Consider the following 121,896-nt stretch of genomic DNA (forward strand, 5'->3'; position numbering starts at 1 on the left):
TTGCCCGATTACAGACCTACGCTGGAGAAAATGACATTCTCCCTCCCGCGATGCTCGGCTTTCGCGCCCACCTATCGACGCAAGACGCGCTAGTGCAAATACACCACAACCTCCTTCGTACCCCGCCGAAGGCCGGCACTCGCACCGTGCTCGGTCTAGATCTTCATAAGGCATTCGAATCGGTGCGACACGAAGCCGTCGCCTCAAACCTTGCGGTCATTGACCCGGGTGAACGTACGTATAACTACGTATGTGACTTCCTTTCGAACGTACCGTGAATATCGTTAGCCGGTGGCTCCGCCTCTAAACACCTCACACTCGGAAACAGAGGCACCCCTAAAAGAGCGCTTTTGTCTCTATTTCTATTTAACCTTGCTATGCGCACGCTGCCTTCTTCAGTCCATGGCATCACGGGCCTTCGTCATACCATCTATGCAGAAGACGTCACGCTGTGGACGACTACGGATTCAGACGGCGAGATAGAGGTCCAACGTGTGGCCGACGCCGTCGTTAGCCACGCGACGCAGGCAGGCCTCACGTGCTCTGAGAGGAAGTCGGAGCTCTTGCTGTTTCATCCTCCCGACCACCGTCGGAACAAGTACCCTCCCCAACCGGCCATCCACATCTATGTCAGCGTTGTAGCCGTAACACAAGTTGACCACATGCGCATTTTAGGCCTATTCATTCAATCGAATCAACGGAACACCATCTCACTAGAACGCCTCACCGTTGCCGTCACTCAAACAACCCGCCTCATTGCTCGCGTGTTCGTTCGAAAGCAAGGCATGAAAGAAAAGGAGCTACTACAGCTTATTCATGCCTTCGTCATATCTCGTCCCACGTACGCGCTACCATATATACCTGCGCTTACGGAGATGCGAGGGGACAAACTGAACCAACTTATACGCAAAGTGCACAACACGGCTCTTGGACTCATTCGCACGACCTCTATGTCACATCTCCTCAGCCTCGGCATCCACAACACTGTCGACGAACTGATCGAAGCGCACCGCACAGCACAGATTCAGAGACTTCGCGGTAGCAAGACCGGCCACTGGATACTCGCTCGCATAAGACTCACCGCCTCGCCATCGGCCGCAGACCTGGTCTTTATACCTCCGACTTTGCGTCGACGTTTTCTCATCAAACCACTGCCGAAAAGCATGCTTGAAGGACACCACCACAGTAGACGGCGAGCAACAGCCCAAGCCTTACATGACGGCCTCGCGGCGCGATGTGGCCTACATGGACGTGGCCCGCTACCCCTCTCAACCAAGCGCGTACGCACTTAGCGTAATAACTACTCACACTCCCTACACCAACTTAATCTTGTGAGTAGCGGGCTCCGTCCGTGCCCTCCATCCCGCCGAACTGAGGAAGCGGCCATAGCTCTCGCGGTGTCCTCCGCGTTTACTACAATCCTCAGCTACTCGAACCCCGCTATCTCGCACTTTGCTCGCGGTACCGTAGCTCCCAGTACCTTACGGCTCCTTGAGTCCCTCGCCTACCTCGAAGATGAGCATCCGCCTCCCATATCTCTTATCTGGGTCCCGGCGCACGCAGGAAAACCGGGGAACGAGGCCGCCCACCGACAAGCTCGAGAATTCGTCAACGGAGCGGTGGGCCCCGGCACGAACCCAGAGAACTACGGTGAGCCCCTCTATTCTATCCCGAAATAGCTCAGCAATATCGTCTCGCACGTCGAACAAAAACACCGCCACATTCCAAACTCACGAAACCACAAGAAATCACACAGCACCGCCTCCACACGACTTCGTTCCCGTGCCCACAGGTATACGCACACATTTACCCTGATCTGTTCAGTCCGGATTGCTCAAAATGTGGCTCCGTCACCTCCCTCTCTCATACACTATGGGACTGCAGCGAGGATCTACCCTCGCCTGATCTCCTGACCACTCCCTCGTCCGAGGCACGGGAAAGAGTACTCCGAGATACGAGCCTAGAAGCACAGCTCCAGGCCACACAGCGAGCTGAGAAGGTGGCGGCCAGGCACGCCCTGATCGCCATTCCTCTGTGAACTTTTTTTCACTTAAATAAAGTTGTTTCTCTCTCTCTCTATCTTCCTTTCACACCACACAAACACGTTCTAAGCGCGGCGAGTCAATGCAGTATCACGTTGCAGAGACATAGTATTCAATATCGCCAAAATCATTGTGCAATGTTGGCTAAGAGTCACAAAAATATCAGGTGCATAGTAAACGCCCATCGCTTTGCCATGGCTTCAATCGGGGGAAAAGCCCATGATAGGTGGATTGGTATGGCTGTTCCCTTTATACCGGGCAGTGGCTAACGCTACGAAGACGTAACACTTAGTGAACCAAAAACTAGATTGATTTTTTTTCCTTTAAACAGTGAAGTTGAGGACTCGTACTTTGCAGTGAAGGGTTTATTTTCACTCGTGCCTTGACGTTAGCCATCAATCAGATAACCTCCTTCTAGTTAATTCTACCCGCTTAAGGTCTATTTTGTCCTCCCTGTCCCTAAACCCCAGTGCTTTGAAAATCTCTGCGTCATCATTCAGAACTATAGGGGGAAGCCCTTTACAGAATATTACCAACCGTTCGGCAGTTTCCTCCTCCTCTCCACATGCACTGCATACCGTGTCTACCCCATTCGTATTTAGCCCGATATGTCTTGGTTTGCAATACTCCCTCCCTGGCCTCAAACAGTAGAGACCTACCCCGATTATTAACATAGATCTTTTCCTTGGCAATTTCCTGCTTAAAAGATCGATATATCTCTAGTGCGGACTTCTTAATCATGACAATTCTCCACATGTCAGTCTCCGTTTCCTTCACCTGCTTCTTAACCGATAGTTCTTTTTGGTCTGGCCCCCTGCTGTTTTCTAAGTACTTACCCGTCAATTTTCTGGTTCACTTCCTCCATTTCGTATCGACATTCTTCACGTACAAGTAGCTGAAAACTTTACTATCCCCAACGCTCCCCCCACTTCTCTCAATCGCTCCTAAATTTCATTTTGCTGCTAGCTTCCCTGCCCTCAAATGATGTCCATCCCATATCACCTTTTACTCCCTGATTTGGTGTATTCCCGTGAGCTCCTAAAGCAAGCCTACCTATTCCACGTTGCTTAATTTCTAATCTTGCTTGAACTTATGATCCCCTGCACAAAGCCGCATTGCCGAACGTCAGACCAGGAATCTTTACCCCTTTCCATATACTTCTCTCAACCTCATACCTATTGTAATTCCACAGTGCCCTGTTTTAGATGCGGAAGCATCTTATACTCGCGCCTTGTAGTGCGCCGTCCGCGCCGTCCGCACCGCTTCTCAAACATTCGACAGCTGACGCGCGCGCATGCGCCGTCGCGCCGTCGCCCACCATCTGTGCCGCGCGCGCTTCTCCTTCGAGAACATTCGACAGCTGACAGCGCATGCGCCGTCGCGCCGTCGCCATCTGTGCCGCGCGCGCGCTTCTCCTTCGAGAACATTCGACAGCTGACAGCGCATGCGCCGTCGCGCTGTATATATACTCAAGGTCGGCGCTCGCTCGCTCAGTTGCCGCTCGTCCGTCGGTTTGTACGGCGCGTCGACGTCCGAAGTCGCCGTGAAATGAATGCCAACGAATCCACAAACACAATGATCGACGTCCCTTCGACCAGCGCCGCCCTTTCGCATACGTGTGTACGTGTTCACTCATTTAACACCCCCTCCTACAACCACGTTAACCAATTTAGCCATCGACCCAAGTAAGCCGCAATTTAACACCCCATTTCACAACCACGTTAACCAATTTAGCCATCGACCCAAGTAAGTCGCACTTTAACACCCCGTTAACCAATTATATGCTCCGCATCCTCCTCAGTGTTCCCCCGAGGGAAGCTGCGGGCAATTTTTTTCATCACCGCTGCATTCCTGTTACCTTTAGTCGTCACGTATATTTCGTGTTCCATTAGGTACTCGATCCCATTACTTATCCATATGCCAAGATATTTGTATTTATTTGTTATCTCTAGCGTGACCTCCTGTATCCTAAGCTCAATACCTTCATTATCATTAAAAATCATGATTGCTGATTTTTCCTTACTGAATCGGAAATCTAACCTATCTCCCTCATTACCGCAGAGGTCCATCAATCTTTGCAAATATTCCTTGTTGTCGGCCATTAGCACCATATGATCTTCGTACGTAAATGCTGCTGGCGCCTGTTCAATGAGTTTTCCTTGTTTGACATAAGAGACGTTGAAGCCCTGTCCCCTTCTCTTTAATTTGGCCTGTAATCATTGTAGGTACATCATGAATAACAAGTGTGACAGAGGACACCCCTGCCTAAGCCCCCGTTTTACCTCTGCGGGCTTGTATACCCGTTTTTCCACTTTAAAACTGGCTTGCTACCTTTATAGATATCCTTTAAAAGATTGGTGACTCCATCTTCCACACCAAGTGGGTGCAGTATTCCCCAAAAGTCCTCTTGAATCACGCTATCGTACGCTCCCTTGATACCCAAAAATGCTAGCCACAGGGGCCTGTGTTCCTTTCCTGCCATCTCGATGCATTGCGTCACTGAGAAAAGAATGTCCTTCAACCTCTTGTGTTTCCGAAACCCTTTCTGCAGTTTCCTCCGCACCCCCTAATCATCTATCCATGCCTTCAGTTTTTCCTTTATAATCTGCATCACCAGCCTGTTGACCACTGGTGTCACTGTTATAGGACGGTAGTTGTTTATGTCAGCTTTGTCCCCCTTTCCTTGATAGATCATGCTCATCCTGCTAAGTTTCCATCCATAGGGGATTTCAACATAGATTAATATTTTGCTGACTGCCTCTCTCAAAGTCTGCTTAGACTTCGGACCCAATGTCTTTCTTTATCAGCATAATTGGAATGCCATCTGGGCCTGTTGATGTACTACTAGGAACCCTCTTCTCAGCCCTTTCCCACTCTCGTTGTGAAAATGGAGGCATGGCGCCACTTGATGCATCCTTGTCTATTGTGGTGCAGAAAGCACTTCTTTGTTGAAATTTTTCTGTAACCCTTGTTCTTATATATTCAATAGCTTCGTCCCCTTATAGCCTAGCACCTTGGGCTGTAGTTATAAACCTCTGCTCTAGGCTCGTCTCATTTCTTAGGTAGTTTAGATGGTTCCAAAATTTTGCAGCTGCCTTTCTATCATTTTTGTGTACTTCTGGCAGCCACTGAGCTCCCTTTCTTCTAATCTTTTTATTGATAAGAAGGGATGCTTCCCTTCTACAGCTTAGAAAGATTTCCCTTTTTCTTTCAACCTCATCTGTCCGTTCCCCCGCTGCTTGGCATGTCTGTGTTCCCTAAAGGCTTCCTGACGTTTTGCTATGGCACTCTTAATTTCCTCATCCCACCAGCTCTTAGGTTTGTGTCTTCTTTCTCGAGGTGACTTGTCACGTGCCTTAGGAAGCTCTTGCTCAGTCTAATTAGATTCGTGAATGTCCGCACTGTTTTATTATCCTCAGTTATTACTTTCTGAATTTGTTTAGTAGCTATTTCTATTTGCCTTTCTGAATAAAAATTTTCTTGTAGTTGCTCATCTTGTCCCCTTCCCACTTTCACTGCTCTTCCAAAACTTAGCTTGATACGTTTGTAATTACTACCCAGACTTCTGGAGCCACATTCATCTATGTGCATTCCCATGAACGTACCATACATTCTATGTGACACCAGTGCATAATCTATCGTCGACTGCAGTCTTCCTCCCTCCCATGTTATTTGCCCTTCACACTTTTCAGTAGTGTTGCAAATGATCAAACCATGCTTTGCACACATATCCATGATCATTTTGCCTGTTGGGTCGGTATACCTATTTATATCTTCTATGTGCGCATTCATGTCTCCTAGTATAATTATCTCGCACTCTCCTCCTAACTCCTCAATCACCTTGATATACACTCTACCATTGACTGGTTTTCCTCTCTGGCCATTGCTTCCGTCCACAAGTACACCAAACCAAGGAGTGTCAATTTCCCTGCAACTTTCCTTTTTAGCCATAAATGTACCTTGCCCTCTTGCTTGACCCTTTGCCAGTCTGTGCTTTTATGAATGAATGCCCCAATACCATTACCCTTTCTGCTGCCTTCTGTTATATTACAATATTCCTACGCGTAGACCGGATTGTTAGGACGTTGTTCCATGTCCATAATATGTGTTTCTACGAAACCATATGCCATCGGCCTCTACTCCTTTAGCTGTTCTTCTATCTATTCTCACTTCAGCCTGTTCCTGCCACCCTGTATGTTAATATTCCTTATGTTTGAATTGGCTCGGTCCTCGTGGCTACGTCTATTTCTGCCCCGAACTCTACCTATCTTAGATACTGGTACCACTTTGGAATCGTATTTGTCCATACCACCTATCAAAGAATCTCCCTGGTTTTTTTCCTCATTACTAGCTATCCTGCACCCCGAAGGGCCCGCGTGCCTGCCAAAAAAGTTACTGCGCTTCCTGCAAGTCGCCAACCCACCTTATGATCTAGCCGCCAATGGAAGCAAATTCTGTCTAGTTGAAAACCACCCCACCTATGCAACTCTCTGTTTATTTCCACCACCTCAAAGCGTTTTTCTCGACTCATGCGCCATATCTCTTGGTTTGCGTTGACAACCGCTCTTTGGAGGTTGCTGTCACGCACCGGCACCTCCAGTATCGGCACTTCCAGTACCTGTATCTGAGGAGAAGTGGCGCGCATGTCATCGACTTCTTTCACCAGTATGGTTGCTAGTCCTGTTGTAACTCCATTTAAGACATCGTTTAAACCATTTGAAATTATCACGAGGTTTCATCTGCCAGCTGCAGTTTTGAGTTTTGCACTCGCTTGCTTCATCACTGCTTCCAGCTTGCGTCCTGGGAACGTCCCTACTGCAACCCTCTTGTAACTTCTTACCCTCTCCTTGATTGCTTCTGCGCATTGATTTAAATTCGAGTCCCCGGCGATTATCACATGCTGTGACTTTTCAGTTGGAGCGTCCTGCATCTGGGGGGCACTTGCACCTGTGACGCCGGCTGCTTTGTCCCCTCCCAGCCCCACCACTACTTCGCTGAAGCTGGGCCTTGCGACAATTGAAACGGCTAAACCCGTTTTTTTCCAAACTTGCTTGCTCTTTCTTCTCCGCCGTTCTGGTTGCCGGTTCCCTACTGTTCTGTCCATCTGCCACTCCTTTGTTCAACTTGGCTAGTGCTTCCTCGGTGGACTTCAGCCTTTCTCCCAAAAGCCCTCGTTTTCTCTTGCTCTGTCGCCAACGCAGTCTCTAGCTCGGCGATTCTCATCAGCAGTTCACTCTGGGCAACCGTCATTTTCTCCAAATTTTCGTCGACCTCACATTGCCTACACTTCGTGCCAGCCTCCTCTTTATTTAATTCTGCACTTGTGTTCATTTTCAAACCCACCACGCGTCCTGAACACTTTACAGTCTTTTTAACTATGTCTTTCTGACAACAATTGCCCTAATGACTTGTCTCACTCGATAATTACAAAACACAATATCTGCCCTACGGAAAAGAGAAACTTTAAGCTTTACCACAAAAATTTGTGTGTTCAATGTACGTGCACCTCCACCACGGGGTGGCAAGATAAAAAACACAGATGAACAAACACACACACGCACAAACTAGTAAATACCTGGTGACTGACCCCCGAAAAACCACACAATGTAATAAGTGCTACAAAGGTTTTAACTGCTGCGTTATTAATTACAAGGTCAAGCTCAAAACACTCAAAACCACTTATCTGCTGCAGTCGATCGGGAGCGCTCAAAACACGTCCATCCACCGTGCCAGTCCGAACTGCTGTCTAAATGACAGCACCGCGGCGCGGAAGTTCACCGCAAAAGGTCCTTCTCCTCCCATGTATTAGCGTGGCGCTTTGGACACTCACACTCCCCCATATTCTAGGGCTGTGTTCCAATTTTTAGACAGCACGTAGACAGTCTACGCAGACTGCTTAGAAGACAGCATCGAACACATGCTGTCCGAGAATTGGAACACGTCTGGACGGCTTTTACGCGACGATGGGCTACCTTATGTTGAGACGAAAAAAAAACTAAAATAAACAAACTTAATAGTAGTAGTTACTGGCTTATTTCGTGTTGAATTGAAAAAATGAAGATTACTCACATTGAGCGTCTGGAGAAGCGCCTGTTTGTGTGCATATGACCATTCCGGCGAGATACGATCTATCTGAGCGATCCACTGAGCCGCCATCTTGTTTAGACAGCAAAGTAGCCTGCATCGTATTTGTCTACGATGCGGTTTTCCCGGAGCTGTTCCTTTTGCTGGCTACGTGAGAATTGGAATGGGACTTAAGATGGCCACTGTCTATTTAGCCACAGAGTTTCTTAACATTTACTAGAGGGGACTCGGGCGCTGCGATCGTTCAGCGGTGAAGGTCGTGCAAGGTCAAGCAGGTCAGTTGGTGCAGGAGCAGCGCACAACGAGAGATAAGTTTTTTTTATTTTTTGCGTTTGTGAACACCATTGTTATTTTCTCTCTCCTAATCAATACCTTGCGTTGCGAGTACTGTAGGTGTGGGACACGGGTAATGTTGCAATGACGTTGACTACGTGAACGGGGTAGGCAGCTGTTTTGATAAAGTTCGCAGCACCCGGTTAGTTGTTAAACAGCTAGAGCCGAACACGAAGGAGACCTAGTGAGAGGCTACTAGCGAAAGTGAACACGTGTATGTGTGGTGTAGGTGGCAGCTCCAAACAGTTGTGGAGGTAGGAAAAATACTGGAGGTGGCTGGATAGCGGGATTAGGGTCGAACTTAGGATTGTCGGGCGCTCAATTCGATCGTCGGGCGGGCGATGGCTAAGGAGGCTAGAAAAACCACGGGCGAGAGTGAGCTGGTGCAGTGCGAGGAATGCAAGCGCTGGTGCTACTTGGGCGAGACAGCATTCACGAGTTTGGCCGACGCGCAGAAGGCGAGCTTCGTGTGAAGGCTGTGCGAGTCACTGAAGGTGACTGTGGAGCGCATGGAGGCTAGCATTGAGGGGCTTCAGGGGGAGGTTAGAGCGGAACGGGAGCACAGGATAGAACTCCAAAAACAGCTCGGAGCGTCGCGTGAGCGGGAGGAGGCTACCGCGAGCATATTAGAGGAAATGAAGGGCGACATTCGAAAAGAACGGGAAGGGCGGACCGTGCTCGAGCAGCGGGTGAAGGAGCTAATGACGCTTTGTCTCGGCCCCGAGCGGTGTGAGACGGAAAGCGTGGGTAGCGGAGAAGGCGACAGACGGGAAGGAACAGGTGAGAATGGAGGTAAGGGGGCCGCAGGGTCTGGCCACAGCACGGAGGCCCCGAGAACATACAGGTTGGTGGCGTGGCAGTCTTCGAGCAGGGCAGGAACACAGGACAAACGGCAGAGAGAGAAACAGGTGAAGCAAACTGGGGTGCCATCACAAACAGGAAGCCAGCGATTGAAGCGTAGAAAGATCCAAGTGGCGGGGGACTCTAACGTGGCCAGGGTTAGGGATGGCATCTTCACAACACTGAAGAAAAATGGGAGAGTGAGGGTAGAGGCCCAGTCAGGGAAGAGCATGATGGATGCACTGTCCAAAGATCAGGAGGTTGTAGAGGACCGCATGGAGGGCGAAAATCTCGTCATTATTCACGCTGGGCTCAATGATGTGTTGAAGGGCAAGAATCAGAACCTTCAGAGACAGTTAGAGGATGGGATGCTTAAGCTCCGAGAAGCCTCTGGGAGTGTGCATGTGACCATATGCACAGTCCCAGAGGTCTGGGGGCACTCTCGTGGGATTGAAAGGAGGGTAGTGGAGGCCAACTGTGTTATCAAGGGTACGAGCCGGCAACTCGGATAGAGCGTAATGTAGGTGAATTAAGACGTGTACGAGCCCGGCGCTCGCCCCTTTGCACAGGATGGCATTCACTAGAGTGGTGCGACGGGCAGGAGGGTTGGTAATAGGATGGATCACCAAGCCACAGCTTTTTTAGAGGGACCCAGAGCTCTGAGGCCAACAGTGTAGCCAAAGACGGTTCTAAAGGGGTACAAATATTCAAGCCACACGTAGTCCTCGGAAGAAGAAATTGACATAGGCTCAAGAGCCGAGCTAAGTCAGACATAGGCTATATTAACATGCAGGGTGGCAGGAATAGGTTAAAGTGCGAAGAGATAGGATAGCAGTTAAGGGAGGAGCTGACGGTATATGTGGTTTAGAGACATATCTTCGGGACATGGAGCAACCACCTTGCGATCCGGACTACGTATGGGAATATGACAATAGAACAGAAGGCAGCAGAAAGAGGGGTGGTATTGGGGCATTCATTCATAAAAGTACATACTGGAAAAGGGTCAAGCGGGAGTGCAAGGAACATTTATGGCTAAAAGGAAAAGTGGCAGGGCACATGCCACTCTTTGGTTTGGTGTACTTGTGGACGTGGCAAAGGCCAGAGAGGAAAACCAGGCAATGGTAGAGTGTATACCAAAGGACATCGAGGATTTAGGAGGAGAGTGCGAGATAATTATACTAGGAGATACGAATGCGCGCATAGAAGACATAGCTGGGTATACCGACACTGCAGGAAAAATGATCATGGATATGTCTGAAAGACATGATCTGATCAATTGCAACAGTACCGAGAAGTGTGAAGGACAAATAACATGGGAGGTAGGAAGGCTGCCGTCAACAATATATTACGCGCTGATGTCACATAGGATGTATGATAAGCTCAGGGAATGCACATAGATGAAGGTGGCTCCAGAAGTCTGGATAGTGATCACATACGTATCAAGCTAAGTATTGGAAGAGCAGTGAAAGTGGGAAGGAGGCAAGATGAGCAACTACAGGAAAATGTTTATTCAGAAAGGCAAAGAGAAATAGCTGTTCAACAAATAAAGAAAGTTATCACTGAGGATAATGAAAGAGTGTGAACATACACGAATCTAACTGGACTGTTTGAGCTAGAGATTGCTAAGACATGTGACAAGTCACCCCGGAAAAGAAGACACAAACCCAAAAGTTGGTGCGATGAGGAAGTTAAGAGAGCCATAGCAAAACGTCAGTATGCCTCTAGGGAACACGCACATGCTAAGCAGCGGAGTGAACCGACAGATGATGTTGAAAGAATATGGGACATCTTTCTAAGCTGTAAAAGGGAAGCATCCCTTCTGATCAATGAAAAGATTATAAGAAAGGAAGCTCAGTGGCTGGCAGAAGAACAACAAAAAGATAGAAAGGCAGCTGCGAAATCTTGGAACCATCTAAACTCCCTAAGAAGTGAGACGAGCCTAGAGCAAAGGGGTATACCTAGAACTCAAGGTGCTAGGCTAGAGTGGGACTATTGAATATATAAGAACAAGAGTGACCGCAAAATTTAAACAAAGAGGTGCCCAAGGCACCACAATAGACAAGGATGGATGAAGTGGCACAATGGCTCCATTTTCACAACTACAGTGGGAAAGGGCTGAGAAGAGGGTTCCTAGTAGTACATCAACAAGCCCAGATGGCAATCCAATTATGCTGGTAAAGACATTAGGTCCGAAGTCTAAACAGACTTTGAGAGAGGCAGTAAGCAGAACAATAATCGATGGTGAAGTCCCCGATGGATGGAAAGTTAGCAGGATGAGCATGGTCTATAAAGGAAAGGGGGACAAATCTGACATGAACAGCTACCGTCCTATAACAGTGAGATTATATAGGAAGACGTTCAGGCATGAATAGAACATGAGGGGGGGGGGGGCTGGGGGAACTGCAGAATGGGTTTCGGAAACACAGGAGGCTGGAAGACATTTTTTTCTCACCGACGAAGGGCATCGATATAGCAGAAACGGAACACAGGCTCTTGTGGCTAGCATTTTTGGATATCAAGGGAGCGCACGATAGCGTGGTTCAAGACGACTTGTGGGGAATACTGGACACACTAGATGTGGAAGATGGAGTCACTAATCTTTTAAATGATATCTATAGAATAATAAGGTAGCTATAAAGTAGGATATATAGGTATCTGAGCCCACAGAGGTAAAACAGGGGTTTAGGCAGTGGTGTCCTCTGTCACCCTTGTTATTCATGATGTACCTACACGGATTAGACGCCAAATAGAGGGAAGTGGACTTGGCTTCAACCTCTTTTACGTCAAACAAGGAAAATTCATTGAACAGGCACTACCAGCATTGATGTACGAAGATCATAAGGTGCTAATGGCCGACAACAAAGAAGATTTTCAAAGATTGATGGACATCTGCAGTAATGAGGGAGATAGGTTAGATTTCCGATCCAGTAAGAAAAAATCAGCAGTCATAATTTTTAATCATAATGAAGGTATTGAGCTTAGGATTCCGGAGGTCACGCTAGAGATAACAAATAAATACAAATATCTGTGCATATAGATAAGCAATGGGACCGAGTACCTAAGGGAACACGAAATATACGTAACGACTAAAGGTAACAACAATGCAGCAGAAATGAAAAATAGGGCACTGTGGAATTACCTTAGGTATGATGTTGAGAGAAAAATGTGGAAAGAGGTCATGGTTCCTGGTCTTACGATCGGCAATGCGTTCTTTTGCATGAGATCAGAAGTTCAAGTAAGATTAGAAAATAAGCAGCGTGGAATAGGTAGGCTTGCTTTAGAAGTTCACAGGAATACACCAAATCAGGGATTACAAATTGATATGGGATGGACATCCTTTGAGGACAGGGAAGCTAGCAGCAAGATAAAATTTGAGAAGCGATTGAGAGAAATGGGGGAGGAGCGTTGGGCTAGGAAGCTTTTCAGCTACTTGTACATAAAGGATGTCGGTACAAAACTGAGGAAACGAACCAGAAAATTGACGGATAAATACTTAGAAAACACCAGGGGCCAAACCCAAAAGAACTACCGGTTAAGAAGTAGGTGAAGAAAACGGAGACTGACATGTGGAGAATCGGCACAATTGAGAAGTTTGCATCAGATATCTATCGAAGTTTTAAGCAGGAAATCGCCAAAGAAAGAATCTATGATAATAATCGGGGTAGTTCTCTACTGTTTCAGGCCAGGACGGGAGTATTGCGAATCATGACTTATCGGGCCAAATACGAATGGGGTATACGCGGTATGCAGTTCATGTGGAAAGGAGGAGGAAACTGCCAAACACTTAATAACGTTTTGTAAAGGGCTTCCCCCCATAGTTCAGCATGATGGCGCAGAGTTTTGCAAAGCACTGGGGTTTAGGGACAGGTAGGACAAGATAGACTTTTTGCGAGTAGAATTAACAATAAGGAGGTTATCTGATTGGTGGCTAAAGTCAAGGCACGAATGAAAATTAAACCCTTCACTGCAATGTACCAGTTCTCAACTTCACTATTTATTAAAAAAAGAATAATGTAGTTATTGGTTCACTAAGTATTATGGCTGGCTGGCATGGCTGGCTGGCTGACCGCCCGATTTAAGGGTACAGCGATATCAATCTATTCATCCACCCATCCGATCATGAGAATGATGGGTAGTACACACATTTGCCTAGTCTTCGTACTTGCTGGCGGCGAATCTTACTTTCGGCTTCATTTATTGCTGTGTTTCGGTTTTGTTTTAAAAGAAAGATTCAACCCTTTTGAACTTCGTGACCCGATTTGGAAAGGTATATCTAAAAGGATAAGGTGGTCAAGCACAACCGCTGAACATTTGCTGATTTTTGTTTCGGGAGAAGACAGCTCCAAGCCACACGAACACACACGGAGCCGAAAGCAGGCCAGAAGAACGAAGATTAGACAAATGTGTGTACTACCCATCATTCCCCTGCTCGCTTGAAGCGCCGTGTGTTGCAGCTCCCATAGGCACTAGCGCCAGAGTTCCCTCTGGTGTATATTAGGAAACTCTATTACGGTGGGTATTGGAACACGCCCCTAGTCTTGTACGTTACGTTGGTTATGACCGATGGTGGCGGGAGGAGGGGGGGGGGGGGAGGTGTGCGCTGAGACGCCGACGCGCTGCCACTGACAGTTTTTGCTGCGCCGCCCACGCCAACTGATCGGCGCGTTGCCGCCGCCGCCAAGGTGTTCTTTCAGTGCGCCATTTATGTACGATGGAATTTAAAAAGAAAATGTGCCTTTTTTGGCAGTTTATTCTGTCACCAGTAAATCGTCGGTCCCTTCTTAATTCTGCCCTTTAGCAAATGCCTTGCATTCCATTCGCCAGCCGGTTGCAGTTTAATACCTAGATAAAAAAAAAAACTTGTTCGGTTCCCCTAGTAACGTAAAAAGGTAGTGTTGGACTAAATATTGAGAAAACTGTCACCATGTCAATTACAAGGAAAAAAAAAACGACGGCAAATTTTTCGTATTCACTGGGAAATGTCCCAGTTCGCAACGTCGCTGCCTGCAAATATCTATGCATCTTGATATCGTCCGACTTAAATTGGACTGTGCATGTCGAACACAATACAAAGAAGGCACTCGGCAGGCTATTTTTGCTTAAGCGAACACTTCGTCATTCGACACCCCAAACAAAACTTTTGCCTATACCATGCTTATTCGCCCAATCCTCGAATATGCGAGTGTGGCCTGGTTCCCCCTCACAAACAAACATGTAGCCGCGCTTGGAAGAATACGACGTAAAGCAGTCCGTTTTATCTATAACCGTTATAGGCGTACCGACTCACCTACTGCTCTTTTGATAAGAGCGGATCTGCCCACCCTGGCAAGCCGCGCCAAGCTTCATAGTCTGAGATTTTTTTTATATCTGGTGCAACACAACTCTTTAAAAATAAATCCGGCTAATTATGTTAAGGTTAACAGTAAGCGCCAAACACGAAATAAGTATTACCAAACACTTGATGAGTATCCCTTCAAGAACAATGTTTTTGGCCACTCTTTTTTTTTCCGCGAGCCATACGCGCTTGGAATGCCCTGCACCCCACTGTGTTGACACAGCCGACAGTTGATAAATTTGTTAATCGAGGGAGTGGAAGTGTGCTGACTTTTATTTAGCCGTGATTTCCTGAATAACGCAAGTTTTAACTCTGTCTGTACAATTACGTCTTGTATTTGTTTTTTGCTTGCCCCACCAATTGATCTGATGTTTTTTAACTCTGTCTGTACAATTAAGTTTTGTATTTGTTTTTGCTTACCCCAGCAATTCATCTGATGTTTATACTCATAAAGACTCTTTGCCTATCACTACGGCGAATTTTGCACTATGAGATATTTGCTTGAAATTTCTAGTGCTTGCAACATGTATTTTTAGTCTGTGTATTGCTTGTTTTTACAATGATCAGTGTGACACCACTCCTGTAATAATACCACCACGGCATTGACAGTATTCTGAATAAATAAATTGTAAGAATACAGCTAGACGCACGCCGGGTTAGAGCAATCGTTCATTGGGCCTAACACCACCAAGAAAAAAACCAGTGGTTTCAGCAGCAGCTGCAACAGCACGAGCCACCGCCACAACAAACGTCTTCTTCGTCGTTTTTAGAGCCCATACTTGTCACTACATTGACTCCCCGGTGCGAAAGGAGCCATCCTGGTGAACTATGGCACAGACAGGACTGGTGGGTCGTAGTGAGGTTTTAGACGCTCGACGTGCACAGTCTCGCGCCCGCGGTGCCGTTGATCTGTAGGAGGCTGAATAGGTTCAACTATGTAGTTGACTTGTGAAGTCTGGCACAGGATCCGGTACGGACCGTCATACTTGGGTATGAACTTTGAGCAAAGGCCTGGGGCAGATGATGGCACGCGGAGCCACACGATTGCCCATGGCGCGTATGACGAAGAGGATGAGCGTCGGTCATGCGAGTGCTTCTGGCGAGCCTGATCGTGCGTTGTTAGCGAACGTGCTAGCTGCCGACATTGCTACCCAGCGCCCACCAAATGCTACCAAGGTGCTACAAGGTGCTAGCCAGCACCTTTACCAAATGTAAGAATACTGCTAGACGCACGCCGGGGTAGAGCAACCGTTTATTGGGCCTAACAACACCGAGACAGCAACCAGCGGTTTCAGCAGCAGCTGCAACAGCACGAGCCTCCGCCACAACAAACGTCTTCTTCGTCGTTCTTAGAGCCCGTATTTGTCACTACAAAATAAATCTGAATTTTAAGCTACTTCCAAGCTCACTGTAGTTAAGCAAATACAGGTCGGTGACAGCGACAACATATTCCATGGCATACAATCGATATTCCATTTCACACAATATGTACGAATAAAAGGTGTAGAATCAATACGACTGCGAAAGTGAGTGAAGGAACAGTTACAGATCAAAGGGGATGATCGGCGCTAGTTAATGTAGAAGCGCTTCTATGCGTATTGCTCAGCAGTTTGATCGAGCAAGAGCCAGCTGTTTAAGGCATACGTATTTAGCAAAAGTTAGTTAAGAAATATGAACACAGCCTTTAATGGAGAAAGAAAAGGACAAACACACCAGATGAAATATGCTCTATCAAACAAAGGATCGAGTTGGCAGGTTCGGCAAGGTTGACAATTGAGCGAGATCTGGATCACCATGAACTTCGTGTGAAGTACTGCATAGAACATGAACGCGTGCGGACAAAACACTCATGTGTGGGAGTGTAATACCTTGTGTTTTCTCCGCTTTTCAATGCACTCGCCAGACAATCAAACCGAGTAATATGTGCCTTTATACTTCGCCTGCTTTCTATTCGACTAAATTCGACTAACTATATCTAGATGCCGATTTTTCCCAACGGTGTTTGAGACAGATAGAACATCACTAAGGCTTTGCGAGTTGCTTCATAATATTCGGAGGAGGAAACCAACGAAAGAAACAAAGACAGCAAAGGAGAACAGCCACACAGAACAATCGCCGGACTTCAAACACAATGTTTATTTTAGAAAGCCCACCGACCAACAACCCAACCACGCGTGCATAAATTTCACAGTTGCACATAACAGTCACAGTGCATAGTTGTTAAGGTGTTACAAACAGCAAATTTTCATAAAACACTATAGAAGATCGACGCCCTCGTGCGATCACTATGCAGCAACGCGAACTCTTTATCTGTAAGAAAAAGTGATGGATGATTACACACCACGCTATGCCAAGTTTTGTTTTATTTTGAAGGCTTTAAATACTCTACGTTCGAGCTTATTTTTTAGTGCTTTGCCAATGACATTTAATTACTGATTTGAAATCAAAGACGCAGAGCCATTGCAGCGCAGAGGTGAGCTCCACCAGTACCCGTAAGGTATAGAATGCGGTGCTCACGCAGCCTCTCATTGAAGCTGATCGGCGCTTCTGACATTTGTAGACACAGTCACATGGCAAGTAAACTTCGATACTTACGTACGTCTACGGTGCAAAGGCTGTAGCTGCGCCCCTGATTTCAAATGAGGGTGTCATAAAAAATTAATTGAGAAATAAGATTGAACATGAAAGGTGTGAAGCCTTTCAAAATAATAATAAAAAAGACAAAGTGACGTATGTGATGTGATTCCCCAGTTTTTAGTCGAGGGGCCAACGTGGCATTGATATTTTGGCATTTCGTGGAAATGCGCTGCTCGCAACACCTTGAAATGCCTAATTCTTCGCTTTGTACTGTGGGATTTGCAACGTTACTAGACTCAGCCTGTTTACGCATGCGCTGATGGTTCATGCGTGCGGGGGCTCTCTTTAATAAATATTTAGTTGTTAGTGTAATAATTTTTGAAGTCGTCAGGAACGAGTGAGAAGGCAGGAGGCTAGGTTAGGTGGACACAGGTTTGTTCCAGAACCGCGTCCCAGCCTAGCCCAGCCACGCGCACTTCGAGCACACGCGGTCACCGGCTTGCCTGGCTTGTCCTAGATGGCAGCATCTACAACATCTCCCAATGCAATCGAACGACGTTCGCTGCAGCAGGTGGCTTCACGCACTTTCTACTTCTGGTATGACCGTGAGAAGTGTCCTGACAACGCGAGGGAGCACAATCACTGGTACCGACACTATCTACGTTGTTGTCACTTCGGGAATATAGGACTAGCTCCGTCTGGTTTCTACGCACAGCACCACTGTCGGTCTTGACCCAATAAGATCGCGGCTCATTGGCTGGGGCTTGTACTGTCTCTGTGCTCTTGAGGCCTTTCACCCACACGGCATCTCCATAAAGAAGTTCCGGCAGGTCGTGGGCTCCGTGACGTCTGTCGAAGTATTTCCTTTGACGTTGTCTCTATCTTTCCTCAAAATTCCGAAGGCTGTCTTGATCAGGCCATTGGGGTGTCAGCTTGGTGGAACACAGAGGAAGCCTGGATTTCAGCCGACGACCCATGAGCAGTTCGGTAGGGCTATATCCATCCTGCAGAGGAGTCGACCTGTAAGCTAGAAGTGTCAGGTAAGGGTTCTTGGTCTTCGTTATGGATGTCTTGATTTTCACTGCAGCCTCTGCAAGTCCAAAACTCTGAGGATAGTGAGGGCTAGATGTAATGTGCTTGTAACCATAGCCTTGGGTGAAGAGTGAAAACTCAGTCGACGAAAACTTCGGGCTATTGTCACAAACTACTTTCTCAGGAATTCCATTGCATGCTAAAATTGACTTGCAGTGGTTGATTACGGCTGCAGAAGTGAGCCTCTCAAGTCGAACGAGTTCGGGGTATCTTGAATAATAGTCGGTAGCTATCAACCAACACTGGTTCTTGAAGTGAAACAAATGCATCGCAATGCGTTGCGAAGGCCTCTCAGGGAACTCGGAGCTTAATAGTGGCATTTTCCTGTTTACTCTTGTTTAGAGTAACAGGCTAGAGCGAACTAGCTCAGGCCGACTTGTCTGCCTTCTAATAAATTCTCACTCTCTCTCTCTTGTTTCGATGCATGGCTGACATCACTTGCCGAGTCTTTGGAACACCGCTGTAAACTCTTATTTCAGGTTCACTTTATCGACAACGGTGTTTACGAAGGTCACCATCTGTAGCTTTTTGATGGCTGGCTTTCTAGCAACGCAGTGCAGATATGATCTAGGACGTATATATTCTGCTTTTGGTTGGTTTATAATGAAGTATAGTTATTCGCTAAATATATGAAGTTTATCGTCATGCGTGTGACGTAACAACTATTCTCACACCCTTCCTTTTCTCCCGATAAGTTTCCATCATGCGCATTAACGAAATGACTTCTTCATCGCAAGACGTGATCCATTGCGTCATTCATTCCCAAATTATAACACTGATCAACCAACTTTCAGGTTGTTGTACGATATATTCAGAAAGATAATCTAAATTGTACATAGTGTTTTACCATAGATCATCATCATGCGAGTAATCGAATAATTCATAGAACTGCAAAAAAGTCGCAGCTTTGCCACAAAGGCGAAGAAGCAATAAATGCGATAGCAACAAAACTGGAAGGTCACGGGCAGAATGGAAAGCAGATCAAAATGTGCCGAGATCAAATTCACCGATTACAGGGAAGCAGGACGGGGCGTTGGATCCTTGCTAACATTGACCATGTGGTATCTCCTACGGGTAACGATCCGGCTGTCATCCCCCCCAACATCAGAAAGAAATTCCTCATAAAACCACTGCCAAAGAACATGTTGGCCAGCCATCACGACGGTAGAAGGAAAGCGAGGGCCAAATTCTTGCAAAAAACGTACGCGTCCAACCCAACCGTTGCGTACGTTGACGCCGCCCAATACCGAGAGTTTACTAAAGCATATGCAATAAGCGTAATCACTCTCCCCGGCAACAACGCCAATTCACCTCAAATTAAAGCGGCTGCTTCTGTCCGTGTGCTTAATACGACAGAAGCTGAGGAAGCGGCGATAGCGCTAGCAGCAGCATCCGGATTCACCACTATACTCAGTGACTCAAAGGCTGCTATATCCAACTTCGCACGTGGCATTGTGGCCCCCACAACTCTGCGTTTACTATTGCCCAGTCTCCTTACAGATGCTGAGGAAGACGCACTATCCTCCATTGCGCTGGTATGGGTGCCGGCTCACGCGGGGAACCCAGGGAACGAGGCGGCCCACCTATATGCTCGAGGATTCGTCAGCCGAGCGGTGGTACCCGCCTCTGATTTGGAAAACCCTGGTGAAGCCTTGACATCCTACCATGACATCACACAATATTACCGTCTTTCGAGGCAGACAAAACCACCCCCGCACCATAAGCTAACTAAGCGCCAGGAGGTTATCTGGCGCCGCTTGCAAACACATTCATTTCCGTGCCCATACATTTATGCACGTATATACCCCGACTCGATTGATCCGCATTGCTCGCATTGTGGCTCAATAGCCACACTTAATCACATTCTCTGGGCCTGCAGGGAAGATCCCCCCTCTCTCGATCTCCTAGCCGCTCCCTCGCCAGAGGGGTGGGAGGCAGTTCTGACCTCCACCAGCCTGGCCGTTCAGCTCCAGGCCGTACAAAGGGCAGAGGAGGTGGCCATCAGGTTCAGCCTGGCGGGTCACCTACCTCCTTAAGTCTGACGACAATAAAGTTGTGTTCTCTTCTCTCTCTGCCCCACGTTTAATTCTCACGCACAAATGATGCACGAAAAGTACTCACAGGTACAGATGCACCTGAATAAGCGTCTCAGTCGTTACTTCGCTGTATCTGAAAAACACGCACTTTTCGCAAACGGAGATTACAATCACTGAAGTGACCTTTGAGTGCCTGGTAACTACAACAGAATTGTTCCAGGTAAAGCCCGAGGTTAGCCAAGACGTACGATCTTCCCCTCCTCCCCACGAGGGAGCGTCGCTCCCCTCCTCTAAGCTGGGTAAAGTATGCGTGGGAGAATAGAGCACGTGCCGCCGCACGATGTGGCGACGCGCGCTCACTGCACCGCCTTGCTGGTAATGCTAAAAACATGATAATTCCCTCCGAGATGCCCGTGAGCAGCGGTAAGTGGTAGATATAAATATATTGACGTTTTAACGTTGAAGGACGTGCTCCTCGGTGGCTCAGTGGTCAGGGCCGTTCCATGAGCTAGCCGCACAGATGCAACGCATGTGCCGGCATATCTGCCGCACCCAAGCGCAGGGTGAAACAGCGTCGCCAATTGGCTTATTTTTCCCCCGCTTGCGTGCGGCAGGGGTCCCGGCACATGCGTTGCGGCTCTGCGGATAGCGCGTAGAACGGCCCTTAACGCCTCGCACTCCCGATTCCGCACGCCGGAGTCATTTTCTGGGTTTTTTTCTTTCTTGAATTTTCATATATGTAGATACGTATACATGTACGGTGAGTGACGCCGACGCTGGCGTCAAAATGCAGCCGAAAGCGTCCATATATTTGCTACCACAATAAAATATTTTCCTATATGACAGATTACGAAATGGCATTCTACTCAATCTGTAGAGATATATCAGCGGTTGTAGATGCTGTAGAAGTGTTGTGTCTGGTCTTTTTGGCGCAGGATATTCGGAAAAACGGTGTCGAGGCAGTTTGAAGATACTGAAGGAAACTAAACGCTTATTAAAATAATTACAGGACGAGCATTTTGCCACGTGAAGGACATATCGTGAATCCAGACGACAATTTCGTCTCCATTGAGCCCACGCCCACTCTGATCGATGTTTTAAACTAGGCATTGCCACCACATTTTACCTATGGCATCCACATGTCTCTTTCTTGATGTGAGAAGGTGGCTGGGTCATAGGTCTTACGCTTGTACTACCCGAGCAACAAAAGGACCAACGCTCGCCTCGCTCAATTATTGGGGCTGGTTGTCATCCGCCGTAACACCGCTCTCCTCAAGCAGGGTGTCGAAGGCGGGGACCATCACAGTTTTCGTCAGTTTTCGTCGATCACCTTGCCTCATCGAGCTGCATAGCGCGTCTCTTTCCGTGTCTAAAGGACGATACACATATGTTGACGGCCTTCATCAGGCCCACAGCTCTCCAGCCACTTGTTCGCAGAACAGCTAGGTGACACGTCTTCTTGACTCGGGGGCCGGTCCCAACAAAATGTTCCATCGACAAGTACACGTGTTCGATTCCACAGCTATTACACTTTTAAGAAAAAAAAAAACCTGGAAAATCCCTTTTGACACTGGCAAAGTGAAGTACTGCTCAGTAACCCCTGCCCCTCCCCCCCCCCTTTTTTTTTCTCCGAAGGACATTCAGTAAAAAGCACTTGCAAGATAACCGCAAGCAGCACTTGCAGGATAAACGATGGTCATTAAGGGAAACTGAGGGGATTCACAGAGATGGCAAATTTACAAGGGGAGACAAAGTTAGGTGGGCGAATGAGATTAAAAAGTTCGCACGTATTACATGGCAGCAGAAAGCACAAGACCAGGTTGATTGGAATACCATGGGAGGGGTCTTTCCCCTGCAGTGGGTGTAATCAAGCTGATGTAGCGCCAAAAAAAAGGAACCAACATGCGCGCAACCAGTGAGCCTTGGTGTTGAAACGTATTGCAATGTATTTCTGCTGCAAAACATGTTTGTTTGCATGACAGAGTCAACGCAATAAAAATGAGAAGTAATCGGTAATTTGCATTCGCTCGCATTTCTTCCACTGTGACTCCATGACCATCATTCGTAGCTTGCCCAAGGGCTCCACTTCAGCATCCCAAATCTCATCTGCTGAGAAATGCTGCTTTTCGGTTGTTTTACAAATCTAGTAATTTGGTTTGATTTCGCAAAATATTGTGATCCCTCTGGACAGACTTCCGCGTGCAGCAACAAAAGCAAAAGTCTCCCAGTTGAAATGGACCATTGTGGATACCAATGTGTTCGAAATCTGAAATTGTAATGTATAGCGACACCCAGAATCTACAAGTGCATTGCAATTGCCACTAACCCATGCCTGCACCTGTGATGAGTCTGAGAGGTTAATCCTTTTGAAGAACTCCCACCCATCTCTAAATGAAAAAAAAATTACTCCAATTTTATGCATTTATTTTGGGCAAAGATCAGTCAAATTGAGTTTGGAGCAAGGGTTTTATGTTAATTCAGATTGATGATAGCATTATACCCTATGAGTGCTAATTGAAAAATATGTTTCTTTTTTAGATTGGAAACTTTGTAAAATCAGGTTTCATTAGGTAAAGTCTAAACTGTGTACTATATTTTGTTCCACAGTACAACTGGACTAAAAATGATTTAGATGAATCAGGTTTGTGTAACTCATGAACACAAAAATTAAGAAAATAAAGTTGGGAGATGAATACAGACATGTAGGCCGTGCAGCTATTTAAAGCAGCCTGTGGGCCAAGTATTTGGGACCCTCGGTCTACAGCATGCAGAAGCCTTCATTACAACGTGAAGTTCAGGTGCGTGTTCTCTTCCTCAGACCAATGGTGGTGCCTTCAGCAGTAAGCAGACTGAAGCTCACGACCTTCTTCAGAGGGACCTGTGGCGAGAAGAAAAAGTTAGTGTTTATCTGTAAAGTCACAACCACTTGAGTGAATGAAAGTTACGTATTGAAGGGAACACCATTTCTACGCTTCCACTTTTGTATGGGAATAAGTGAGTCGCATTTCAAGAATGAGAAATTAGCAAAGAACTTGTCGGTAGAACAAGCACAAAAACAAACCATAACACCTAACCTGTTACAAACATGGCCCTAGCTTCCGATCAATTTTCTTAAAGTTGTAATCATGTCATACATGAGCACAGATATGACCATACACTAACAATTGCAATGAAAGTATTACACCACAGCTGTACACAGATGTAGTTCCATGTACTTTTCGTGTGTGTTCACGGATCAACAATAAAATAGGTGAGCATGGTTCAATCTCAGACATGGCGCGATATATTGGGCTGACCGGCAGTGGTGGTCTATAGGTGGGTCTGATTGTATACAACAGTCCAGCTTAATCTTATGCACTTGCTGGCTGCTATGTTTGTATGCTAAGACACTGTTTTTTATCCCAGAGAAGTTATAGGAGATAAATATGTTAGCAGTCATGTAACTTGTGTGAACCTGCTGATTTGCAGCCGCAGCAGGAAGCGGTGCCACAATTTGCCGCATTTTGTTGAGCTCCACATAGCTGCATTGCTTAGGTGCATGCTCCAGCCATGCTGAAACACAATGCATGCATGTTTCATAGTGAAAACAGCTCCACTGGAGCCATTGTGCACTGACATTGGTGTTCTCAGTCGGCACTAGTTCAACACTGTGGACAGCGTGGAGCAAGCACATCTTCAGGGCTTGCAGGGAAATTGCATCTCAATGCAGTTCCTGGGGCCAGCACCAAACGGAACGTACGAGTTGGGTCGTACGGAGCCGATGTTCTCGTCACTGAATCTGCACAAGAAAGATGCGATGAGTGCTTATGTCATTTTCTATTTTTATGCTACGGTTTTGTTTTTTTTTTGTTGCATGCTGCCGTAATCTACTAGAAACCAGCTAGCTCATCAGTGCTACTTAAGCAGGCTTAGATTTGGGTGCAAGAACCCCAGGTGGTCGAAATTTCTGGAGCCCTCCACTATGGCATCTCTAATAATCATATGGTGGTTTTGGGACGTTAGACCCCACTCACCAATCAATCAGTGCTACTTGAGCAAAAGTCACTTTCTTGGTCTACAAAAATGCTTCCTAGTCGTATAGCAGCTTTGTGCACTTTTTTGTGTACACAATAAAACTTTAGCACGAGAACTGAGTATTTATTTATTATTATTTATTTACACTTCGCCTACATCGCCGTAAGGAATTACGTAGGGGAGGTACTCATGAGTAATTTCACTACAGTGTTTGCTATCGGAACAATAGATACAACAAATACAACAGCAAACAAAATATTTTAGGAGAGAGAGAGAGAGAGAGAGAGAGAGAGAGAGAGAGAGAGAGAGAGAGAATAAACTTTATTTAGCTCTGGAGCTGTTCTGCCAAGCTCTGTTCTGCAGAACGCTTGTGAATGGGTACTCAGTTCAGGACTCCTGCGGCCTTTGCTGCCCATCTGGCGCGTTCAACCAGCCAGATCTGGTCGTCCGCTTCCCGGCTAAACAGCGCAGCCTCCCACTGCTCCGACGCGGTGGTGTGTATGACGGGTACGGCTGTTATATTTTTGCATCCCCATGTTGTGCGGTATACTGTGGGTTTTTCACCACACCAGGGACACGTGTCTCTGTATTGTGTTGGGTGTATTTTACTATAAATGTGTAAGCATGGGTATGAATTTGTTTGTAGCTGCCGCCAGGATACCGACTGGTCTCTGTCCAATTTCCAGTGGGGCGGGGGATATCGCCTTCTTGTTTCTTTGAAATAAAAAATACTCGAATAATGATGGGGGTCACAAATCACAAACAACGTCACAGTCATGCATTTGTAAACAGCCACATGCATCGAGACAACAAACCATTCTTAGTGGCAGTGGTATTGTAGGCGTTGTTGCACGGAAGAAAAAAAGGATTCATTATCAGTTTCATTGACGAGATCATCTGGTAGGTGGTTCAATTCCTGTATTGTTTTTTACGAAAAAAGAACTACCAAAAGAGTGGGTTTCGTAAGGGTATTCCATATTTCGTGAAGAGTAATCAGACATCGAAATCAGAAGTCGAAATGAATAATCAGACGTTTAAGCATAGGCAAATGTAAAATGTTAACGTTTTGTATCCTAGCATTCACATATGTGTACATCATGCTAGCCCTGCAAAATCGATATGAAATGTTGTTATCAGTTCAGCATTTCATAAAACAGCTTTATGTGTACACTGCTGTGAACAGCGGTAAATATGCACAAAACAATGACGTCCTTTTCAAGTTGCCTATAAAGGTGTATGCCTACATTCTTTCTAGAAGTTCACCCTAAATTCATAAGACTTCTTTTAAGTATTTTGCTTTATTTAAAAATAAAACATTTACCTTACACTTGTGCAAGTTTCAGTGCGTTGTGAACGAATAAAGTTTTGTAAGTTGAGTTGTCACAGTGGCGTCCTGGTTAGGGATCGCCAGGCATACAGAGTTCATGTAAGAAGCTGAGAGAATGCCAAATGGTACTAGGACCTGCTTCACTACCGAGTTGCTCTGCACAAAACATTACTGGTAACGTTGGTTAAAACATGTTTTAGAAGTTACGCTGAGAATTTATTTGCTTAATTCGGTACGTAGATTAAATGATGAAGGCACATGCCATAATCTTTGAGTTTACTAGCAGAAGACCACTGGGTGGCGCCGAGGAGTGCACACACGTTCACATCGGCTCCATCAATCATCGTACCTAGCAGCGCTTAAAATTATTGACTACCAGTGAAACTACGGGAATTGTGCAGGAAGACGTCAGGCACACGCTGACACAACCTTTTTGGACAAGCGATCTCGGTTTCCTCTGAGAAGTGAAGACCTTCGGCAGAGCATGCCAACCCGCCACGCTAAGCCTCGCGGCGAAGCGGAACGCGGAGTCCTGGCAGCCAGCTCTCGGCCCACGCGTCGCGCTGCACCTGCCCGAACCCCAACGGACAACGACCTGGAACTAGCCCAGGCACTTATGGACATGGATGACCAAGACATCGAAACCCAAGTGAGCTCTGCGGTGGACGCCAACGAAGATTTTCTTTCACCTGACGAGGTGCTACAAGGGGAATCTACTAGCGACGCCGAGAACAGGAAAAAGACTCTGCGGAGGAACGCGATGACGAAGCCAAGAATGGTCAGTGGCAGGTAGCAATGTCATTGCGACAGCGAAAACGCATCAGAAAACAAAAACGCGCAGCGAGTGATGACAGCGTTGCTCGAGGCGTAACTGAGAGCAACAGCTCCGGCGCTAGAACGCTTGTAGAAGAGCGACGCGGAAGAGCATCTCAAAGGGGCCGACGACGCACGCGCGCGGCGCCGCTGCCTCAAAACAATATGAAGATTATCATGCAGCCCAGACCAGGGTTAGTTGGGAAAGAACTGAAAGCATACCAGGTTGCGCGAGCGATAGAACATGCGAGCGGTGACCCGGAGGCCTGTAACAGCCACAAATTTCTGCTTCGCCTTCGCAACGAATCAAACATAATTATTGCAAGCACTCCGTACGAAGATGTAGCAGAACAGATATTGAAGATAAAGACACTGGAGCTCAATGGCACCAACTATCCCGTAAACACCTACATATCCACTCCTGCTGGATACTTGAAAGGAGTGGTACACGGATTAGAACGCGAAACGCCAGAAGCTGACCTCCTGAGTCATCTCTGAGTGCGCACTCAAGGAGTGACAATTGTTCAAGCCCACATGCTCGGACAGTCACAAACTGCAGTGATCACGTTCGATGGACCAATACTGCCACGCTTCGTGTATTATTACGGTGGCGAAATGCCGTGCGTGCCTTATCAACCCACACGGCAGTACTGTAAATTCTGCAAGAGCCAGGGACATTGGACGGATGTTTGTCCCACACCAATGACAAAGGCGTGCAGTAACTGTTGCCCAAGAGACCCACCTGAGGACCACACTTGCGACCCGGAATGTGCCCTGTGTGGCGGACGCCATCCAACGGCGGCATCGAAGTGCACCAAAAAACTCAAACGCGTCTCTCAAAAGGGCCGGTCGCTGCTGTCGCACCCACACAGCACACCACAAACCACTGGCATACTCAAGAGACGCTGGTTCAGCATGCACCGTGAGGACTCTGCACCGCCAGGCGGGGCCCATTCCAGTTTCCGATCCAGGTCTCGATCTACATCCCGATCCAGGTCCGGCTCTCGAGACTGCTGCAACTCCAGGAATGGTGGCCACAAGCAGGCCCAAGCAAAGCAACAACAGCACAAGGGCAAGAAGGCGCAGAAAAAGGAAGCAAAGAACCAGGTGAGCTGGGCAGCAAAATCTTCCCTACACTCACACCAAACACCACAACTCACGCGCTTAGAACGTGAGTTAAAGATAATGCGGGTGAGAATAGGTCCCCTAGAACGCGAAAATAGAAAACTAAAAAAGCAACAAACGCAGCACCCGCCACAAAACTCTATACCCGCCCAGAGTGGCCAGAAATTGCAGACGCAACCGAATGCAGTAGGCGACTGAATGATTACGTCGTCAATGCTGAAAGATACATTAAAGGAAGTTATACCGACAGTTATAGAGCAAGTAATGATAAATGTGGATAGAAAGCTCGAGATTCTGGACGAGAAAATCCAGACACAACACGTCGAATACACGAAAGCCTTGCGAAAGCCTGCCACAGGCATCAGCATCAGAGAAAAGCTGAGAAAATTTACATTAGGCTCGGATTGTCGGTCATGGACCAGGAGACGCATAATGGCTAATCATCAAACGCAGCGGTCAGAAAAGGGCGAAATATGGCAGTGGAACTGCCGTGGTTTCCGGCGGAAAAGAGGGCAACTGTTGCAGCTGGTGGCGTCGCAACCAAAGCCACATGTTGCCATAGCAATCGAGGAAGCCGGAACACAACCAAAATTACGCGGCTACGAAACTTATAGTACCGAAGACGCAGAATAGAAAGTTGCTACATTAGTCGATAACTCAATTACAGTAATATGTCATCAGCCCATTGAAGAGGCGGATATCCCGTATATCATAACAGAAATAACCTACAAAGGGAGCCATGGAAAGAGCGCCTTCATACTTAATATCTATAGTCCCAAGACAAAAGAGAGCAACGTTCGACAAGCTCTTTCAAGAGACAGTAAAACTGGCGAAAGGCAATTCATTAATCATAGCTGGGAACTTTAATGCCAGGCATGCAAGCTGGGGATATAAGATGCAAGACAGCAAAGGCAAGAATATCGCAAGACAAATAGAGAAACTGGAAATGACTCTGTTAACTGACCCTGAAATACCAACGAGGATAGGCAACAGCGTATCCATGGACACAAGTCCGGACTTGACGATAGTACAAAACTGCCACAGCATGGACTGGTACAACACCCTTGAAAACCTGGGCAGTGATCATTACATACTAAGCACCACAATCCGCACCGGCTGAATCCGCAAACACATCGACACAGCCAAAATTACAGACTGGCATGCATATATAGAAGCGCTAAAAGCGCACGTGGTTGCCATAGAAGACTTAGATGAGTGGTGCAAAGTAATTCGAAATGAAAAGCAAATGCACACCAAAACCGTCGCCAGAACAGATGATACCCCTGAAGTAGACGCTCACCTTCTCCACCTGTGGGAAGCAAGAAGAAACCTCACTAAAAGATGGAAAAGGCAAAATCGGAATAAGAAACTCAAAGCGAAAATTGAAGAAATAACGCAGCAAGCCGAACAGTACGCTAATCAACTCGCGACAGCCAACTGGGAACAATTTTGCGATTCACCAAATGGAACCCTAGGAACAGCAAAGACATGGAATATTCTGAGAGCCATGATTGACCCTCTGGAAACTAAACGCGAAGGACAAAAATCTCTAGAAAGATTATTGCACACATATCCAGGCACACGAGATGACCTCCTTCAAGACATCTATAATAAGTGTTTCGGCGCCCGAGCCATCACAGGCCCTTACCAGGCTAAATACACTGGGCTCCCAAACTCAGAACTGGGTGCACCTTTCACACATGCCGAGGTCAGAGCGGCAATCGTCAGCATGAAACGCAACACAGCGCCTGGGGCGGATCAAATCACCAATGCCATGATTCGCAACATGAATGACGAAGCCATAACAGCGCTTCTAAACTTCATTAACAAACACTGGGTGAATGGCACTATACCTCAGCAATGGAAGCATGCTGTAATAATTATGATACCCAGACCAGGAAAGAAATTGGCATAAGAAAACCTTAGACCAATCTCTCTTACCTCGTGCTTAGGTAAAGCGTTTGAGAGATTAATATATACCAGACTTCAACGGCACCTTGAACAAAATAACTTGTTGCCAAACACCATGTTTGGTTTCCGCTCGAACCTTTCCACACAGGACATCCTTCTGCTTTTAAAGGAGGAAGTACTAACAAATGTTCCAAAAGCAGGAGAAAACATTGACATGGCCATCGACATAAAAGGCGCTTTCGACAACGTAAGCCATAAGGCCATATTAGATGGGCTAGCAGCGACAAACTGCGGTGAAAGGACGTACAAATGTGTACAGAACTTCCTTACTAAAAGAACCGCTGTTATCAGATTAGGAGAAGACGAATCCAATGTCTTCCACCCTAGGAGCAAAGGCACACAACAAGGCGCTGTGATCTCGCCTACGCTTTTCAACATAGCCATGATTGGTCTAGCCAAAAAACTGGAAGGTATTCCCGACATCCGACACTCCTTCTATGCGGATGACATCACTATATGGACAACCAAGGGTAGCTTGGCAGAAAAAAAAAGAGCGGCTTCAACTGTCAGCTAAAACCATCGAAGATTGATTACACTAAAGAAAGGGGACTTCAGTGCTCAGCAGACAAATCGGAACTCATTGGGTTCTCCAGGAGTAAAAAACAAAGGACAGACCCGAGCCTCCGCCTTGAGGTCAAGCTAGACGGCAATATTATTCCAGAGAAAACAACCGTTCGAATCTTAGGGATGTGGTTACAGTCCAATCAGCGATGTCTCCACACGCTGAACATGCTTAAACGAACAGCTCAACAGATTGTTCGTATGGTAGTTCGAATAACGAACAATCGTGCTGGACTGAAAGAACAAGATGTGCTTCGTTTGGTAAAGAGCTTAGTCATCAGCAGACTAACATACTCGCTACCCTACCACAACATGAATAGAGAGGAGAAAGAAAAAGCAGACAAAATAATAAGGATGGCGTATAAAGCGGCTCTGCGATTACCACATAGCACTTCAACTGCGAAGCTATTAGCGCTCGGACTTCACAATACATTTGATGAGTTGGCTGAGGCACAAGTAACCACCCAGACCGCCTGCTACAGACGCCAACCGGCAGAAAACTTCTTCAGAGGACCGGCCTCGGTGAACAAGTACAGGCACATGGAAGAGCTAAGGAATTGTCGTGCTCACTCAGAGCCTGGTACAAGATATGCCCCCTACCGAAGAACATGGACCCAGTTTTACATGCTACGAAAAGCAAGAGCCGCTTACTTGATAAAAAGATTAAATATTTGAATACGGCGAGATTTACTGACGCTGCACCACATCAGGCAAATGCAAAGAACATGGTGGCCGTGGTCACAGACCGAAAAGGAAACGTCACAAGTTGTGCCTCCATAGTCCAAGCAAGCCTCTATCACAGAAGCGGAGGAGATAGCGATCGCGCTGGCAATCAAGGAGGGCAGGGAGCAAAAAGCCCCAATGACAATAATCCCAGATTCGAAGTCTGCATGTGGAAATTACGAAAAAGGTAGAATATATATGAAGGCCTTCCCAATTCTAACCAAAGCTCATAAGGGCTTCCCAATTGAATACACCCAAACCACCATCTGGGCGCCAGGGCACGAGGGCGTCACCAGGAACCAGTTTGCGGATGAGGCGGCTCGAGGCTTCACAAATTACCGAGCTTCCTTGCACACTGCTATTGAGGATCCAACGCCCCTAGACCCTAACTTTGGTACAATTCTTCAGTATTACAGGGACAATAGAAAAGTGTATCCAGCACCGCATAAGAAACTCACAGCAATGGAATCGGTGGCATTACGCAGAATCCAAACAAACACATACACGAACTTACACAGGCTGCATGTATTCTACCCCACATCATACAAAGATATATGTCCGTGGTGTGGGGCCACACCAACAGCTGTTTCACATCACGTGGGAGTGTACGCATCACAATGAAGAACACCACAACATGAACAACACAGAGGAACAATGGGAGGCGCTGCTGTCCAGCTCGGCCATTGTTGATCAGCGCTGGCTGGTCCAACGGGTAGAGATGATGGCTAGGGCCAGCGGAGCCCTGGAATAGGTGCCCGACCATTTGGAATGCTCCGCGTTATGCGCAAATAAAGTTTTCTCTCTCTCTCTCTCTCTACTAGCAGAAGCGAATGTTTCGACTTGGAGAGCAGCAATAATTAGTGTGTTGAAGCAGAGCCATCAATAGGGAAAGGTCTATGAAAAATGCTACTGCTGATGATTAAAGCATTCAGTTTGAATGAAACCATGAACACTTTGGTTATGATTATCAGCAGTGATAGAAATAATGATGAACACGTTGAAGTGGAATTGTTGGCAATCAAATGGATTTTAAATGTTGCTAACGATGATGATAAATACATTGACTATGAGAAATAAGGGATTGACAATGGGGATAATTAACTATGGTGTTGAAGGAGTGCCGATACTATTAGCAGGCAGCCACGTGAACATTTATGATGACGATGATATTAATAATGAATGCATTGAAAACGATCAATGTGCTGATTATGCCAAGTAGTGATGATGACTGATAAGCTGAAACAAAGTCGTTGACAGGCAAAGTTTTCATGTACAATGAAAACGGATGATGGTCCTAGTGTAAGCGGTGTTCTCAGCATCCGTAGGTGGACACTTCTCTTATTCTAAAATGAACGCTGAATTTTCCAGGTTTCCGGTTTATTCTCTCTCTCTCTCGTACATATTGTTATTATATTGCTACGTACCTGACATATCAGGGGTCAGAAGACGACAACGAGGAAGTGGTCTGTCGGTTGTGCGTGCTGTCCTCCATCCTAGTCGACGCCATACACATAAGTTCGAATATAGATTTTAAATAGACACACCTCGTGTCATTTTTACGTAACATCTTTGTGGTGGACGTGCTGGGTTCTTCCCCGTCTTCATCACGAAGCTCCGCAACGGCCGCATCATCATAGGTCCAACCATGTCACAGGTTGAACAACCATCGTCTTCACCACCTGCCCCTTCCGTGACTTCTACATACGTCGTTCTACCTCCTGCTCGTGATCCCGGTGTATTTTCCGGTCAGGATGGCGTTGACATCGACAAATGGATCAACCGGTACGAACGGGTCAGCGCAAGCTATAGGTGCAACCCGACTCTTATGCTTGCCAATGTGCTTTTTTACCTCGATGGCCCACCGCGAGTGTGGTTCAAGACGCACGAAGCGGAGATTACAAACTGGGATTCCTTTAAAGAGAAGATCCGAGACCTGGCCCCGCCACGGTGGTCTAGTGGCTAAGGTACTCGGCTGCTGACCCGCAGGTAGCGGGGTCAAATCCCGGCTGTGGCGGCTGCATTTCCGATGGAGGCGGAAATGTTGTAGGCCCGGGTACTCAGATTTGGGTGCATGTTAAAGAACTTCAGGTGGTCGAAGTTTCCGGAGCCCTCCACTACGGCGTCTCTCATAATCAAATGGTGGTTTTGGGACGTTAAACCCCACAAATCCATCAGATCCGCGACCTTTTTGGCGACACAGTTGGGCGGCAGATCACAGAGCGGAATCAACTGGCGGCTCGTGCACAGACGTCGACGGAGTCGTACGTCGCGTACATTCAAGAAGTCATCGCCCTATGCCGCCAGATTGACGAGCACATGAGTGAGTCTGAGAAAGTGGCCCATGTCCTGAAAGGCATAGCAGACGACGCATTTATTCTTCTAATTTACAACAACGTTGTCTCCGTCGACGCCATCATTAAAGAGTGCCGGCGGTTTGAAGAAGCCAAGAGCCGCCGTATTACTCAGCGATTCACCCAGCTGCCCAACACGGCCGCAACCTCATTGTGTGAAACCGCCCGCCACTCCCCCACGTATGACAACGTCACACGCATTGTTCGTCGGGAAATCGAAGCCGCCTGTCCGGCTCCTCTTCAGCCATCCGTTTTCACAACGCTCGCCTCTGACCAACAACAGCCGTCAGTGGCGTTAATACAAGCTGTGGTGAGGCAGGAGTTTGCGAACCTTGGCCTTCCATCAGCATGTCCCTTGACTCGCCCTGAAGTCCCGTCTTACTCCCGAGGACACGCTCGCCGTTCACCTCCAACAATGCCCTTCGATAACCCTTCGGAATGGCGAACGCCCGACGACCGGCCTATTTGTTTTTCCTGCCACCAGCCTGGGCACGTTTCTCGCTATTGCCGCCACCGTTGGTCAAACCAACCACGTCAGACTTTCTCTACCTCGGCGCTCATGCATCCGATGACCCATCGACGTTCAGCCGCCGCACCCTTCAATTTCTATTCGTCGTCATCTTACGAGCCTTCCTCTGACGCCCCTTTGCCCGGTCGCCGCTACCCTGACGCCCCTTCGTCCGGTCGCCACAGCTCTCGCTCCCCGTCGCCGCTACGTCGCCAATCCCGCTCTCCGCCACCTCGACGCTTTTCCTCGCCGAGCTTCTCTGGACGACCGCAGCAGGAAAACTAGATATTGCAGCTTATAGAGGTGAAGCTGCAATACCAATGACGGCCAAAAATTCTCTACTGACGCTTCCCACGCACCATAGCCTGCTTAAAGTACAAGTCGACAATGTTCCTGTGACCGCCCTCATTGACACAGGTGCGCACCTGTCTACTAAGAACGCTTCTCTACGCCACCGCTTACAAAAGATTATGACGCCATCTACGACGCAGGCAATACGTGTTCCCAGTGGCGGTACTGTACCAGTAATCGGAATGTGCACTGCTCGTGTCAGCATTGCCGGTCGTCACGCCGTGGTCCTTTTTGCCGTGCTAGCCTGCTGCCCTCATGACCTCATACTTGGCCTTGATTTTCTTTCGGCACACTCGTCCTTAATTGATTGCTCGTCTGGTACTCTCAGCCTTGATCTTCCAATCTTTGCCGACTACTCTGCAGAGCCCACAGCCGCTTGAGCCCAACCACTTTCGTTCGCCTGCCACCTCGAGCCGTCACGTACGTGTCTTTGTCATCGACCCTTCCAGTTCCTGACGGTGATTTTATCGTTACGCCAATTACTGATGTTCGGCTGACGTGCAGTGTTACTGTGCCCAATACTATCACGACCATAGCAGATAACTGTGTGTTACTTCCACTCCTTAACTTTAGTTTCACCCCTCAAGTGTTGCCCTGCCAGATGTCTCTAGCCCAGCCTACTGCCATAACAGAGGACGATGTCAGTGTTGTCGCTGTATCTGCTCTTGATCGAAGCGCAGTCTCACGGTCACCCAGCTCAGACGATGGTATTTTTCGAAACATGATTGGATCGGAGCTGTCGCCTCACCAGGCCGACGCTCTCTGCCAAGTTTTGGCCTCATACAGTGACATTTTCGACACCGACGATCGTCCCTTGGGCCAGACTAAAATTGTCACTCACCGAATCAACACTGGTGACTCTGCGCCCATTCACCGTCGGCCATACCACGTGTCAGCGTCCGAGCGAGAAGTGATTCAGAAAGAAGTGGCCAAAATGCTTACGAAAAACGTAATCGAACCATCAACGAGCCCTTGGGCATCTGCCGTGGTATTAGTAAAAAAGAAAAACGGCTCATGGCGTTTCTGCGTTGATTATCGCCACCTCAACGAAATTACCAAAAAAGGCGTGTACCCTCTACCACGCATTGACGATGCCCTTGATTGCCTCTATGGCGCCACCTTTTTTTCATCTCTCGACCTGGGATCTGGCTACTGGCTAATTGGTGTAGATGACATGGACCGAGAAAAGACCGCCTTCGTTACGCCTGACGGTCTTTACCAATTCAAGGTCATGCCATTCGGTCTCTGCAACGCTCCAGCGACCTTCGAGAGAATGATGGACACGCTCCTACAAGGATTTAAATGGTCGACATGTTTGTGTTACCTGGACGACGTGATCATTTTCTCACCTACCTTTTCAGCCCACCTTGAACGCCTTTCGACCATTCTATCCATATTTCGACGTGCCGGCCTGCAGCTCAATTCCTCCAAATGCCACTTCGGTCTTCGTCACATTACCGTATTGGGTCACCTTGTTGACGCTGCCGGCGTACGGCCAGACCCGGCGAAAGTATGCGCTGTAACAAAGTTTCCAGTCGCATGCTCTGTCCAAGATGTTCACAGTTTTGTGCGCCACTGCTCCTACTTTCGCTGGTTCGTGAAAAACTTTGTGGCACTCGCACGGCCACTCACCGACCTTCTCAAACAAGACGTCCCATTTTGTTGGGGCCCTCCTCAAGCTGACGCCTTCTCTCAGCTATTCACCTCTCTAACGACACCTCCTATTCTTGCACATTTCGACCGCGATGCTCCTACAGAAGTGCGAACAGACGCGAGTGGTCACGGAATTGGTGTAGTTTTGGCGCAAATTCAGCGGGGCAACGACCGTGTAATCGCGTACGCAAGCCGTTTGCTTTCTAAGTCTGAACGCAATTATTCTATAACGGAACGGGAATGTCTCGCTCTTGTTTGCGCGGCTTCGAAATTCCGTCCTTACTTGTATGGCCGCCCTTTCCGTGTCATCACAGATCATCCCGCGCTGTGTTGGCTTTCTTCTCTGAAGGACCCCACTGGACGACTTGGTCGTTGGGCATTACGCCTACAGGAGTATTCCTACTCGGTTGCTTATAAGTCTGGACGTCTCCATCTGGACGCCGATTGCTTATCCCGCTACCCCGTTGATCAGCCCGACGAACCAGACATCGAGCCTAGCCTCAGCGTCATGTCAATGTCCCAGTTTCTTCAGATTGGTGATGAACAACGTCGTGATGCTACTCTGCGACAACTTATTGACCGTCTCGAATCTGCTCCGAACGACACGTAACTTCGCATGTACGTCCTCCTGAATGGCACGTCCTCCTGTACCATCGTGGCCTCCAGCCAGATGGCCCTGATCTCTTTCTTGTCGCGCCAAAAAATTTGCGTTCAACCGTGCTGCACGGGCTTCACGATGAACCAACTGCTGGTAATCTGGGTGTATCTCGGACGTACGACCGCGTGCGTCGCCGCTTCTTTTGGCGTGGTCTCGCCCGATCCGTTCGCCGTTACGTGTCCTCCTGCGATAAATGCCAACGTAGGAAGCGACCTATTGCGCCCCCGGCTGGACTTCTTCAACCAATCTGATCCCAACCGAACCTTTCTTCTGTGTTGGTATAGATCTTTTCAGTCCTTTTCCCGAGTCGAAATCGGGCAACAAGTGGGTCACCGTTGCTATAGACTACGTGACTAGGTATGCCGTCACTCAAGCGCTCCCCACCGGCACCGCTACTGACGTTGCGGACTTTTTGCTCCACGACGTCATTCTACACCATGGCGCTCCTCACCAATTACTCACGGATGGCGGCCGCGCATTTTTGTCCAGTGTAATCGACGATCTTCTGCGCTCTTCCTCGACGCACCACAAGCTGACCACTTCCTACCATCCCCAAACAAATGGCCTTACCGAACGGCTAAATCGCACCCTCACGGACATGCTCACGATGTATGTGTCCTCCGACCACCATGACTGGGACCTGGCGCTACCTCACGTGACCTTCGCGTACAATCCTTCGCGCCAAGACACTACTGGTTATTCACGTTTTTATTTGCTTTATGGCCGTAATCCGACGTTACCACTCTACACCCTACTTCCAACCACTACAACGCCGTCAACCGAATATGCACGCGACGCTGTTGCTCGTGCCGACCACGCACGTCAGATCGCCAGCTCTAGACTTTCGGCTTCGCAAGCCACCCAAAAAGTCATCTACGACAGCCGGCATGCTGACGTTCACTTCTCACCCTGTTCTTTTGTTCTCCTGTGGTGCCCAGTTCGTCGAGTTGGCTTATCAGAGAAGTTGTTGTCTCGCTACATGGGTCCTTACCGAATCATACGCCCACTAACCGACGTCACCTATGAGATCATTCCTGCACCTGAGACTACAAGCCTGCCTGCAACCACCCCCAGTGACGTTGTGCACGTCAGCAGGCTAAAACCTTACCACCTGCCTGCTGAAGACCGTAGTTAATGTGCACCGAGTCGGCGCTTTTACCGCCGGGGGGGGGGGGGGGGGGTAGTGCTACGTACCTGACATACCAGGGGTCAGAAGACGACAACGAGGAAGTGGTCTGTCGGCTGTGCGTGCTGTCCTTTATCTTAGCCGACGCCATACGCATCTGTTTGAATATAGATTTTAATAGACACGCCTCGTGTCATTGTTACGTAGCAATATATACACAAAAAGCTATTCACTTGCGCAAATGAATTGGCTATGTATTGAATACTTGCCGTTTATTGGGAAGAGTATGAGGAAGAAGAAGCCGTCGAAAAGAACTCGTGAGCTCTCAAGAAAGAATAGAAAGAAGAAAGCGTCCGCCATGGACTGTTCGAAGTGCTATGTGCAAATAATGTATATATAATATTGTTTGCTCAAATGCCATGACCAATGATTTCACAAAGCTGTGCCGAAACCCATCGAGATTACTCATTGGGACAACACATGCTTCCAGTGCTCATCGGGAACTTTCGAACTGTAGAGCCCATCGTGAGGACAGTGGACACCTTAGAAGAAAGCCAGAAAGGACATGCTGAAGGGACATATGCCGCTGCTTTTCGCCGTGACAGCATAACTGACCAGTAGATTGAGGTGAGCGTGGTCACGCATTGTCGAAGCAAGATGAATCGTGTCAGAGCGCTCAAAGAGAAGCAAACGGCACGACGACAGATGAATACGCATCTCAACAATGAAGCCAAAGCCGTGATGGAAAGTGCTGACAGTGCAAAGATTCCATATTTGATTGAACGGCTACAAGGCAACAAAGCATATTCGGATAATGTTAACGCCAAGCTGGAAGAGCTTACTCCAGAGGACGAGACGAGTTCGCTACAGAGTTGGAAGCTGTGTGGACGTATCGAGACGCTGCACTAGAAATGCTGGGACAGTTGAAGGCTCGGAAGTGGCCATTGCGTCAAAACCATTGTTCTACGACAACTCTGTCTCCATCTGCAGCGCCATCCCAGACGCTCGAGGATTGCACGCCGCGCAAGGAAATGAAGCTTCCCACACTCCAGCTGCAGCCATTTGACGGATAGCTCTGCCACTGGCCTTCCTTTTGGGAGCAGTCTAGAACCTTTGTTGAGGAAAACGAAAACTTGACAAAAGAATATCTAACAAAAGAATAACGTAACAATGACACGAGGCGTGTCTATTAAAATCTATATTCAATATCTAAATACTTTTCTGAAAGGGGACGCAGCCGCCGCGATTTCTGGTCTGCAAGTGACGGCCGAGTGCTTTAACGATGCCATCGAGATTCTGAAGAGTCGTTTCGGAAATAAGCGGCGTATCGTACATGACCATCTACGCCTACTGCGCGCACTACCAGCAGTTGGTTCGTTGGAAGACGCCTACAACCTTTGAAAGCTGTTGGATTACGTGCAGTGTCACATCAGAAATCTGAAAGTATTAAGAGTCTGCCCTTCCAGTTATGAAACTATGATGAATATTTTGTTGAAGCCCTTGCCAACAGAGATTGTCGTTGACTATTACCGGAAAGAAGCCAGCCTAAGATTACCACCGTCTACGACAGACAATGCAGACTCTAAACAACAACAGCATGACTCATCATCGACACCCACAGTCGCGAAGGAGTTGCAAGAACTCCTGACGTATCTTCGTGTGGAAGTTGAAAACCACGAAAGAAGTGAAGTACGTGGATTTAAAGGAAAGAAAGGCGCCCGTCCACCCGAAGAGAAAAGGAACTTGAACGCCACTGTACCAAGAGCAGCGGTCTCGCAGTGTTCGTCAAAAAAGATAAAGACTCTGTTATGTGGGTCTGCAAAGCACGCTACTCCAGTTTGTGACTGCAGTATTACCCATGAAGAAATGTTGAAGCAATTGGCTACTGAGAAGAGATGTTATCGATGCACCGTAAAAGGACATAGCCAAGGACTGCTACAGAAAAGCCAAGGGCAGAACATGCGGAGCTAAACACGTTTCTGCAGTGTGCGATCGCAAGTGGAATCCTAAAAAGAAGGAACATAAAGACACCGCAACAGCAAACAGTCTGCATACCAGCTCTCGTTCGTACGAAGAATTTGACGTATTATTGCAAATATTCAGGGCATGGGTCATGAAGAAAGCACAAAAGGCATATATTCGTGGCATGGTGGACAGCGGAAGCCAGCGTACATTTATTCGCGAAGATGTGTCCAAGGCACTTAGATTGAAAGGACTCGGATCGGTTAATCTACAGATAAATACATTTAGACAGACAAGTTTTGTTCTGAGACAACATAGTGTGTTTGAACTGAAACTTAGCAGCCAGTATGATACCCAGGAGATTAATCTGCAAGAATGTTGTTCATGTGCCAGTCGACTATGACTTTGTTAGAGACTTCGAAATTGACGATCATCTCCTTGCTGATAAGTTGGTGATACCGGGCACGGCTGAAGTTCTAGGAATCAGCCTTCTACTCAGTGCTGATCAGCTAGGACAATTTATGTCGGGAGAGACGAAGCGATACTATAGACAAATAAGCTTGGTGGCTATGGGTTCTGCTTTTGGATCGATGTGGCAAGGACCACTTTCTTTTGACACCCCTTTGAAATCAGCTCTCAACGTATGCGTCTTTCGACTAAGTACATTTGCTTCCTCTACCAACGAGATTCTACGGAGGTTCAGGGACTTGGAGAGCATCGAGATTATGCCAGTCGACAACACTCCGACCACAGAAAAGAATACGGCAATATGAAGATTTGAACAGGACGTTACCTTCTTCAATGGTCGCAATCAAGTCGCTCTGTCGTGAAAAGAAAGTTGTGGATAACTACATTGTAACCAAATGAAGCAATGTAACCAGCGAAGATTCTAACCACTGAAGCAAGCAATGAAGCGACTGAAGGGTCTGGGGACTTCAACTTCAACGGCTGGTCGGCTACTTCAGCGGCTGATCCTTTAACAAGAGTCGCTGTCTCAGCACATCTGGTTAAATAGTCGGTCGCAACTATTATCCACCGTTTTCCCGATGACGACGTAGAAAATGGCCCAGTAAGTTCATTCCCACTAGTGTGAATGGGGCTTCTGGTGGTTCTATCGGTTGAAGGAGACCTGCTGGTTTTAGCGGTGGCGTTTTACGTCTTTGGCAGTCCCGGCAGGTTCTGACATAGTGTCGGACAGAGCTAAGCAACTTCGGCCTGTAGTATTTAGTGCTGATGCGTGCTAATGTTCTGCTTACTCCTGAGTGTCCAGCTGATGGATCGTCGTGGCAAGCCTCCAAAATCTCTTGTCGCAGAGGTAAAGGGACGACAAGCAGGAATGTCGCTGTATTGTTGCCAAAGTTCCTTTTATAGAGGATGTTGTTTCGTAGAACGAACGCTGACAAGCCACGGACAAAAGGTCGTGGAACATCGACAGACTGTCCTTGTAAGTACTTGATCAAGAGGAGTATCTCAGGGTCGGATTGCTGCTGATGTGCCAACTCTGATAATGTCACACCTTCCAAGAAAACAAAATCTTCAGCATCCTCGGTGCAAGCAGAAGCAGCAGGTTGAATCGGAGCACGTGACAAGCAGTCTGCATCACTGTGCTTGCGACCTGACTTGTACACAAGCGTGATATCATACTCCTGTAATCGCAAGCTCCATCGTGCAAGCCGTCCACATGGGTCCTTGAGATTAGCCAGCCAGCATAGCGAATGACGGTCGCTTATAGCTCGAAAAGGCCTACCATATAAATATGGTCGAAACTTGCTGATAGCCCATACCACGGCAAAGCATTCTTTCTTGGTCGCTGAGTACTTCACCTCAGCTTTCGAAAGAGTGCGACTGGCATACGCAATGACTCGTTCTTGTCCGTTTTGCCATTGGATGAGCACGGCCCCAAGACCCAAATTGCTTGTATCCGTGTGGATATCGGTTTCCGCTTCCTTGACAAAATGCGCGAGAAGAGGATGGCTTTGAAGGCACTTTCGTAGTTCATTGAAGGCATCCTCTTCTTCGGCAAGCCATACGAAAGGCATTTCCTCCTTTGTCAACCACGTCAGTGGTTCAGCGATTCGTGAAAAAGTTTTTACGAACTGTTGATAATAGGCACAGTGACCTAAAAATGGCCTAACAGCGTTTTTGACTGTTGGCTTCGGAAATCTCGCTACGGCCTCAGTTTTTCCAGGATCTGGGCGGACGCCTTCTCCACTGATGACATGGCCGAGAAAAAAGAGCTCACGGAAGCCGAAATGACATTTCTGCGGTTTTATCGTCAAGTCCGCTGATTTGATCGCAGTGAGCACGGCCCGGAGCCTTTCCAAATGTTGCTCGAAGGTAGCAGAGAAGACTACATCATCGAGATAAACCAGGCACGACTGCTATTTCAGACAAAAGCACTGTGTTCATCATCCGTTGGAATGTGGCTGGTGCAGAACAAAGGCCAAAAGGGAGTACCTTGAACTCGTAAAAACCGTCCGGTGTCACAAATGCTGCCTTTTCGTGATCTCTTTTGTCAACTTTCTATCTGCCAATACCCACTTTTAAGATCCAATGAGGGAAAATACCTGGCATTTCGCAACCTATCCAGAGTGTCATCAATTCTGGACAGAGGATAAACATCCCGTTTAGTGACGGCATTCAGCTTTCGATAATCAACGCAGAAACGTAAGGTTTGGTCTTTTTTCTTCACAAGCACAACAGGTGACGCCCATGGACTTGATGAAGGCTGGATTACATCGTCTTTGAGGATTTCTTTAACCTGATTACCAATAGCTTCTCTTTCTCTTGGTGACACACGGTAGGGATGCTGGTGTATTGGCCTCACTGACTCGACGACATTGATGCGATGTTTGGCGATAGGAGTGCGTCGAACCTTAGATGACAACGAGAAACATTCAGCGAATTCTCTTACAAGATCCTGTATTTGCTCTTTTTCGCTTGGTAGTAGGCCTGGCTCGATGTCGGTGGCTGCAAGGACAGACTCCACATCTTCGAAGTCAGACTCAATGGTTTCGAAAGTGCGCAGCTCCGTAACATGGACAAAATCATTCAGACTGGCAATGATGGTTCCTTTTGCCACGTGCTGCACCTCATTTCCAAAGTTTGTGAGTAGAACATTTGTACATCCGTCACGTAACTTAACAAGGTCTCGTGCCATGCAGATCCCTTTTTGGAGTAATAAGGCAGTGTTGTTTTCAGCAAATCCTTCGAATTCACTGAATGTTTTGTTGGTTACTGCGACAGATATGCTCGATCTTGGCGGCACCATGACGCCATAATCTGCAATACAAAGGTCATATACGTTTTTTTTTCGTTTCAAAGGTAGCAATCGCGTGCCTAGTCGAGAATGAGACGGAAGATTCTCGCAAGTTAATTACTGCGCCATTAGCTCGTAAGAAATCCATGCCGATAATCAAGTCTCTTGAGCATTCCGGCAGCACAATAAAACTGGCGACGTACGTGAAGCCCCGTATTCCGATTCTTGCTGTGCATATTCCAGTACGATCGATGAGGTGCCCTCCTGCTGTGTGAGCTTGTGGTCCCTTCCAAGGAGTCAGCACTTTCTTCAATATTTTAGAAAGTCCGCTACTCATCACTGAATAATCTGCGCCGGTATCTACCAGTCCGATGACTTCGTAGCCGTCAACGAACACACGTAAATCGGAAGCGACGTCACTATCGGAGCACCGGTTTCTGAATCGGTCGTCGTTCAGAGTCAGCAATGGCGGTTTTTCTGCATTAGCGTCGACAGCGGCCTTGCCTCCACAGGTCGCTGACTCTAGTTTTCCCGACGCAGGCTTGGGGAACGAGACCTTGTGGAGCTTGCTGAAGGTCGGGGGCTAGGCGATCTATACCTCCCCGTTGTCGTTGCACGAGGTTGGTGTTGTTGGAAGCCACTTGACGTTTGACAACCTGACAGGTATTCTTCAATTTAGAATGGACGTTCGCCATTTCGTGGTCAAGGTGCATTAACAGTAAAACCACGTAGTGCTGCCTGGTGGTAGTGGCACGTTCGGTAGAGGTGACCAGCCTCCACACAGTGGTAGCAAAGCAGTATCCTGTCGGGAGTGCGCCAGACATCGCTCTTCCTTAGTCTACTCTCTGGCGTTGGCTGCAGGGTGCTCGGTAACATCGGGTACTGCATAGGTGTAGCCATCGCGACGTCCGCGCGTCCTGGAGGTCCTCGTAGTAGCACATCAGCATACGTCATTCTCGTCTTCTGTTGTAGTGGCGGCTCTGGCTGTGCGTTGCTCGATGGTTCACGTGCCACCTGCCTGACCTCCTCACGGATCACATCGGCCAGAGACGAAAGCATTGGAGCATTTTGGTCAAGGCACTGCTTCTGAAGCTCTTCTCGCACAACATACCGAACCAGCTCGCGTAGTGCTTCCATGCCATTACCGAAGACTGGTGGCAACATGTCCAAGGAAGTGACGATCGCATCCCGGTTGTATAACCTTGCTCGCTGTTGTAGCGTCCTTTCCATTGTAGTCGCCTCGGAACTAAACTCGGCGACGGTGCGCGGCGGGCTTTGAATTAGTCCGGCAAAGAGTTCTTGCTTCACGCCTCGCATCAGATGGCGCAGCTTCCTGTCTTCGTTCATATTTGAATCCGCCCGGCGGAATAGGCGAGACATGTCTTCCAGATACATGGTGACAGTTTCGTTATTTCGCTGATTTTTTGTCTGGAGCGCAGCTTCAGCTCTCTCTTTGCGGTCTGTGTTCGGGAAAGCAGCGAGCAGCTTCCGTCGAAAATCATCCCACGACCGGAAGGTAGCTTCGTAGTTTTCATACCACGTTCGTGCGCTATCTTCCAGTGCGAAATAAACACTTCCAAGTTTGCGCTCTTCCCCATATCCATTAGCCTTTGCGACGCGTTAAAAGTGTTCAAGCCAATCCTCTGCGTCCTCGTAGCTTTCGCCGTGGAAAGGCTTTGGTAGCATTGGCTGGTTTACTACAATGTTGGCTGGAGTGACCTGAGCTGTCATGTCGGTTGCGTACCCGTTCACAGCCGTTGATGTTCCAAGGGAAGTCGATAAAGGTGAAAAATCAGGACTCTCACCACGTAGGCGTCAACTACAGCGCTGATGAACAGGCGTCAGCTTGTTGGGTCGAAATCGCTGTGGTTCTGGACTGTGCTCCGTCACTCGAGAGGGGCTTGGCATCACACCCAGCACTTCCACTAGACTTGTAACGCACTCTTCCATGAACTTTTTTTAATAGGCTAACGTAGGCAGGGCGAACTTGTGCTCAAAAAATAATAACGCAGCTAGATTGTCTCGAGGATTCACTTCTGCCTCTTCTTCTACGTTCTTCTTTTTTTTCCAACACGGTTCGCGCGCAGCTGGGTCCCGCAGGCTCGTGTGTCGTAAACCTTCTAGAGGGCACAAGTATCGGCTAGCGCGCGAAACTTGAAGTCACATTGTGTCAATATTAAGTCAAGGAAGCGAGCTCGGCTAAGAAGAAGGTGAAGGAAAGAGAAAGGGCCATGTGGAAGATTGGAATGCTTATGATATGATCACTGGAGACCTACCGAACTTTCACGAACGAAATTGCAAAAGAAAATATCTCTATACGATAATTATTAGGATTGACACGCACGACACTCCTCTAACGCTTGAAAACATCGGTGCGGACTGCATAACTCGTTGTGGTGCTCACCAGGTCGACTGCAAGCGGAAAAGACACCGCAAGGTTGCCGCCATATGATTGAACACCTGTGATCGCGGCATTGCATCCAAACTGGGATTACTATTGGATTTATATTTAGGGGCGAAGCTCCTTTAAGCGGCACCTGTTCGTCCCTCGTAGTCGTAGTCGTAGTGTGTAACAAGTGTTACATTTTGACTAGCAAGGTGGTGCCGGTGGGAGATTTTTCCTGTGTTTGTTGAACAATAAAAAGCTCGCGGCGTGCGCGTTAACTAAAAGCCGAATGCTCCTGTCTCTCATTCCCCATTAGCAGCCATTGGCGCGTACATTGAGCACTATCTGAGAATAAAGGCTTGCTACGTTATACTCGCTGGGTGTAACCTCCTCAGCTTTAGAAAGGTTTAGCGAGCGTTGAGCCGCAGGGCCGTGAATACAATGAACTAGTATATACCATGAACTCGAGGTGGTTAAAGGGGGGAAGAAGATACGAAGCGCAAGCCGTAAGAAAGCAAAAGCCGAATTCTCCTGTCTCTCATTTCCCATTAGCAGCCATTGGCATGTACATTGAGCACTATCTGACAGGAAAAGGTTGCTACGTTATATTCGCTGGGCGAAACCTCCTTAGTTTTAGAAAGATTTAGCGAGCGTTGGGCCGTAGTTCCTTGAATACAGTGAACTGGTATATACCATGAACTCGACGTGGTTAAAGGTGGGAAGTAGACCCGAAGCGCAAGCCGTAAGAAAGTGTGCGTGTGCCACCTCTCGTTTAGTCCTTAGAATGTCCGCTGGATGGCGGTGCTTCCATATAAGGAATATATGGTGAAAAGATGCGAGATGGTGGTACTTGGAGAGTTGAATAGATGGACGAACGGACACACAGACAGATGCATGGATGGACGCATGAACGGACGCCGGGATGAATGCATGGACGAACGCAGGAACGAATGCACGAACAGACGCACGCACGGACGCTCAGATGAACGTGCGGAAGCACGAACAGACGCACGCACGGACGGGCGGATGGACGCATGGGCAGCCACACGGAAGCACGCATTGATGGATGGAAGCAAAAACGAATGGACGGACGAATGCTTCGCCCCACTCTCCATCATTCACTCCGTGGATATGCTGCCATTTTTTGTTTTAGTTTCTTCAAATACCAGCGTCCGGAGCGTCGCCTGACTACGTCAGCCTGACTACGTCCACTGCAGGACAAAGGGCTCTCCTATGTCCCGCCAGTTAACCTGGTCCTGTGCTTGCTGCTGCGAATTTATACCCAAAAACTTCTTAATCTCAACGGCCCACCTAACCATCTGTCTGCCCCTAACCCGCTTGCCTTTTCTGGGAATCCAGTTAGTTATCCTTAACGACCAGCGGTTATCCTGTCTACGCGCTACATGCCCGGCCCATGTCCATTTCTTCTTCTTGATTTCAGCTATAATATCCTTAACCCATATGACGAGTATCATTACTGAGTGTGCAGTGGAGTGTGCAGCAGATCTGATGTTACCTGATCCTCACCAGCAGCTTTGCCTCTTTACATGCTCTCCAAAGCTTTTCTGACTTCTTCTATCATTACTGGTGGGGTGTCATCTGGGTTACTGCTAGTTCTTATAGTATTAAAGTCATGGTTGTCCCGGCTACTGTACAGATATCATAGCTGAAATCAAGAAGAAGAAATGGACATGGGCCGGGCATGTAGCGCGCAGACTGGATAACCGCTGGTCGTTAAGGGTAACTAAGTGGATTCCCAGAGAAGGAAAGCGGGTTAGGGGGAGACAGAAGGTAAGGAGGGCAGATGAGATTAAGAAGTTTGCGGGTATAAATTGGCAGCAGCAAGCACAGGACCAGGTTAACTGGCAGAACATGGGAGAGGCCTTTGTCCTGCAGTGGACGTAGTCAGGCTGATGATGATGATGATGATGATGATGATGATGATCCTTAACCCCCGTTTGTTCCCTAATCCACTCTGCTCTCTTCTTGTCTCTGAAGGTTACATCTACCATTTTTCTTTCCATTGCTCGCTGCGTCGTCCTCAATTTAAGCTAAACCCTCTTTGTAAGTCTCCAGGTTTCTGCTCCGTAGCTAAGTACCGGCAAGATACAGCTGTTATATACCTTCCTCTTGAGGGATAGTGGCAATCTACCTGTCATAATTTGAGAGTGCTTGCCAAATGTGCTCCACCCCATTCTTATTCTTCAAGTTACTTCAATCTCGTGGTTCGGCTCCACGGTTATTACCTGCCCTAAGTAGACATAGTCTTTCACAACTTGAAGTGCACTATTACCTATCTCGAAGCGCTGCTCTTTTCCGAGGTTGTTGTACATTACTTTCGTTTTCTGCAGACTCATTTTAAGACCCACCTTTCTGCTCTCCTTGTCTAACTCCGTAATAATGAGCTGCATTTCGTCCCCTGAGTTACTCAGCAATGCAATGCCATCGGCGAAACGCAGGTTACTAAGGTACTCTCCATTAACTCTTATCCCTAACTGTTACCATTCTAGGCTTCTGAAAACCTCCTGTAAGGACGCGGTAAATAGCATTGGGGAGATTGGGTCCCCCTGCCTTACACTCTTTTTGATGGGTATTCTGTTGATTTCTTTATGAAGCACTAAGGTAGCAGTTGATCCCCTGTAGATTTCTTCCAGGATGTTTATATATATTTCATCGACGCCCTGATTCCGTAGTGTCTGCATGACGGCTGATATTTCTACGGAATCAAACGCCTTCTCGTAATCTATGAAGGCTATGTATAGTGGTTGGTTATATTCTGAGCATTTCTCTGTCACCTGATTGATAGTATGAATGTGGTCGATTGTTGAGTAGCCTGTTCGAAATCCTGCTTGTTCCTTTGGTTGATTGAATTCTAATGTTTTCTTTACTCTGTTAGCAATTAACTTTCTAAATAGCTTGTATACTACAGAGAGCAAGCTAATTGGCCTGTAATTCTTCAAATCTTTGTAATCTCATTTCCTATGTATTAAGATGATTTTAGCGTTCTTCCAAGATTCTGGTACCCTTCCCGTCAGGAGACACGTCGTAAACAGGGTGGCTAGTTTTTCTAACACAATCTGTCCTCCATCTTTCAGCAGATCTGATGTTACCTGATCCTCAACAGCAGATTTGCCTCTTTGCATGCTCTCCAAAGCTTTCTGACTTATTCTATCATTACTGGTGGGGTGTCATCTGGGTCACTGCTAGTTCTTATTGTATTACAGTCGTAGTTGTCCCGTCTACTGTACAGATCTCTGTAAAACTCTCCCACTATTTTAACTATCCTATTCATATTGGTAGTTATTTTGCCTTCTTTGTCCCTTAGTGCATACATCCGATTTTTGCCTATCCAAAGTTTCCTCTTCACTGCTTTGACGCTGCCTTCGTTTATCAGAGCGTGTTCAATTCTCTCCATGTTATACCTTCTTACATCGGATACCTTACGCCTAATCATCAACTTCGAAAGCTCTGCCAGTTCTATTTTGTCTGTTGTACTTGAGACTTTCATAATTTGACGCTTCTTAATGAGTTTCTTCGTTTCCTGGGAAAGCTTGCCAGTGTCCTGTCTAACTACCCTGCCTCCAACTTCACTGCACACTCCCTAATGGTACTCGTCAGAATATCATTCATTTTATCAATGCTAAGGTTGGTTTCCTCACTAAGAGTTGAGTCCTGTTCTGAAGCGAGACTGAATTCCTGTACTTTCCCTCTCAGTGCTAGCTCATTGACTGGCTTCTTGCGTATCAGTTTCTGTCGTTTCTTCCTCAAGTCTAGGTGAATTCGAGACTGTACCATTCTATAATCACTGCATCGTACCTTGCCAACTACTTCCACATCCTGCACGATGCCTGGGTGTGCACTCATTATAAAGTCTATTTCGTTCTTATTTTCGCCATTAGGGTTACTCCATGTCAACTTGCGGTTTCCTCGTTTTCGGAAACTGAACTTGGCAACGTTTAACGCTAAAACCTTATCTAGTGAGGGAAGTCTAGCTGTACTATTCGAGGAGCTAGAGGGTAGTAAATGGGATATAATAGGGCTCAGTGTTGTTAGGAGGACAGATGAGGCCTATACGGTGCTACAGAATGGGCACTTCCTTTGCTATCGGGGCTTGGCTGACAAAAGAGAACTAGGAGTGGGGTTCCTAATTCACAGAAACATCCCTGGCAACATTGAGGAATACTATAGCATTAATGAAAGGGTGGTAGGTATCGTAATTAAACTGAATAAGAGATACAAGATGAAGGTGGTACAGGCTTACGCGCCTACATCCAGCCATGATGACGCTTCAGTTGAAAGCTTCTATGAAGACGTGGAATCGGCAATGAGTAAGGTGAAACACAGTATACAATACTGATGGGAGACTTTAATGCAAAGGTAGGGAAGAAGCAGGCTGGAGACCAGGCAGTAGGAGATTATAGCACCGGTAATAGAAACGCCAGAGGAGAGCTACTAGTAGAATTCGCATAACGCAATAATTTATTGTCAGGTGACCCCGAGAAAATCGACTTGAGGGTAAGCATCCATTTCATTGTATTTTTTGTATTTTGATATCTCTACGCTGAATAACTTTGCACTGCGTGGCCCTATCGCTACCGTTCTTGCGGCGCTTATCTCTTAAGCCGTCATTGTGCGAAACTAGCTAGAAAAACATGTAAAACAACGAAGTCGTGACAAGTGTTAGAGGGCACCTTAAGGTACTCGGGCTGCTGACTCGCAGGAAGCGGGATATAATCCCTGCTTTGGCAGCTGCATTTTAGATGGAGGCGAAAATGCTCTAGGCCTGTATGCTCACCTTTGGGTACATGTTAAAACACCCCAGGGGGCCGAAATCTCTGGAGCCCTTCATTACGGCATCTCTAATACTCATATGGTGGTTTTGGGATGTTAAACCCCACATATCAATCAATCAGCTCCTCACAGCTTGAAAAATTCAAATCGCACATTCGTTGCATGGAACAGACTTCAGCGCTATAGTACCAATAGAAGTTTGCTAGGGTGACGGCGCAAGAGAGGTTACACCAAAATGCTGTACAAAAGATGCGCAAGCTGTAAAAGCGTGGTAAGCAAATTTGCGGTATCAAGGTGTCCTGAGCACGAGAAGATAAATTTTTGCGTCACATGTTGACGGTGCGGGACGCAGTCAGTAAATTTTCGCGTTTGAGGAGGCATGGAAGGCTTTCACCTTATCAGCGCAAACAATAAAGAAGGGCAGGGAAAACACAACATGTGTAAGCGACACAGCAGAGTGAAGGACTGGGAAACTACATTGCATGGCAAATCGACCTTAGAACGTGCTACGGCACTGTAGTGATAAATCAACGCAAAAGAAAACACGATAACGATGCAAACGTCATATTAAGTGTCGCTCAATGTGCACTTGCTAAATTCAAAGCTCTAATTCATTCAATGTGGCTGTTGGTTTAGTAAATACGAGACAAGTTTAACCTATAGAAACACCGAATGTTTATATAGCCTTGAAGGTTGGATATGCGCTGTCAAAAGTTGCAACCACTGCTCTTCTGCCAAGTGTTAAGAACCACCAGAATCGTTAAAGGACCCTGGATAGTACACAAATTTTCACTAGATGCTTCGCGAAAAAAAAGAAAAAGACATGCTTTTATAGCGGTAGCATATCTTACATTTGAATCACCATGCCGTCCAATTTCTAGCCTCGAGGCCTCATTCGACGCTGAATTGCACTGTATTATATCTTTCCCTAATTTACTTGAAGCTAACAACACCCGGAAGACGTCCTGAATCTTCACGGCAACACTTAATAACGTTTCACAGCTCCATCGCGTACCGTACAATTGCAGCGGCGCGGCGGCCCTACGTTGCCTCGCCGTGGGTGAGGTTGCCCCTACAGCGATTGCTCCTGTCGATAGATTAAACTTTCGCCTAAGCTTCATGACCAGTAAAAATATTGAAGGGTTCCACTAAGAGCATGGATCCCACATCGTGGTTAACAGAAACGTGTTCTAAAACTATTTCAAGGAAGCCCTGACTAACATTACAAATAAACGCAAAAATGAATATGTGGCCCTTAGAAGGACGAGAACTTAATGATTTTAGTGAAATGCGATACAGAGTCCACACCGTACGAGGTCATCTCAGCAGCTTCTATGCAACCAGATCTCCCGCCGTAGCACGTCTCGCTTCTCAAATGTAATCCAAAACTAGTGTAGCGACGGGACGGCGTCCGACGTAGACGTGCTGTCGTAGACGTGCTGTCGGTTCAATGAAAAAGATGGGACGTACATGGAGCTAGATGGCGAAGTAGAGCAGCGACCATGGTGTCCAGCCAGCCAGAAGCAAACGAATATTTTACGCTTCGCGTGCCACGAGCCACCGGTGGTCGTCATCTTGTCTCCAGCCGGCTAGCCGCCATTAGCGATACGCTACTCTAGCTTGCCGTCAGTTTAACGCATGCAGTAATTGTAAGTGGACTAAAAAAGAATGGCAAACATATACGGACAGAACCCAATCTGCAGAAGTCCGAAAAAGATTTTTCGAGCCCCAGAGAAACAAAAAGAAGCGAGAGAAAACGCACGTGGAGGGTGCGTGTTGGCATTCGGCCAATGGGAGCATAGGGCGTCGAGGGGAAGCGTAGGAAAGGAGGACCGTAGAAAATAAAAATATATGTCGTTACTTCTATTTTATTCAGGGGCTTTAGAAGGAATTACCCCCAAAATCTTCTAGTGGGGAAGGCAAGTATTTTAAAGACGATAGTCTTTCTTGAGTACCTTTGACGCAAAATTTTGGGTCTGTCTGTACAATTGTCTGTTTGTCCACACCTAACGACGCCGGGTACTCTGAACAGCACCAGTCGATACCCCAAACGGCCGATCGCATCCGCAGCGCCCACCAATGTTTATCAAGATTGAACGTACATACTTGTGAGATTGTCAATTAAAAAGCAAATATTGCGCATATATGAGGCACCATACCAACACATATATATTCTGTATGTGCGTCTTTTACTAGAAAAGGCGTGCATAAGTAATTCTGAGGACCGTAGCGCTTATCACGCTGCGCTGACAATGCAAAGCTTCCAGGAAAAAGTGAGTGTTTCCAACGCATTGCAAAGACGACATGGTAGTGGCACCTACCCGTCGCCCTGCATTCTACACCTTATCCCCTCGGAGACGGGTGCACAAGCCCGTCTCAGAGCCGCAAGCTTCGTTTTCCAAGAGAACTGCCAGATAGCGCTCATGTCTCACGTGTGACGTGACTTAATGCGCTCGTTCGCCTCCGCTGCATGCTCGAGGCACTCTAATGCAGCGCCTCCAGAATACCATTGACCTAATTTCTTGCACAGAACATCAAATAAACGTTTTGTTCACTCTCTCCAGACGCAAGACTATGGTCTTTCGACGACATTTTCAGATTAACATGCAGATACGGGGCCATTTTTTTGCTTTGCATTTATTTTGGTCTAATTTACGACAAAAAGCATGGCAGCTGGAGTCTTTTTCTGTAAGGAGGTATCAATTCGTCTGTCGCAGTATTACTTTTTTATTAAGGTCCCTTTTTGTCTAGGTGCTCAATGCCTTGTTTTGAAGAATATAGAGACATTCTAGCATTCTTCCTTTCTGGAGATTTCTATCTGTGAAAACTGGTCAAAATATTGTCACTGGATGATATTCCCCTGCTATCATGACACATTGTTTTACTTCACATTGTTTACTACACATTGTTGTACTAATCATTGTTTTACTTACAAATATTTATGAGGTGGTCAACCGAAGCACAGTTATGCCCTAGATAACTCAGTGCTGCGGATAAGTCACGGAAGTGAAATAATAAGTAATTTTGCCGAGATATTGTAGAAGGCTTCGATTAGCCTACCTACATTTACTCTCCAAGTCTTTCCGAGTGAAAGTGCCTGAGTTGTCATCGTCTCCTTTTTCGTCATTGGTATTTTGATTGTTTGGTAGTGCTACGTTGCGGAGTTTGGGTGGTGTTCCGATGGAAGAACGACACCGCTCGGGTGCTGGGTACGAACTGCTTTATTGTTGCAAAACGGCACCTGTTTGCGGGATGCGCGATCCGTACGCTGCGTCCCTTTCGAAGGGAAACCGAAACCCAATATGCCTTCCACTCCGGCCTCCCGGTGGAGTGACTGGAAGCCGGTGATGGCGACTTCAGGAGTGATGGCATGCCCATTTGCCGCGAAAGGCAGGGCGTCGCTTGTGGAACATCACAGGTAGCACAATGACAATATCAGTATCGTGTTAATTTATTGTACCTTCCACTGCATCCAAATCAAAAAGTCGTACATGCAGCAAAACGGTGTCTTTTTCGGAAAACGAAGTATTCGCCGAGGTAGACTACCAAAGAAAGAAAAAGTAAAAACTGTAGCTGCTATGTAATGCGCATTGCTTTCTACCAGATGCACCAAACTTTGAACGCGTGCTGCACTCTTCTTGAGCAAGCAAAAGATTTCGAACTTCATTCTTACATTTCCCGACGTATCCACTGAACCCCGTAAAACTCACAGTGCGAATGGGTGACCATAAGCGAAGAAAACGCGCCTGCAAGCAACCTGTGGTCGTTGCAGACCCGGCGACGTTCAGTGTAGACATACTCTAGATGTATAGCGATCTCCTGCACTCTCCTCCCTGCTTCTGCGGCACGACGGTAGGTAGGCTGAAAAGGGAAAAGGAGGAAGCCTCTCGGGCGAGTGCGAATCATAGTGCGCTACTAGTCAATGCGTTAGGCGCTGCGCCGTGCTCCCTAACAGGCTGCAGAAATTATGCGCCTTCTTCCTCTTCTAACCATTACCACCACCAATGCTAGCGAAGCTTTCGCCCCAGACTTCACGGCGTGAGCGACATCGCGAGGTGAGAGCACGACGATTGCCGATGATGAGTGTCAAGTTTGGTCACCTCAGCAAGCGGATCTCTTGCAGAGGCATCACAATTTTAAGTCCTCGAATATGATGGCGCAAACCTACGGCAATGAAAAAAGAAAAAACGCCAGGCCTGCGCGAAAGGCACAGCACAGTCACAGCGAAGACTAGAAGAGTGGCCTTTCAGAGCCTTTTCTATACACTGATTGGGCAACTGCTGCAAGTGCACTTGCTTGATGCCCACAATGGCAATAATAATAGAAATTTTAGGGTAGTAGGCCGGCATTCGCTATGTTATTTTTCGTCATTATTCTGAGAAGCGTGGCCTCCGCTAAACTATTGCAAAGAATTTTGTGCCAATTGTTCATGCAGAGGCTGACGACGATGATGAATATTTCCTGAAGAGGGTATGCGCCATAGTTGATAGGTGAACAAGAACAAGATTTTGTAATGGGGTGGAACATTGAACAACCCACTCGTCACGCTATTCCCATTGTGTGACGACTGCTTGTTCTTCCGCAGTTTTAAAACGCTTTATAAGTCGTATTAAAGCGATTCATTTCCCGACATCAAGCCTGCCTAAGGCAAGTTTGCCAAAAAGTCACAAGCACCAGCGTAGCTCAATGGTGGCATACTGGGCTGGCACCCAGCGGACACGGGTTCAAGCCCCACTGTGTTTATGGTGCTAGGCTTGCCAAGAAGTCACAAACGTGTCGTTCATTAAAGACACGTGATACAAATTTCGTAAATGTGAAGCTAGTGAAACGGCCGCAAGCACACTATGAGCGTAGAATGTAGTCATGTTTTACGTCCGCGTCCCGCAATGCCAAAATTGGCATATGTGAGGTTAGGGTCTGTCCGCTCTGTTCGCCATGCAGTCATGTCATACCAGTTTTGCAAAATTTCATGCAAACGAAGTCACCGCAAAAACAGCAAGATCTCGAAATGTAAATTATGACATACATGTCATGATTTTCATGTTTTCAGTATTGAGGTATGCTCTTCATACAGTCATGTTATGACATACGAATTTTGGTATAGGTAACATTATCGAAACGGCCAGGGGAGCTAAACCTCGTAGGCAGATAGATAGATAGATAGATAGATAGATAGATAGATAGATAGATAGATAGATAGTGTTTCGTTTATTGTTGAAAGGACGAGCATCTAAAAACGTTTAGAGCGTGGCCCTGGCCAAACTCTTCTTCGTCGCCTCCGAGCTCCAGCTTCAATCTGTTTTCTACATCTTCCCGCCAGCCAGATTCAACCAAGGCAGCATTCGAGCGAATACAGTGGTCACATCGGCGTTTTGACCAGTTTCCCTTCACATGTTCGAAGCAAGCATGTTCTCACTCGTCCATCCTTGCTTGGAAAAAATCTTTTCGGACCTGCAGAGTTGCCACTGCGTTCTTTTTCGTGCTTCTCCAAGCAGAAGTACATCTCCTTCTTGTATAGTTGTGCAAGCTTCTGTTTTTCTCCTGGCACACTTAGGCTCCCTCAGTATACTCCCTTTTCCATCTGTTCCCCCATTTGTCATGGCTTATTTTTTTGCGCTCTAGTAATTCAGCAAACTGTATCCTCCAAGTATGTTGTCTTCTTGCTTGTTAATTGCTTGCCTGCCTCCTATAACATCCGCCGGTGTGATGGGTTAGGGCTCGTTAGGATCGTCATACTCATCAGTGAAAAACCGGTTAATAATTACTCCTTCTTCTTCAACAACCAGAGTCCTCAATCCTTCGTCCATAAGTTGAGCTCCTATAGTTTTTTTGCCATGGACGTCTTAAAGCTTCTTATCAGTCTTCCCGCATTCCACACCACACATTGTATGGTGTAACACTGTGGTGAAATAAACTTCAATTTTCCAACTTCTTTCATAAAATCCTCCCCACCATAGAGCTAACTCTGCAATAAACTTCCATTTCACTTTCAGGTTACTGGTATGCTGTTAGACACTTTGATCTGCACTGTTTAATATCTTCTTTATCGTTTTCTCAGATTTCTTGAACGCTGTTGCATTGTCACTGTAAATTGCCACACATAATCTTCCTATAGCTACGAATCTTCAGAATGATTGTTTAAATGGTTCTGATGAGACCCTCTTGACAAACTCCTGCTGTACAGCTCTTGTTACTGCACACGTTAATGTCACAATGAAGAACTTTGTAATATTGCTGCCTTTCTTTTCTCGAGCATTTTGCAGTGCACCAAAGTATACACCAACTATGTCGAATGGCCCCGTCTGCGTTATCCTGTCAGCTGGTAATGGTGAAGTTTCTTGCGTCATTATTTTGGAATTAAACCTCCTACAAGCGATGCATTTTTATAGCATAATTCACCATCTCTCGGCCACAAACAATCCAAAACGTCTTCCTAAATGTGTCAATATTGCCGCAACGCCACCATGCATTGTCACTTGATGCGCATTAAGAACTTAGAGTTCGGACAAGTGACTTTGTCTAGGCAAAACAATAGGATGTTTCTCACCAAAGCTCAAATCACTCCACTGAAGCCTCCCTTTTACTCTTAGGACACCTTGACCGTCTTCGAAAATTTTCGTGCCGTACAGGTTGATGTTGTCATACATTCGGGTCCCTGCATTTTGTAACGTCTTGTGCTCCTGCTTTATCAGAAAAAACTCTCCCTTGTTCATTTCTTCTGTAACAGAAGCTGTTTTCTTTTCTCTTTTTAGATTTCCAAAGTAACGCATCAGATTTGCTGTAAATCGCACCACTTTCTTATATGATCCGAACCTGTTTACATTGATCACTTTTTCTTGACCAGTGGTGGTAGTTAAGCTTACCACGCTCTCTTCGTTGTCTTTGTTGTCACAATTATCCGCTTCTATTGTGATGTTAGTTAGAAGGACCATAGTAGGGGCTATTTGGCGGTACATGGTTGACACTCACGACGCGCTTGAATTGAACACTAAAAGACTCACTGTAGCACAATTAGGACACACACGAGCGTGAACTAACAACTGTTTATTCGATGGAGATATGACAACCATATACAGAATGAAAGTGAAAAGAAAAGAAAAAGTGTAAACCTGCACAAAGCTCACCACAAGAAAGCCACCATCTGCGCGACATCCAATCCGGCATTGTCAACTATCAAAATATCTACGTAAAAAAGGAAATTCATCGTAGGACAAAGGAATAGATGGCGCACTAACACACCTGTCTTTACCGCACTTGCGCATCATGAAAGCTTCAATGGTTTCTCTTTCCTTTGTGTCTTTGGATATTAATAAAAGAACAATGTTTTCGAAATTTAACTTACAATGACCCTTCATGAAATGAGTAGCTAAGTTACCGGGGTCACTAATGTGTTCGCAGTTGTAATCATGCTCACGTAAACGTGAATTAGCAAGCACATTAGTCACGCCAGTAACTTAGCTACCCATTGCATGAAGCAAAATTGTAAGCCCAATTTCGAAAACATTGTTGTTTTATCAAGATCCAAAGACACAAAGGAAAGAGAAATTGATTGATTTATATGTGAGGTTTAACGTCCCGAAACCATTATATGATTATGAGAGACGTCGTAGTGGAGGGCTCCGGAAATTTCGGCCAGCTGGGGTTCTTTAACGTGCACCCAAATTTGAGCACACGGGCCTACACCTCCGCCTTCATCGGAAATGCAGCCACCGCAGCCGGCATTCGATCCCCTGACCTTCGGGTCAGCAGCCGAGTGCCTTATCCACTAGAACACCGAGGCGGCGCGGGAAAGAGAAATCATTGAAGCTTTCATGATGCACAGGCTCGGTGAAGACAGGTGTGTTAGTGCGCCATCTATTAATTTGTCCTACGATAAATATACTTTTCTACGTGAATATTTTAGATAGTTTACAAGGCCGGATTTGATGTCGCGGAGATGGTGGCTTTCTTGTGGTGGGCAGTGCGCATGTTTACGCTTTTTCTTTTCTTTTCACTTACACCCTATATATGTTTGTCATATTTCCATCGAATAAACAGTTGTTAGTTCACGCTCGTGTGTGTCCTACTTGTGCTACAGTGTGTCTTTCAGTGTTCTATTCTAGCGCGTCGTGAGTGTCAACTATCATGATGTCATAATCAGGCTTTTGTTTTGCGCTCTCGATCCACGTGGGGCCTTTCCACCATTATTCACTCTTGAGAAAACGTTTCATCTTCATGCCTCTTGTAATCAAATTCACAGGATTTTTATCACTTTTAACATAGCTCTATTGATTCTCATCGGACTTGCTCTTCATTTCTGCTGCATGGTTGTGAACAAACAGACCTTTCGTCTTGTTTGACGTTATACAGCATAATACAATTTGAGAGTCAGTCAAGAATACAACGCTTTTTACTTTCCTGCTGGAGTTTTCATTTATATGGCTGGCTAATATCCCTGATATGGTAGCGGCCAGCAACTTCATTCTTGCTAGGGTAATCTTTTTGGTTGGAGCGACTCTACCTTTAGCAATGATTAAGCTGGCGTCATTGCTTCCACCGGAGTATTCTGTTACAATGTATGTTGCTGCTTCATACGCCATTGGACTTGCATCGGAGAACACGGGTACAGTCGATGCTTTCATTTCAGCTTGCCTGTTGTTATAGCATCTGCTAATGATGAAGTCATCTAAGTGCTGAAGCCCCTTCGACCAGTCCTTCCAAGCTGACCGGTGCTGGCTTGGTGATGGGTCATCGAATTTGATTTTCTTCATTCAAATTTTTGGCAGCAATTATTTTTATCTAACTGAAAACGATGTCAAAGAACCTAAAGGGTCGCCTTATTGTAGCTTGCAGAACTTGCCATTTGGAGTGTTCTCATATCCATGTCATTTCACCATAGCGTCTGGGAAGCTCAATACACCGTCGACGAAATTTCATTGCCATCCCAAAATCTGGAATTGTCCATCTTTTCTGAATACTCAATCTAAATCTTCTCCTTCTTCGTCAAATAGTTTTGTTAGTTCAGTGTCAGTCTTAGTCCATTTACTTGAATTCATTCCTGCATTAAGAAGAATGTCCCTTGCTTCTTTGTACAGCTTTGCCGATGTCGAGTATTCGTCGGCTCCTAGTAAGACATCATCGATGTAAATTCCTTTACGGAGTTGCGCCACAACTGCAGGATAGTTCTCTTCGAATTTATCAAAATGTTTATGAAATATTGCCGCTAGAATAAAGCTACTTGGTGTGTTCCCAAAAGTTACCCTCGTCATACTTCATATTGTTATCTGCAGGTCTGGCATAAGTTAGTGGTGTATGCTTTCCCACCACAGAAATTGCGGGCGTCTCGGCTATTTTCGCGTATTCCGATCTATAAAAATGCTTTTCCACATCAGATGACATGGCAATCTTGTGCTGTCGAAAGTTCACCAGCAAACTTGTGATGTTGGGGATAAGGTGTAACCCATTTTCTAAGTTGTCATTCAGGAATTCTCCTGGGTTCTGGCTTGACGATGCGTCAGACTATCCGTATCTTCGTCATTGTTCGGTATTTCTTGATTACTGCCTGATGCAGTATGTAGTAGACAAATTGGTTCTGTATATCTGATCTGGCACCTTCTTCGACGTTTTCTGCTATTCCTTGCTCGAAGTACTCTCAGATAGCTTTGTCGTGGGCTTGGAGGTCATTTTTATCTTTGTTTAATTTCTTTGTCACCTGGATAAGCCTCTTCTCCCCAATGTTTTTATTGTCGCCCAACGTTATGTTTTCCTTCCATGGTAGGCGCACTTGGCATCTTCCTGCTTTGAACTCCATGTTTCTCGGACATACGGTCGGACATACTGTCCAGACTGCACATGGCCATCGCTCAGCCTTGTTACTGGTTTCTCCTTGATTGCCATAGTTTCCAAATCCCAGAATCTTTTCATTTCATCAACGACCGTGTCAGACTTGGTACTGACCTTGAGTACCATAACCATTGATGATTTAAGTGGTATACAACGAAGTTCTACAAGACCTTTACCGTCCATCCAAACACCGTTTCTATCGCCTATACTTTTCGATGAATTTTGGTAATGCGACCAGTAACTATGGTCCAGTAATAATTTTCTCCGAATAATATAGAAGTTTCCAGTTATCGCTTTAATTGTCCATCTTACTGTCATTAGTCGAACAAATTCCTAATTTTTTTATTTTATTTACAGGTACCTTACAGGCCCTTGGTTAGGGCATTGAGTAAGGGGGGCTAACAAAGACATGTACAACAAGTAAAAGGGCGAAAGGTGCCAAAACGTAAGCTCTAGACATGAGTAACAAATAAACAAGAAATAAGTAAGTATAAATTGACATCATACATCGTTACCAAAAAACTAGAAAGATGCAGTTCATGGCACGCAGCAGTTAGGAAGTGTACAATACGTGTAAGTTAAATTGGCACAGATTGTGGCATAATACACTGGGAAAATCATGAGAGCGCTTGCAGGAAGTGTGAACAGTTCGTCCTATGCAAACAAAAATAAAGCACAAAAATAAGGGGGCAATAAGCGCATTAGAAAAAAAACCTTTTGCACAGCTTTATGAATGTCATTACATTAATGATGTTGCTTCTTCGTGTATTGTCAACAGTTGCAATGGCAGTACGTCGCCGAATACAACTTCTATCTACAGCGTCTGAATCGTGACGTGTTCCAATGAAGGGACCTTTTTCAGGTTGACTTCAATGACTTTCATGTCGAGTTTCATTTCCTCCAAACAACCCAACAGTGAGTCTTTCGAATCTTTTTACTTTGCACCCCAGTCTTCTCGGCAGTTTTTTCAGGATGAATGTCATTTGGCTCCCTTTGTCCAGCGGAATCCGTGCGTAGCACCTGTACACAGAAAGGCTGTCTACAGTACTATGCACTTGTGTTTTCGAGACTGCTGTGCGTGCATGTTGCAAGACTTCCTGGTGTCTGACCGGTCCGGTTGCGTGCTGGTACGTACGTGCTCATCTCCACCGCTTTGCTGTGGAAGTGTGGCAGTTTGGGCTAGTTGGAATGGCATGACGATAGTTATGGCGTGAGAATAACACGACGACACAGAGACAAGAAGGACAGTGATCTTCTATTGGCAAAAATTGGCAATAAACTGCAGGAAAAGTTAGAAGGCTCGCAGGTCGTCAAAGTATTCAGATACGTGGATGATTTCTTGGTCTTCTAAATTGTAATTCTGCTATGTTCCACTCGTTTGCGACTCAAACGATAGGTGTGTTCGAAGATTGTTTAAAGCCTCTTGTGTTGACACATGAAATGCCCGAGAATGACAAGTTATACTTTTTGGGTTTAAGACTGGTTTTTAGCTCACAGCACATCTGTTGGTGTTATGAACCACGTGCGCAGAAACCTCTACTTTCTTTTTCTTCCGCTCACAGCAAGTTAGTTAAGCGAGGCATAGCACGAACCTGTCTTGAGAATGCCTTAAATAGGTCGTGCACCCACAATATCTCTGCGAGCTTCAAAGCTCATGTTTCCCGGCTTAAGGCTTCGGGTTTCCCCGAGGCGTTTATCGCTTCCGTTGCTGAGACTATCGTGCGGACTAATAAGGCAGAGCAGAGGCAGCGACGGAATCCGAGCAACATGGATACAGATCGTGAAAGGATAGCCGTGATTCCATACTAGCACCAGATATCACACAGGCTCAAGAAAATCGGAAAACGTCTTGGAGTTCGTGTCCTGTTCTCAGCACCGTTCAAATTAATCAGCCTCACCAAATCTACGAACCCCCTGAAAACGCAGTTATCGACAGAATGCAGAGTTCAACATAGAAAAAGGTATGCGGCCTGCTCCTGGGAAGTTGTCTATAGGACCCCCCTTTCTTGCGGTGCTTATTATGTCGGAACAACTGGAAGGTGTCTGAACGATCGGCTGAGAGAACACGCTAACAATGTTAGAAACGGGAAAGATGAATTTCTTGCTCAGCACTGCACTGAGTGCAAATGTGCGCCCCTTTTCAAGGACACAGCGACGCTGTCCAAGCACAGAGATGAGCGCACCCGAGTCATTGTCGAGGCCGCGCAGATGGCACGTGAACAGGTGCCTTGTATTAGCAAGCCCTTAGTGGCTCGTTCCGAGAAGGAACTCAGGTTCCTCGAAGGTATTGGTGCGCGCAAGTAGTTATATTATCTTTACTTTTCTGTTTCGTTTGCTTATAAATTTTTTTTGCCGTTTTTCTGTGCTTTTGTTTTTTTGTTTTTGTTTTTCTCTTACTCTTGTTCTGCTCCTTGTGCCATATGGTTTTTATCGCATGGTTACTGTCTCCTCTATATATTTTCGTGCTCTCCGTAATAACCTCAGTTGGAAGTTAGCACTCGTGTCTTTCGTGTCCTTCTTGTCTTTGTGTCGTCGTGTTATTCTCGCGCTATAACTATCGTTTTGCTGTGGATCTGACTTTGCTGCAGACGCACGTGGTCGACACATGAATGTCACGTGTCTCCCCTTGCATGTCTGGCAGAGTACGTCAGCGTGGCATATCTTCGCCGAGTGGTGAGGTCTAGTGCATCTGAAGCACCTTCGCTCCCGCTGCAAGGCTTGTTTTTTTGTTCCATCATGATGCTTCATCTGCAATATTCCGTGTAATGCCCAGTAATCTGACAGAAGATGCATTTTTTCATCGAGGTGTTGAAGCGTAGATGGTCTGGTTCGCCTCATGCTGTGCGGAGACTGGGTAACGTCAAAATTTTCTTCACGAGTTTCTTCTCTGCTACGTATATATATATATATATATATATATATATATATATATATATATATATATATATATATATATATATATATATATATATATATATATATATATATATATATATATATATATATATATATATATATATATATATGGCGTTTATTAGCCAGCAACCAGCGAGAATACACAATGGCGACAGTCACGGCCAAGCACGGACTCTCAGCGCGAGCGGCGTCTTTGTTGGATAGCCCCACTAGGAGGTACTCAAGAGTTCGGCCCATTTCAGAGTTCATAGGCTTTGCCACAATTACCCCGGCGTATATATATATATATTGCCACGTTGTGGAGCGCAATTATGGAGTGCATGCTTCGGCAGCGGGTGTCGCAGTATGAGCGTCAGACGGTTATGCCCGCTGCGTCCTCGCTTGTACCAGAAGGTGATAACAGGGAGGTCCTCACAGAACTCATAAGGCAAGTTGTACGCGAAGAACTTCGGAAATTTCATGCAGCGTCTCCTCCCAGTAGTGCTGCTCTTACGGACGTCGTTCGTAACGAAATCTGGCAGTTCGTTCACTCCTCACCACCAGCGCAAGTCGAAGCTCCCACGCTTTCCTACGCGGATGCCCTACGCGTCTCTACGCCGTCGATGGCACATTTTGCTCATCCACCTGCTGGGACCCCCAGACGCTTTCCAAGTCCAGCCCATCGCCTGCCTTCTCAGGCCGATTTTCGTCCTGGCCCGCGCAAGTCCACCGTCTGGCGTGCACCCGACAATCGTCCTTTGTGCTACCATTGTGGCGAAGTTGGGCACATGTACCGCGACTGTTACTACCGACGAATAGGCCTACGCGGATTCCACCCTGATGCACGTTGCCCACGCTATGATGAACGCCCACAAGAAATTGCGGAGTACTTGGAAGGTAGTCATCACGCTCCTGTCCCGCCGCGACAACAGTCACGGTCACCATCACCCCGTCCGTCCACATCAACGCACCGCGCCCGACCCACCTTTGGGTCCCCTGGTGTCAGTGGCACAAGCCCACGCCGGGGAAACTGAAAACGGCGACCTCCGGAGGTGAGGCCGCTGTCACGCGAACCGACAAATACCCTCCGCCGCTGCCTTACGACGTGCCGTTAAAGCCTGTTTGTGAAACCGCCAACAGAACGTCCGCTGCCATTACCATTTCCGTCGACTGTTATCCGGTGACTGCGCTTGTCGACACGGGAGCTGATTACTCGGTGATGAGTGCTTCATTGGCCACCCGTCTACACAAGGTGCTGACAACGTGGGACGCGCTCAACTAATCACGGCTGGAGGACACCTCGTATCCCCTATAGAGAGGTGCACCGCCAGGCTTGAGATTTGTGCGTCGGCTTTTGTAGCATCATTCCTTGTACTGCCCAATTGTTCTCGGCCGGTCATTTTGGGCATGGATTTTATGCAAGAGTATGGAGCGATAATGAATCTGCGTGATTTGTTCGTCAGTTTTGTTAACTGTGTTTCTCCAGATTCCGACATCGATAACAAACATCGTGGCGTGGTCTTACGCGTAGTCGATGATTGCGTCACGTTGCCACCTCGCAGTAGTATCTTCGTGCTTGTTGAGTATCCACGGGAGCAGTTGATTACGGGCATCGCCGAAAGTAACCTGACGTTATTGCTTGATCGGTAAGTGGCTATTGCTCGAAGTCTCGTTCAACTCCAAAATGGCCAGACTACGGTTTCAGTTACAAACTTCGGTGGCGAACACAGGCATTTTGCGAAACGCACAACGATAGCTTACTTGGAGGCGTTGGATGATTTGGACGCTTTCCCTTTGATTACGACGATCTCGACTGAGAACAGCTGCGACACTAACGTGACTAGTCGCCTCAACGTCAAGTGCCAGTTAGAAGAACCTAAGAGGGCAAGGCTCTTCAGTCTCCTCTCATTCTTTAGTGACTGTTTTGCCACTACTTCAAAAGTCCGAGAGACTCCTCTAATGAAGCACAGAATTATCACTGAGACCAACGTGCAACCCGTGCGCCAACATGCTTACCGCGTGTCGCAGAAGGAGCAAGATGCTATCCGTCATCAAGTGAAACAAATGCTTGACGACGACGTAATTCAACCATCGACTAGTCCTTGGGCGTCACCAGTTGTTCTGGTTAAAAAGAAAGATGGCTCATTACGATTCTGCATCAACTACCGCAAACTGAACAAGATAACGAAAAAACACTTATATCCTCTTCCTCGTATTGATGACTCCTTGGATCGCCTGCGACACGCCCGTTACTTCTCTTTCATGGATCTCCGTAGCGGATATTGGATTGAAGTAGATGAACGGGACCGAGAAAAAACAGCGTTTATTACACCGGACGGTCTCTATGAATTTAAAATTCTCCCTTTTGGCCTGTGCTGCGCTCCAGCCACGTACCAACAAATGATGGACACAGTTTTATGTGGCTTGAAGTGGTACTCTTGTTTAGTGTATTTAGACGACGTAGTCGTTTTTTCTACGACTTTCGAACAGCACATTGAGCGGCTCGAGGTGGTTCTTCTGGCTATTCGCACTGCCGGCCTCTCTCTGAAACCGGAAAAGTGTCATTTTGGATATGAGGAACTGAAATTCCTTGGCCACATTGTCAGCAGCAGTGGTGTTTGTCGCGATCCTGACAAGGCTATGGCAGTTGCTTTGTTCTTGATACCGAAAACAAAGCATGATGTGCACTGCTTTCTGGGGCTTTGTGCTTATTACCACCGCTTCATGCCGAACGTTTCGAAAATCGCCGACCCTCTACAACAACTCGTCAAGGATGACGTCGCCATCGTCTGGGGCCCCAAACAATCCGGCGCTTTACGTGACCTTCAACAACGCCTACAAACGCCACCAATCCTTGGTCACTTCGACGCCAAAGCAGACACAGAAGTCCGCACTGACGCGAGCAACCTTGGCCTCGGAGCTATTCTCGTGCAATATCAAGATGGCGTGGAACGCGTCATCGCCTACGCCAGCCGCACGTTGTCATCTGCGGAGAAGAACTACTCCACGACTGAAAAAGAATGTCTAGCGGTTGTATGGGCCATAACGAAATTCAGGCCCTACTTGTACGGACGCCCCTTCCGAATCGTAAGTGACCACCACTTTATCTGCTGGCTAGCGAATCTGAAAGATCCTTCGGGCCGTCTCGCAAGATGGAGCCTTCGGTTACAAGAATTTAATATAACGATGGTTTACAAGTCTGGCCAGAAACACACCGACGCTGACTGTCTTTCCCGCGCACCCGTCGAGGTCGCTGAAGAAGACAATGATGAAGACTTCAGCTGCCTTGCTATTCTCGCATCATTAAACGTGGCTGAGCAGCAACGCGAAGACTTAGAATTGCAACCACTGATCGAATACCTTAAGGGACGTCGCCCACAACCCCCACATCAGTTCGTGCGTGATTTGTCATCTTTCTGTCTACGTCAAGGCATCCTCTACAAGCGCAACTTTCATTCAACGAAAACTGTTTACCTCCTCGTTGTTCCTGCTGCTCTCCGCGATGATATTTTGCGTGCTAGTCACGACGAGCCATCGTCAGGGCATCTTGGCTTCGCGCGCACTCTGGCGCGGATCAAGGACAAATACCACTGGCGGAAACTTACGAAAACCGTCCGGCAGTACGTCAAGACATGCACAGCCTGTCAGCGCCGCAAAACTCCAACGACGAAACCAGCCGGTCTGCTTCAGCCTTTGCGACCCCCTCACGAACCTTTTGAAAAGGTCGGGATGGATTTACTCGGCCCATTTCCGAAGTCTACAGCTGGTAACCGCTGGATTGTGGTTGCCACCGATTACTTGACCAGATACTGCGAAACACAAGCCGCCCAGCGAGCAACTGCTTCCGAGGTGGCTGACTTTTTCATCAAGAACATCGTTCTCCGCCACGGTGCTCCCGCTGTCGTCATCACAGATCGTGGTACTGCTTTTACGGCACACTTGCTCCAACAGATCCTGTTGCTGAGCGGCGCGACGCACCGAACAGCAACTGCGTACCACCCACAGACTAACGGGTTAACCGAACGTTTTAACAAAACGATTGCAGATATGCTTTCGATGTATGTCGCCAAGGATCAGACGAATTGGGATGAAATCCTCCCGTATATAACATTTGCCTACAATACGGCTTTGCAGGAAACCACCGGCTTTGCTCCTTTTCGTCTGGTTTACGGCCGCGACGTCACCACAATGCTTGACACCGTGCTGCAACCGACTCTGCCGGACACGATTACTCCGGACGCTGATGTATGTGTTCAGCGTGCCGAAGACGCCCGGAAGCTGGCACGCTTTCGCAATTTATCGTGACAAAATCAAGATGCTCGCCGGTACAACACCCACCACAGAGCAGTAATATACGAACCCGGTGACCCAGTCTGGGTTTGCACTGCTATACTTCAACGTGGACGCTCAGAAAAATTGTTATGTCGGTACTTCGGACCCTACCGAGTTCTTCATCACCTCGGCGAAGTGAACTACAAAGTTGTCCCAGCAGACACGTCACATTATTCTCGCAGATCCCACTCCTCGGATGTGGTTCACGTCTCCACGATGAAGCCGTACTGTTCTCGTTGACTGCAAGACCAGAACTTTGTGATGTGGCAATAACCTTCAAGACAATTGCACATTACTTTCTTGCCTCTTTATTTTTCATCTCGTCCTTTTTCTTTTCAATGGACACAGACATTTATTACTACATTTCGTTGTTTTTCGGAGCCGTGGCATTCATTCGATGCTTCTTCTTCTCTTTTTTCTTTGGGGAGAGGGTAATGCTACGCTGTGTTGGTAGCAGAAGACGATAACGAAGAAGTGAATGGCAGCTGTGGCTGATTGAACAGTCCTCCAGTTCGAGTTCCTGCCTTTCGTTTCCTCTCGTGACAATATATATATATATATATATATATATATATATATATATATATATATATATATAATATATATATATATATATATATATATATATATATATATATATATATATATATATATATATATATATATATATATATATATATATATATATATATATATATATATATATATATATATATAGGACTCCTGGCCGTAACCTAGGCGGAGCCAATCGCCCACCCCATCTACTCGCCGGACTCTGAATAAAGTTCTTTCCTCCTCCTCCTATATATATATATATATATATATATATATATAGTGAGGGTACGGGATATGGCACAACGGGAGCGTTGTGAACAAGGATACATATATTTATTTCCCAACAGTTTCGGGAGGGGTCCTCCCTTCATCAGGGGATGAGTTATACGGACTAGAGCTTCCAAACTTCGCTGCTGCCGCGTCCCTCTCGCCTTGAAAGATGTTTGCGAGAGTGAGAGGGAACTAAAAGGAAAGAAAAACAAAAAAAGGGAAAGAAAAAAGACGAAAAAGAAAAAAAGAAAATAAAAAAGAGGAAGAACCACTGTCAACACTGAGAACGAAAGCAACTGTCCGTGTACGTCCACATACGGTTCATATCACGTGCTGTTCAGTTCTCGACGTGTGTCGGGCCACCCAAGATTGTCGCCGCGGTGCCGGGAGGGTCCGTGACGGCGTGCGTAAAGGAAGGGTTTCCCGTTAATGGGTCGGTCGGCTATTTACCTTTAATCTTCGTCCGTCGTTCGGACGAAGATTAAATGTAAATAGCCCATTAACGGGAAACCCTTCCTTTACGCACGCCGCACGCCGACCGACCCATTACGGGCAAACCTTTTCTTTACGCACGCCGTCATGGACCCTCCCGGCACCGCGGCAACAATCTTGGGTGGCCCGACATACGTCGAGAACTGAACAGCACGTGATATGAACCGTATGTGGATGTAGACGGACAGTTGGCTTCGTTCGCAGTGTTGACAGTGGTTCTTCCTCTTCTTTACTTTCTTTTTTTTTCTTTTTCGTCTTTTTTCTTTCCCCTTTTTTTGTTTTTTCTTTCCTTTTTTAGTTCCCTCTCACTCTCGCAAACATCTTTCAAGGCGAGAGGGACGCGGCAGCAGCGAAGTTTGGAAGCTCATGTCAGTATAACTCATCCCCTGATGAAGGGAGGACCCCTCCCGAAACTGTTGGGAAATAAATATATTTATCCTTGTCGACAACGCTCCCGTTGTGCCATATCCCATGCCTTCACGAAGACTAACTGGCCCATTGAATTATTACTCCCACTATATATATATATATATATATATATATATATATATATATATATATATATATATATATATATATATATATATATATATATATATATATATATATAGGGCGTTTATTAGCCAGCAACCAGCGAGAATACACAATGGCGCCAGTCACGGCCAAGCAAAGCACGGACTCTCAGCGCGAGCGGCGTCCTTTGTTGGGTAGCCCCACTAGGAGGTACTAAGAGTACGACTCATTTCAGAGTTCGGAGGCTTCACCACAATTGCCCCGGGGTTGAAGAGGGAGCCGCCTGGCGACCTAACAGCTTGTTACTATGAGCAGGTCATAATAAGCATTCTGATGCTCCACGTTGACGATGTCGCGTCCAGGGCGGCGCATACCCGAAGATTGTTCAACGGGTTCGATCAGATAGTCCACGGGAGAGGTGCGCTCGTTGACACAGAAGGGGCCTTCGTGTTTGGGAAGTAGTTTGGAAGAGAGGCCAGCTACAGAGGTCGGGATCGAGAGCCATACAAGCGTACCGGGAAGGAACGTGGGCTCAGAAGTGGTGGAGACATCACTAATACTCTTCTGCCGCTCTATCTCGTGTGTCTTAAAAGTCAAGGCAAGCTCGCGACACTCTTCAGCAAGCCTGGCTGTCTTAGAAATGTGTGCACACTCAGATTAATCCGGCGTGTACGGGAGTATCGTGTCCATGGTGTGCTACAGGTGCCTTCCATACAGCAACTACAGAGGTGAAAAACCGGTTGTGCTCTTAGGGGCGGTGTTGTAGGAGTAGGTGACGAAAGGCAGTATATTATCCCAATTCGTGTGGTTGGCAGCAACGTACATCGAAAGCATGTCGCCGAGGATGCGGTTAAAGCATTCGGTGAGGCTATTCGCCTGCGGGTGGTAAGCAGTAGTTTTGCGGTGGACAGAATGGCACTCTGTCAGAATGGCTTCGACAACTTCCGACAAGAAGACACGGCCTCGATCGCTGAAAAGCTCTTGGGGTGGTCCGTGGCACAGTATGAATCGATGCAGCAGGAAGGACGCAACATCGCGCGAAGTAGCCGCCGGGAGAGTGGCGGTTTCGGCCTATCGCGTTAAATAGTCTATGGCAACAATGGCCCAGGGGTTACCAGCCGACGTCCGATGAAGTGGTCCATATGAATCGATACCTACGTGCCCAAAGGGATGGTCACGGCAAGGTAACGGTTGCAGACCGGCGTGCGACATGTGTGCTGACGGTTTGCGGCGTTGGCCAGTGAGGCGAGAGCTAACGAACTGCTGCATGTAGGGGTACATCCCGCGCCAGAAGTAGCGTTGCTGAATGCGGTGGTAAGTTTTGGATACCCCAGAGCGCGCACATTGCGGATCAGAATGGAATGATTCACATATCTCCAACCGCAGACTGCGGGGTGTGACGAGTAACCACTGCCGGCCATCAGAGTCGTAATTGCGTCAGTGTAGGAGGCCGTCACGGATGGCGAACTGGTGAGCTCGACGACGCAAGGCACGCGTGGATGGTGTTGCGGACGGATCAGAGAGCAAGTCAATCAGCGGGGCGATCTATTTATTCTTTCGCTGTTCAGTAGCGAGGATGTCAACATCGATGGCAGATACAGCAATTAAGATTACTGAGCAGGGCACGTCGTCTTGAGGTAGAGGGGAGTGTGAGAGGGCATCGGCATCAGCATGCTGGCGTCCGTTGCGGCACAGCACGCGGATGTCGTAGTCTTCTAAGCGAAGAGCCCAACGGGCGAGACGGCCTGAGGTATCCTTCAATGATGAACACCAGCATAGCGCATGATGGTTGGTGACGGCATCGAATGGGCGACCATACAAATAAAGTCGAACTCCTGGATACTCCCGTACACGCCGGAACTTTGTAAGGGCCCAGGCAATCGCCAGGCACGCTTGCTTCGAGACGGTGTAGTTTGTCTCGGCTCTCGTGAGCGTACGGCTTGCATATGCTACGACATATTCAGAGAATCCGGGTTGGCGCTGCGCCAGGACAGCGCTAAGGCCTACACCGCTGGCGTACGTGTGCACCTGCGTTGGGGCTGTAGGGTCGTAGTGGCGTAGAATGGGAGGCGACGTCAACAAATGGCGGAGCTTCGCAAACGCGTCGTCGCACTCGGGCGACCACGAATTGAGGGGCCCGTTACTTCCAAGGAGCTTCGTCAGCGGTGATATGATCGTGGCAAAGTTTTGTATGAAGCGTCTGAAGTACGAGCACAGGCCCACGAAACTATGCAGTTCTTTGACAGATGCAGGTTTGGGGAATTCGGCCACGGTCCGAAGCTTGGCAGGATCAGGAAGAATGCCGTCTTTGGACAGAACATACCGCAGGATGGTGAGTTGCCGTGCTGCAAAGCGGCACTTTTTCAGATTTAGTTGCAAGCCGGCATTGCTCGCACGTGCGAAAACTTCTTTCAGACATTGGAGATGCGTGGAGAAATCCGAAGCGAAGACAATGACATCGTGGAGGTAACACAAACACGTGTACCATTTGAAGTTGCGTAGAATGATGTCCATTATGCGCTCAAAGGTCGCAGGCGCATTACATAGACCAAACGGCATGATGTTGAACTCGTACAAGCCGTCTGGCGTGACGAAGGCGGTCTTCGGTCGAGCGTCGTCAGCCATGAGTACTTGCCAGTACCCCGAGCGCAGATCGAGAGAAGACAAAAAATCGGCTCCATGAAGGCTGTCAATCGCGTCATCAATGCGTGGCAGTATATAAACATCTTAGCGAGTGATCTTATTGGGCCGTCTGTAGTCCACACAGAACCGCACAGAACCGTCTTTTTTCGCGACAAGAACAACAGGAGATGCCCATGGACTGTCCAAGGCCCAAAGAACGTCGCGTTGGAGCATGTCGTCAACCTGATTATTAATTACCGACGTTCAGCAGGCGACACGCAATATGGACGTTGCCATAAAGGTGGATGGGCACCAGTGTCGATGCGATGCGTAACAACGGACGTGCGACCGAGAGAACTTCGCCCAACATCGAAAGAAGAACGATATTCTTGCAACAGGTCCAGAAGCTGGGAACGCTGTACCGCCGTAAGGTTGTCAGCGATGGAGGGGCCAAATACATCAGCAGATGACGGATCAGAAGTAGAAACAGCATTGATGGTACGCGACCTGGGACAACGCATGTCATCGGGTACGTCCAGGACTGGTGCGTCGTTGACTGGTTCCACTATGCCGAGACATTCTCCTCGAAGCAAGGTAACAGTGTACGGGGACGGGTTGGTTACTAAATTAGCGGCGTTGCCCTGGTTGACCTGCATGGTCGCGAAAGGTACTAGCAACCATTTCCTGCTACAAACGTTGTCGGATGGCCAAACGAATGCAATTGTGCTGAAGAGACCGGCGCAGTAGACAGACACAGCCGTCGTCGAGTTTGGAGGCACTGTTGTATCTTCTGTCATTACAATCTTGCTCAGGGTCGAGGGACTGTCTTCTGGCGTCAAATGCGAGAAGGGTGAGAGTTCAAGTTTGGCGGCGGCACAATGGGTGACGGCGTCATAACGGGAGGAAAAGTCCCATCCCAGGATTACGTCACGAGAGCATGCCGGAATGATGATGAACTGGGCGACATACAGAACGTCCTGAATGACAACGCGAGCTGTGCACCTTGCTGTTTGATGAATACGATGCAAACTAGCAGAACGGAGGGACAACCCAGAAAGTAGCGTCGTCACATTTCGAAATAAGTGGCACAGTTTTTCGTCCATAACTAATACGGCAGCTCCAGTGTCAATAAGAGCCGAGGCACAAACACCGTCCACAAGCACGTCAGTGACATTCGAGGGGCTGCTCTGAGGGCTTTCACATTGTGATAGCGTCGCAGTTCTTGCCTCGGAGACTGTGACGACTAGTTTTCCCGCTCATGACCAGCCGAACTTGGCCGCATGGGGGACAGAGAACGACGTCGTGGAGACGGCAATCTTCGAGGAGATGGACCTGGGCGAGACTGAGGTGGCATAGACGGTGGTTCTTCGTGATAAGGACGGCTGAGTTGGCCAGCAACAGGTGAAGAAATGGGAGCCGGCTGTACGCGATGACAATAACGGGCTACGTGACCGGCGTAACCGCAGGCAAAGCAGATGGGCCGGTTGTCGGGTGTGTGCCATCTGTTCACCGAGGTAGGTCTCACCCATGTGGCAGGGGCCGGTGTTCGGAACGGTGGCTGCATGGTGGACTGAAGCTGAGGCTGAGGAGTTACGTCAACATACGTAGCGGGCATAACCACTGCAAAGGACGGAGGTCGAGTGGCAGCTTCGGCGTAGGTCAGACGGGTGGCTGCTGGAACGACTTGGGGTGGGCTGGCGACCACTTGCGCGTAACTCAGGGGCGCAGGAGCCGGAGGCTGTTGGGGGTGGTACGCAGGCATTACCTCCGCTATTTCCTGCTCAATCGCTCGACGGATGGGAGGGAGAAGGGTAGTAGCCGATTGCTGAACAGCCGGTTTGTGGGCAAAAAGCAGGAGAGAGAACTGACGCGCGATTTCCTCACGGATGAAGGACTTTAGGTCTGCCATCAACGCCACTTGGTCACAACTGGCCTCAGCCAGCAAGCGTTGCAGCTCGTGGTGGGGAGCGACGGGTCATCGAACTCTGCCGGCGGAGCTCCTCGTAGCTCTGGCACAGTGTGATGACCTCAGCCACTGTGCCGATGTTTTTGGCGAGCAGCATCGTGAAGGCATCATCGTCAATGCCTTTCATGATGTTTCAGATCTTGTCAGACTCGGACATGGTGTGATTGGATTCGTTGCACAGGTCCAGGACATCTTCAATATAGCTGGTGAATGAGTCACCAGCCTCCTGAGCGCGTTCACGTAAGCGCTGCTCGGCTTGCGGCTTGCGAGCAGCAGGGCGGTCGAAAACGTTGATGATTGTGGTCCTACAATCAGACCAGGTGGCAAACTCAGACGCGTGGTTGTTGTACCACAAACTAACAACACCCGCAACGTAGAACACCAAGTTGGTCAGCTTGCCGTCCTCCTCCCATTTGTTGGGGACGCTCACGCACTCGTAAATGGCGAGCCAGTCCACGTCAGTGCCATCAGCGCCAGAGAAGATGGGTGGATCGCGGATTCTGGGGACACCGGGACAAGGGGGTGGCATTGGAGGAGGCATTTGCTGAGAGGCATCGTGGGACATGGTAGATGGCAGGGTACGTAATCGTAACTCCAAGGGCATTGAAGGGGATCGCAGCACTCTCCACCAATTTGTTAAGGCGTTTATTAGCCGGCCACCAGCGAGCATAACGATGGCTACAGTCATGACCAAGAACGGACTCTCAGCGCAAGCGGCGTCCTTGTTGGGTAGCCCCACTAGGAGGTACTCAAGAGTTCGACTATGGGTGGAAGGACCCAGAGGCTCCTTCCACCCCTTGTATGCGAAGTGTTCAATAGATCGCGCTCGCATCGTTCCGACATTTCGATAAACAGACAGAGGTATGAACAGACGCTTCGCCCTACCTATTGTTTTTCCTCCTTATATATATATATATATATATATATATATATATATATATATATATATATATATATATATATATATATATATATATATATATATATATATATATATATATATATATATGTATATATATATATATGTATATATATATATATATATATATATATATATATATATATATATATATATATATATATATATATATATATATATATATATATATATATGTTCACTCGCAACGTCTGGAAAAGTTTCATCACTCCATCGACATCTTTCGGACTCTTCTTTGCTTCCACGTTTGCTAGGTCTTTTGTGTATATCTCTTTTAAATTATCCTGCCTTTCAAAAGAGAAACTGCACGCTCGTAATTTTCATCAGAAAGCCGCCCGCAAACCTTTAATTAGAGACGCAGGTTCTACCCTGAGAGATGTCAGAGGGTAATTAAATTTCTGACTCTTTGGCATGTTCAATCTGTTATGCACCGATGTCTCGAACTGATGCCGAAAGCTCAGCCACGCCGTTTTAGGGCGAAGCTCCTTAAGGCGTGGGTCTGTGCATCCTCCGATGCTGCATGTAGCCATCGGGGGCACATACCCGCTCTAGAACGGTTATGTGCCACAGGGGTTGCGAGATTGGAGATGGCGGTACTTGGAGTGTTCGCTAGATGGACGCACGGACGAATGGTTGGATGCGTTGAGCGGTTATGTGCCACAAAGGATGCGAGATGGCGGTACTTGGAATGCTCACCATATGGACGCACGGACGGATAGACAGACAGGCTAGAAGACGGACGGACAGATGGACGGACGCGCGGGTGGATAGACGCACGAATGGACGAACAAACGTATTGACGGACTCACGGACGGACAGACTGACGTACGGACGCATGAATGGACGCACAGATGGTCGCGCGGATGGACGGAATCAAGAACGCCCGGACGTGGTGACGGGCGCTTCGCCCCACTCATCATCAACTCATCATCATTCACTCTGTGGATATGCTGTGATTTTTCCCCATCGAACTTGATAATCTCAAGGCGTGGCAACTTAACAAGCTCTTGCGTCTTCTATATTTGGTTAGCACCTTGCAGTGATGGCAGTTGTTCTGTCACTATTCTCGTTGTCAGTTGCGTCGCTTGTTCTCACTCTCGTTATCGCTCCTCTATTTTTGTAGCTGGGGCGATGATATTCATGTCATACTGCAATACTCTTTCAAATTGTGCCTCCGCGTCTTCTTCTACTATGAGTGGTTCCATCTGCTCATTAATCCGGCTTAACGTCTGTGACACGCTCATCTGGTTTGGAAGCGTAATTAGTTACGCTCGATCGGCATCTTCTTCTATTTGCGATTTCGCGCGTAAGTGTTGTCACATTAGCTCGAAGCGTCTTCAGCTTCTTCAACAGGACCTCTCTATTCATGCTTAAAATTCTAAAACGGGCTCTCGCTGATCCAGCCCCGAAACGTATCGTATGGGCTCCTGGCCATCAGGGCTTACGAGGTAATGAGGCCGCTGACGCGGCCGCCCGAGCGCTTACCCACCGGGCTCCTCACCTTGGCTCTTATGACTCGGAGGCCAATACACCGCTGCTGCGGTTCAAAAAAATTCTGACTTATTATCGCGACACTCACCGCCTTTACCCGGCTCCTGCAAAGGGGCTGAGTAAGGCGGAAGAGCGAACTCTAAGGCGCCTGCAGACAGGTACTCTACTCTGTCCTGCAATCCTAAAACATTTCGATGCGAACACAGATGGGCGGTGCCCACACTGTGGGGAGACGTGTGATATCTTCCACATGGTATGGGCATGTCCGAAAAATCCCCACCTACCCCCTTCCCCTACCCCTTCCCGAGAGGCATGGGAGACTGCCCTCCTCAACTGCTCATCACTAGAGTCTCAACGGGCTCTGGCGAGACGGGCGCGAGTAGGGGCCTCGTCATGCAGTGTCCCTGACTAAGGACGCCGACCATGTAGCGGGGTCATGCTTTGGCCCCGTACCTCTCTCTTTTATAATAAATGTTTTTCATCATCATCATCATCATGCTTAAAACTTGCTGATAGAGATCTTGCCTGTGTAGATGCGTCGCCAATAGTCATCGGTCGTGGTCCTTCCCGCGGCGGTTCGTCGTTGAACACGCCGCTTTTGGTTCTTAAATCTCCCGCTTCAATATGTTTTCAACAGATAGATAGATAGATAGATAGATAGATAGATAGATAGATAGATAGATAGATAGATAGATAGATAGACAGACAGATAGATAGATAGATAGATAGATAGATAGATAGATAGATAGATAGATAGATAGATAGATAGATAGATAGATAGATAGATAGATGTGGCCAAAGTCGCTAAGAAATGCTTCACATTTAAAGGGCCATTCACCAGGCTCCATACCGAATTTTAGTTAGACAGTGGAAGTTGTTGGGTGTCCGATGAGGAACATTTTGCCACAAATATTTTTCGAATCGGTTCATCGCGAGCAGGGAAAACAGGTTTTTTGAAGCGGCGCGAAACGAGGATGAGAGGAGGTGAGCTCGAAACCCTTGCCACTCATCCGCGTAGCCTTCGCAAGCCAAATCTCTTCCCCACCCTCTCCAGCATCCGACCACGAGGTGACGTGTGCATGATGTGCCCAAACAATTCCAACCCCCGAGCCGACTGGTTCGCCCTCCGCGGTCTCCTGACGCCGTGTAGCTCTCGCATTGTGGCACCCCGCCCTTGGACTTCTTCGACCGGATCCCCACTTTCCTATCTCCTTCTTTTTTCCTCTCGTTGGCTGTCTTCTTCTGCTTCTACTTTCCTTCTATTCTTTTTATCCCTCCTTCCCCCCACCCCTATAAGGCACTGCGCCGTGTCGCCTGAAGGCAGACAGAAATTAGGTGCCTTTTTCCTCTTCATTCTAATCACTACCCACTACCAACCCCCGAGCACGCGAGCAGCGTTGCTTTGCTGACCAGCGTTATTTTGTGGTCTTCTGCTTGTTTCTGCGGGATGGTTTGGAAACGCTGGCTTAGACGTGGTAGAATAGATGAGCACAATCAGTGTGCGAACGCGTAAGAGCGTTCCACGGCGGTCATCTGCTCAATGCGCTGACCGCGGGGACACGAACGCATGCGAAACGCTGGTACATTTGCCCCGCATCTCGTAGCATTTCACGGGAAAAAATGAAAGAAAAACGCGCAGAATTTTTATTGCGTCTCATTATTTATTTCAAATTTTATTAATCTCTTAAAACAACAAATACATTAACTACGCATGTTGTGTTAAATAAGTTTTGCCATGTCACGTGGTGTACTGTTGACAACGTCAGAGCAGAGTGGCTACGTAGAGGACCAACGTCACTGCATTGCCGTGTACGTAGTTCATACATTCATACGCCCACGTACATTCATACGCCCACGTCATGCCCTCATTCTCTAGGCGTGCGCCAGCAGAGGGGAGGGGGAGCAGCGTTCATCTTGAAATTGACCCAATTCTACGGCGCGTAGCTTTGCAAATTTTGGCAGACGTTATCATGAACGCCTCGTCTGCGCATTGCGCTTGTCAGCTCAAAATTGTCAAACCTGGTGAGTGGCCCTTTAAAACCACTTTTTTCTTGCATCATGCAGGCTCTGCCAACAGGACGGCAGCTTTTTCGATCCTCCATTGGAGCGCTGCGGTGCGAAGAAAAGAGCGGGCCACGACCATGCCTGGAAACACACTTTCTCTTTGCGATTGGGGCGGACGGCCGGATAGACACGCAACGCGCGCTCGCCATTTCGGAGCCATGGCCTGGCTTGCATACATGCGACTAGTGGCAGGGTTGCCGGGTGAAAAAAGGTAAAAAGTTGCCACAAGAAATTGGAAAAACTAGCAAGAAATCAACGCATATGAACGAAGATGCTGGTGATTGAGTGAAGCTATAGGTCCTCAGAATTATTCAATCATACGAGTTGTGAAACCACACATAAGCTTCATGTATCGAAATCCCGACGTGTCAGTGGCCCAGATGTCGGGCGTGAGCGAATTGTCATGCCACCTGTTGATAAGCACACTCACTAATAAACGCACTTTTTTTTCTGTTTTGTATGGTCATTTTCATATGGCGCGACAGTCTGCTAACTATATAAAAATTGGGCCAACTGCGTACCTGCGTCAGGAACGCAGTTTCACAACTGTTATGGTTGAATAACTCTGATACGTCCTAAGGTCCATGGAGTATAAGTTGCGCAAAGAAGGACGCATGCACTGACGAATGGATGCACGCAGGGATGGGCGAACGCACGAATATACTGACAGATGGACGAACGGTCGATAGTATGTGCACTATGTAGACGATTTTGCGCACAGAAATGTCTTGCACCTACGCTTCAAATGTGCACGGTGGGCGGAAGAATTAAAACCAGACGACAGACATCGTGGAGTTCTAAGGAGATTCGTTCCTAAAAGTAGCCAGGTTGAGCCCAGGACTGTATAAGTTGTATTCATGTATAACGTCCGCTTGGTGGGCGCGGCAGCGAGAAGTGTGCTGGCTGTGCTGACAACCAGGTGGCCACCATTTTGAAGGCCACCATACCGGCGGCATACCAGCGGTTGTCTGGTGGTTCCAACAGGTGCACACAAGTTACTGCGGGCACGTTGCTCCTGTTTTATTTTCTTTTGATTTAGGAGGTACGAGATTTACCATTAGTTAAGCTGCTGCAGCCATGGGCGATGCGTGTTCGGCTCGTTTGAACGTGTATGCCGAGAAATTGGACGCCGATGCTTAACAGTAATACACGGACAGAGTGGCTCTCTGTAGTGTGCGGTGATCCACTTATTCTGACGAGCGAGGAGACCGCATTTGACACCGGACTTCTTCCGAAAATAGAACTTTGAGATATAAAGGACTGCTTGGGGCATATACAAGTTTTGTGACCCAGAACGTCTTAAAACAAAAAAAATCGTTGGATGCTTGACTTATGAGTTTGCCCTCGAACTTTCGATGAAAAGTCATATTGACTGCGTCACTGTTGGCGGGAAGGTAAGATAATCTTATATTCTATCTGCAGTAAGCGCCAAAGTGGAGTTACCCATTTATCTTATACTACTGCGATGTGCTACGAATCTAGTTGAAGCTGAGGGCTTCACAGCGCCTATGAACTTGCAGGTGAAAACACTATTGCATGGGGCAAGTAAGATTGTGGTGAAGTGCACACGAGACTGAAATTTCGACGTAGTTAGCTCACCCACACCTTTGACCAATCGGATAAAAGTATCGGGAGCATCAAAGTATTCACTAGACCAAAGTTACAAGCCACCTGTGCTTTGGCGCGAGTGTACTGAATCAGGTCAAACAAAAGCATGTGCTTCTCATAGAAGCCCACAGTGTAGCACGCATGTACTAGTATGAATACTTCAACGTTGAGTACTCCGCTGTGTTGTGCTTTTCACAGACGTGCCTGCAAGAGCATTGCGATTGACTGCATTTACTTTGTTATAGTGTTTTCTTTATTTTCGTGATTCATTCGGATCTGAATTACTTAAAGCTGTTTGAATGCGAACTCAACTTAATTTCCATGAACCAATCTCAAGCACTCAACCCACAGCCTTGTTAAAATTAGCCTGGTGAAGACGGCTGAATCACTCGCCATGACGCTTCACCGCAACCTGCAGTGTACAGCTACATGACCGCGAATAATCTTCCGCAATAAATTGTATTAAACCAGTTTTTCAGGCTCTTCACCATTCGCTTTTGTGCGATGGCTGCACACAAATATGGCACAAGCGACCGTTATGACGGATGGTGGATGCAAAAAAAAAAGGCTCAGCTTTAGTAAGACGCAGAGGCATGCACATGTTTATATCACCCTAGTTATGGTGGCCGGAAGTAGTGCCTTCCCCGCATTTCCCGCATGCAGTATGAATAGCCGAAGCTACAGTGTACTATAATATTTCTAGTACACTGTACCGAAGCGTAGGCTACGGGAGCACAGGGTTGCTCGGAGGTGAATACCATCTGTATGTACCCAAAAGTAGCCACGAATGTGTGAATGCCACTTCCGCATTTTGGTTTAAATGGGTAAACGTAAAAGCCTGTCATTGAAAATATCAACATGCGCTACACAAACACTTGAGAATTGTAATTTCCAAGATTCTAGAATAAATTTCCAACTTTAGCAAGCACTTCGGGCATGATAACATAGTGTTCGCGCTGTTGAAAAAACAGCGCTCACCGCTTCTTGCGTGACTTTTCTTGAAATGACTATCAGTCGCCACGATAAAACAAATCTACGGCAAGATGAGTGCTCTCATAATTACAGATGCTGGAAATGAAACATTAACATTTGGTATTTTCAGAATAATTTCTCCCGAGACAACTAATCCAGAGTCGCAGTTCATACTAAAGCATAGAAAAAAAATACGAGCGCTTGATCAGGCATCTATAAGGATTGATTGAAGAACGAGTTGATATATTCTGAAGAGAGCATTAAAAACAAGCACACATCAGGAAAAGGTGGCAACGAAGCGCTCACTAACAAAACAAGTTTTTACTACAAACCAAGTGCAATATACAGGACACGAGGTATCTGCACCGAAACCACGAAACATAGCAGCAATGCACAAAGATGTGATAGAGGCCACACGGCAAACATTATCAAGACTCAGTCACGTATACTGTCAGAGTGCGCTGTTGTTGGGGACACAGCTGTTGTTAAAGAGTGCTGTAGAGAATGCTTTTGTTTCCGTCTTTGCCTCTTGTGTATTGTTTTGTGACTGATCACTTGAAATGTCAGATATCGATTTCAAATGAGTGCAGAGCTCCCTGAATGCGGGCCGCATTCAGTTTAGATTCACTTCCAGATGGGGTTCAAAGCCGCATTCGGCAATGACTGCCCTGCAAAATGAGGCCCCATACAACTGTTGCCACTGCGTTCCACCGTGTCAATCAAAATGATTTTGTTGTGGACTGAGGTTTGCTTGGTTGGCTGGTTATAAAAGTACATTTTTTATATCTATGTTATGATGGCCACCATTAACATTTACGCATGCGTAAGGGCTAGTTGGAACACACGGTATGTACTTGCTGCGCTACAAAATTAAGGACAAAAAACACTGATCTAACACAAAGTGCATTTAACAACTGAAGCGCATCAGTTGTTAGACGCGCTTTGTCTGGGTTAGTCCAGTTTTTTTGTCCTTAACTTTGCAGCGCAGCGTTTACCTGGAATTTCAAGAGTTGGAAGCATGCTTTGACTGCCACGTTTTGGCACCCTATACTCAAACAACAGAGACGGCGACGTTCAACAACTATCGAAATGTTGAAAATTTTGCTTTCATTTATGGGACATTAAATTAGCCAGTAAGACGCCAATTTTCCAAGACGAATTCACTGCCGCCACCAGCCTAAAAAAATGTCATATTGGCGCGAAGTAGACAAACCTGTCCATCGTGCTTGGTGGTGTTGGCCGTATGTGTGTTACCTTATTTTCAGTGGGCCAAGTAGGAAGTATAACGCCATGGTTAAAAAACGCAAAAAAGAGAACCACGTGCACAGGATGACGGGCGTCGTCCTGTCTCTCTTGTTTTCTCTGCGTTGTGGGTTTTCCCACCATCTTGAATCCCGAATATAGACAAACTCGTCTGGCTGTCTTTGCTGATGAGTACAAAGTAGGGTTTGCCCAGTTGCCAGCTAGTGGCACAGAATGAAGGCTCACAAGCACTGTATAGCTTGCCTTAAACATACGTAGTATAGCTCATCCTAAACATATAAGCGGCACCCACCCGAAGCTGGCCTGGTGTCCTTGAACACCCGAATGTGCTCAAAGTTCAGCTGTGAACAGGCTAAAAAATCCAATATATCGCACATTACTGTGTTTATGCAGTACACATACGAGACACACGTCGTCACATGCATCCTCATAGTGGAAGCAGATGCATTGTTACTGTTCTGCGACAATTACCCACGGCAATGAACGGCCACCGATATTTATTCTTTTCTGCGATACAGTCATGACTCCTGAATGACATCATCCACCTTAAGGTACATTCGTACATACCACCAGCAGTGTTCGTTCAAATCGACCAGCTGCGTATCGGCGCATCCCACTCCGACGCACTCCAGCTTGCCCTTAACCACGCCCGTCGCCTTCATGTAGCCCTCCATACTAGCGAGATCTGTGAGAGCGTCCCTGATCATCTGCTTGGCTTCGTCCTCCTCCACTCCGCCCGCCCTCTCTCGCACCATCTGAGTGAGCACTGGATGATCCGAGACGTACTCAAGCGCACATGCGCAGTACGTTTCCCACTCTCCCAGCACGAACCGGGCAGCTCTCGTGACGAAACTGGCATTGCGACGGGCAGTGTCCAGTACCGTGTTCTGGTGTTCGCCGAAGCAGCTGTTGTGGTCGGTCGGGACGCAAACCCTGAGCAAGTTGTAACTGCCAGCAATCAATGGCACCAGGTACTGCAGGAAGAGGTGGTTGCAGTTCGTCGTGAGTGCCAGGTCGTGAAGCTTATGACTGTGCAAAACGTATTCGGCGAACGACTTGCAATCATCGTAGGGGAACCCGAAAGTTCGGATGTCTATCTTTTGGAAGTTATGGTTTTCAAATAGCGACTTGATCACAATGCTCTCGACATCTCCATCACCGTCGCCGAAACTGTGAGTGCCCAGATCAATCGTGATTTCCCTGAGATTCTTGGACGTCGATAGGTAAGCCGCGAAGGCGACGAAGATGGCCCTGTCATCAGGAACATTGTGGAAGCTAACGTCGAGTGAATTGATATGGGCGCAAGCGCTCAGCACTCCGAACGCCTCACTAAGGTTGACGGGAAATCGTTGCGTGTGGAGATTCACAGCTTTCAGTTCTGGGCAGAGGTGTATTCGTGACAGGCTCTCTGGAAACAGGCTGTAATTCACAATGGTCACCCTTTCGGTGAGGCCTCTATCTCGTAAAGTGCGACAGACGCTTTCGATGTACGCGCCTTTAGGGACGTGCAACACCCTCACCCGCTCAATGAGTCGGTTCTCCGCAATGACGTAGAAGAAGTCGTTGAGTTGCTGTTGTTGGAATCCCAACAGGTCCATTGTCAGGCTCAACAGAGTCGAGTTGTTGGCAAGCGCGTGCACCCACCAGTCCATCCTACGGCCACTGTTGCTGGGATCGCTGTGGACGTTGTCGTGCAGCATCGACTGGTGCCACCACGTGGGCAGCGTCACGCTCAGCCGTCGGATGGTGTCATTCCGCAATAAAACATCTGCAAACAAGTCGATGCCCCGGCTGCCACAGGGAACAATGTCAACGCTTAAGTCTTCCAACGTCCGGCTAGCTGCGATGGCACCGACGAGCTTTTTCAAAGCCTCCTCTGTGCTGAAGCCGATGAACCTTAAGCTCAGCTTGCGCAGCGCTGAACGGGGCTTGACCATGTACCGCGCAAAGCTCACGGACGAATCCTCACTCTCGTACGTCGCGATCCAAGTTCCGACCGTCAGATCAGTCACGGTGTTGTTGACCATCAACAGCATGACCAATAGGGCGGCTTCCGCTTCTCCAAGGTTCAGCTCGGCTACGTCTATTGTCGTAATACCAGCCCAACCGTTGGTCAAGGGGACGTTGACCGATAATGGTCCGTTGCCTGCCGAGTGGCCACAGCTCTTATCGGACGTCGCCTCTCCTCCTATGTCTGCGACTGATTTCAGGAACTTCAAGACTGCGGCGTGAACGTACGCGGGCAGAACATTCTGACGGCCGCGAAAATGCAGTCTCCGCCCAAGCACGCCATTTCGCAGGGCATCGACAAGTGACAGGTCATACTCCGCGACGCGGTCGTCCAACTCTATCGACACCAGGCATCTGTGTTGAGTGCACAAGAATTTGAGCAGCTCGATCGCGATCAGAACGGCGTAGTCGTGCTCGAACACCTTCCTGTGCGAATGTAGGGAGCACAGCGTTCGAGGGATCAGGGTGAGGCGCACATCACCCAAATCATCTTCGGCATCTTCTTTCAGCTGGAAGCCGATTTTGTACAACAGGTGATTGCAGGGAGTCAGGTGCCGCAGGAGCTGACAGACCGGTGTTTTGGGGCTCCTGTTGCATTCCAGCCGCAGTAGCGACAGGTTACCGTCAGTCACGTACGAATTAGGTGCTCCGTCGCCTCGCTCCATGGCTTCTCAGGAACACGTACGTGCTTGTTCTGTGCTTCGGTTCAACAGCTGGTTTTATGAACCTGCAGAAATATACAGGTCGTTTAGTAGGCAGGCAACGCGGCCGAAAAAAAGGCAATACATGAGACGAGTAATGCAGAGTTTCTGCAAAAGCTTGTGTCTGGCCTCTGCAACAGTTTGCAGAATACTGAGTTGGTGATGGTGACATTCGTTCTTGCCTTATTAGAAGCAGAGCTGGGACTTTGTTTACCTAGTGAGGGCTCACTCGGACTTACTCACCAAACTTTTTGCTCAACTCACACTCAGAGTGACGAACCGTCTTCTTCTTCGGGCACACGCAGACTTAATCACAAACACTGGCCGGCTTCACGTAGACTCAGAATCACAGTTTCACCTGAGTCCGAGTGAGCCTTAGTGAGTCATTCTCATAACTCAGTTAGCGTAAAATTATATTTCTTTAATATAATGTTCATGCTCTTGAGCACCGATATCTCATATAATCATTGCATGCTTACAATACACCATTTAGTCCTATCGAAAATTTTTCACAGCTAGCTTGTCTAAGCAAAACTAGATGGCGCCACCACACTGACGCACCACGGCCTTCTCGTTGGCCGCGTGGCCGCGATGTGGCGTGTGGCGGCTGTTACCCTAAAGCCTACGGCGAGGAGCGGACGGCACGGTTGCGAACGTGGGCGAGCGTTGCAAGAAATTATGTCTCGTGAGCAGTTTGCCGAACCATGTGCGCTGCCGGGTGACGATGCGAGAGCATACTGAACAATAGTGAGACGTAAAAGAAAAGTTTGTGCTTTCGTTAGCTGCAAAAAATGCGACGGAGACATAAAGACAAACTGCTGCACCGCTTTGCTGGTCTTCCCGGGAGCGGCGATGGCAAATCGGCTGGCCGTTCGCGACGGTGAATGAGAAATGAAAATGAGGAGGTCATTAGATAACGTGTTCGGACGTGGCAGCATCCGTTCACCGCTGCGAAAAACAGCTAGTCTATACTTTCAAATACGAGTTGAACCCATTGAGAGTATTTCCATGAAGTACACAATACACACGAAATATTTTCGTCAAGAACTTCCCGTGAAAGAGTTTGCGGGGTCATGGCACTCCTTTTCCCCCTTAACTTACGCCACTGATTAATAAATACTGAGATGGTGCATTAATGCTAGTGCACGGAGTTCCGTACGAATACTTGTGTAAAACGTAAGCCGATATAAGGCTGAAGGTGATCAGGGTGCCACTGGAGGCTACTTTCCTCCAAATTGGCGAATTTGAGTGGCCCATGGTGACCTAAAACTTTGAATGAGGACATGGGGAATTTTCGGCGAATTTCGGCATAGGTCTTTACTGAGTTATGCATTCTATACTCAGTGTTTTGAAACGGATGGGCAACAACATCATTTATTCTTTTTTTCGTAGCTTTATACCCTCCACTAGAAGGTGAACAATTCAAAACGTCTGTCCTGTTTCTCAATTCACCTATATCGTTGAGGCACTGGCGTACGGTGGGTCCACCAGCAACATGTCAGCAAAATTTACGTCAACAGAGTGCTTCACGAAGTGGTGGTGTAAGTATTGTATGTGCCATAGGAGTTCTAAGCTTTTTTAAAGTTTTTATACTGAAGTGGCTTGCTGACGGTTAGGCCACGGGTTTCGACCACAACTACAATGGTCCTCAATAGCTTCTCGACTTCAATGCGTTAGTACTCCCTGATTTGGTGTAGAGCTTAAATTTGTTAAGATTCTTTTTTAACCAGCCAAGGAGTATGCTTCTTCTGGCAGCCTTCAGAAACTCGATTAGGGCGAATGTGTAAAGTAAGCATGACTGCAGAGAAAGCTTAGTACAAGCATCACAACGGTTACGCAGTCTTTTCTAACTTAATTCTGTTGTATCGTAATTATTTTTTCGATTATCCAACACGTTGTGCAAAATAACAAAAACGCCGACCAAGGTGAAATACACAAAACTTAAAAAGACGTTTCGGCTCCCCACACGGGAGCCTTGTTGACAGTAGTCGGCGTTTTTGTTATTTTGCACTATGTTTTTCCCTGACCAGATGGGATTCCGTCGGACTCTTACTATATCTAACACGTTATTCCAATGCGAAGAGGCTCTAGATCTGCCGGAAAGATACGCACGCCGTCCCTCTGTTGTGGAAGCGGCTGCTTCACCCTGTATTCGATAAACTGAAGCCACCACAAGCTTTTCGGGGGTGAAGCTCCTTATGCCGTGGCTCATGCGTATGCTATGTATGTAGTTGTCGTAGTAGTAGACAGCCACCTCCACGGCCGGACTAAATGATTGGTACGCACACACTCTTTTGAATTGAGGAGGAAACTTGCGCACGATAACCTTAAATAAAAAGAAAGTTGTTTCTGATAAAATAACCTACAGAGACCTAGTATTGGTGACTTAATCTCTAATGAAAATTGTCTTGAATTGGATGCTTACTAAAAAAAAAAAAACTAGTATCAGTAAGACGCACTTTGAGCACTATCTGACCAGGAAAAGTTGCCACGTTGAACTCGCTAAACGTAATATCCTTGGATTTAGTGAGGGTTGGGCCGCAGTGCCATGAATATAGTGAACTAGTATATAGCCAATGAACTAAAGACGGTGAAAGGTGGGAAGTAGACACAAATCCCAGGCTGTAAGGAAGTGCGCGAGTGCCACCTCTCATTTAGTCCTCGCAATGTGCGCTGAATGGTGGTACTTCTATATGCTGAATATATGATGAAGATATGCGAAATGTTGGTACTTGGAGTATTCAATATACTCGGCGATAACTTTTTGTGGCAGCACAGCCAAGGCTACGACGCCCAAGCACGCCCTTTTTTACTACGCTTCTGCATGTAGTCCACGAATGCTAACATTGGATACAGCGCAGCTTATTGAAAAATATAAAAAGAAAGAAAAATTAACTATTATGTTCTAGATTGTTCGCTTTATCATTCGAAAGGGTAACCCATGTGGGTTCTTCGTTCTATGCTGTTTCTAGCTTTCTGGTTTTCTGGTGCCATTCCACATTTTCAATGCTCCAATAAACAATGCGATGACGTCGCTCGGTTGCAGCAAGTTCACATCGTAGCTTGTGAGTGAGCATGAGGGCGTGTTCATTAAGTGACCTGTATTCATCAAGCAGGAAGCAACGAAAACAGTGGTGTGCCGAAAATTATTTTGTTTTCAGCATATGCAATTACCGAGAATTTGTATGCGAGTGATATCATCAGCGACAGTGGGACTTTAATCGCTACAGCCATCTTGAAAGTTGCACAGGCGACCTGCCAGTCTTCAGCAACACCAGCTTCTTGGAAGAAAAGGTGCGATTGGAAAGTGTTCGTCCAACCAATTAGCCTTTTCCTAAATTGCGTTGCATACTTGATCGGTGTGTCGGCTGCCAAATATTGTTGATACGATAACGCTAGAGATCGCGTACTGTAAAACCACTCCCGTCGGCGCCGTACGGAGGGAGTCATTTCTTGCGCTTTGCCTGGGTAACAGACGCGTTTATGTGTATTACCCTGTTAAATGTGCAAAAACAGCGTTCTTGGCCGAGTAAAGATTGCGTATCACCCATTTGGGTTTACGAACGTCAGATGCCCGCTCATGTCCGATCGGTGCCAAGATTTATGCGTCCCATTGTTGCTTTCGCGTCCCCTAAAAATAACGTTAGCGTGTCCAGACATTTCTAAAAGAAGAAAAACAATGATGCCGACCAAGTATGCACTGAAACTTAGGAGATCATTTCTTGGCTTTTGCGTAGTTCTAATCACCTAGTACCTGCTCGTCCGTACCTTTTCTTTTATTTTCTGAAAAAAACCTCAACACTCCAGAAAAGCTTCGTGTTCTTTTTCTTGAAAAATCGAACATGTTGATTTATTGCATGGTGGTCATGCGAAAAAGTACATGTTTGATGCGCTTGCGAAACAGAAATCGAAATCGCACAAAACAATCTAGTTGGCGAAGTAACACGTGTGCGGAAGCTCCGCCCCCATAGCTTTGGCTGTGCTGTCACAGAAAGTTGTCGCCTATCGATGGATGGACGGACAGATAGACAGATGCGTGGACAGACGCACAGATGGATGAACGGACGGACGCATAGATGAACGGGCGGACGGACGGACGCATGGATGGAGGGATGGACGCACGGATGGTCGCACAGATGGTCGCACGGACGCACGGACGCTTCGCCGCACTCATCATCATGCACTCCGTGGATATGCTGTGATTTTCTATGAGGCGCTAGCCTTCAGGGACGCTGCTGGTGCATGGATGCCCTTTCTCAGTGCTCCGATAATGAAGCGGGGGGTATAGCTCCAAGTCCAGTGAGCCTTCCCATGGAGAAGAGGATAATGCGAATGGCATTGAAAAGCATAAATATCATTTAGGGGTTATGGATGGTACTGTACTTCAGGCGGCTATATGTAACTAGCAATTTTTATTATTAGACCCTCCACACAAAAGTTGAGTGGCGACTTTCTTGGTTAATTTTGAAGAAAAATGGCGAACTTAGGCAACTTCTCACTCGTCGTTTGGCGAATTTCACTGAAAACCCCATGGCAACCTGAAATTTAATGCTGTATAGATGAGAGTGCCAAGCGCCATCTTCATCTTCAAAAAAGAAGGACGGAAGCCTACCTTTCTGCGTAGACTATCGTCCCCTGAAATTATGACGAAGAAGCATGTGTATCCCCTCCAACGGATAGGTGACATCCTGGATCGACTCCACAACGCTACGTACTTTCAGTCGATGAACCTCAAGACTGGCAATTGGCAAGTCGAAGTCAATGAGAGAGACCGAGAGAAGACTGCGTTTATAACACGAGATGGTCACTTAGAGTTCAAAGTCATGCTCATCGGTCTTTACTCGGCACCTGAGACTTTACAACGCGTTATGCGTACAGTGCTAGCAGGATTAATTGGCAGACTTGTCTTGTTTACTTGGATGATGTCATCGTGTTTTCTTCGAGCTCCAACGAGCATCTTCAGCGCCTTAAATCTGTACTTCAAGCCACCAATACGTCCGTACTCACCCTGAATCCAGAGAGGTACAGATTCACGCCCAAGAAGCTCTTTTTCCTGGGACACGTGATTAGCCAATATGCAGTCCAGCGGAATCGGCTGAAAAGAGTTGCTATCGCCGACTTCCCGCCACCCGCGGACAAGAAGGCTGTGCGTCGATTTCTCGGCCTGTGCTCCTATTACAGGAACTTCGTCAAAAACATTGCCCGCATTGCCGAGTCACTCACTAACCTTACCAGGACCGACGTCGACATCATGTGGGAAACGCCACAAGAGGCAGCATTTGGGGAACTACAACGACGCCTGCAGATACCTCCGATACTCGTGCATTGAACGACAACGCCGAAACAGAAGTGCACACTGACGCAAGCAGCGTAGGACTCGGCATCATTCTTGTGCGGAGGACTGATGGACTGGAAGGATTTATTAGCTACGCTAGCTGGTTGCTATCCAAGGCAGAAAGCAATTCCACAACAGAAAAAAAATGTCTTGCATCATCTGGGCTACGTCCAAGTTTTTTCCTTACCTCTACGGCAGGCTCTTCAACGTTGTGAGCGACCACCACGCCTTGTGTTGGCTAATTACCTTGAAAGACCCTTCAGGTCGCCTTGCCCGATGGAGCCTGAGACTTCAAGAATACGATATTGCCGTCACTTACAAGTACACGTTTGGGTATGGACGGTGATATGTTGCAGTAGCCTCAGTAAAAAAAAATTCTGTGACGGTACTTTGGGCAGTACCGGGTAATTCGACGTCTCAACGCACTGAACTACGAGGGTGTCCCCAACGGCACCACTAACTCGCAACGGTGGCGTGCGTGACCTGAAGTAATTCCTATCATGCGCCTCAAGCCGTTTCACGCACATTAGCGAACTTCAGGACTGTGTTTTTTGTTGTTACTTTTATTTTTTATGCATTTTCCCCAGTGTTGAGTTTTAAGCATCGGGACGATGTTTTTTTAGAGGGGGGCAATGCCATGCGCACTTCACATTAACACTTATGTTTCATTCGGTTTTCGGCCACACAGCCTGTCTAGAATGCTCAGCGCAAACTGCGCCTCATTGTTCCAGAAGATTCGCGATTGAAGTGTATCATTTTGTTAAGATTACACCCGCTTCGAGGACATGATAGATTATTCTGGAACCTACGCGGACGCTAGTGATAATGCTAGAATGTTTGGCGCTACGTGTATAAAATGCCGACGCACTTCACCGATTGCCAGTTGATCGATGGCCGATGATCTGCTCACCGCTACCAGTGCCGTGTCTTGATGTAATGTGGCTTACCTTTTACGTGGCCACAAGTTCAGCCCAAATAAACAGTTCCACACTCGACCTGCAGTCTGCACCATTCGCCCACGTCACGATCCCGTGACATTTAGCGCAGGTCGCCCACTAACGTGCTTATTTTTACGTGTTTTCATCTGTGGGAGCCAGCTGTTTTTGCATTCGTAGTTGATCCGCAGCTTGTATCGCATGATCACCATGTGCAAGGGGTATCCTATGTTACTTAAGCTACGCGTTCAGCGGGAATGGCCCGACCAAATGTTCAATCGTTCTTTCGCGAATGACCTCGACTGGAAGGCAGCGCTGAGAAAGCTTTGAAACCGAAATATGTCGGTGGTAACTTTTTTTTTCTTCGGTAAGTCGAGCTCGTTTGGCGTTTACGTATTAAATCGCGTTGGTGACCAGGCTGGCCAAGACGACACTCACCTCATAGTGAGGTACCGTGTTTGTTATTCGTAGTTACCTGTTCTGCTCGCATGTGCACCATTTCAGGTATGAATAAATTGACTACTACAAAAAAATGCTTGCAGGGACACTTGAAATCGCCAGCAAAATATTGCGTAGCTGTTGCATATGTAGAATGGGGAAGCATTTTTTATTTTGTCCACATAGCGTTAGTGACAATTTTTTCCCACTGGTGCAAAGTCGTCGCCTTACGAACCACTGTATGATTGTGTATGCATCGCTGCAGTTTGTCATTGAAAAATGCAGTGCCCATGGATTCCGTGGCAGCGCCACTGGCCTGATGAAGTGCGCCTGTTGGCTGCTACGTCGCGCTATTTTTGGCATCAGGGTCATAGATAGTTGCTCGTTGCGTGACGGCCACGCGTTTTAGTGTAAATGCCGTATGCTTGCCGTAGCTTTGTATATAGCGATTGTGGATGTGATGACGAAAAACTACACAGCAAAATGCCTTTCGTGCTTCCGTTTTGACGCCTACGATCGTCTTTTGTCGTGCCAAAACGTCGACGGCATGTAGTCAACCTGCCGTGGATCTTTCTTGAAGCGCCTGTACGTAAATACTAAAGTGTCAGACAAACGAAACCATCCTTGCAGGATTTAGGACAAATATAATCCACCTGACGCTATAGGCATCCAAAGGCGGTACCACTGACCGTGGCTTTCCTTATTACCGCAAAACACTCCTCAATTTTCTATCTTCGTTTCAAAAAAATATGAACACCTTTTTCTATTTGGTGTTCGAATTCGAGCAACCGACAGCTGCACAATCAACCACGATTGCGCGAGCAATTAGATTGCAACACAATCGAAAGAAAAGACGTGTGTACAGCTATACAGGGGCTATGAGAAGTATCACGCTGGCTCTGATAGTATGGAAAGAAGCGTAATTCACACAAACGAACGTTTCAGCACAGTTTAGTCCAACGTTTCGGCCGTGGGACCGGCCTTCGTCTGGGAATATGGAGCATAGAAATCACGTACTTATATATGTCCATGATCGAGGCCCCCCAAAACACGTTCCCTAGTATAACGAACAAGGCTATACTCTATCAACACAAAAACGGTTTTCAGGCATAAAAAACTATATCGATACAGCACTTTGTGATATCACCCTGCGTTCGTCATTGGCAAGTGATACGGCTTTACGGGATACACGTGTAAAACGCTGCATTACAAATGGCATAATTTTCTTACAAAGATAGTCGGTGTGTAAAATCTACGCTGATTGGTTGATTGATATGTGGGGTTTAACGTCCCAAAACCACCATATGATTATGAGAGACGCCGTAGTGGAGGGCTCCAGAAATTTCGATCACCTGGGGTTCTTTAACCTGCACTCAAATCTGAACACACGGGCCTACAACATTTCCACCTCCATCGGAAATGCAGCCGCCGCAGCCGGGATTTGAACCCACGACCTGCGGGTCAGCAGGCGTGTACCTTAGCCACTAGACCACCGCGGTGGGGGTAAAATATACGCGTCGCATATGAAAAGTAATAACAGTATATATAAACAGATCGCTTTTTTCATTTGTATACATTCTCAGCAGAGCGCACTCTCAAAAGAAAAGTTCCTTTGTCAAGATACTCGGCTGTGATAAAGAAGCAGGCTAGCATGCACTTGTTGTGCTGTTGACCAAGATAACTTACGTAGAAGGAATACACGCCAATGTGCCTGCATCCTCATTGATACGATCTGCTAAACTATTAAACTTGAATATCAGGTATGATTCCCGGAGTTCTCGATCATGACTTGAGTGGTAGTCAGATTCATGAATGGTTGCCTTCATTTCGTCGAAAGAGTGGCCTAACATGCGAGCGTGTCGTGATAGCGGTAGATGAGGGAAAATATTTACGTGGGATTTGTGGTTATTAAAGCATATTCTGAAGGGAGTTCAATGTTAGTAACGCTGGACGTAGCATCACTATACACCAACATATCGCATAAAGATGGTATTTCTGCATATATATATATATATATATATATATATATATATATATATATATATATATATATATATATATATATATATATATAGCTATAAACCTAAACGTCCAACATCTCTGCTGCACGTTTGAAAAACTGAAGACTCGTCTCATTGAGTCAAAATTTGGTAGGCTGGCAAATGTGACAACGGTCGCCAGCGCCGACGTGAGCCCACCCACCGACCTTGCCGCTACTATTCGGGCAATAGTGCGTGAAGAGCTGCAGCGACAAGGTGGTGGGGTTCCTGTAACCTAATTTGGTGTAATGGAACAAATCAATCTATTAGCAATCTTATATACTTACAAAAAAGAGGCGCTACGATCTGTTGCTAACCTCCCTTTGAATGCACATACTTCACAATTATCTGTTAAATACAAAATAATGAAATTAAACCTGCTCTAAGAATATTCTTCAGCAGTTATTTTAGATCTGATCTCATAAAAGGTTGCGGTTATATACGTAGTTTAGCTAACTTGCAATTAAATCCTTCAACGCGCCTAAACCGACCCTCTGAATATTGGCTTGTGCCGAGACCGCGTACAAATTATGACTTTCAGACATTAAGTTATTGCTTGCCGAATATACTAAATAAATTAGGAATTAATTATGAAAATGTTCGTATGCTCTCTAATGTTTTCATTTTAAGTATGCTTTATTAATTTGTGTGTAGTATTATATTCTGTTTCATTACTTCTTTCTTTCGATGTATAGCATGTGTGTTTTCGGTTAGTATAGTTTGTTTAAATTTTTTGTTCTGATGCAAGGCATGTGCATTGCTGGTTTACACTGTCCAGTGCTTAATTGATTTTGCCGTTTTTGTTGCCACAGTTGCCATGGGGATATGGGGCTTCGTCAAGCTGTTTTATACAGCTTTTTTCCTCTGTCCCAGCCACTTACTGTACGTGGTAAATAAACTAAACTCAAACTCAAACTGAAACCATTCCTCATCCACCTACCGATCCACCCTACTACTTGGCGGCGCCATTAGCTCCTTTGCCACCATAGGTATGTGTGACAGACATCAGCGAAACCGGAACTCCGTGGCCACGTCGTGACTCATTCGCGGCCGACCAGCGATATGGCCAACGTCTTCGTCACGGCCCCGCCACACAGAGGTTGGCAGCCCCCGCTCAGCAAGCTCGTCACCAACTCTTCACAGCTGAGTGGTCTCAGCATTGGTTCGGCGGGCGTCCTCTACTAGTCTGCTACAACTGTGACTTCGAAGGCTACATTGCCAGGTATTGCAACCACCGACAGCCGCCAAGGTACGACCGATCACCGAGATTTAACCGTTCTGGAGTTACCCGAGCACCGACATTCCCGGGAAGCGCGTCTTACGAGATCCCAGGACCGCTACGAAACCAATCTCCGGCCTCCGCACCGCAGTGTGACACCACCGCCTGCCCCTCGCGCCAACCGATCACCGTCTCCTCGGCGCCGCCACTGCTCGCCTCCTACGGAAAACTAGCCGGCGCGGCCGTTGGAGGTGAGGTCGCCGGACAGTCTTCGATTTCAACAGATATACCTCCGTTAGCTTCCATGTTTAGAAATAAGATTCGAGTGCTTATCAATGGTGTACCAACAATGGTGTTGGTGGACACAGGTACAACCGTGTCAGTGATGAGTTAAGTTTTCACCCGCCTCCTTGGATGAAAAATTATGTTTCGTTGGGACCGTCCTGACACGATTCGTGGAGTGAGCGGAGAGGTGTTACAACCTGTTGGTGTCTGCACTGTGACTGTTAGTTTGGCGTGCCAGAACTTTGTTGCAGAGTTTGCTGTTCTCCCTCATACTACGCATGACGTCATTTTGGGACTCGATTTCTCTAAGCTATGTGGTGCCACTGTCGACTGCCACACAGGAGAAATTACAGTTGATTCCGATACCCAAGTTGCGTTTGTGGAAAACTCGCCCTGTCAAGAAAGTATTGTGTGATGTATTGTGTGGTCCCTTATGCCATATATTTAATCATGCATTTTCCTCTAAAACTTATCCTAGTATACTTAAGACCGCCAAAGTAATACCAGTGTACAAATCTGGTGATCGGAATCTTCCGGACAGCTACAGACCAATATCTGTTCTGAGTAGTATTAACACTACGCTTGAAAAACTAATATCGTCGCAATTAAGGCGCTTCCTGGGTGAACAGAATGTACTTTGTCCCCAGCAACACGGCTTTGTTGCAAACAGGTCCACTTCAACTGCTGTTTCGATGCTTACGCAATATATTAATTCCGCGCTACATGAAAACAACATAGCAATAGCAGTATTTTTAGACATACGAAAGGCATTTGATGCTATTAGTCATTCCATTTTACTGGAAAAAATGCATTCTTATGGGATAAAAGGTAACTCGCTTGATTTTTTTTCTAGTTATCTATCGGCACGCAAACAAAAGGTAGTCATTGGTGACATCAAATCATCCTACGGTTATATTAAATGCGGGGTGCCACAGGGTTCAGTTTTGGGCCCTATATTGTTCTCTCTTTATATTAATGATGTCCCGCGATCCCTACAAAGGTCAAGGGCACTGATGTACGCGGACGACACTGTTTTAGTTTTCACAGGACACTCCTTAGCAGATTTACAAAATGACGCGATGACCGATTTATCGAACATTTCGGAATGGTTTGCCAGGAATCAGCTGACTGTTAACTGTACTAAAACAAAGTATATGGTGTTTCACTCTCGTAGGAAACATATTGACGCTGAATCTCTTAACCTAACAATAAACAACACTCCTATTCAACAAGTTCCTTGTTTTAAATATTTAGGCGTCACTTTTGATGAACACTTACACTGGCATGAGCAAGTACAAAGTGTGTGCGCAAAGCTAGCCTATGGCTGCTATTCTCTAATAAAAGCTCGCCAATATTTTCCACAAGCTATTCTCCGCACACTCTACTTTTCATTGTGTCATTGTCACATAGGTTACTGTCTGGAATCGTGGGGTGTGACGTACAACAGTTATCTAAAAACTCTTGAGCGACTTCAAAAGCGTACACTGAAAATCATAAGCCAAGGTGAATCAGTAAGTAATATTTTCCAATCACAACGCATTCTCTCAGTTCCGATGTTGCGTGACTACAAAATTGCTGTTTCAGTAAATAACATAATTAATAGAAATTCACCTTTGCCTGCTGATCTTTTTTCAATTCCTAAACGCAATACGCGACATGCTTCGAATGGTAATTTCAATCTGCCCAAATGTTTTAATGTTTACGGAGAAAGACTGATACAGTTTAGTGGAACAAAAATATGGAACACGGTCCCCCTAGAGATTAAAACGGCACGTAATTTCAGCATGGCATGTAAATCATTTTTTCTGTGGAGTCAAGACATGTAAGCATGTGTGTGTGATTCGATTTTCATTGTATTTTTTTTAATAAGTGCCTATGTATAGAAACTAGCTGCAAGCTAATAAGTATGCATATCTGCAAGAAAAAATGTATTACTGTGTTATCTGTATCACATGATTGTTTTTTTTATGTTGTTACCTCAGAGCTGACCTGTACACTTTTTTATGTTGCACATTGTATTGGACCGTCCACTAGCCACTTTAGGCTATCGGTCCAAATAATCCCTGTAATTGCATATATCTATTTATGAAAATAAAGCTTCATTGATTGATTGATAAAGTGCTTTTTGCGTGTCCGTGGACACAACTGTGCCGCCATTGTCTGCAAAATGAGTCCCTGTTGTGTGTTCACCTGCAAGCGAGAAAACATTTGACGGAAATGTGGAGCCCGTGTATTTCAGTTGCATAAAGAAGACAGTTTTAATACCCTAGTGCACGCTATCGGTTGCGCAAGGGCATACTGGTTTATGGGTGATTAACTGCTCTAATGAACCTACAGTGTTGCCGGAGGGTCTGAAACTTGCAGAGATTCGTGAACACCAAGTATTCTAGCTTGCCATCCTTACAAAAAGCAGCAATTGCCCTGATGAGACTCGCTGCGATAATCTGCACGCCAGGGACACCACTATTATAGCTATGATTGACAAGTCACTCAGCACCAAGGAACGTAATGAACTGGCGAGTATTCTGCGCAAACATGCCGGTATTTTTTATTTCGCTGAGCACGATCCACCGTCATTCCCTGCTTCTCGTATAAAGCCCCGAATTGACACGACATCTCACAGACCTCTCCGACAGAAACCATATCGTGTATCGCCTTCGGAACGCGCAGTGATCAATGAATAGGTTTGCGAGATGCCCAAGAAAAATGTAATTAAAGAATCATGTAGTCCGTGGGCCGCTCCAGTAATTCTAGTGAAGAAGAGGGATGGGACATGGCAATTTTGTGTCGACTACCGCCGTCTCAACGCCATCACTAAAAAAGACGTATACCCAATACCGTATATTGATGATGCTATTGCCTGTCAATCACCGGCCTTTTCGTCTGTGGATTTGAGGACAGGCTACTGGCAGATTCCAATGCACGAGGAAGACAAGGAAAAAAACGGCATTTGTTACAACAGATGGACTATTTGAATTCATTGTGATGCCGCTTGGACTCTGCAACACACCTGCAACTTTTGAGCGCTTTATGGACAACATTCTGCGTGGATTGAAGTGGGAAGTGTGTTTGTGTTACTTGGACGACGTTGTATTTTTTGAGCGCACCTTTTGTGAGCACAACACACGCCTTGGCCTCGTGCTGGACTGCCTAAGCAAAGCTCGCTTGGTGCTCAAATCAAAGAAATGTCGTTTTGGAGAGCGCCTAGCACTCGTCCTTGGACACTTAATGGATAGAAGGCATACGACCAGATCCCGCCAAGACGGCCGCAGTGAAGCATTTAAGCAACTTCACTCGGTGAAAGAACTGCGCAGCTTTTTGGGGCTTTTTTCATATTTTCACCAATTCATTCCTGGCTTTTCCAATATCACATACCCGCTCACGTGTTTACTTCAGAAAGGTGCGCAGTTTGACTGGACCCCTGAATGTGAGTCTGCTTTTTCGGAGTTGAAGTTTCTTTTGACGTCTCATCCGATATTTCGACACTTCAATCCTCTGGCTCCCACTGAACTTCACACAGACGCCAGCGGTATTGGTGTAGGTGCTGTCCTGGTTCAACGCTTGGATAACGAAGGACACGTCATAGTGTATGCAAGTCGCTCGCTCAGCAAGTCCGAGCGTAACTACAAAGTCACAGAGCAAGGATGCCTTGTGGTAGTCTTTGCAGTGCAGCGCTTCCGGTCCTACCTGTACAGACGCCCCTTTACTGTCGTGACAGACCATCATTCTCTCTGCTGGTTGGTCAATCTGCGTGACCCATCTGGTCGGCTGGCGTGCTGGGCACTTTGTCTACAAGAATATGACTTCACAGTTTCCTATAAAAGCGGCCGACGTCACGTTGACACAGATTGTCTTTTGCGACTGCCGCGTCCAACGACGGAATGTGACGCGGACAACTTCGACACCTACATCGCATCACTCGACCAACCATTTCGCGATAACAAGACCTTTAAGGATGAGCAACAAAGGGACAGCACCATACAACAGCTTCTTGCTACCAAACCAAAATCATCGCCTACGCGCTTCTGCATCCGAGACGGGCTAGTTTACAAAAAGGCTAGTTTACAAAAAGAACTACACCAGCACCGGCTCACGATATCTTCTGGTGGTTCCGAAGAGTCTTCGCGTTTATGTCTTACAGGCTATGCATGATGACCCAACATCTGGTCATCTAGGCACAGCAAAAGCTCTTTGTCGTCTTCAAGAAAGATTCTACTGGCCCACAATGTGCCAGGTGACGAAACAATACGTGTCTAGCTGTAACGAGTGTCAACGTCATAAGCGCCCAACAAGTGCTCCTTCAGGGTGATTACATCCGATTCTATCCCCTAGAACTCCATTCGAGCAAATCGGGATTGACCTCCTTGGGCCCTTTCTCTGGTCTTCTGATGGATATCACTAGATAGTCGTCTGCACCGACCATTTAACACGGTACTGCGAGACAGCTGCCATACCATCGGCAACTGCAGCCGATGTGTCTTTCTTCATGCTACGTTTTGTAATTCTCCGACATGGACCTCCCAAAATTTTAATCAGTGACCGTGGCCGACAATTCACAGCAGACGTGGTGGAAAAGATGCTTCATGTCTGTGCCTCAAGGTTTCGGCAATCTACACCATATCATCCCCAAACGAACGGTCGAACTGAACGAACGAAAAGAACTCTCTCGAACATGACGTCTATGTATGTCGCATCAGATCACAAGGACTGGGAGAGTAATCTACCTTTTATCACATATGCATTTAACACCGCACAGCATGAAACTACTGGCTACAGTCCTTTCTTTCTTTTATATGCTCGACCACGTCATCATAACCTGAATACCATCTTCCTGTGTTTGTACCACCAAGATCCCTGCATATCCGAGGTCATCTGTCGGGCACAAGAAGCTAGATGCCTTGCTTATTTGCGCACTCTTGCTTGCAAGACCGCTCGAAGGCACATTTTGACCACCGACGCCGACACGTGACGTACAATCGCGGCGACCTAGTGTTGCTGTGGGCACAAACTAGAAAACGCGGTGTAAGGTCTGGCGGTGCAGGCCATGGAAGCGAGTCTTCTCGGTCTCAAACGGGCGCGCTTCCCAAAAAGCCGATTCTCGGGAAACGATAATCTCGGCGTAAGCGCGCCCCCTCTGGCAAGGATAACGCGGTCAGTCGTGGCTTCTAGAAACCCATTAAATGCTCCCCGAACCTCGGAATGCCGGCGGGTGACGTGAGAACAGTGCATAGCCACCCATCAGTCAGGTTTAGAGTCCGCGGGACGGCTGTCGCACTGGACAGCATAGTCATCCCGCGGTAATGGAGGGGGCCCGCAGCCGAACGGCGCCACCATTGTGTGCGTTCGCACAGGTCGCGGAACGTGGTGTACAGGCCGGTCCATTCGTCTCCCTCTTTCCGACCGAGCAGTCGAGTGCGGGAAGGGGAGAGGGAGAGGAGGGGACGGCAACAAGTGTGTTTTCTGTCCAATAAACAGACTAAATTGCTTTGGTTGGCCGGGAGGAGAATCGGGAGAGGCAACCGAGGTATTAAAACCTGGCTTCCGAGTCCTCGTGGTTTGGTTCTGGTCGCAACAAGGAGTGCTCTGCACTATCGGCTCTGCCGAGGCAACATGCGACGGTTCCGGCGGTCAAGTCTTGTAAATATGTACATAAGTTTGTGTATATAAAATCGAGTTGTTGTCACGTTTGAGATGTGCTGGCTTCCATCTCTGAACAAGCAGCAGCAGCTACGAGAACACAAGACGGACACTGAGAAGCAACCAACCTTCCACTCCCTTCTGTAGCAACAGCCGCTACGCAGCTGGCAGAGCTCTGCTCAAGGGAACAGAGGGAGTGGGGAGAAGGCTGAGTTTTACTGGCGCAGTCAGACAGGATCGAGACGACGACGACAAGGAGCGCTCTGCGCAACAAGGAGATCGTCGTGTTGCGGAGAACATGCAAGACCAAAAGCCAAGACATCGGCTGTTTTAACGAAGAGCCAAGCCTCCAAGCTGAGGAGACGGCAGTGTGGCAGCCATCGACCCGAGGAGGCCAGGGGTCCAGCTACGGTCATCCCAGTTCATCAGTCCGGCGACAACCCCGGCGACATCAAGCAACCAGCGAGCAGAAACTTCAAAAGTGGTGAGTCCCCTGGTGTTCTTACATCTTAGGGGTGCCGCTGCCTTTATTTTTGAGTTTTAAGGCGTCCCATGGACACGAGGTTTGCCCACTTGAACCCGGACAGGCGAGCGCAGGCCATGAGTCGTGAGTCGGGGGACGAGAGTGACGTGGGAAACCCGGGAGAGGGTAGTGCGCGGGAGAGCCAGAAAGATGACCGTTTCGGAAACCTCACACCGGAGCGTAGACTGCAGGAATTGCGGTTGGAGATGGAGAGGCTATCGCAGATGATGGGCGGAAGCTCTCGGTGGAGTGGACCCGAGTTCGGCAGGCGGGATCCGTGTAGCGAACTGAGACGCTACTCAAAAGTCCTCACCGGGGTGTTACCGAAATTTCCAGCCGAGGCTGAAGCACCGGTGTGGTTTGAGTCCGTGGAGAGTGCCCTAGAAGCGTACGAGGTACCGGGGGAGTTTTGGGGACGTTTAGTTTTCCCGTTAGTAGCGGAGAGAGTCCCGTTTTTGTCCACGCGGCTAAGCCCAACAGAGCACAAAGATTACCAGGTAATCAAGCAAACGGTGCTAGACGAGCTCAGACTTTCAGCCGAAGAATATCTAAAAAGATTTTCGGGGTCAGTCAAGCGTGCGAACGAGGGGTGGAGACCTTTTTCGACACGCTTAGAGAGCTACCTCCACTTTTACCTTGAGGCAAGATGGGTGTCGACATTTGAGGGCCTGGTCAAGCTTTTGGTGGCCGACCAATTAAAGAAAAATTTGTCGGAGGAGGCCTTGCGATATGTCACACTCCAAGAAGGTAGAGCGTGGATGAGCGCCCCAGAGATATCCGCGTTGCTGCGAACGTTTGAAGAAGCACAGGGGACAAACAGCGCCGCGAGGCAGGCGAAGCAAAGCGTGGTGGAGTCGCAAAGCGCGAGCAGGGCTAGATCCGACGATGAGACAATGAAGGGCCGCGGGGCTGGGAAAAACCGTATCGTGGAGGGGAAACCAAAGCCCAGGGCCTGCTACAGTTGCGGCAGTACAGGGCACCAGAAATGGAATTGCCCGCAGCGTCAGAAACAGCCGACTGAAGTGCTTCCGAACCGTAAAGAAGACAGCTTGGCGGCGCGTGTTTCGATTGAAGGTCCCCCAGCCGCCCACAGTGATTTAATCCCAGTATCGCTCGACTGCAAAGACAAACATATAGGAGCAGTGTTAGACACAGGTGCGGAAATTACAGTAGTCCGTGAGAGCGTGGTCCCGCCAGAGTTGGTGCAACCGCATGGGATGGTCAACCTGACTTCGGCGTTCGGGGAGAAAGTACAGGCCAAGCTCGCAGTTATTCCACTGACTATGTCGCGTGAGCGTGGAGTGTTTTCCGACGTTAGAGAACCAGTCCCAGTGTTGTGCGCGTTAACGGACCGTCTAACGGCACGAACAGATTGCCTACTTTCCGAAGAAGCATGGAAACTACTACACGAGGAGAGCACCCTCGAAGGGGTAGTGAAGGGTACCTCAGAAGTGGGCGGCGCTCAGCCAGAGTTCGAAAGCGAGCCTCAGCACGCCGAGGCCGGGTGGCGTCAGGACGAGGTGGACACTCGTGTAGAATTGGTAGAGCGACACGCGACCGAGGAGGTGTTGATCAGCGAGGTAGCTGTAGCAAGCCGCGATGAAGGGGATCAGCGGGACGACAGCGTGTTGCATAACGAAGCCCCGAGCGCCGGCGTGAAGGAGAGGTCCGCGTCAGATGAGTTTCGCGAGAAACAACGGGGAGGCCCGACTTTACAGGAAGCGTGGAGAGGAGCAGCGACAGGAAAAGGCAATATGCTAGTAATAGACGGGTTACTTTATCATAAGGATAAGGTTTTGGGGCAATCGGTAACGCAGCTGGTACTGCCGCAATGCCGCAGAGGGGAAGTTTTGCAACTGGCGCATGAGTCAAGCTGGGCCGGGCATTTTGGTTGCCGTAAGACATGCTCTAGGATCAAGTACAGTTTTTATTGGCCAGGCGTAGGAGACGACGTACGACGGCACTGCAACAGTTGTCATGGTTGCCAGGCGAGGGCAGACTGGCGTCGCGGGGACAGCGTCCCGATCGAACCCCTTACGAGACCAAGATATCCGTTTCAGCAGGTTAACGTGGACGTTATTGGACCGCTGGAGTCAGTATCAGGCCGAGGCCATAAGTACTGTTTATGCGTCATCGACTTATGCACGCGCTGGCCCGAGGTGGTGTGTTTGCGTTCATTAGGCGCTAGGGCAACCTGCGATGCACTGCTGGCAGTATTTAGCAGAACAGGCATACCCGAGGTTATTGCGTCCGACTGCGGCACTAACTTTACAGCGGCACTGACAAGACAGTTTTTGTCGAAACTTGGTTGCTCCCCTCGATTTTCCACACCGGGGCACCCTGAGAGCAATGGGGCGGTCGAGCGATGGAACAGGACCTTTAAGAACATGCTATACCACATAATAGAGAAGGAGGGTAGGAATTGGGATCAATTTGTGCCTTTCTTGTTGTGGGGGTACAGGGAAGCCCCACACGACACGACCGGAGTAGCGCCTTTTGAGATGCTGTATGGGAGGCAACCAACGGGTCCATTAAGTATACTTAAGAGGGCTTGGACAGGGGAAACCGCAGTGCCAGGAGAGTTGGGGGCGTCGCCAGCGGCGTACATGGAAGAATTACGAGGGCGGCTTAGGCGCGCGGCGCAGGTTGCGGAAATGGTCAGCTCGAAATCGCAAAACACCTACGCTGCGCAATTCAACAAAAGGGCGAAGGCAAAAGAGTTTAACGTCGGTGACTTGGTACTGGTGTTTGATGATCAACGACCAGAGAAAATGTTTCCGAAATGGGAAGGGCCAGGTAGTGTCACCGAGAGATACCGCGAGCATTCATACTTCGTGCAGATGCCAGCAGGTAACCGGAAACTGGTGCACGCGAATAAGCTGCGCCCATATCAGTCCAGGGTTATGTCGGTAGGAGTAATGTTCGAGGAGGACGGTGATTTCGGTGAAGTAGAGTGCACCCCACAGCCAGGGGCAATGCGTAGTGAAGAAGTTTTTCCATCCCGCGATATGGTAGCCCATTTAGTAGAACGGGAACGCGGGGTGATCTGCAAAGTGTTCAAGAGGCATGTGGAGCAGTTTGGCGGGGGGCCGACGGTAGCGGCAGTAAGGCCACACGAGATAAGGTTGCAAGACGGGTTTGTCCGCAGAAGCCCGCATCCGTACAGGGTACCCAAAAGCTTACAGGCCGAGGTGGGGAGGCAGGTAGACGAGCTGCTCGAATTGGGGTTGATCTTTCTGTGCGAGAGCCCGTATGCCCATCCGCTGGTGTGCGTTCCTAAGAAAGACGGCAGCGTGCGACTCTGTGTCGATTTTCGGGCATTAAACGCGGGGACGGTGGCGGACGCATACCCAATGGCCCTTCAGCAAGAACTCATAATGAGCGTAGGAAAAGCGAAGTACATAACGCTGCTCGACCTGCGAAGAGGTTATTGGCAGGTACCACTCGAGTCTTCTTCGCGCCTGCTGACAGCGTTTGCGTGTCATCGCGAACAGTTTGCCTGGATGGTAATGCCCTTCGGGCTTAAAAACGCTGCTCAAACATTCCAGAGGGCAATGAACGAACTGCTAAGGCCACACAGCGGATACTGCTGTGCATACCTGGATGATATAGCCGTTTTTAGCGAAACGCTCGAAGAGCACGCGGAACACCTGGGGCGGGTGTTTGAGACCCTAAAGCGGGTTAACCTGAAGGTCAAGAGGGATAAGTGCCAGATAGCTCGTCCATCGATCCGGTATTTGGGGCATGTGGTAGGTTCCGGACGGCATGCACCTGACCCTGAGAAGCTTGCAGCGATCAAAGGTTTAAAGGCGCCGGAGACTAAAAGAGAACTACGCAGCGTACTGGGCCTGTGTGGCTACTACCGAAGCTATGTGAAAGACTACGCAGAGGTAGCGAGGCCCCTGACAGAGCTAACGGGGAAGCGAGTCCCGAACCGAATTCCGTGGTCCGCGGAAGCTGAAAGGGCGTTTCAGCGGCTTAAGATCGCACTGTGTGAGGCAGCAGCATTATCGACCCCAGATCCCGAGAGGCCGTATTGGCTGTTTACAGACGCGTCCGCGGTCGCTGCTGGAGTCTGCCTGTCGCAACGTGCGGACGATGGTACCGAGATGCCGATCGCATTTGCGAGCCACAAGTTCTCTCCAACTCAAACGCGCTGGTCGACTATTGAGCGAGAGGCCTTTGCAGTCATCTGGGGTCTGAAAAGGTTTGATTTCTGGCTCTTCGGCGCACAGGTTACCGTGGTGTCAGACCACAACCCACTAGCTTTTCTCACCCAGGGCACTCTTCCGGGGGCTAAGCTTACCCGTTGGGCCTTGGCGCTCCAGCGGTATCATGTAGTGGTGCAGCACAGGAAAGGCGTCGAGCATGGCAACGCAGATGCGCTTTCGAGGGTGCCTAATGAGTGCTGGGGAATCGGCAGCGGTGCTCCGGGGGTCGAGACACTAGAGGACTAGGTGCGTTGTGGACACTCAAGAGTGACGCGCGCGAACCTGTGGACAATTGAACAGCACCACGTGTTGAAAGTCTATGTGCCTCAGTGAAGTGTATTGTTTCTCTTGTGCGTGTGTGTAGCATGCAGGAGTTATTAGTATTTGGTTGAATTTGAACAGCACCATGTGCGGAAGGGCGTCTGTGTGTTTCGGTGAAGTGTTTTTTTTTGTGTATATGTACGACTGTAGGCATGTAGAAGTTGTTGTTGTGTGACTTGCCTGCTTTATGGATTGTACTTGTGTACACAGTGACCGCGTGTCGGTTTTTTTTTCCTTTTTTTTTTGCTGTGTGGTGGCGTCCGTTTGGTGGGGCCCCAATGGTTAAGCAGAGAAAGTGTTGCACGCGTTGCAGAAACGTCTCTGGCGTTCAAGGAACTGCGAAGTGTGGCCACAGGGTCGGGGACGTGCGGCGCCATACCTTTAGGTTGTTATTCGCGTAGCTGCGTTTGAGCGCTTGCGCGAATCTTGGAAAAGGCGTGTAAGGTCTGGTGGTGCAGGCCATGGAAGCGAGTCTTCTCGGTCTCAAACGGGCGCGCTTCCCAAAAAGCCGATTCTCGGGAAACGATAATCTCGGCGTAAGCGCGCCCCCTCTGGCAAGGATAACGCGGTCAGTCGTGGCTTCTAGAAACCCATTAAATGCTCCCCGAACCTCGGAATGCCGGCGGGTGACGTGAGAACAGTGCATAGCCACCCATCAGTCAGGTTTAGAGTCCGCGGGACGGCTGTCGCACTGGACAGCATAGTCATCCCGCGGTAATGGAGGGGGCCCGCAGCCGAACGGCGCCACCATTGTGTGCGTTCGCACAGGTCGCGGAACGTGGTGTACAGGCCGGTCCATTCGTCTCCCTCTTTCCGACCGAGCAGTCGAGTGCGGGAAGGGGAGAGGGAGAGGAGGGGACGGCAACAAGTGTGTTTTCTGTCCAATAAACAGACTAAATTGCTTTGGTTGGCCGGGAGGAGAATCGGGAGAGGCAACCGAGGTATTAAAACCTGGCTTCCGAGTCCTCGTGGTTTGGTTCTGCTCGCAACAAGGAGTGCTCTGCCCTATCGGCTCTGCCGAGGCAACATGCGACGGTTCCGGCGGTCAAGTCTTGTAAATATGTACATAAGTTTGTGTATATAAAATCGAGTTGTTGTCACGTTTGAGATGTGCTGGCTTCCATCTCTGAACAAGCAGCAGCAGCTACGAGAACACAAGACGGACACCGAGAAGCAACCAACCTTCCACTCCCTTCTGTAGCAACAGCCGCTACGCAGCTGGGAGAGCTCTGCTCAAGGGAACAGAGGGAGTGGGGAGAAGGCTGAGTTTTACTCGCGGTTTGAGCGAGAAACTGCTAGCGCACTATGCGGGGCCTTATCTTGATCAAGACCGTATCAGTGATTTAGTTTACCGCATAGCGCGTCGCCATTGGAACGGCTGACGGTCTGCAAAAACTGAAATTGCCCATGCTGAACGTTTGAAGCGCTTTATTCCCCGAAAGACTGACTCGCCCTGTAGGCTTCGTCTGCGCGGAGGGAAATGTTACCACATATATAATTTAGGTATGTGCACCTGTGTAGCGGGGAACACGGTGGTGGCAGAAGGAGAGCACGTTCGGTTGGTGGCAAGAGCTCGCTAGTGAGCACGCACTGCTGTACACCATCCAGTCGACCCTTACGTCGGCTCTGAATAAACCCCTCTCGTAGACGTAACAATATATATATATATATATATATATATATATATATATATATATATATATATATATATATATATATGACGCAATAACAAGGTGATTCTAGGAGAAGCCGACGAAGAGGAAGTGCGCGTGCATTAGAATAAACGCATGGCATCTAGACCACGACGTGTCTCCATTTTGTAGCGTCCCACAAGTCGACAGGATCGACCTCATCAACGTGACATGGCTAAGCCAAAGCCTCCGCTCAACATACAGAAGTTCAAGGGAACTCCAGAAGACGTCCCCATCGACAAGTGGCTTCTTCTTTTCGACATGAAGGCAGCCGAGGCGTCATGGACTCACCGCGATCGGGTCAGTCACTTCAACGAATACATTGAAGGGGAAGCGTTCAAGTGGTACCTGACAGAAATTTTCGGCAACGGCGAAACAACTTGGGACGATATCAAGCGTGAAATGCAAGCCCGCTTTGCTACGACTGACGGAGATGCCTTCCGTCTCTTCATTCACTACCGACTGAAAGGAGGCCAAACCATCAAGGACTACTACGACGAGAAAAAGCGACTGGGTTTTTTGGCTGTCCTGAAAGAGTGCCACATCATTTCTGGACTGACTGATGGTGTTCCTCCTGATGTGGAACTGGCTCTCGCTGGACTGTCTTTTAACTCGTCATTAGAGTGGCTCACCGCTGCTCAAAGGGTCGAGAAATCTTTAAAACAGGTGAGAGGAGTTTCCTTTACTCGTAACGCTAGTATCGCATCAAGAGCTCCACGTCTCTTCAGCAGACCGCAGCAACCGACAATCACTCCTCAACCGCGTGCCTCGCAAAACGAATGTAGATACTGCTCAGCTGCTGGTTTCCCACGACAGTTTCACTGGCACAACGAATGTCCGCGCCGCGGCAATGTGTCCGCTATTGATACTGAACGGGGAAACGAGGAGGGCGACCCAGAGTTTCATTAATACACTTCTGTGCTCTCATCAACGGAAAGCCAGTAAATGCAATTCTCAATATAGGAGCAACAATTACTTGTATCAGCGAGGATGTGTACAAACAGCTAAAACTTCAGTTGATGAGAGACTCCAGCATCATGGTCCAGCAAGTTGCATCAAGCATTCGAACTTTGGGTCGCGTAAACATTCAGTTACATATTGGGGACGTCATAAAGAAAGTTTATGCACATGTGCTGCAAGGCATGAGAACGCAATTATTTCTTTGCTTAGGCAGCGCTTCATACTTCAATCTGTCTGTAAATCTTGAAAGCAAGTCAGTGACACAAGCACGTAAGAATATGAACCTTCCGCATCACAATAAAAAGAAAACCATTCAAACCCCACTGATGCGAACCCTGACTTCAGAAAACTTATCAGAGCATGAGTTTGCGGCGCTCGATTCTCTTTTAAGCAAGTATGACGAGATATTTTCGAAATCTCAGACAGATATTGGATGCATCACTACTGAGAAACATAGGATCGCACTTACCGATGCTGTCCCTATTCGTCGAGCACCATACCAATGTTCACAGGCAGACAAAGTGGAGATCAACAAACAAGTTAACGCTCTCCTCAAGCAAGGTGTTGTGAGGCCTTCATTATCGCCCTACGCCGCACCTGTCATTTTAGCAGAAAAGAAAGGTGAAGGACGCACTCGTCTATGTATTGACTACCGGAAACTCAATGCCATAACGGTACCCGACTTGCAACCAATTCTACGTATAGATAATATTCTTGACCACTTGGGAAAGGCGGAGTTTTTCACTACGTTGGACGTAACCTCGGGATACTGGCATGTCTAAATGATCCTGACGATGTTCAGAAAGCTGCATTTGTCACGCCTGGAGGTCATTTTGAGTGGTTGGTAATGCCGTTTGGGTTAAAGAACGCTCCAGCCACATTTGAAAGAGCCATGAAATCAATAATAGCGAAACATCAGCTCACCAATGTTATTCATTACTTTGACGATGTGGTCGTATACTCAGAGATATATAATGATCATATACGACATCTTGAGGCGCTATTGAAAGCTCTCGAAACCGAGAACGTAAAACTCAAACGAAAAAAGTGCCCATTTGCACGCTGCAGCATTGAATATCTGGGTCACAAAATTTCACAAGGAACAGTGACACCTAAGCTAAGTAATGTGGCTGCCATACTCAAATTTCCGACACCAAAACGACAAAAAGATCTCCAGCGTTTTTGTGGGCACCATAAACACCTACCGTCAGTACATCCCTCACTTCAGCGATATAGCTCTTCCACTCACAAAACTACTCCACAAAGGCAGCAAGTGGGTGTGGACAGAAGCATGCGAGCAAGCCTTTTGTGAACTGAAGGAGCGGATAACTGAAGAACTGGTGCTTCGCATATACGACCCTTCGAGACCATGTACTGTGTACTGTGACGCATATGGCGAAGGCATCGGCGCAGTGCTGAAACAACCTGATGACAAAGGCAAAGATCATCCTGTTGCTTACTATTCCCGCAAACTACTTAAGCACGAGGTGAACTATGCTATTACAGAAAGAGAATGTCTCGCCATTGTAGATGCCATTGATAAATGGCATTGCTACCTTCATGGAAAGTAATTCACTGTTGTAACAGATCCCTCTGCACTCCAGTGGCTGAAGAATGTTGAAAATCCTCAAGGTCGTCTCTTCCGGTGGTCTTTGAAACTGCCAATGTATGATGTAAACATCGAACATCAAAAGGGCGCAAGTAATGTCGAAGCAGATGCGCTCTCCAGAGCCCCAATAGTAAATCTTCTATCACACGACGACTTTCAGCGATGCAACAACGAGCGTCCAAAAGGAACGCACTCATTGGAAAATAACATCGTCATCGTTGAAAGAAAAGGACTACGGAAAATATACGTACCACATGAACTACGCCCAACCATTCTGAAGAATGCACATCAACATTTTTGGCATGTCGGAGTGAAGAAGACGCTATCACTCCTGTCTCTGCAATATTATTGGCCGCATATGGTAACCGATGTTTCCACTTACATTCGGCATTGTGATACATGCCAGAGATGCAAGAAGCGAAAAAAGTTTGGGACGCTTGAATCACTGCCTCCAGATGAAGAGCCCTTCGACCTCTTTGCAATAGACACCATTGGGGGATTTTCTGGATATGGCTCGTCAAAAAGGTTTATACACTTGGTTATTGATCATGCGACTCGCTACGTATGGGCGTTTGCTCATAAAAGTGAGAACAGCGACGCCTATATTTCAGGCCTAAAAACAATTTTTTCTTCTGGAAAACCACGGAAGCTCCTTTCAGATCGTGGAACAGGATTTACCGCAGAAAAATTCAAGCAGTTTTTAAAACATAATCGTATACACCAACTATTCACCTCATCTCATCATCCACAATGCAACGGCATAAACAAGCGGACAAACCAGACTATCGTAACGAGACCTAAATGTAAGATCAATGATGAACCACAGAAGTCTTGGACTAAGGTGCTTCCGGAGGTAATTGACGAATACAACAGAACACCCCACAAAGTGACCGGCTACGCACCTTCCTTCCTTATGTATGAAATTCCATCTTATCCTACTGTACTGGAATACTACTAATTCCATCTTATTCTACTGTAGTGAATACTTAAGGGCTCGTTTTATTGTGTTTGACACAGCGTTATTGAGATCTAATAGACAATAATCACAAGGAAAGCAGAGGAGAAGGTATTAGACCGAGTTGTAATGGTAAATGGGACGAAAGAAAAGTGGGTGAAACAGTGACTTTAACATCGAGGAGATCAGAAGAGCCTTGCATGTTCTCAACGGCAGGTCGGCCCCTGGCCCGGACGGTATATCAAACAAGGCCCTTCGTAACCTTGATGACGATTCAATTGACACCCTGAAGGATATGATCAATGCAGCATGGAGAGAAGGCAGGGTTTCAGAGCAGTGGAAGCTGACCAGCACGATCCTTATTTCTAAGCCAGGAAAGCCCCCTAACTTGGACAACGTGAGACCAATATCCTTGACATAATGTATCGGCAAGGTTGCAGGACATGCCATACTGTACAGGATAAACAAGTACTTGGAAGATAACGACATATATACACACAATATGGTTGGATTCAGAGTAGGCCTATCCACACAAGACGCAATGAAACTTATCAAACACCAGGTCATCGACAACGAAACCAGATACGTGAGAGCCATTCTGTGCCTAGATCTGGAAAAAGCGTTTGACATCATCTACCACTGATTCATACTCGAAGCAATTTCCAAGCTTGGTCTGGGGAAAGCCTTCTATGACTAGGTATGGTCCTTTCTTACAGATCGGAAAGCCGTGATGAAGATTGGAGACATCGAGACCGCAGCAATCGAAGTAGAAGCAAGGGACACGCCGCAATGGGCAGTGATTTCCCCAATGCTGTTCAACATTGCCATGATTGGACTGTCAAAGAAATTATCGAGAATCGAAGGATTGAAGCATAGCATCTACGCAGATGACATTACCATCTGGTGCACAGGTAGAAGCGAAGGGCAGATTGAGAGTGCCCTGCAAGAGGCGATTGACACAGTAGAACAGTACTTTCGTCCTTCTGAGCTTAAGTGTTCCTCGAGTAGGGCAGCACATTTACTGTATCGGACTACACGCCAGGGACCGAAGCCCAGGGGATGGAAGCCGTTAAACCAGATAGACATCCACTTCCGTACAAATCAAGGGGATGCCATCCAGAGGGTCGACTCCATCAAAGTTATGGGCATGCTGATAAAGTCTACCGGCACCAACAGGGAATCTATAGCAAAGTTAACTTGGAAAACACACAGTGCGGTGCACCTCATACACAGAGTGGCCAACAAAAGAAATGGGATCAAGGAAGACAACCTCATCAGGTTGATGCATGCGTTTGTTCTAAGTCACTTCACATACGAGGCAGCAATGCACAACTGGTCCAGAGCAGAGTCCGAGACACTGAATGTGCTCCTCAGGAAAGTTATCGAAAAGGTCCTGGGCCTATCCATACATACCAGCACCGAGCGTCTACTTGAGCTTGGCATTCACAACACGCTCGAAGAAATAGCAGAAGCCCAAGAGAGACCACAGTTTGCAAGGTTATCTACAACAAGGTGGGGGAGAATGATCTTGCAGGAGCTGGGCCAACACCCAATGGCAATTAGATGCAATTACAAGGATATCACCGACAACATCAGGGAGAATATCACGGTATCTTCTATACCACGAAACATGCATGCAGAACACAACATCGGAAGAAGAGTAGCGAGGGCAAGGACTATACTTCGTCAAGTCTCAAACGAGGAACGAGGGGACGTATTTGTTGACGCGGCTTCCTACCCCAATGGGAAAGCTTTTGTGGCAGAGGTGGCCGATGGGGGTGGCCGTGTCGTCAACTCAGCGACGGTCAGGACGAAAGACCCAATCATTGCGGAACAGGTGGCCATCGCCTTAGCACTCAAGATGGATAACATTGAAGTCGTCTGCAGTGATTCCATGGCAGCACTACGGGCCTTAGCAGAGGGAACGGTCTCAGAACAAACGCTGAGAATACCACATGGCTAGAACATAACGCATCATCTTCTGAGTTCGTTCCCAGCTCACCTTGGACAAACCAACGACTCTCCTCCCAATCTCAATGAAGCACCACACGAGGCGGCGCAAGACCTCTTCAACAGCGCCTCCTCGGGGATGCGTTCTACTGGTGAAGGAGATAACCGGAAAATTCTCACAATATATAACGAGCTCACTAAACATTTCTACCTGTATAGAAGGATTTTCCCTACACTCACAAAAATCTAACTCGGCCCCAAGGACTCATATTAAGACTTTTGCAAACGCGGATGTACCCTACTTTGAAAATGTTACACATCATGTACCCAGACCTATACCCAAGTAATCTTTGCCCACAATGTGGGGAAATAGCTTCATTAGAACATATGCTCTGGCAGTGTACCGAATTCACTCATTTATCGAACATCACCTCTGCCAGATGGGAGGCGGCAATTCGCAGCTCGTCCTTGGCAGATCAGCTCTTGGCTGACCACCAAGCCCGCGATGTGGCTGAGGAGCTCGGCATATCAGTCCCCACGTGGGAATTGCCCGCAACACAGTGATATGTGTTTTGGAGGACCAAACAAAAGTTTATCTAATTGAATTCAATCAAGAATATCGCAAGCAGACACTGCCTGCGTCGGCATGGCGAGGCGAGAGAAAGGGAGGAGACATGCTTGCGCAATGGATGTCGGGGAGGGATACCTAGAGGAGAGAGAGGGGGTGCGAGCATAGGCTTGCAGGCATTGCCTGCGTTGGCGATGCAATGCGCGAGAAGGGGGGTGGCGTAGGAAAAGACAGTAGGGGAGAGGGCACCCATGCGGAGTGCCAGGAGGGGGCACTGCAGGACGGCAGAGTTTTCTATAAATAGACGGAACTCTGGCGCTAGTGTCTATGAGAACTTCAACGCATGGCGCTTCAGCGAGCACGGGATTTATGCGTAGTGCACGGATTTGTCTAATTTTTGTACTTTTGGCTCTGGCTTCAAGTTGCTGTGTCAGAAAACGAAAGTTTATTTATTTATGTATTTATTTAATGAACCATCAAGGTCAGAGGCATTGATTAGGGGAGTGGTTACAATATACTGTGTACAGCAAAAAAGCAGATCAAATTATGTTAGTACACAGGCATCTAGTTCTACAGTTTTAGGTAGTCGTTACAAGGACAACTATAGTGTTCAAAGTATAATGATAAATAAATATTTAGGAAATGTGCTAAGGATACAGGCACGCACGTAAAAGAAATACAGTGATGAATAACAGAATGCATACATGTAATGCAAGTAAAGAAATCGAGAAAAAAATAATGGAAGAAGAATCCGGCTATACAGTGCTAGGTAAAGCTCCTGGGAACAAATGATTACCATGAATTGACACGATGTCACCAGTAAGGTGGTTCCAATCAATGGATGTTCGAGGAATGAATGATTAAAATAATGCTTTTGTGTGGCATGCTTCAAGGCCAACCTTGTGACGGTCGTCTTTTCTAGATTATATGTGTTGTGGCTGCAAAATATGTTCGTTTTTGAGAGTGGAGTTATGACATATCTATGAAAAAGGGTGATACGTGCGATGTTGCGACGATGAGATAACGATATTAGCGAAAGATAGGATTTCATGGCAGACACACTTGCAGTACGGTTGTAGTTAGACAAGATGAAGTGAGCTGAGTTATTTTGAACACGTTCTGATGAAGTAATTATGAATAATCAGTAGTAGAATTCCAAACAGCGGATGCTTATTCCAGTTTTGAACGTACAAGCGTTGCATAAAGAAGCATTTTTAGGGATGAAAGGGCATTAGAAAAGTTACGGCGTAGATAGCCAAGGGAGCTGTTTGCATTCGTAGTCACATAGTCAGTGTGAATGTTCCAAGATAGCTTAGAAGTTGTATGTTCAGCAGTTGCACTATATATATTACATGTTATGCACGTATATTATACGTACTACTGTATTATATGTTTCGTAAATGCTTGGCAATTGCACTTCACTACTTTAACCTTTCAAGCTCATCTATTTGAATTCGCTGATGAAGTTTCTAACCGTCCATTTTCTTTATTAGAAACAAAACAAAAAGAGCAATAAACCAAGTCACAAGTGAGTTTCAGGTCCGCAAGCTCGAAGACTAGGCAAATGCATGTGCTACCTGTTAAGTAATGCCACCTAAGATAGAGCGTGTGCAATGATGTAATTGCATAATTTGCGTATTTGAGATGCACATGGAAGTGTCTGGCTCTCTGGCGCTACTGTTGAGTTTTTTGTTAGCTTATAAGACCACCGCGTACGTGTGGTATGGGTCATTCTGTTGTATTGCAAGTTGCAAAAACATGTGTTTGTTGGCTAGCTCGCTACCGAGTCATGAAGTCATCTCAGTGCTGACGAGGATGGGACTTACTCGGGAACTTTAGCTGGGCCTCTGCTGTAGTTCAACTCACGGCGTCAGTATTAATGGAGCGGAAATCGTCTTGGTGAATTACCAGGACATCAGGCGAAAATGCTTTAGGCTAGAGTGCTCAGATTTGGGTGCATGTTAAAGAACTCCAGGTGGTCGAAATTTCCGGAGCCCTACATTACGGCGTCTCTCATAATCATATGGTGGTTTCGGGACGTTAAACCCCACATATAAATCAAATTAACCACGACATGGCTTTCTTTAACCTCTTTGAGCTGTTCACGCAACAGGGAGACGAAGTCTTCGACTCATATGCGAAACGCTTTGAACATTACGTCCGGGTGACCCAGGTCAGTGAAGACTTAAAAGTCTTTGTCACTGCCATTAGAAAACCTGCAAAACGTGGGACACCTGGGAAGGGTCTGCAGAACAACGCCACGCTCGGTGCATTCTATCATCAGAAGTACTGGCTTGGAAGACTCCGGTGACTAGGACGATAAAAGTGGTGAGAACAATGTCTTGCTTAGTCTTATTTTTTCATCTCAGTGTTCTCACGGTGGCTACGCTATGAAAGTTAAAATAGTAGACAGGGATGTCACTATGTTAATTGATACTAGAGCATCTGCATCCATTGTGCCGAAAAAAAATGTACAAAAAGTTTTGGCCGGATGTACCCCAACAAAAATTTACTTTATGGTTAAAAATGTTTGACGGTCCCACACTAGCAGTTTCCGGAAAGTTGACGGTAGAGAGCCCGACAGGAAAACCTAGGATTTGCCGTTGATTGTAGTGTGAACGGAAAATATTGTGGCACTTTGATTGTTGGGCCGCAACTGGCTTTGAAGCTTAATTGGGCTTTTGAAGCTGAACCAGGAAAGTGTGTGTCATATGAACTTTGATAAAGCAAGCTTACTTGATATATCAGCCGCACTTATCAAAACATTTTCGGAAGTGTTTAATCAACCACTAGGAGTGATAGCTGACACGCCGGTCAAACTGGTGCTAAAAGACAGCTGTATGCCTGTTTTCTGCAAGCATCGGCCTGTGCCATCCTCCTTTTGGGGCGTGGTAGCGTCAGAGTTGCATTCACTATTAGAATCGGCAATACTTGTTCTAGTAAAACACAGCGAATGGGAAACCCCTCTAGTAGTTGTCCCCAAGGCAAACAACAAAGTACGAATAAGCGGAGACTACAAAGTGACTCTAAACCGTTCGCTGATAACTGATTATTACCCTCTATTAACAATGGAATACACGTTTGTATAGTTTGATGGATGTGAGTGCTTTCTTTGATCTGTAGACCACGTACTAACAGTTGCAGCTGCATCCCGAGTTGCAACCCGTGGTCACTGTCAACACCTTCTTTAGCCCTTTTTAATACACACATATGCCGTACGATTTAACGAGTGCTTCATCCATTTGTCAAGTGGTAATGTACGATGTGCTGAAGAGTTTGGACAGAGTCTCATGTTAACTTGACGATGTGTTAATAGCGGTGGAAACGATGGAAGAGTGTTATCATAGGGTCGAAGCGGTGTTGTCAAGGCACAAGGGGTGAAATTGCGGTAAGAAAAGTGCAAGTTTTTTAGGTCTGTGACTTATTTGGGTCACGTCATTGATGAGAGTGGAATCAACCCTTCAGAGGACAAGGTGCGCTCTATCAAAGAAGCACCAATGCCAAAGAAAAAGAATGAGCTTAGAGCTTAGATAGGCTTGTTAAATTTCTCTGGCAAGTTCGTGTCGAACATGTAACTACAGCTGAAGCCAATGCATGACTTACTAGCTGAGAACACCAAGTGCATGTGGACGGAGGTCAACGAAATAAAATCCTGCCATATCCACGGAATGATGATACGTGGGAGAAGCTTGAGAGGGTTATATAATCGGTAAACTGTAACACTCCCGTGAAAAGTTAGCCCATTACGTCATTTGAAAGACGTAAGACTGTGCATATATTATATAAACAAAGTTTTATTCTGTTTTTATTTGTTTGTTGTATTTTTTGTTCTTTTCATTTCCTCGTTGTCATGACGTATGGATCACGAGGTCCCTTCATTATTACGGCTTTATAGTTTGTGAAACGAAGTGGGAGAGGTTCTTGTACTGGCTGCAATGAGAAGTGCTCAAACACGAAGTCCATGCACGTCCCTCGGATCATGGTGGGTATTTGGAAAGCATGTGCTGCTCGATGCAGTCATTGGCAATGAGGTCCATCCGTCCATACGTCCGTCTGTCTATTCGTGCGTCCGCGCGTACGTCTGTCTGTCTATAACTCACACAAGCGCCACCGGCTGAATGAGTCATACAAACACGTGGTCACGAGTCGGTCACAAATGGCATCCATAAACAGACCCACGTCTTTAGGAGCTTCGCGCCTAAAAGCCTTCCAAGCACCGAAGAGCAGGCTGCTGAGCACCTTCGTACTGACCTAGTATAACCCTTCAAGGGAGCTAGGGCTCGTTTGGGAAGCATCTGCGTATGGGGTAGGCGGAATTCTTTTTCACAAGGTAGGATCAGAAAAAAAAAGCCGATCGCTGTTGCCTCAAGAATGCTCACTAAAACAGAGCAGGCGTATGCCCATATCAAAAAAGGAGCACTGGCTGTCATGTACGAGCTAAAGAAGTTTCGCAAGTACATTTTGGGTGAAAATTTGTAATATACCATGACCATCAGTTCTTGGCGGTATTACTCGGACAGGATAGGCCGATTCCTGCGATGTCGGCGGCACACGTGCAGCGATGGGCTCTGCAGATTGTTGCTTATGACTGCAAATTGGTTTGTCGCAAATCACAAAATATCGGCCCTGCAGACGCACTTTCGCGTCTGGTGCTTCAAAACTCTGTTGACCTGTTGAAGTACATCGGGTTTTTGATGCTAGACGAGCTCCCACTATCCGCAGAACCTGTCAGAGGGGAAACGAGGAAAGACAGCCTGTTGTCAAAAGTTTTGCTTTGCACGCAGAGTGGTTGGCCTTCAAAAGTGTATGACGATGCAATGGCGCCCTATTTTGCGATGCAACAAGCCTGCTGTTGACAGAGAGTGCGGGATGTGGGGAAACCGGGTGGAAGTACCATTGTCTCTCCGCGAAAAAGTGCTATCAATGTCACACGAAGGCCATCCTGGAAGGGCACGCATGAAAATGCTCATGACCTCACCTTACGCAGGACGTTGAGGAAAAAAGGAATTCGTAAATGTGTAACATACCAGCTGGTGCAAAATGTGACAGCGACAGTTTCGGTGATGTCATGGGGAGTGGCGGGGTGCCAGTGGGAGCCTGTGCACTTAAATTTTGCTCATTGAGAGCAGCATTGGTTCCTAGTACTTGTTGATTCCTATACTCCAAGTGGGTTGAAGCCTTTCTGATGAAGTCGACAAATAGCAAAATACGATAGAGTAATCGCACACCGTATTTGCCGCGTACGAATTACCGGAAGAAGTGGTAACAGACAATGGGCCGCAATTCAGCTCGGAGCTTTTTGAGGCATTCATGAGAATTAATAGCATCCGGCACACTAAATCACTGCCTTCTCAACCAGCATCGAATGGCAGCGCAGAGCTTTGTGTGCAGACGTTAAAAAAGTCTTGTAGGCAGGTCAGGGACGAGTAGAGGAGTGGGCAGATGAGGTCTCTCCAGAAGTGAATTGACCCATTCGTATTCAATTATAGGAACACGCCAACAAGTGTTACTGATAAGAAGGCGGCTCAGCTGTTCTTATTTTGAAAACCTAGAACCGTGTTGAGCCTTCTCCATCCGGATATCAAGAGAAGAATTTAAAAAAAAACGAGAGTGAAGAATCAGTCAAGTCTGCCAATTGGTGACGGAGAGCTCAGAGAGACTTCGAGGATGGGGAAGACGTCCTCCTACGAGGACTGCGCCCCGGAGAAGGAGAGTGGTTGACCGGTAAAGTAAACAAACGTGTTAGTTTGCGTACGTCTGTGATGGGGATAGGGAACTAAGAGAGGTACGTGTGCGTCTATCATCTGAGCCCACGAAAATTCCAGGAGTGTTTCCCGCCATCAGTTCAGGTGCCGTCTGCCAACTTTGCGCATGCACCCAAGACGTTGTGCCTCGAAGGGGTTAGGTTCCACTGTACCCATCGGGAGTTCACGAGAGAGGTCTGACCCCAAGCAAGTCGATGAGCAGGCACACGATACCAATAAAGAACCGGTCACCCTACCAGCCCTTTCGTCGGCAGGCGGGGACTGCGGCAGGGGGCAGCCTTCCCCAGTGGAACTTCCGGAACCTCGTCACAGCCCCCGGCAAAGGCGACCGCCTGATTGCTATTGAAGACACTTGGGTGGGGGGTGAAGGAGTGTTGTGTAATACCACCTAAGATACAGCGTGAGCTCTGACGTCATTCTATGCTTTACGGGTCGTATTTAGGATAAAATTCACATGAAAATGTCTGGCTCTCTGTTGTAAGCTTATAAGACCACCGCGTATATGTGGTACGCGTCATTCCATTGTACTTCAAGTTGCCATAAACATGTGTTTGTTGGATAGCTGGCTACGGGGTAATGAAGACATTATACTACCCACCATTCCCATGGCCGCTGATCGCAGTGACAGAGTCTCGTCTATAGGTAATTTTAGGAAACCATGCGCAGGACAAGGGACTCGGCCCCTCCGCCACGCACCCGGCATAAGATGCTTTGTGTCGATAACAATTGGCAGATTCCACGTACAGTGGGAATCGATGTTATGTGAAGCACGAATAAGAAAGGTTGATATATCTCTTTCAATTCAGCACAACGGTATGAGGTGGAGGTAAATGATACCGTACATGACTTCCGTGTCATTATTATCATGTTTGAATAAGTCGTTTACCTTTGTCATCTATTCACGTTACGTGAAACCAAATTTAGTATATGTGGAGCTAGAAAAACGGCCATGATCATGCTATGAGCGTGGTATGTTTTCATGTTCTTACATAACATGCGCGTGTCAGGATTATTATGTTTGCACCAGTCATATATTTCGCCATCCATTGACATCACGTAACACCAAATTTAGTATAAGTGGAACTAGAAAAACATCCGCGAGCGCATCATGAACGGCCCTATATACTCCAATGTAGCGTTGAAACGCGCGCACGCTGAGCACAGTGACGCAGCGTTAGCAAATGGCGAGCACTCAATAATCAGACGACAGGCGCGACCAGCTTCCGTCGGCACAGCCTGGCGGTAACAGGCGCGAAATGCGACATGCTGCTTTTCACGCCCATGCGGTACCCAGACAACAAACACTACGTCTCCCTCTTTTCGTGACGGAGGGACGCCAGACGCGCTGAAACGCGCACACGTCAAAGCAACGCAGCGTGGCACGCTCGTGTGAGTACATAGCAGGACCGGCGTTTGGTGTTGCAACGCCGGCGTGACGCGACGAAACGAACGCCGGCGAGCACGCGTACTGCATCACGTCGAAATGTATTGGCGTCTTGAATGTGGCATGTCGTCACGTACTCACATGACACGCATCTCATGATTATCATGTTTGCCCCAGTCACATACCTTCGTCATCCAATGGCGTCACGTAATACCAAATTTGGCATATGTGAAGCTAGCGAAACGGCCGCGAGCGACTCATGAGCGTGGCATGGAGTCATGTTGTTACATGACACGCATGTCATGATTTTCATGTTAGGGTCTGTCGCTTGTGTTCGCCATTATGATTACATGGCATTACATGGCCATACCATACCAGTTTTGCAACATGCTATGTGAACGAAACCACCACAGGAGCAGCAGGACCATAAAATGTAAATCACGACATTCATGACATACATTTCATGATTTTCATGTTACGACTCGTCACATATGTTCTTTGTACAGTCATGTTATGCCATACCAAGTTTGGTATTGATACCAGTACCGAAACGGCAAGGAGAGCTAAAAGTCGTAGGCGGCTAGATAGATGGATAGATATACGTTCAAGGTCACCGAAGTTCGCTAAGAAATGCTTCGCATTTAAAAGGGCGCCTTTGGGCTTCGTAGCTTTGATTGATATGTGGGGTTTAACGTCCCAAAACCACCATACGATTGTGAGAGACGCCGTAGCGGAGAGCCCCGGGAATTTCGACCGCCTGGCGTTCTTTAACGTGCATCCAAATCTGGCTCCTTAGCTTTCGCTGTGCTGCCACGGAATGTTGTCACCAAGTATAAGCCGAAACGACTTCTCGCTGTAGTCGCATGAACACCACGCAAGTTTGGGGGCCGAAGGCATTCCACGAAGTCATTGTGAATTACATAACCGACGTTCATATTGGGTATACACATAATTCTAGCGGAAGTCGCATGGACGCGCGACGTACAATGACCTTGACGACGTTCAGTAGTGGGAATATCAAACCCCCGACCTCTCGCATAGGTCGAGCTTCGGCGAGCAGCATCACAAAGGTGGGTAGTTGAAGGTCCGAACCTTAGACGAGAGCGACGCGTTTTTTCATGCTTACAATCAACGGCTACATCGCACAACTAGGCCTGGAAGTTTAAAGGATCGTACATTATAGGCACACTACACAAAAGACATTCTTCTAGGGCATTCACTGTACGGGTAATGAAGAAAAAAAACGTTGATAACTGGAAAGCAGAACAGAAGGCGTCTGTATACTCACACAAGGTGCTTCCTCTTCTTGACATCAATGTGATGGCTTGCCACATACGCAGGTGATGGTGGCTCCCTCTAGCCTCCGCAAGTAGGCTCACGCTGCTCGCGCCTTTGAGGATGATGGTGACACTGATGTTTCCATTGCATGGCTCGACCCCACACTCAGAGAACGGCCAGAAATTTGGCAGCTGAGCTTGTACACTCCTTTTCGAATATCGGGTGTATACATTAAGCGACAAAGATGGCAATGTTATAACCAATATGGATAGGGTAGTTAAGGTGGCGGAGGAGTTCTACAGAGAGCTGCAGATGATATCGTAAGAAGCAATAATAGCCCAGAGGAATCGGCATCGTACAGT

At 47.4% G+C, this 121,896-nt stretch overlaps 1 protein-coding gene across 1 annotated transcript; it reads right to left on the bottom strand.

Annotated features, from left to right (window-relative positions):
- Positions 1–82,238: 82,238 nt before the first annotated feature.
- On the bottom strand, positions 82,239–121,616 carry LOC142772350 (uncharacterized). Its single transcript, XM_075874544.1, has 2 exons — positions 121,545–121,616; positions 82,239–84,457 (listed from the first exon to the last, which is right to left on the bottom strand). Exon 2 carries the CDS (start codon positions 84,393–84,395, stop codon positions 82,239–82,241), a length of 2,157 nt encoding a protein of 718 aa, XP_075730659.1. The 5' UTR covers positions 84,396–84,457; positions 121,545–121,616.
- Between the last annotated feature and the right edge of the window lie 280 nt (positions 121,617–121,896).

This window comes from Rhipicephalus microplus, chromosome 9 (genome assembly GCF_043290135.1).
Source record: "Rhipicephalus microplus isolate Deutch F79 chromosome 9, USDA_Rmic, whole genome shotgun sequence".
In the NCBI taxonomy this organism is placed as follows: Eukaryota; Metazoa; Arthropoda; class Arachnida; order Ixodida; family Ixodidae; genus Rhipicephalus; species Rhipicephalus microplus.

Excerpts from the sequence above, each read along its gene's own strand:
- LOC142772350 (XM_075874544.1), bottom strand. The coding sequence starts at position 84,395 with ATGGAGCGAGGCGACGGAGCACCTAATTCGTACGTGACTGACGGTAAC.